This window comes from Pipistrellus kuhlii, unplaced genomic scaffold (assembly GCF_014108245.1).
Source record: "Pipistrellus kuhlii isolate mPipKuh1 unplaced genomic scaffold, mPipKuh1.p scaffold_m20_p_16, whole genome shotgun sequence".
Taxonomy (NCBI): Eukaryota; Metazoa; Chordata; class Mammalia; order Chiroptera; family Vespertilionidae; genus Pipistrellus; species Pipistrellus kuhlii.
The window spans coordinates 9,064,526-9,208,704 of NW_023425471.1; the positions used below are offsets into that span (position 1 = coordinate 9,064,526).

General features: G+C 43.4%; 1 protein-coding gene across 1 annotated transcript; it reads left to right on the forward strand.

Moving 5' to 3' along the window:
- Positions 1–30,482: 30,482 nt before the first annotated feature.
- Positions 30,483–97,104, forward strand: PTCHD1 (patched domain containing 1). The gene is made up of 5 exons (XM_036439761.2): positions 30,483–30,636; positions 31,081–31,151; positions 31,577–31,928; positions 76,288–76,948; positions 91,834–97,104. Exons 3-5 carry the CDS (start codon positions 31,578–31,580, stop codon positions 93,486–93,488), a joined length of 2,667 nt encoding a protein of 888 aa, XP_036295654.1. The 5' UTR covers positions 30,483–30,636; positions 31,081–31,151; position 31,577; the 3' UTR covers positions 93,489–97,104.
- Positions 97,105–144,179: the final 47,075 nt, after the last annotated feature.

Consider the following 144,179-nt stretch of genomic DNA (forward strand, 5'->3'; position numbering starts at 1 on the left):
TTGCCAATTGGGTCATGAGGCAGAGTGAATAACTTTCGAATGTTCCTTTCCTGACAGCAAATCTCAAGTTTTACTCCTGTGCTTAGCAAAATGTTTTCAGAAATATCATTTGTTCAATAGAGATGATACATTTGACTACTTCTTAGAGCAAACCATAGATCCCCATCAACGTGGCAGTAGGTAGGCCTCACAAATCCCTCCATCTGCCCTCAGCCTCCAATAAATCACTGACAGAGCAATAAGGAAAAGGGAAATGTAATCGGAACCGGGGTGTCAGGAGGAGAAGATTTCGCAGCATCTCTATTTATGACATTTCCTTTCTCTTAAAGACTTCAGATATTCTCATTCCTTTTGCAATTTCCTCTTGAGAACTTCTCTCGTGAAACATATTTTTGCATAGTACAAATTTCCCGGCAGGTATTTTTGCATTCTTGAAAAATTCTATGCAGACTCATCCAGAGTGAATTTTTAAAATAATAGTTCAACCAATTATAAACAAAATGCATGAACTTTACATATGTGTGTATATACACATACATCAGTATTTATTAAGTCCATTTTAAATGTCCTGTCTTTAAAAATTATCAATTCTCTCTTGCCGAAACCTGTTTGGCTCAGTGGATAGAGCGTCGGCCTGCAGACTGAAGGGGCATGTACATTGGTTGTGGGCACATCCCCGGTAGGGGGTGTGCAGGAGGCAGCTGATCGGTGATTCTCTCTCATTGATGTTTTTAGCTCTCTCTTCCTCTCTGTAAAAAATCAATAAAATATATTTTTAAAAAATTATCAAGTCTCTTGCACGGCCAGTGTGGCCCAATGGTTAAGCATCGACCTGTGCACCAGAAGGTCACAGTTTGATTCCAGGTCAGGGCACATGTCTAGATTGTGGGTTCGATCCCAGTAGGGGGTGTGCAGGAGGCAACAGATTGATGATGTTTCTGTCTCATCGATGTTTTGATCTCTCCCTCTCCCTTTCTCGCTCTCTCAAAAATCAATAAAACTTTTTTTTTTTAATTATCAGCTCTCCAACCTCAAAATTCTCATTTACTTTGTTTACCTCATTTTATCATCAAGAAAGCCAGGGCGAAAATCTTTAAACATAGTTTAACTCCCCTCAGCCTCCTTAGAGTTATGAATTGCTACAGGTTTCTTTCCCTGGACAAAGTCAATTTCTCTCACTTTTCTCCCACCTTATTCCACAAGGTTTTTCTCTCCTGAAATTGGGGGAACATGACACTTCTGGGGCTTTCTTAGCACAAAAGGAAAAAACAGGGAGAGGTGCTGGCCCTCAAACCCAGGACCCATATTAGGTAGCCATGCCAAGGTTGGTGCAGGCTCTACAAAAGCTCTGTGTTCCTAATCATGAAGATGTCTGGCTACCAAAAACTGCCATCTTCCATCTTGCCTTGATAAAGAGTTTGGCTAGAGTAGGGGTGTCGAACTCAATCAGAGAAGGGGCCAAAATCTAAAATCCAGCCTAAATCGAGGGCTGAATGGTTTACTGAACAGTCATAAACTGTCATTGTGATGGAAACGCAGCGGAGTGCAGTGATGACAGCGCGGTTCGGGCCACATTGCAAGGCCTGGCAGGACGGATTTGGCCCGAGGGCCTTGTGTTTGACACATGTGGGCTAGAGCAAAAAAGGATTCATAATCTGTTTAACACCTGATTCTAATAATTTCACTTAAATATAGCTATTTTCACCATGGCCAGTGTGGCTCAGTTGATTGTCGTCCCATGCACTGCAATGTCATTGGTTCAATTCCTGGTCACATATATAGGTTGCAGGTTCAATCCCTGGTATGGGCATTTGAGGGAGGCAACGGATCCATGTTTCTTTCTTATGTAGATGTCTCTCTCTCTCTCTCTCTCTCTCTCTCTCTCTCTCTCTCTCTCTCTCTCTCTCTCTCCTTTTCTCTCATAACAATAACACATATTATAAGTAAGTATATAGTTATTTTCTTTTATAATATCTGCACAGAATCCCACAGTAACTTTACTCCAAGCCACAGAAAGAAAGGCGAAAAAGAGAAAAGGGAATCAAAAGAAGTGATAACCAAAAATCAGAAAAGAACCACAATTCTGATAAGGGAATGGTGACTTGATGATGGGACTCCTTCCTTCACTTGATGATGGGACTCCTTCGTGTCATGGGGGACACGAACAAGAGAGTTTACATTCTAGCCACCTTCCCTGGTGTCCACTCAAGCACAGTTGTGCAGGGCCCCCTGGGAAGGCACATGGACATTCTTTTAATTATTGTCGGCTGAACTCGGGGCGGGGCGACATGCAGAGCGAGCCCTGGGAACAGGCTTTGCCAAAAAGGCAAGAGCATTATCAGCCTGGCCTTCATTTCAGCCCAGGTGTCAGGGAGTGTGACTTTGATATGTAAATCCAGTCAAGCCCCAGGAATGCTCCAGCCTACTCAAGAATGCAAATAATCTCCTTTGATCCTAACTTTTGGTGATACTTCCTGATATTTGGGAATATAAATAAACAAGCTTCCTGGGCTCTGGGTCCCTGTCCCTCCATCAGAGAGGACAGCAGTCCCACCTGGCCCCCAGCTTTTTTTTTTTTTTTTTCTATCTCTGCATCTTATTTCTTTCTTTCTTATATTTCTCAATCCCCCGCCACCTACACTCAGGAACCCGACCTGTTCCTTTTCCGTGTTGGACTTGGAAAGAAACACCTACACACAGGCAAGTCCCACACTCTTGTCATTCCTAAAGGTGGGGATGCTGGCTATACCTGGCACTCTATCTGTCAGTTAGGAGTTCTCCTCTCAGCTATTACCCAGTGCACCAGGATCATCATCCCATGGCATTAGGCACTCTGCTTGCTTGATGTCTCAGCAAACTCAGTTCAGGAGATAATCTTACTCTCGGATTTGGGGTGGGGAGGTTGTGGCACTTCTGTCACCCTCAATTTTGTAAAAGGAATTGACAAGTTGAATGCCCCATAAGGAAGGAAGGGGCAAGGATGGTTAGCACTCCATGAATCTCTAATTCCCCCCTCCCCCCCCCCAAAAAAAAGATGACCTCACAGCCTAAAGCTACATTTTGCCTGATGGAGGGGAAGCAAGCAGATAGATGTGAGGTGTTGACGCCTGTTCTGCTGAAATGCTGCCTCTCAGCAGGCAGACTTGGGAGGGAGATGACTATTCCACATATTGGTAATTCTCTGAATTCAAAACACCGTAAACTTGGTGCTTTTTGTTCTCTGATGTGAGTTCTAGTCAAAATTTCAGGAAGAAGCCTGTTTCACACTTCACACCATGATGCTGAAATAATTTGTCAACTGAAATGTTGACATTTTAGAGCATTGAACTTGATTTCTGGCTGCCTAATCTATGGGCTATCTCCAAGGGAAAGACAGCATCCCATCCAGGAAAATTGCTGACCTTTGGACATATAGCCCAGCAAAAAAAAGAAAAGAAAGAAAGAAAGAAAAAGAAAGAAAGAAACCCTGACCATCTGGCTCAGTGGATAGAGCATCAACCTGCAGACTAAAAGGTCCCAGGTTTGATTCCAGTCAAGGGCATGTACCTTGGTTGTGGGCACATCCCCAGTAGGGGGTGTGCAGGAGGCAGCTGATTGATGTTTCTCTCTCATTGATGTTTCTAACTCTCTCTTTCCCTTCTTCTCTGTAAAAAATCAATAAAATATAGGTTTTTTTTAAAAGAAAATCTAGAGCAGTTTTACTCTTGATGTTTTATCTAGGATAAACAAAAAAATGGCTATGTGTAATCCATGTGGCACATGCCTGGAAAATATCAATTCAAGCCAAATTATTTGAAAAAATGAAGCTTTTAATTGCTCTATATGATTTAACTATGAACACCCCACCCTCAAGTCCTTTAGGAAGGGTAGAATTCTGATACTTTTAATTTTTATTTTGTACTATTGCATATTGTATAAATTTCTATAATGAACATATATTGATAATAAGATGAATGATGATAACATTTTTGAAATTCTTATATTTGCCAGTCATTGTAATATATTTCCTTACATATACCTCATTTAAAGCCTCAAAACAGGACAATAACATAGAGGCTGTGATTAACCTCATTTTATATATGGGAAAACTGCAACTTAGAGATTTTTTCTTTGCACAGCTGAAAAGATGAAACAGCCAACAGGTGACAAAGTGAATATATGAATCCATTTCTAACTGAACTTACAATTGTATCTTCCTACTATACCATGTGATATAACTGATGTGGGAAAATCTTAGTTGGACCACAGACCAAAAGTGACTCGACCATGAACAACATGTCCAGGCTTATTCTCATGGGGTCGGATGTAAAATGGCGCTCTCCCTCTGAAGGCAAAATAGAAGCTAAACAGAGGGGCCACAAACGAGGTTTCTGAGAAGTTGGCTTTGTTTCCCCTACAAAGCACATAAACAATGTGGAGTGAGGGGAGGTGAATGATTTGGACACACACTCAAGACTATACTAACGCACAGCTGTGGATAGGGGTTAATTCAGGAAAATCTCACCATATATATATAATGGCATTTACACACATAAACTTCTATTTGCTGAAAAGTGTTCTTTTGGGAGATATCTCATTCTCTGATGAGGTCAAATTATATGGGTCATTATGGTAAAACCTGGTAACAATATAAGTAGAGGACAGTCACCTTTTTCAATGTCTACAATCTCGTTTCATCTTTGAACCCTTCCTGTGAAATTGCCAGGATATATATTTGGTACAAGTATCTTTACTTAATAGCTTTGTCTCAGGGAAGCCACTTAAGTTGGCAGATCCACTGCTCAAACCTGGGTCTCTAACCCAGAGGCCTGGGCACTGTCTTCCACATTCCACTGTCTGGCAGCTTCTTCTGAAGAGTGATGCTAGAAAAAAACACTAAGAACAGCTGCCCATGCAATACCATTTATGCATGTGTCCTTTCAACAAACATCCATTAAGCATCTGTCAATTAGCCATGGCCACAATAGAACAATACTCCAAGGTCATGCCACCTAACTGGCTTTAAATACTAGTCATTACATTCTCACATATCTGTGCTGGTTGAGGGACAGATGATCTAGGATGGGCTCTGCTAGGCAACTCTGCTGGTCTCAGCTGTGGATTGGCTGATCTCGCCTGGGCTTGGCTGTTGTGCTACATCTCTGCTCCATGTGTCTCTCATCCTCCTCCGGAGGCAAACAGAGAGCCGAGGTATGTACCTCTTGCAGCAATAGCTGATGTACAAGGAGATGAGCCTCATTTTCAAGTGCTTGTCAAACACTCTCCAAGCCTTTGGCCTCCTGATAATCCATTGGCCAAAGCAAGTCTCATAGTCAAACTCAAAGCCAAGAGGCAGCAAAATAAATTCCACCTCTTTAATGGAACAAACTGTAAAATCAATTGGAAAAGGATGTGGATATTGGAGGAGAAGTGAAGAATTTGGCCCATTAATGCAGTCTATAACAGCAGCTACCATATTTCAAGCACAGTGCCAGGCACTGAGCAAACAGTGCTGACCATGACCAAAGCTGGTCTCCTGAAATTTAGTCAAAAAATGAAGGTTAAAAATCCATTTACAGCCCTACCTGGTTTGGCTCAGTGGATAGAGCATCAGCCTGTGGACTGAAGGGTCCCAGGTTTGATTCCAGTCAGGGGCACATACCCAGGTTGTGGGCTCCATCCCCAGTAAGGGACGTGCAGGAGGAAGCCAATCAATGATTCTTTATTATCATTAATGTTTCTATCACTTTCTCCCTCTCCCCTCCTCTCTGAAATCAATAAAAATATATATTTTTAAAAACCATTCATAAAAACTCCACTGTAGCCTGTCACAACTGTAATCAAAATCTAATAACAAAAGTAAATCTGCCAGCCCATTATATTTTGCATTTCTGGGAACAGTACATGTCTTAAGGGATTATTCATTGATTTTGAACCCTTTTCACCACTGTCCTTCTATTGTCATGCATTATCAAGATGGTCTCATCTACAATGATCTTACCTAATAATAGACAAACATGTAAATTGACTGTCCCTCCACTATGCCCACCAGCCAATCATGAGGGAATATACAAATTAGAAAGACAAAGATGGGGCCACCCAGCTGCTCCAGGTGTCTAGTGGCCAGGCAGGGCAGGACAGCTGCTATGAGAGGGAGGATGTGGGAAGAGGGGGTGAAGGGATCTATAGGAGCGGCACTCAGGGTGCAGCAAAGACAAAGACAAAGACAAAGACTCCGAAGTCTGCAGCGAAGACAAAGATGGCAGACTCTGGCCAGAGTCTGTTGTCTGAGTGAAGGCCTGGGTCCTGGATGCCAGAGGAAAACCGGTGCTGGAAACCAAGGGAAGAAAGGCCTATTGCACAAATCTCTTCATGCAAGGAGCCTCTAATAAAAGCACAATATGCTACTTATACCAGATGACCTTCCAGGTAAAGCCGGGGCTGCGAGGGAAGCCTGGGTCCCAGGAGCCAGAGGGAAGCTGGTGTCAGCAGCCAGGGGAAGGAAGGCCTACTCTTGCACGAATTTCGTGCATCGGGTCTCTAGTATATTATATTCATTCAAGTGAATAATTGAATTTATTTAGAAAACCAATGAAATAACTTCTCCGCTCTTTGGACTATGGGTGGTCTATGTGAGAATCTGTGGGTAGTAGAGAAAAACACTCACTTTAAGAAGCTGAAGATCTGCATTCCACAGCTCCACCCCTTACGAGTATCCTGTTTGCATCACGAAATTGTTCTTTAATCCAAAAGCATTTACTGAGAGCCATTTATGTACCAGGCTCAGTGATTAGGGTTTTTCCATCTAATGAGTCATCTAATTCTCATGGTAATGTTGTGAGTAAAGCTAGTACAAGATTTATCCCATATTCAACAAATGGTTATTAAAGCACTAATTATATGCTAGGCACTGTGCCTGCCACATGAGAAATACATATATTTCTAGCCCTCCAAAAGCTCACTTTCTATTAAGAGAGACAAACCTGTAAGCAACACAATTAAAATATAATGAGGTAAAAGCCTTTATAGGAGATGGTACACTTTAAAACATTATGCAAATATAAGGTATTATCATCAAACATAGCTGTAGGACTGAAAGACCTCATCCTGTTTTCAGAAGCTGCTAATTTATGTACAAGGAAATAATGTGGTATTCAGATGATCTGAGGTGGATGGAGGCATACTCTGACCCAAAACCATATGCCCATCTTTCCATCTTTCCCATCTTTGGGGGGGGGGGGGGGGGAATCTGATTAAAATAGAGAAAGAAAAGCATGATGCTTGCCAGCCCAGCAGATAAAGGACAATCTTTGGGGATTTGAGAGAAGACTGAAGAAATATACACTGAGTGGCCAGATTATTATGATGATCTCTGAACACATAATAATCTGGCCACTCCGTGTGTGTGTGTGTGATGTGTGTGTGTGTGTGTGTGTGTGTGTGTGTGTGTGTGTGTGTATGCGGCCCAGTGCATGAATTCGTGCATGGGTAGGGTCCAGCCAGCCTGGCCAGGGGGAGGGGTCACGGGTGGTTGGCTGGCCTGCCTGCTGGTCAAACTCCTGGTCGAGGGGACAATTTGCATATTAGCCTTTTATTATATAGGATATACACTGAGTGGTCAGATTATTATGTGTTCAGAGATCATCATAATCTGGCCTCTCAGTGTGTGTGCCCAGGACAGTGAATAAGAAAAGAAGAGTATCATTTAAAAAAATCCCATAGGTTGAGAGAACTCAGGGCATAAATCTAAAAAGTCAAAGTAGAATATGTTTTAACCTTATCTGGGCATTGGTTCTAATTTCCTTGATGTTAAAACTATGTCTGTGAGTTCCAGATTAAAAAATGAGTTTATCGGCTCTAGCACTTCACAAATAATTGTTGAAATGAATTACCAACCCAAATATTTATCCTTCTCCCTACAAACTTTTTCTCTACTTCTTTCTGTCCTTCCTCAAGTATTTCCTAAAGATATAAAGCATGCTGATTGCTGGAAGGTCAGGATGACATCAGCCCCTGAGCCAGCTTATCTCATCAAAAAGTTTCACTGACAAATAGAAAATGTTTTTAATAAAGCACATAGCCTTAGACATAAACAGAGTTATTTATCACAAATTTAAAACCCCTACCAACCCCAATCACTGATGATTAGAGATGGTGCTTAGAATATCAGTGCCACAATCTCAGTACTGCTTTCATTAAATAGTTTGCTAAAGTTATGAAACCTTCATAATTCCATGAAAATAGGTGTCTCTAACAATACCATGTATAATTAAGCATATATTGCTTTGCAGTTGGAAAATTCCACTGCTAGCCTCAAAGATCAATTTGCATTTCTGGACCAAAGGGAACCTTACAGCTTGCTGGTTCATTTATAAGTGAACCAGCCCTGGCCAGTGTTTCTAAGTGATTAGTAGGGGTGTCGAACTCAATCAGAGAAGGGGCCAAAATCTAAAATCCAGCCTAAATCGTGGGCCGAATGGTTTACTGAACAGTCATAAACTGTCATTGTGATGGAAACGCAGCGGAGTGCAGTGATGACAGCGCGGTGCGGGCCACATTGTAAGGCCTGGCAGGACGGATTTGGCCCGCGGGCCTTGTGTTTGACACATGTGGATTAGAGCATTGGTCCTCACACCAAAGTGTCTTGGGTTCGATTCCTGGTCAAGGGAATGTACTTGGGTTGCAGGTTTGATCCCTGGCCCCGGGGATCAAACCAATCACTGTGTCCCTCTCACATTGATGTTTCTCTCCTCCCTCCCCCACCCCACTCCATTCTTTTCTCTCTAAAATCAATGGGGAGAATATCCTTGTATGAGGATTAATTTTTTTTAAGTGAAGCAGGATGATTTTAGGACCTCATTAAATTCCTCAAATAAATCGAAATAATAATGCTTTGCCTTGTAAATAGCAGTGTTTTATAAGGGATTATGAGGGAGATGCCTTCATCTATTGCTTGAGTTGAACTTTTCCGATGTGTTCATTTTCATTTCTTGTTTGTCTCAAGCTTCCACATTTTTTAATCTTGTTTAAATTAATGATACATTTTAGCTGTGGCCAGTTAGCTCAGTGGCTAGAGCATCAATCCAAGAACCTATAGGTCGCGGGTTTGATTCTTAGTCAAGGGCACGCACCTCTCTTGCAGGGTTAATCCAGGGGCTAATGCAGGAGGTAAGCAATTGACACATTAGTGTTTCTCTCTATGTCTCCCTTTCCTTTCCACTGTCTCTAAAAAAATCAGTGGGGGAAAAATATCCTCGAGTGAAGCTAAATAAATGATTCTATTATTCCATTCAATTAAACATGCAAGACTTCAGCATGTCCTCCAGAAGTGCAGGAGTGGAGAAAATATTGCTGGCATTAAGTAGAAACCAAAGCCCTGCCCTCTTCCTTTTGGTGCAACACCCAGCAGGGGACTCTGCCAGCCACATTTCCCAGGCTCCCTTGCGAGCTGACTTCCTACCCAGTTCTGCCCATTGGAAGACCGAACACCTGGAGGCAAGTGGAACATGGGAAGTAGGGGAAACGAACTTCTTTCCCAGTTTCTGTTAGCGTCACTCCCGAGTTGCCAGCAGCGGCTGAAGGACCCGTCATCTGTACTCCCTCACTCACTGGGTCATGGGGCACTTACTGCTCACCCCCTTGAGGGCCCCCGTGCCAGTAGGGCACCTACTCCACAGAGATCCAGTTGTTGGAGAATAGGAATTTTTGCCCATTCCAGAGATGCCATGAACTCTGCCCCAGATAAAGTTGTCAGTGCTGACACCAGACCCAGCCTTGACATAGGGTCTCATGGGCCCTTCCCAGCATTTAGGCCTTCTTTCACAAAACACTGTCAGCTTTCTGAAGAAGTGGATGACCCTGTGAATAACATGGTCGTCAATGGCATGATTCCGACATTACTTAGGAAAAACTGTTTTGTCTTGGGTTACTTGTTCTGCAAAAACAGGATGTGGTTAATGTGCTTAAAAGCGGTCCTACACAAAGGGTCACTGCTGTTCTCTGGTCTCCCTGCACGGAGAATGGCAGAGCAGTCACCAGGTCAGCTGGCCGCTAATAAAGGCTCCCTACATTTTGATTTGGTCTGGGCTCTAGTGGCCGTTTACTCACCTTCACTCCACAACACAGGCCCAACTGAATCCTTTTCCAAGCTCTTAGGTTCAAAGACCCCTTCTTCTCCCTCTTACCTTCTCAGTCCAAGGTAGTAACTGCTTCCTGCAATTCTTCATCCCTGGCTTCCCTTGGCTTCCCCCTTTTGCTCTCTAGGCTCCTTCCAACACATGTGTAACTAATTCCTACATTCAAGCCCTTCGGTTTAAATTCCTAGTGTAGTTTCCCTTTTCTTCACTAGATCCTGATAGTCTCACCAAGGCAGTGACTGTCAATGAATGAAGGAGGTGGACTTTTCCATTGCTAGTGGGGGGTTGGAGAAAGGATCGGTGTGTTATTGTTAGAAGCTATGGAGGTGGTCCTGATAATATCATCATTTGCCACCCTTATTCTTTCTATCGTTCTTCCTCTTTCAACTGCAGTGTGGTTTCCATGGCATCTTATAAGGACATAGTGTGTACACATCTAAAGGTGGTGCCAATGAAAGAGATCTAGGGGGGTCTTCAAGGAGTCCCTTTATGCATTAACCCCATAGGTCAGTGGTCGGCAAACCGCAGCTCGCAAGCCACATGCAGCTTTTTGGCCCCTTGAATGTGGCTCTTCCACAAAATACCATGACCTGGGGGAGTCTATTTTGAATAAGTGACATTAGAAGAAGTTTAAGTTTAAAAAATTTGGCTCTCAAAAGAAATGTCAATCATTGCACTGTTGATCTTTGGCTCTGTTGACTAATGAGTTTGCGGACCACTGCCATAGGTAAATCCACGTGTCAATGTTTGGATTTGTAACGACACCTGACCATGGACAATCACCTATCCCTCACTATTCCTTTCAAAGGCTGCCCTCACCTGCCAGTCATTGGAGGGGCATACAAGGTGCCAACCCTAACAGGAATTAGAGGTCACACCTGTCATCATGCCTAGCCCCTGGCATAAGGACACAGTCAACCCCACAGAAGAGGAAAGTAAACAGAACCTTGGCCCAGGGTTCAGGAAAAGGTTCCCAACCCCTGGCATTGAACAAACCCATCAGTAACCTCACTTTCAAGACCAAACTGATCACCTTCCGGCCTGGCATGACCAATAAGCCAGAAGTGAAGTTGAGCTATAGGAATCATTCTGAAAACTGGAAATTCTTTAGTGTTGGTTTTTACACATGAATACCATGATTGTGTCATTTTATCTGTAGGCTGGTGTGGCTCAGTTGGTTGGAGTGTCATCCCCTACACCAAAAGGTCACCAGTTCACAAGTTCAATTCCTGCTCAGGGCACATATCCAAGTAGCAGGTATTTTAATCCCCAGTCAGGGTGCATATGGGAGGCAACCAATTGATGTTTCTATAACCTCAAAAAAATGAAGCCAGTCTCTGGCTCAGTGATTTAGAGGCAGTGGGGGGAGTTGGAAATAACTGCTAATGTAAGCCCCCTAAAGTAAATAATTTTTCTCTTATGTTTCCCATTGACATTTGTGTGACAGGATAAGGCGTTACCCTGATAAATAACTGTTTGAGTTACCAGCCTTGGCTTCAGTTCACCTTTTAGTGGGGAAAATGCCTGAAATCATACAAGAGAAACAGACTAGAAGACAAATGTTTCACAAATGGGATGCAAGAAAGGTGTGCTGAGCCTAAACTAGTTTGGCTCAGTGGATAGAACCCCGGCCTGCAGACTGAAGGGTCCCAGGTTCGATTCCAATGGGACCTCCTCAGAGAGGCCTTGCCTGATCATCATAACTGAAGAGGCCTCCACCCTTGCCTCGCTGGTCCTGTGCTAGGCATTCGATAATTCCTTGCTTACGGGTGGGCATGCTTTTAAAAGTGTAACTAACTGCATCTATGGCCAGAAGGACTGTGATTTTTTGCTTGGAAATTCTATTCATCACACTCTGTTTGACATGCTCTACAGCCTTGAACTCGTCCCTCGTCCTCTTTCTCTGTTTGCAAAATGAAAAGAATGATTAACAGGAGTCTTGAGGTGACCTCTGACTGAGGGCTCAATGAGTGTTAGCAATGAGACTCCCAGTGCCATATTCAGAAAGGGGAATGACCCAAAACCAAATCTTTTTTTTTACTTGCACCTTTCCCTTTGCATTTGACGTGGGCTTTTCATTTGCATTTAGCACATTCCGGGAGAAGGCACATAAACATTCCACCAGCTGACATCCTGTGAATGCACATCAGATCCAGTCAGCGCAGGGAGGCTGGGAGCAAATGTCACCACAAGCCATCCAAGGCTTGGACCAAACTCCAAGTCCATTAATCTTCTGCAAGATAACCAAGTCCACTGCCAATAAAAAATTAACACCACCATTTCCTGGATGTGGTGTGATCTTGGAGTCCAAACAGACCCAGAAAATGGAGTGCGGCTTTTACTCCAGCTCTTCACAAAAGCATAGACAGTGCCCGGGACAGATGACAAGCCGCTGCTGCGGACAGTGCCTGGTCCTCTGCCTGCCCTCCTTAACTGCAACATTAACCTGCCTCTGTGAGGGCCCATCTGGTCTCCACTCTGCCACTGGTTCTATACCTGTGGATCCCCATGAGATCTATGGGGAGAATGCATACGGTCCATAAGTCGGTTGGGAAACTTTTACCTTTTGTTTCCAATCTCTTTTTTTCCTGGTAAAATTCTTTTTTCTTTCTTTTTTATTTTGTTCTTGCCACAGCTTATTTTTATATTTTTATTGAAGTTATTGGGGATATATATATATATATATATATATATATATATATATATATATATACACTGAGTGGCCAGATCATTATGATCTCTGAATGCATAATAATCTGGCCACTCAGTGTATATCCTATATAAGAAAAGGCTAACATGACCAGGAGTTCAGCCAGCAGGCGGGCTGGCCAACCACCCATATCCCCTCCCCCTGGCCAGGCTGGCCAGACCCCACCCATGCACGAATTCATGCACCAGGCCTTTAATACACACACACACACACACACACACACACACACACACATACATACACTGGGTGGCCAGATTATTATGCATTCAGAGATCATAATAATCTGGCCACTCAGTGTATAAAAGCCTAATATGCAATTTGTCCCTGCAGGAGTTTGACCAGGAGACTGATCACTCGATATGACGTGTGCTGACCACCAGGGGGTGGCATGGAATGAATGAAGGCCTAGGTCAGCAGCTGGGAAAGGGAGGACCTGGCTGTCAGCCATCAGCCAGGGAAGAGAGGCAGTGCATTAATGCTCACTTTTTAAAATATTTTTATTGATCTCAGAGAGGAAGAATGAGAGAGAGAGACATCAATGATGAAAGAGAAGAATTGATTGGCAGCCTCTTGCATGCCTTGTACTGGGGATCTAGCCCACAACCCAGGCATGTGCCCTGACCTGGAATCGAACCATGACCTCCTAATTCATAGGTTGATACTCAACCTCTGAGCTAGTCAGCCAGGCCATTCATGGTCACTTTTAGTACTCTCTGAAATGCAAAACAAATTAAATGTTGTGATTAAAATACACTTAATGGGGCAAAGCGCTGCTCTGTTTCAAACCATCATATGTCAACTTAATCAAAAATTCTCGTTCCTCAATCTCACCAACAACCTTGGCTGAGAATCACTTCTAAATGAATGTCCTTGTGGGAGGACAGTAGAAATCACCCTTGTCCTTGGCTCCCCTCTCCAAGGCATTTGCCTCACCAACAGCCCTATTCTTACCAGAATCACAGGCCAGGGCTGGTTGGCTTTTCTTATGCTTGGGCTGGGAGGTAAGGGAGAGGGTCTCAGTGCGACACGGGCAAGTCTTTATTTTAGTTCTGAGATGCCAAGGGCAGGGTTTCTGGCAAAGTTTAGCAAGACCAGAAATTGAGGAGAAAATGCCATAGTCCAGAGATGGCATCTATACCATTCTCTTGGCCTTACCTTCAGAAAACCTACTTCTTATCCCAGGGTAACTCCAGTATGGCTTCACAATGACTGGCCTGGCACTATCACTGGGCACTCAAGCCTCTGTCATTTTCCTCCTCTCTGTCTGGCGGGGATGTGAGACTTGGCAACTGCCAAGCCTACCCAGAGGGAGCTCATGGTTGGCACAGTTTCTAGGCCTGGCAAGAGTCTCAGGCCCTGCCACTGTCAGTTTCCTGAATTTTCTCCAGGTGTGTGCAGAGTGAGAAGAGAATGAGCCAATGACAGAATCGAAGAGAAAGACCATATTTGAGGGGAGGGGCAGGACGAGGATATGGATCCAGGGGAGTGATACAGAATCCACAATGGTGGAGAGGAGTGGGCCCCAAAGAATCCTGAATCCTGAAATGAGCACTGTGTGTGGCCCAGCTGTGTGGCCTTCTCTTTGGTTCCCCCTTGAGGCCATTACTGGTACTGCACCTAGTCCTGTACCCAGGCCCAGGCTGTAGGTAATACTGCTCTCTCTCTCTCTCTCTCTCTCTCTCTCTCTCTCTCTCTCTCTCTCCCTCTCTCTCCCCCCCCCCCCCTCTCCCACCCCCACCTGACAAGCTGAAATTCCTAATCTCTTTGATTTTCGTTGTTCATGTGCTACAGGTCTGGACATTAACACATAATGGGGAAATCTGCAGGGTGCTTCTAGAAAAAAGACTATAGTCCTTATTAAAGGAACAAACAGTCATATTTCGATCATAAGGCAACAAACATTAAGGGAAGGCCAGGAGAATGGTGTAGGTGCCATCTCTGGCTTTCTTGAGCCACTGAACCAATATCCCAGTGTCTAGCTCCAGATTGTGCATTCCACAGAGAAAAACAATCCTTTTTGTTAAAGCGGCTCTAAGTTGGGTCTTTCTAACTGGCAGACAAAAGCATTCCTACCTCATACATCAGAAGAGCCTCCTCCTTCCAATATCTGTCCATCAACTCAAAGGAAACACACTGCTTCATTCCCAAACTCAAATGATGTGAGGCCCACCTCTCCCTTGTTACCCCCCCCCCCCCGCCCCGTGGTCGGCAAACTTCGGCTCTCGAGCCACATGCGGCTCTTTGGCCCCTTGAGTGTGGCTCTTCCACAGAATACCTTGGCCTGGGTGAGTCTATTTTGAAGTAGTGGTGTTAGAAGAAGTTTAAAAAATTTGGCTCTCAAAAGAAATGTCAATCATTGTACTGTTGATATTTGGCTCTGTTGACTGACCACTGCCCTAGCCTACACAAATACTGCCAACACAGTGACAACCCTTAGCTATAACTACTAGCTGGGTTCATATGCAATGTCATATCTTCTCCTGGTTAATGATATCTAGCTCCAACCTAAACTAGATCCCACACTTGTCTCAGCACCCCAACTGCCTTCAGAGAATTCCCACAATGCACAGTTGAAGAGTGGCCAAATGGGTGCAGTTTTGACATCAACTTTGACAGTTTATCTCAAACTTCACTCTTCTAAGAAGTTCCTCTTCATCACCAAATCATGAAGTGAAGCGACCACCCCCTTTGTTGAATGCCACTTACACCAGCACCACTCATCTGCTGACCACTAATGGCACTGTTATGCATTGCGCTTCGGTATCTTCCACCTCCCGGAAGCATCCCTGAGCCTCTCAGTCTGAGTTAGATAACCCAGTATGAACTCTTGCAATGTCCTATGCCTTCCACCACTCAAATCCTCACCATACTGTTGCCAGCTTCTGTCCACTTCTCTACATTCTCCAGTAATCTATTACTTTTTTGAGCTAGGGATGATCTCTTACTTACAACATGCACTGAGTGGCCAGATTATTATGATCTCTGAATGCATAGTAATCTGGCCACTCAATATATATTAGAGATTAGATGCCCAGTGCATTAATTCGTGAATGGGTGGGGTCCAGCCAGCCTGGCCAGGGGAAGACATGGACGGTTAGCCAGCCTGCCTGCTGGTTGAACTCCTGGTCGAGGGGACAATTTGAATATCAACCTTTTGTTATATAGGATATACACCGAGTGGCCAGATTATTATGTGTTCAGAGATCATCATAATCTGACCACTCAATGTATATCAGTTCTCATTTGGGAGCTGGCACATATCAGTTCTTAATAAATATTTGCTGAATAAATCAAGAATCTTCTCTCCCAGCCAAGATATCAAGCTTGTTGAAACAGGAATCTGGATTTTTGGCTCCTCACAAACCCCTAATAATTCACACAGTGGACTTATGATATTGATATGTATAGAGAGACAACTGTGATGTACATCAATAATTTCCACTTGACAATTAAGGAACATGATTTTGTTTATATATGCACATATACAAACATCTAATCCTGAAATATGCATGTATAAATATATATAACATTTGGCCACGAGGTGCCAAATGAAAGCTTGGCCCAATGAGGTTTTTCCCATCAAATGACTAGGGGTTTGACTCAACCCTCTGCATTATGCAGATTTAACCTCTATTATTCTATTACTAAAAGCTTTGCAACAAAAGTCATCAACAATTAAAAGGAGCCACTTCCGGTCAAATTCTCAAATGAAGCACAGCAAGATGAGAGTGTTTCCCATAGGTAAGAATAAGGTGCTTTCTAAGACCAGTTTCACACAGATACACCAGCATTATCCTGTGACATCACCCACCAAAAGCCTATCATGACATTGCGAGTGATGCTCTCAAGAAAGCTGGTTTTGCAAAAGCACCGTCCATCACTCATGCAAGGGCTGACCACTCAGTCATGATGGCTCTAACTTGGGAGTTTCGCATATTTCAAAGGATGGCCTCTATTCCCTTTCTTACAGGTGGGAAATGGTAGCCACGTGATTCTCCCACCTAAGGGTGAGAATGGGGTTAGGTATTGGCTGAGGAAAGGAATGCAGCAGGTAAGCTGGGCAACTAGAGCACATGTTTTCAAAGAAAGTAGAAACAGTGTTTGTTTGGTTCAAAACACAAAAATTGAGAGGGGGGGAACATAATACCTCCTATGACAGATCTAGTGATCTATCACCAGATTTTTTAGGCTACATTGCATCCCCTCAGAATTCATATATTGAATCCTTACCCCCAGGACAGTATTTGAAAACAGGGCAATTGCAGATATAACCAGTTAAGATGAAATCATACTGGAGAAGAGTGGACCCCTACTTTAAAATAATTGATGTCCTTCAAAACAAGGACACGGATGCACACAAAGTGCACCACGTGACCATGATGAGTGTACACTAAGGCAGCATTTTTCAACCGCTGTTCCGCGGCACACTAGTGTGCCGCGAGATGTTGCCTGGTGTGCCGTAGGTGCAGACAAGACAAGAATTTTATAATTTTTCACTATTTTGTTTACTTAATATTTCATAATAAAGTAATTATAAAATACTTTCTTTGTGTTTATTTGATTCCTATTCAAGAGAATTACTTTATATATAGTCAATATAGGCACAGTTAAATTTTTTAACATTTTCTAATGGTGGTGTGCCTCGTGATTTTTTTCATGAAACAAGTTGCCTTTGCCCAAAAAAGGTTGAAAAACACTGCACTAAGGAATGCCAGAGGTTGCCAGCAAACCAACAGAAGCTAGGAGGGAAGATTCTCCCTCCTAGGTCTCAGAAGGAACCGGTCCTATGGGACACCTTCATCTCAGACTTCTAGCCCCCAGAACTGAGAAACAGAAAATGTCTATTGTGTAAGCTGGCCAGCTTTGTTGTCCTCTCTGATGGCAGCCCTAGGATACTACTACACCGGATGAATAATTGCATCTCCAATGTTCCAATTGCCAAGTGCCATCTCCTGCAGATTATTCACCACCGCTAAAGAATTACCACCACTGCAGTTTTCAAAGTCATCTTTCAAGTTGCTTTCCCCATCTAGCCCCTTCTTATGTATTTACTCTCCACAGTTAGAGAAATCTGTGTTTACTCATTTCTAACATGGGCTGATGCAAAGCCATCTGTTAAATGAGAAGAATTCCTATATATGAGATAATCAACAAATATGGTTCCAATTAATGATTTTTAATTACTATCCAAATATTGACTTGGATTGTGCCCAGGTGATGTCAAAATAGCTGATTTGCATATGAAGATTTCAGTCAAACAATTAGCTGTTTTGCCTCCATGACGCCAAATGAGGTAGTTGATTGTTGTCCTATGATCAAATGGACTCGATTGACCGATGGCTTTGGCATCATAAAGCATAGCCTACATTTCTTTATGAGTACCAGGAGACCGAGCCAGAGAAATAAAAAGGCATTTCTTTTCTTTTCACTCCCAAGGACTGTTAATATTGAAATACTACAGAGGAGGGAATTTTCACTAAGAAAGTATCACTTAATAACATTAGTTAATAGCCCTTCCTGTGGGATTTTGTCACCACCTTATTTCATCTTTATTGTTCTACAGGGGAGTTCACTGCTGTGCCTTGGGTGATGCTACTGCTTTATAGAGACCCAAGTGTTATCGCGTCAGGTGAGGCAAATTACACAGAATGCCTCCCGAACTAAGAATAAATAGGGAGGCCAAGAAGTGGGGGAAGGGACATGAACACATGTTCTCATTTTTCTCTTTTTCCCATTTCCTACTTTTCCTCACCAGCCACTGGGCCAGAGTAAAGGGGACTGGATGGATAAATGTAGGGTGGAACCTGAAGGAGTAAATCGGGGAGAGTAATTTAATCCGGAGATAGGGGAAGAAGTGAATTGGGTAAGCTTTATCCCAGTGGGTCCAAGCCAGACTCATTATTGGACCTCAGGCACAAGCCCTTGGCTCCTAGCAGAGCTATAAATCACTAATGTCTTTGTGGACTTCCCACAACTCTGAGACTCTCAGCTCCTTTTGGACACCTCCACTTTCTTTCCCCTTCTGAGACAAAAAAGAGTGTCACAGCTGTCCCTATATTCCATCTTTGCTGTTCAATGGCTTAAAGAATTCCTCCAGCCCTAACTGGTGTGGCTCAGTGGATAGAGCGTTGGCCTATGGGCTCAAGGGTCCCAGGTTCAATTCCAGTCAAGGGCATGTACCTTGGTTGTGGGCACATTCCCAATAGGGGGTGTGCAGGATGCAGCTGATTGATGTTTCTCTCTCATTGGTGTTTCCAACTCTCTATCTCTCTCCCTTCCTCTCTGTAAAAAAAATCAATAAAATATTTCTTTTTGAAAAAGAATTTTACCCCAAATTGGAGATTCCACAAGTTTGGGATTCCATAGCAAGATGTGGACATCAATCTGAAATTCCTATATCCTCAACAAGAGCTTCCCACATCTATGTAAGTTACATGATCACAATTCTTATTAGGATACTATGGGGATTTTCAAGTAATATTTTTAGATGTAAAAAGTCTTTCACCAAGAAATGAAAATTTAAAATAAAGAAGGAGACTGCAAAGGTTTTGTGAAACTAACACCTAACAATAAGTAGAGAAAAACCAGCATATATAATGATTAAAACAAACAAGCAAACAGGCAAAACACATTGCCGCTGAGAATGGAAAGTGGTTCAGGCTCTTTGGAAACAACTCAGTAGGTCCTCAAGTGTTAAGCATAGAGTTACTATCTGACCCAGCTATTCCACTGCTAGGTATACACCCAACGGAAATGAAAACATATGTCCATACAAAAACATGTACATTAATATTCACAGCAGCATAATTCATCATAAGACTAAAAATAGCTTATTAAAGTGCTCTCATATTTACAATGCCCCCATGCAGGTGTCAGTGAAAGAATGTGTGTGTAACACTGTGAAATGTCTGTGCCTATTTTCTTCAATGTGATTTCAAATGGTGTAAATTAAAGTGTGTGTGTGTGTGTGTGTGTGTGTGTGTGTGTGTGTGTATGTTTCCTAACAGAAGTATAAGCTACTACCAGGGAATAGAGGCTAACATATAGAGGGTATGGTCCTTGGTCACCCTCAGAGATGGATGGGTTCTATAGGGTCAATAGAAGGAAAATCCCAGGTATCTATAAACATAAAAGCATAATATGCTAATTAGACCTGACATCCTTCCGGGCAACCTTCCAGACAAAGCCAGGGCTGCAAGGGAAGTCCGGATCCTGGGTGCCAGAGAGAAGCCAGTGCTTGCAGCTGGGGGAAGGAAGGCTACCCTTGCACGAATTTCATGTATCGGGCCTCTAGTACGTTGTAAAGATGAAGAGAATTAAGATGAATCAAAGAGGGAAGTTTCCATGGAATCTCAGCCATGCAGGCCATACATTTCATTTTCCTCTCCACACCCCCATCTCCTCATTTATCTCCTTACCTTGTCCTCCAAATGAAGTTTTCTCACATAAGCAACTAGCCCAAAGATATAACTCAATTCCCTTGGGAGCAAGGACATTTAGTAATCCTCATAAATCACCATATGATGGACTTAACCTAGGGTTTTAACTTCCACTCTGTGGACTCATTCAGGCCACTAACCTCACTTATCCAGCTATCATATCCAAAACCATTTCATTCAACCTGACTTTGTTGTAACTTAGAGCTTAACACAGTCCACCTTGTCTTCTTCCTCACCCCGGGTAGCTCTGTTCTTCAATAGAATTTGGTAAAAATAAACTGAAATTTTCTAGGGTTAAGTATGGGTTAGCATAGCTCTATGAAGTGATAGTATGTCTTCAGAAACCATGATGCAGTATCTCAGCTCCATTCTGCAATCATCTCAGTCTTGCCAATCCTATTTTTCTACTCGTAAAAACATATCAATCGTTCCCTTTCTCTCTAGCCTACTGGCCTCAACGTAGTGCTCCAGGCCCTAATCTCTTCTTGGCCTATTATCATGACTTCCTAACTGGTCTCTTTTATCCAGGGCCACCCAAGTAACTTTATAAAACATAAAGCTGGCCATAAACTTCCCTGTTTAAGGTCCTGAAATGGCTCCCTATCACCTTCAGAATAAATAGTCAGCTCTTTATCTGGGCTTATAAGTCCCCTTTTAACGCAGCTCCAATGGGCTTTTCCAAACTACTGCCTATCCAATCAGAACTCTTTGTGGCTCCCCAAACAAGCTAAATTCTCTATCTCATCCTTATAATTTCAAATGGTATTCCCTCTGCCTGGAATATTCTTTCCCTCCATGGAGGGTTGACTAATTCTTTTTTTTTTTTTCCAAATGGCCTTACTGAGGTATAATTTACATACCATTAAATTCATTCAGCTTCACTAACTTCTAACCTTTGAGACTCCATTAGGATGTCATCTCCTGTTTTCGGTTGGGTTCCCCCAAAAGACAGATCCTGAGACAAATATGTGGGTGTGAATGGTTTATTTGGGAGGGGAGTCCCAGAAACAGAGTGGGGGAGCAGAGAAGGTAGCTAGAAGAGAGAAAAGCCAGCAAAGGGTGTGCTCATGAATGGGGGTCTGCAGTGGGCAACCAGAGGACCACCCTGTGGGGAAGTCTCTCAGAGCCTGCACAAAGCATATCTCTGAGTTGTTCCTCAGAGACACAAAGAAGTTTGGGTATTTATTTGTCCTGTCCCTCCTAGAGGTATCTCCTAGAGGTGTTAGCTCCCTGGCACTTCCTGCCTGCTCCATGGGCAGAGAATAGCTCACACAGAGATAGGCAGGAAGCCATCAGCATATGTGGTAACTACCTAGAAGGCCAAGTGGGCCAAGAGGAGAAGGATGGAGCACCAGACAGCATCTCTAGAAATCCTCTTAAAAGCTTTTCCAGCCCTGGCTGGTTTGGCTCAGTGGATGGAGCATTGGCCTGCAAACTGAAGGGTCTTGGGTTCGATTCTGGTCAGGGGCACATGCCCAGGTTGTGGGCTCAGTCCCCAGTGTAGGGTGTGCAGGAGGCAGCTGATCGATGATTCTCTCTCATCATTGATGCTTCTGGCTCTCTCTCCCTTTCCCCTCCCCTGTGAAATCAATAAAAATATATTTTTTAAAAGGCTAGGTTAGGGGAACCTACTCATCGGTCCCATGACACGTATGTCCTTCCTACACTACACAATTTGTTGTTTCACATGTTGGCCTCACTCCCCTGCACTGTGGACACTGGAAAGGCACGGTCTTTACATGCCTTCATGCTCCACACTTAGCAAGTGCCTTGGACCTATCAAGCCCAATAATGTGTGTGGGTGTTTCAATATACTTTACATTCGTCATCATGTTTCACACCTGAAAATCTCCTTAACAGAGGAATATCATCATCATCATCATTTTATTGTTCTGGTTTTGTGAACAGAAATATGAAATGCAGGGAGGAGACAGAGCTGGATGGAAGACCTTGTTTGCTAATGGCCTGGCCAGCAACCAAACCAGTTTCTGTTGCTTGGCAGGCTACAGGAGGTAACGGCCGTCACCGGAGGCTCAACCTTTCCACCCATGGTAGAGCAGACTTTCCCACATGTAGAATAATCCTCTTTATAACATTCAGAAGATGCCTGAAGGCGGAAGCAAAGCAGCCCCAGAAATGCCAAGTCCTGTGCTTTGTCTGAAAAAGGAAGCTCTAAAATGTTTTTCTTTCCTCACTTAACCTATCCTAGGAGCTGCCTCCTGATGTAACTCTCCTACAAGTCTAATATTTGTTAATATGTAAATCAGACTTTACTATTAATTAATTCACCAACACAACGCCATTCACTAGAAGGAAGTGAGCAGCCATGGGGAACAGAATGCCTTGTAGCTCTGTCATTTTTTTAAAAGTCAAAGCAAGAAGTACACAGTCCTAATAACAGAAGGGATGAAGTGCTTTGTTCTTAGGTTATGCTGTGGAGTACAATTTTTAAAGGGATTAGATATATAAACATCAAAGAGAGACTGCCCTGAAGCTAAAAGTTTTATCAGGAAACCCCCTGCTTTCTTATGTCCCCTATGTTCATACATAAGACAATGGATCTGGTGATTATAGTGGTCTTTGTTCCCTTTATACAGTAAAGGAAAAGAATTAAGGAATCTTTCTCTTTGCACTGTAATGACTGCTGTTGAACTACTACAAAAATGGAAGAATTTCAACAGGCATAAGGTCAGAGTCTATTTGGTTGCTTTTTCTGTTCTGTATTTTGGAACCACTTGACAGTTTTCCATTTTAACATTTTGAGGGATTTTTTTCATGGTAGAATCCAGACAAGGACTGCATAAGTTTTGCCATCTGCAAAAGGAGTGGGTTGGATTAGATCAGCAAACACTTTGGGTTCCATAACAATATTTTTGTTGGTCCACAGAGCTCCTCTAAGGAATAATAACATCAGAAATAAATCCAGACACTGAAAAACTGATTAATGGATAGGCCACGGTATTGCACCTTACACTATTAAATGAATAGTAAATACAGAAACAGCATTAAATTGTTTATAATATTCATGGCATATTATGTTAAATGACTAAGATGTTTCTGACACATTATTATATCCAGTCAAGGCATTCTAGAAGAGGAAACAAGTAATTTTCTGCTTAAAAGAAGAATGATTGACAGAAAACCATGGATTCTTTTTTATTTTTAATGAATTTATTGGGGTGACATTGGTTAATAAAATTAAGTAAGTTTCCGGTACAATTCTATAATACAGCAACTGTATATTTTATTGTGTGTCCACCACCCCTAGTCACATCTCCTTCATCTCCCCTTTACCCTCTCCTACCTCCCCACAACCCCCTTTACCTCTGGTAATCCCATTACGTTGTCTGTGTCTACTTACTACTTGGCTATAAAAAAGAAGAAAATATCACCTTTTGCAACAGCATGGATGGACCTTGAGAGTATTACGCTAAGTGAAATAAGCCAGTCAGAGAGAGACAAGTACCACATGATTTCACTTATACATGGAACCCACTGAACAAAATAAACTAACAAGTAAAATAGAAACAGACTCATAGATACAGAGAACAGACTGACAGCTTTCAAAGTGGAGAGCGTTGGGGGGTGGGTGAAAAAATGTGAAAGGATTAAGCAAAAATATATGGATTCCAATATCAGATAAGCCTGTTTATTTATACTTCCATTACAAAAATCTTTCTACACAAGATATTTAATCTCCTTAATCCTCAGTCTCCTCTCTTTAAAATGGGTTTGACAATGCATAATAGCCAACAGAGTGATTTTGCAAAGTATATATACCAAAATATGTGAAAGGGCCTAAGGCTAAACTTAGCACATAAAACACATTAAAAATATTATTTTCCCCCTTTCCCATCATTTTGGTAAGTCTTAGGCAAAATTACTCCTAAAATTCAAGACATTATATTTTAGATTCAGTTTTAACATTTACCTTTAAATGTCCTCCCCACACAAACATAGCACAAGGGCATAAAAGTACTGGGCGCAATTTTAAATATGAACATATTGGATTTAGTGAGCCACTAATCTAAATTTCCTTCCATTTTAGTTGCCCTTGATAAAGTAAAGATGATTAACCCCCTGGATTATATTAGTTTAAATAACCACTTTAACTCTAAAATTTCTCTAAAACCAAGTGATGGGGGTCAAGGGGCGGGGGGGAGTAATAGGTTTAAATGGATCTGTCCCTGGTGCTGAAACTGAATAATTTACCTAAACTCTCCTCATTTAGATGCTGTGGAAGAAAAGCTATTTTAACTTAATGAAAAACCTCACATACACTTAGTTTAATATCAGGAAAGGGGCAATACTCAGTAATTCTTAGAATGAGGAGGTATCACCTTCTTTGTCCAAGCTCAAAACTTTAGGACTATGCCAAGTGAAGAGAGAAGAGGACCTCAACCAGTCAGGTCCAGTGATCAAACAGCTATCAAAAAACTGATATATAATATTTACATATCATATATTTATAGATATAGATGTTTCTAGATAATATGTACAAAACATTATATAACAAAGAAGCTCAAAACAGCAAGATGCTCAATACCTCTAAGTTAAAGGTATTCTAAGACTAGAGACAACCCAGATATCATCTATGCCTTTTTTGAGCTTTTTTGAGGTCACACATTGTTGTGACCTCTCCTCTAGAATTTCCTTTGGCTTATATTTTTATTCTCAGTAGATTTATTCAACCCTACTAGACTACAAATTCCTTGAGAGCAGGGAATCCCTTGCTCAATTTCTCATAGTTGTCTACCACAGTAGGAACTTGCTCACTGAAATTCAAATAAAATGTTTCACGAGAGTTAGATTAATCAATGTTGGCATGGCAGTCAGAGAAAGCTTATTCTACATGTAAGCTAGAATTTTAAGAGAACCTTGAAGATTGAAAGTATTTTGAAAGGTGGTGAGAAGATAAAGTCATGCTTTCAGTTAGGAGAAAAAAATGCAAAACAAAAATTTGGACCTGTCCTCCTCAACCTTATATTAGAAGCACAGACACCAAGACAGTGTGCTCCAGAATCTTTCTCCCTGGATCCATGCATGACATATACCTCTCTTAGTCCTGAGTCTTATGTTTATTCAGAAAAAAAAATGATTTGCTTTACTCTTTTCCTTATGCCATGATGGATCATTCTTCTAAAAGATTCATGATGATATGGAGAGCCTACTGAGTTGGCAGAATATCCTGAAAGACTTAGATGTCCAATCAGCACACTTTTGAGTAGAAATTATCTACACATAACAATGTGTCTCTTTATTTTAAGCAGCCCTTCAATGGCAAGTTTTAACTATGTTCAGTAACCCCCCTTTAGGTAGAATTCCTGAAGTGTAGTGTTGCTCTGCATAAAACAGCCTCTTGTCAAAACAGGGCTGAGTCCCAGAAGATATTTCATGGAAACATCTGCAGTCAAGGTAATGCTGATGTTTGTCAGGGGAGATTCCCCCCATAAAAGCATAATATTTGTTATACTTTGGCCTTCCCTGCGTATATTTCTATTCTGTCAGAGATCTTATCTAGATCTTTTAGAATGGCAGAAATACTCAGCACTTTTAAAAATACTGTAGTGTTATTAAGATCAGGAAAGTATCAGGTAATGACAAGTACTCTCTACTAAGTTCCACCCTCAACTGCAGCCACCCAAATATCCTTTCCAAGATCCTGCTATGCTTAGTCATTTCATAATTGACACGGACCTCTTTAGATTTAAGACACAAGCATGAAAACATTTTTTGTTCCCTCGGGCAGAAAATGGTGGTGGGATTATTGAAAGCTAATGCTTGACAAACTTGCTAGATAAAAGCAGACCCTTGTTTCTAAGTTTATCAAACCAAATAAGCTTTTCTTTTGAGTCCTCACTCTCTCCACACCATAATCAATCTCTTTTGCACCTCTGAGCAAGACTGAGCCAAGAGAATGATTCCAGATGTAACAGGTGACACCCCTCAGTGGGAATATGTCATTTATTTTTATCAACATACTAGTGGCTCGGTGCATGGATTTGTGCACACTGAAAGGAAATTCATTAGAAGGTGACCAGTGTGACTGGGCAAGATGGGCGGACATGCCGTGGAGCCAACCTCCTGTGGTCCCTCCCTGGGGCAGTGCCAGGGCTTGAATGGTGTCTGTGGACTGAGCGGGGTCCCTCTGGCAGGTAGAGTCCCTCAGCCTGGCCTGTGGGGATCGGGCTGAAACTGGCTCTCTGAAATCCCCCAAGAGGTCCCAGAGTGCAAGAGGGCACTCTGCAAAGTTGCTGTCACTTGGCAGCTCCTGCATTGAGCGTCTGCCCCCTGGTGGTCAGTGCGCATCATACCTACAGACTCGTTAGCTGATTGCTCAGCCTTTTATATATAAGGAATGAGTTTGTACCTTACCATTTAACAGTAATTAGAAAGTCATTTTTGAGGAGCAGTCTATTTAAAAGATAGTGCTGGATACTTGACCCTAAGAAAACAGAGATGCAGGTAAATATTCATGTACAGGATGTTCAACTCAGTGTTATATATATTAGTAAAATTAAAACACTACATGTCCTACAATATGATATAAACTAAGTAAATGAAGTTCAGCCATATGGTGGAATTCTAGGCAGCTATTCAGATGATTAAAAGCAGTGTTAACGACATGAGAAAATGCTCATGATTTATTTAATGGGGGGAGGGGTGCATGGTTGCCAAAAAGAACGCTTATAATGACCTTCAATTTTAGGGGAAAATGTGTAGGAACATTTTATATATATTGGCAAAGCCCTTCTGCCAAAAGAGTGCCAGGAACACACCAGTAGCTGAACAAGCTAGGTTTATTTTTTTCATTGCGGTGAGGGAAAACACGTACCGCAGAGAACTGAGGGGTGTCTCAAGAAGGTATTAGAAAGGACTTGCAGGATTTGGGCTTGGGCTAGGTGATTTTAAGGAAGGTTTAAGGCAGCAGGGCTTGGTCTGATTGGCAGCTGTCAGGATGCCGGGGTAGTTTTATGGTTGGGTGCCTTAGTAAATCTTTACCTAAAAGGAGAAAAGACTAGATCGAGTCTAAAGCTATAGTTTGTTTAAAAAAAAAAATAGAATAGTCTCTCTTCTTAGCCAGGATAGGGACATGTTTGGTCATTTCTGTAATTTGGAGAAGGTCCATGTTTGTCTGTATTCAGGCATGATTATGAAGTGGTTTTAATTTTGTCTGGATCCATCACAGTTATAGGATGACCTTATCTGGTATCAGTGTTGTGGGGAATGGGTTTTGTTGAAAGTTTAGATGTGAGTCCCATGTCAGTTCTTAACACCAAGTCCAGCTGACAACACCAGGCCAATGTTAGATGGCAGGGGTTGATTTTATTTTTCACACACACATATTCAGAGAAGACTAGAATTATAACATATATCATCTACTATGTGTTTGTGATATTCTATGCCATATTTTAGGGCCTTATAGCTTTTTAAAAAAAATATTTTTCTATTGAGTTCAGAGAGGAAGGGAGAAGGAGAGAGAAAAATAGAAACATCAATGATGAGAGAGAATCATTGATCGGCTGCCTCCTGCACGTCCTCTATGGGGGATCAAACCAGAAACCTCAGCATGTTCCCTGACCAGAAATCTAACCATGACCTCCTGGTTCATAGGTGGCTCAACCATCAAGCCACACGGGCCGGGCAGTGCCTTCTGTCTTTAAGCCTATGTAATCCTCACTACAACTCTATAGGATGGATACTGGTATTATTGCCATTTCCCCTAAGTGTGGCATAAAGAGGTCAAGCCCTTACCCAATGCATCACAGCAAGTGGTGGAGTAAGGATTCAACTTAACGGTTATGGAACCAACAGCCTTAACCTTCATATCGTGTCGTCTGTGCGTACAACAACTCATCAACAGACGTTACCTTTCCAAGGCGGTGGGAGTACAGAGATACAGAGGTCTTTTTGTTCCCTTCTTTTTCTTGTTATTTTTAATTTCCCTACAATTAGTATGTATTCATGTGTAATCAGAAAAGGAATAATTTACTAATATCCTCATGGAAGCTCTGGTCCCAAGGTCACTGTCCTAAATGCAAACTCAAGTCTTTGGTGGTGGCAGTGCTCCCCTGACTGACCAAAAGAGGAGACAACGCCCTCTCTTCTCTCTCTTGTTCCAACTCAATTTTGACAATGCTAATGAGATGGTGCGCAATAAAAAAAAGTGGCAGAAAGATCAGCTGGCAGGCTGTTGGCAGGCAGGGTGGAAGTTTCTCCAGATATACGGAAGGACAATTAGGAAGAGTTGGGGGAACTAGGATCAAATGCCTCAGCCCCAAAGGAGAGACCCTTTTTCCCTGTGGGAGGACAACACTCCCACCGGGCCAGCCAGCTGGGTTTCTCCCGCTCCAAGACTCAGCCAGGGCTGGCAAGGATGGGCTAGAGGTTAGGAGGGAACCATTGGGAGGGACAAAGGCTTTGGAATACAATGAGTTTTGCCAGAGAGACCTGTGGGCTGGTTTCCCTTCTCACCTCTGCCCCTGAGCTAGCATCAGAGCACAGGAAACATCTCTGTTTCCTCCCCATCAGAGACGGACTTGAGGAGTGCCCCCCCCCCCACCAGCTGCCCCCCCCCCCCCAGCTCAGCCCTAAAGAAGTAGCTCTCCGTATTCCCCGCTGTAGCGGCGCACCCCCCCCCCCTAATTTCTTCCCCCCCCCCCCAACCTCCCAACCCCGCCGCCACCGCTGCCTTTGGTCTAAGGGCACCCACCCTGTCATTTAGCACCGTGGCTGCTCGGTGGTGGGTGGTTTCCCAAAGCGTGTGCCCAGGCAGCCACTCCGCTCCCCTGGCAGCTCGCAGGGGCACAAGTCAATGAGGCTTTTCCCTCCGAGATCACCGTGAATCAGCAAAGCGCTGCAGAGCAGCGGCGTGACCGCAGGCAGAAATGAAGATGCTGGGGGAGGGGCACGAGTGGAGCGCTAACAGGGGGTTTCTAGCCCCCCCCCAATATGTACCTCCAGGGGAAGGCAGGACGGAGTGGCATGGGGGGGTGGGGTGCTGGCTGCTGTTGCGGGTGAACTTAGGCGCCTGAGAGGAGCCTTTGGAAGCAGCGAGCAGTGCAGTGCGGGGAAGAGCGAGGCTAAGCAGAGAAAGTGATGGAGCGCACACAGGCTGAGCAGAGCGGCTGCACCCCAGGGCTGGGCGGCGCAGCAGTTGGAGGTGTCGCCAAGGGAATATGGGAAGGAGTGTCTAGTCTGATGGAAGGAAGGCGAGACACCAAAAAAGGAGGGTTTCCCAGCCCAGGACTTCCTGTTTCCAACGTGCAAGTTCCCAAGTTCAGTTTGAGAAGTGCAGGGCCGCCTGGCATGGGGAAGTAACGCGTCCCCAAGTCGTCGCGTTCTCCCATCTATTTCCCTCTCCCTCGCCCCATCCCCTCTCTTCCTCTTCCTCCTCCTGGCCCCGGGCCCTCTTCCCTGGGCTTTGGTTAATATGCATGTCCACGATCAGGAGCGCGGGCCACAGCCCAGGCATCGCGCCTCTGTGTGCGGCTTGACCCCTTCGTATGGGGAGGCCACGCAGGAGCTAGAGAGGCTTGGGATGCGGAGGCTGAGGGCTAGGAGAGGAAAGCCTGGGGACCCCCTCGCCACGCCCCGATCCCCACCCCCACGGCCGGAATGAGCGACTCTGGGGCCCAGACACCAGGATCCGGCAGGGTCTGCGCTGCAGTGGCTGCCCCCGGGGTTGGGAGCGCGAAGCGCAAGGCGCTAAATGGTACCTGTGCTTGGCCGTTCCCGCCGCTGTCGCTCTATCCCGGCCCCAAGCCGGGGCCCGCCTTCTCGGGGAATTCTCCGGAGGGGGGGTTCGAGGGGAACGCTGATAGCCCGAGGCCGGTGCTCACACGCACACGCCCAACTTTGGGGAGCCCTCGGCGCCCTGGGGCTCCCCCGCGCCCCCTGCGGCTCGGCGCGCTCCAAGACCTAGACCGCTATCTCTCCCGGTCTGAGCTAAGGGGACCCCCACTCCCCACGTTCGCGCATCGTGAGGAGGAGACAGGGGGGCGGAGAAGAGAAGGGGAGTCACGCCACGGACTCCCAGACGAGCTGTTCTCCAACATTCACACCCGCACGGGCGCCCGCTCCAGCCCCGCCTCGCCAGGTCCCCCAGACCCGCCTGTGACGACAGAGGGGGGAGGGGGAGGACGGCGCGGAGGAGGAGGAGGAGGAGGAGGAGGAGGAGGAGGAGGAGGAGGAGGAGGAGGCAGGGCGGAGAGCCCAGAGTCTGAAAGCACCAGAGCCCTGATGACCCACTGCTCCAGGGACTGACCATTAGCACCAACACTTTTATTACTGGGGGGACGGGGCGGGGAGGTTGAGGGGCGCGCAGCGGACCTGCCCGACCACGATCCCTTTGGAGCGATCCTCAAAGAGGGTTTGTATAAAGAGCCTCCAACAGGCGCCTTTGGGGGGACGCACCCCGCGGTCCCGCGGAAACTGCAGCGTCGGGATCTTTTAAATGGCTCTTACTTGGAGGGAGGCGTGATCCCCACGTTCGAGCGTCTCCGCTCCCCGCCCCCCTCCCCGCACCCGCCAGTGCGCGCCGCCACCTGAGCTCGGGAGAGAGAGCGGGGCGCACGCAGGCTCAGCCGCCTCCTCTCCGCCTCCCTCCGGGGGAGCTGGGCGCGGAGGGGGTCCGCCCCATGCCCCCGGGAGAACTCTTTACTTTTTGTTTGGGAAATCGGGGCCGTTTGTCTCCATCCCCGGGTCTCCCCGGAGGATAACGGGGAGGAGGAGGCGTGAGCGGCGGGCCGGGGGAGGGGCGCGGGGCGGGCAGGGACTGGGTGTAGCCTGGCATCCTCAGTCCTCGTGTTCCTAGGCTGGCGCGCCGAGTGCTCCGGGATAGCGCCGCCGCTCCCCGCGCCACCCCGTCGTTGGCCTTCGGGTCGGGTGAGTGGGGTCATGACGCGCCGCGGGGGCTGCCCCGGGCCCCTCCCGCGCTGAGCCGGGCACCGGCCCGGCCGCGCGGAGCCCCTCGGGCGGGGAGGCGGCGGCGGGCGGGGCGGGCGCCCGGGGGAGGGCGGGGTGGGGGCCGCGCGGAGGCCGCCAGGCTGGGGGGCTCCCGGGGCCGGCGGCGCCGAGGGCCGGAGGGCGTGTCTCCGGCCCGAGGGGACCCTCCCGGGGCGCGGCGCGGGACTCCCCCCCGATGGTGGCGCCGCGGCTCCGGGAGAGCTCCGGGTGTCGCCTTCGCCTTCGCCGCCGCCGCCGCCGCCGCCGCCACCACCGCGGGCGCCACCGCCGCCGCCGCCGCCGCCGCCGCCCGAGCCCGCGCCGAGCCCGCGCCTCGCCCTCCTCCCGCGCCCGCTCTGCTCTAGGATGCTGCGGCAGGTCCTGCACAGGGGCTTGAGGACGTGTTTCTCCCGGCTCGGCCACTTCATTGCCAGTCACCCCGTCTTCTTCGCCTCGGCGCCCGTGCTCATCTCCATCCTGCTCGGCGCCAGCTTCAGCCGCTACCAGGTGGAGGAGAGCGTGGAGCACCTGCTGGCGCCCCAGCACAGCCTGGCCAAGATCGAGCGCAACCTGGTGAACAGCCTCTTCCCGGTCAACCGCTCCAAGCACCGGCTCTACTCCGACCTGCAGACCCCGGGCCGCTACGGCCGGGTCATCGTCACCTCCTTCCAGAAAGCCAATATGCTGGACCAACATCACACCGACCTGATCCTAAAGGTGAGAGGGGGGCGGGCGCGGGCAGCCTCTGCGGGCCAGCGGCTGGGGCTGGCCGGGCGCGGGGTCCAGGGGGCACAGCGCCGCCTCTCCTAGCCTGGGCGGCTGCCGCAGGGGCTCCTCTGCACCTCGAGGCCATCTGGGGAGCCCCCCAGCATCCCGGGCGGGAGTGTGCGGGTCCAGACCCGGCTCAGCCCCGGCCGCCGCCGTCGCCACCCAGACAGCCGCTGCAACAGTTGGGGTGGCGGCAGCCGGGGTGCCGCGGTCAGTGCGCTTGTTTTGGTTGCAGAGGTCTGGGGGTTGGGCGGCTTTGGGGTCACTGGGCCGGGAAGGAGCAGAGCAAGACGATACGTACTCAAAAGTCCTGCTAGTTGGAAACTAAATACGATGCAGGAGACGGGATTCCGAGACACCCCCTCCCTTTCTTCTTTTCTCTCCCTCCTGGCCCAGGGAGCCTTTGGGGAAGGGCTGTGTGGAGGGGCAGTGAGGAGCGAGGGAATGCGAGGCGGGATGGTGAGGAAAACGCCTTCCTCCCTCCCACCCACCCAGAAAGAAGTGCGGTCCCTGAGGAGGACAGGGGTCGCCCTGCTGCCCTCTTCCCGGGAGCGGGAGCGGGAGCGGGAGCGAGGTAGCCATCTCTGTCTGCTGGGGTAGGACATGATGTTTGTAATTCACAGGTATCTCATCTTTCCGCTCCTCTCCTCCTCCGAAATGCAGAAACTTCCTGGGGAAAAGAGGGGATTCCGCGGATTCGCTTTTCTTGGGGCGCATTGGGGCGCGAGGGGAAGGGGGGAGGGGCAGAGCCAGAGGGTGAGGAGGAGCGCCAGGCTGCGTGGCCCTGCCAGGAGCACAGGGAGGCCAGCAGCCCGTCAGCGGGTGGCTCTCACAGACACAGGCACAGTCATCAGCCTGCGGTGGGAATGTGGTGTGAAAAGTGAGGTTCGTGGTGATAACTTTCTGGAAGTTCTTAAGCAGAGGAGTGGGGGCGAAAGGTGGAGAAGGGGGAGACTTTGGGGGAGAAAAGCAAAAATAGGGGAGACGAGTCCATGCAAGTCCCTGGTGGGCATTATGGGGCTCCTTGACATATGGTGCTTCCCCGGGGAGGGCAGAGCGGAGCCAGTCCCAGGTGGAGCCCTGGGCAGAGAGATTGGGGGGGGGGGCGCTTTTGTGTGGGTCTCTGGTCTGGAGCTGGGATCAGAAGCCCTTTAGATTGCTAGTCCTCTTAGCCCAAGAGGAGTCAGCCAGTGAACCTGGGGGACTCTGTCCTTCTCTTTTCCCCCAAGGGTAACCCCTTATCCCCAGAGACCTGCTAATTTCCCTCCCTCTGTCTGTTGACACATTATCCATCAGTGATTAGTAATGATGGGAATCTGACTAGGGACTCCATGGAATTAGGGCATTCCCACATCCATGGCACACACGTTACACATACTCATCACAGAGCCTTACTACCATGAATCCCAAAATGTTTGCTTTTCTCGCGATTACATTTCCAACATCAAAGTGCCCCCCCACACACACACCCCAATACCTCACTGAGAGTATTTGGGCACACAGACAGAGACAGCTCCAAATGCTTTCTCATGAAAATACGTAGTAGTTTCATCACAGGCTGAAGGAAACTATCCTTTAGCCAATCCTGACAGTTGGAAAGCTGCCCCATGTTTTGCCAGAGGATCTACTAAATGATGTTTCTCTTTGTACCCCCCCCCACCCAAGGTGATGTTTCCACTGGCTGCCCCTCCCCCCCCCCCACAAACCCCCAAGCCTGTGTGATGGGCAATCACCAATTACATTCACTCTCAAGGTTAATGAGACATCAAAAGGCACATCAGATCTCTGCTAAACTGGCCTGTTTGTCTCCGTTTTGACTTTGATCTGTTCAAGACAGAAACCGGTATTCTAAGAGAAAGTTGGAGAGAGGAGGAGGCTGGCTTACCCTCCATGTCTAAAGGGCAGCTTGAAAGGACAACAGTCTTGCCAGCGAATTGCTGGGTGCTTTTTCATGTGCTAGGTGTCTGGGAAAAATCAAAACTCAGTGGCACAGTGCTCAGAACTGATTTCCAGCCGTTGGCTCTCTGGTCCAATAAATTCCAACAGCTTATAAAAACACAGACTTAGGATACTGAGGGGGATTGCCTTTGATTTTATGTATCCGTGTTTTTCTTTCTACATCCAACTCCTATACTCGGTAGGTATGGAGACGGAGGACCGAAAAAGGGACCGTCAGTAGTCATGGTAATGTAAAGTGCGAGAATGAGCACTTATTTTTTCTTTTCTTTCTTTCTATTAGAGGCATGATGAAGACGTGTGTCAGGAGTGGGATCACTGTGTCTGCCCTTACTAGTGTCATGCTGATACTCGGTTGCTGGCATCAGGGACAGCACTGACAGTTAACATTGTACACAACCCCAGCCAGCCCCTGCCTGGTTTATTGCACTGCGTTAGAAGTGAGGTGGGCAAAGCGGAAGTAGGCTCAAGGCACTTTCAGGCCCCAGTAGGAAACTAGAGGAAGTAACTTCCGGGCCATGTCCTTCACGCCTCATAGCGTTCTTGGTCGTACATCAGATTCCCATCAGATTCCAACCTCAGGCTGATTCAATGAAGGAGACCCTTCTTGGGATATTAGTCCAGCTACTTTATAACATTTTATTGACTTTTTACAGAGAGGAAGGGAGAGGGACAGAGAGTTAGAAATATCAATGAGAGAGAAACATTGATCAGCTGCCTCCTGCACACCCCCTACTGGGAATGAGCCCGCAACCAAGGTATTGATACATGCCCTTGACCGGAATCGAACCTGGGACCCTTCAGTCCACAGGCCGAAGCTCTATCCACTGAGCCAAACCAGTTAGGGCTAGTCCAGCTACTTTCTGATCTAAACTGGACTAGACTAGGATGATGACAAAAAATAAAAACCCAGGTTGATTTTTTAAAAATATAATTGCGAGTATCACAGAAAAAAAAAATCCACATTTGAAAAGCAGCTGATCTGATTGGGAGGGGCTTTCTCAAATTTGGGCAAGGGATATGCTTGCCATCCTCTGACCGTGCAGCATAGAACTGGGCCCCAAACTATGAGGGGGGACTGGACTCCCCCAGTGGTTTCCTCTGCAGGCAGTGTGGCAAAGATGTCATTTTGGATGAAAGTTGGGTAGAGCCTGGTGATGCTGGTAAGGGATCAGCCATTAAGTTCTGAACCTCTTTAAATAAATGTTGATCTTCAAAATCTCCTTTTCACCAGAAGATTAAATTTAGCTCATTATCATATTTTAACAGAAAATACACGATGTTTCTCTCAGAGCAAATTTCTGGGTAGTGTCTCAGGAGCTTAAATAGAGATGTTCTGTTTTTTATTTCTTAATCATCTAAAATGAAGTACAAGAAGGTCTTGTTGATAATTGATCTGCGCTGTGATCAAGATGATACTTGGTTTATTCCAGAATCATCTGTGGAGAGCGAGGAACCAGTTCAGTCCGCTCTTTGAAATGATGCTTTCGCCTTTATGACACTTTATAAAATGTAAACATTAGGATGTTTAGATACAGTAAGTGCCTCGGGGTAGGCAGGAATGCGCTGTGGTTCCATTTTACAAGTGCGAATACTACTCTTTAAATATTAGCTGATTTGTCCATGAAAAAAGACAAAGAGAACCAGGACTGGCTGGGACCCAGGGTGTTTGAATCTCAGCAGTGCTCTTTTCACTGTAAAGCACTGCCTTCCATATGATAAACTACTTGAATGATTTAAAATGAAGGATATTTGACCAAAGTCTCTTACTCATCCCATACCTTTGTTCTTAACAGTGGTTAGTGGATTATAAGAACACCAGAGGCCCGGTGCATGAAATTCGTGCAAAAGTGGGCCTTCCTTCCTACTTCCTGGCTTTGCCCAGAAGGTCATCCGGAAGCGAGTCTGGTCTAATTAGCATGTTATGCTTTTATTATTATAGATTCTCTTGACCTATTCTTCCTGATGTCAATGAAAAGTCACAGCGTGATGGGCAAAAGTAGGCTTCCAATGTTAAGTATTTGAAACGGAATTTATCATTGTGTTATTATGCATTAATTATTGTATTCTTTTCCATATGAACAACTGTAAACCTACGTTGGCCCCACCCTGTACAGAAATTCTGAGTACCCAAAGCAAAACAGAAAGCATTTAGAATGAGCAATATCCAAAGACAGAAATATTGTATCTTTTACTGAAAAAAAAAAAATCTCTGGATGAGGAACGTGGTAATTGGAAGTGTGAGGCTGTTCATTGGCCAGGTTCAGGTAGACTCAGCTCTAGTGCCTCACACAGTCCCTGGCACCTCATGGACCCTCAGTACATACTTGTCAAATGAGCCTGCCCTGCTCTGGCCGGCTTGGCTCAGTGGATAGAGCATCAGCCTGAGGACTGAAGGGTCCGAGGTTCGATTCCTGCCAGGGGTACATGTCTGGGTTGCGGGCTCCATCCCCAGTAGGGGGTGTGCAAGAGGCAGCCAATCCATGGTTCACTCTCATCATTGATGTTTCTATCTCTCCTCCCTTCCTCTCTGAAATCAATAAAGAAATATATTTTTTTGAAAAAAAATCACCAGCCCTGGTTTACTCAGAGCCTTATGTGGTAGGTAAAGAAAATTCCCCAGAAACCACTTGAAAATCGATTTTCAAGAGGATATTTTTATTTCTTCAACTTTGCAGGCAATTGATAGGCTTCTTTTTTTTCCAAGAAACCATTTCTCTGTCCTTGTTAATCTCTGTAAATTTCAGGTTTGAAATTGGGTAGGTTCTTTGCAGGATTTCCGCCCCCCCCCCCCCGACCAAGGGAAGGACACATCACTAAAATGCAGGCGTACTTCTTGTTCAAATACCGGGTTTCTATTTTATTGAAACTTTTTATGTTTTCCAAGAAAGGCAGCATAATTGCTAGCTCAGGGTCACGGAGACCTGGTAGCTGGATGGGGATCCCAGCTTTTTCACGCACTGCCTCAGCACGTCCCATCCTTAAAGGGACCACCAACATTTCTTTCCCTCCAGTCTAAGCATTGGCGTACGCAAGCCTGTTTTCAATATTAGAAGTTTTTACTTTTAAAATATATATATATCCAGCCCTAACTAGTTTGGCTCAGTGGATAGAGCATCGGCCTGTGGACTGAAGGGTCCCAGGTTCGATTCTGGTCAAGGGCATGTACCTTGGTTGTGGGCACATCCCCGGTGGGGGTGTGCAGGAGGCAGCTGATCAATGTTTCTAACTCTCTATCCCTCTCCCTTCCTCTCTGTAAAAAAATCAATAAAATATATTTTTAAAAATAAAAAATAAATAAAAAATATATATCCCGACAAAAACAAAGCAAAATAGGAGGTGGAGATGGCATGTGGCTCTCAAAGTAAAAAGTGTTTCCTCTTTAGTCCTTTGCCTGAAGAAGTTCCTGTCCTGTATTCCAAACCTCTTCTACTAGGACATTTTCAAGACGTCAATACTGTTAACCTCGAAGGCAGTGGCTCAACTGGGGTGGCTGTGTCCCCCGGGGACACTTGGCAATGGTTGGAGGCATTTGTGATTGGCATAACTGGCAGTGGGTTGCTACTGGCATCTAGTGGGTGGAGATCATGGATTCTATTCTATTGTTTGTTTCTTCTGTTTTATTAGTTTGGGGGGGGTTGTTTTGGGTGTTTTTATTTTATTTTATTTTTTTATTTTGGGGGGGGGGTTGTTTGTTTGTTTTTTGTTTGTTTGGGGTTTTTTTTGCAGCTGCAATGATTACATAAAATGAAAAACTGCCAAAATGTTCTAGAACTTGGGGGGCAAATACCATGACCTCTCAGGAAATGCTCTTTGGGGCAGTTGGGCAGAGACCAGATTTTTCAGTGTGGCCTTCCCCATGGTACAGTTATCTTGTAGCTCTGCCCTCTAGGGTCTAAATCCCGCCGAAGAGGAACCCTAGAAACAGAATGCAGTCTGAGCTGCTTGAGTGGCAAAGCTGCCGAGCTGACCCTGGCCTTGGGACTTGTCAGAGTGCCCGTTCCCGGCTGTTCTGACCCTCGCTCTGGAGCAGTCACTCCCTGGGCTGGGCTTGTCCAGAGCATGTGAGACCCCCCTGTGAGCTGGCGCTTTGCTACCTCGTCCATCTGCTTTGTGTTTCTGAACATACAATGTCCAAAGAAGAACTTGCATCTAAGGGACCGGGAATCAAAGACCCCTGGGCTAGCAAGGCACCTTAAAGGTCACGTCCGCAGAGGCTAATGCAGCAATCTGTGTTCAGCATCTCCGGGTGCTTTGTCTGGTGACAGGCGCTGTGACATCGTGGGCCGTCCAGTCCTTTCCGTGAGTTTTCTGAGTGGCAGATACTTTTCGAAAAGATTAAGCCTCGACCTGACAGGGCAGTATGTGTGTATCTGCTGGACCAGCCAGCTGCCTTTTCAATTGTCTTTGAATTTTTCAACGATGGCTGACATTCAATATGGTCTTTGTGTTTTCAGGCGAACAGCATAGTGGTTTTGCGCTTCATTTTTGCACTCGGGGAAATTTAAGAAGAGATCAGGATTGCTTTTCATTCTCCTTTGATTTCATAGGCGGCATAATCCAGATAATCGAAGCATCATATTTTTCTAGGGTTGTCTGGTTTCTGAGTACATTTCAGTTGTGTGACTAGTATCCTCCGATGCCCACCTGGCGCGTATCATTTAGATTCGGAGAGCAATCTTTCACTTCCCTGTGTGGATAAGCACTTGGGACAGACTTTGGGTAAACTGCTAATTAAAACTGAACATTTAAATATAAAGCTGGAGCGTGAGAAGAAGCCCACCTTTTCAATGACTCATAGGATCTCCATGGATGCTACATTAGACAGAGCAGGATGATTTTTTTTTTTTAATTAACACAAAAAGGGAACCTCTCAGGATTCGCCTGACTTACAAGCCTCCCAAAACAGCTGTACATTTAACTGGCGACTCCTTGGGGTAACTGAGAGGAGAAGAAGTAAGTTCAAAGAGATGGTCTGTTTCCTGCCTGAGAAGTTGCGGCAGCTCTTGGCACAGGAGCTAGGGAGAGGCAATGCGCTAGGGATCTGACCAGGTTTGACTTTGTGGGACGTGCCATCTGGTAGCTGACTTTGGGGCTCAGTGTGAGCCCCGAGTGATGCGTGAGCTAGACCTTTGAAGTCACCTGCTCCGTAGCACATCACAGCAAGCAGGCCTGTCTGAGGCGCTGCCTGTGCTGCCTGTGCTGCCGCCACATGCCTGGAAGGCCACACAACTTCCAAGGAATCCTGCCAGACTGATTCAATGACCAGCAGGGGAGGTGAGTAATCTCTAACCTTTAAAGGAAAAAAAAAAAAAAAAAGAAAGAAAGAAAGAAAGAAAGAAAGAAAGAAAGAAAGAAAGAAAGAAAGAAAGAAACAGAAATCAACACCACTTGGTATTTTATATGGGAAACCCTGAATACTGGGTCGTGCCTTCAACTTCAGAATGCAGATTTTGAACAAAAGGAGGCAATGAGGGGATGGGCAAGCTATTTTTATCTCCTAGCTCTCGAAGAAATCCTCTTGAGAATATTGTTTCTGGTATTTTGAAAGAGGCCCATTGGGCCCGGACCGGTTTGGCTCAGTGGATAGAGCGTCGGCTTGGGGACTGAAGGGTCCCGGGTTCGATTCTGGTCAAGGGCATGTACCTTGGCTGCGGGCATATCCCCAGTAGGGGGTGTGCAAGAGGCAGCTGGTCGATGACTCTCTCTCATCGATGTTTCAAACTCTCTATCTCTCTCCCTTCCTCTCTGTACAAAATCAATAAAATATATTTAAAAAAAAAAAAAGAAAAGAAAGAGGCCCATTGGTAGGTCTTCTACTTTAGGTTTCATTTGTGGGTTCCATGTACAATCGAGATGAGGATTGGGGTACAAGCAGTTACCTTGAGGGTTAATGTCCAAAAACACCAGTAAGGAAATCCTATATAATAAAAGGCTAATATGCAAATCGACCAAACGGTGGAATGACTGGTTGCTATGATGCGCACTGACCACCAGGGGGCAGACACTCAACACAGGAGCTGCCCCCTGGTGGTCAGTGCGCTCTCACAGGGGGAGTGCTGCTCAGCCAGAAGCCAGGCTCACAGCTAATGAGTGTAGTGGCAGTGGTAGGAGCCTCTCCCACCTCTGCAGCAGTACTAAGGCCCCCTCAGAGGATGTCCGCCTGCTGGCTAGTGGGCCTAAGCCAGCAGGCGGACATCCCCCTAGGGGTTCTGGACTGTGAGAGGATGCAAGCCAGGCTGAGTGACCCTCCCAATCCCCAGTGCACGAATGTTGTGCACCGGGCCTCTAGTGGGGACATAAAAAAAGGGGGTAGCAGGAAGCCAGTCAAGGGAATATTCTCAAGGCAGCATCCACTGTGGGCACCCAGGACTCCGTCTCCCTAAAGAACTCTGGGAGGCACTGTAGAACATGTGACCAAGTAACCCTAACTTGAGATGAAGAAACTGGGTGTTTACTCCCCACCTCTCCAGCCACCGTTAGATCCAGGAGCATTAAATAAACATCTGGTCATTTCAGATGCTATATGTATCCCTATAATCAGAATTGTTTGTGTTGTTGTTTTGTAAAAGAGCTGCAGGGGGTTGCAGTAAGTGGCCTTGACATGCAGGGGTGAGGGTGAACTGAGAGGATGTGGTTGGGACCATGAGAACATCTGCCCTAAGGGTCTGACCCCCCACCTGGAGTTACGCATCTGGAAGTTGTGGGTCCACATTCCTAGGGGATATTCATCCCTTCGCTCAACAACATGGCCATGACCCCCGCTCCATGAAGCTTACAGGCAAGAATGATCCAGCATAGCTGTTTGGTTTATTCTTCAATTTGATAAGCAACTGCCATTTTGCTTTTTGTCACTGGATGGTGGTAAACATGATTCCAGACAGGGCCTGGACACCAGCAGGCCTTCTGGTTTTGTATGCCAACACCCCCTGCATTTAAGTACCCTGCCCCTCTTCCCATTAGGAATACAAGAGAAGCCTACAGGTCCCCATTTTTACACATCTACATTTTTTAAAAATTTAATTTATTGGGGTGACATTGGTTATTAAAATTACATAGGTTTCAAGTGTACAATTCTATAATGCATCATCTGTGTATTGCATTGTGTGTTCCCCACACAAAGTCAAGTCTCCTTCCATCACCATATTTGATCCCTTTTATGCTTTTCTCCTCACACCTCCCTTTCCCTGTGGCATCCACCATACTGTTGTCTGTGTCTATACGTCTTTGCTTGTTTGTCTTATTTGTTCATTTGCTGCTTTCAGTTTTATATCCCACATACGGGTGAAATCATGTGTCTTGATGTTTTTCCATCTGAAAGGTAACAAGAGAACAAGATGGCCACTTCACACATCCTCTTTTATTGTTCTCTCAAACTGCATTCACTCCCTCTGTCAGACATACTTGTCTCCTACTTTAGGAGGCTTTCCGGAATGGCTCCTTCCCTCCTTTAAAGCCATCTGACTTTCAGTCATAGCCATATTCTTGAATGCTTAGCTATACACTATTACATAATTTGCTGTATTGTCACGTTAGTTTCTCTTGAGCAAGATCATAAGCGCTTCAGGCATAGGAACAATGCCTCATATTTTCAAATCTCTCTTAGGACCTGGCATAATGTGGACTGTGCAGTAGGTCCTCAATACATTGTTGCTGGTTGATGACTTATAGGATGGAAAATGTCCTCTCTTTTCCCCATTAATTTATTTTGGTCAAATATAATTTGGTCTGGTAGCACGGCCATGTCATTTCTTTAAATCTGTCTTCATTTTTTGGTTCTTGATAAATCTTGGTTCCAAACTTGATGGTGAGCAATGAGCATCCATTCTGCTTCAGGATCTTCTGACATTTACTTTATATGAGGAGACATTCTTAGGAAACCCCACAACTGACCACCTTCTCTGGTCCGAGTACAGTTTGGAAAGGTGTAAACTTGATCTCCGTATCCAGTGGCCCATTCCCATGTGGGAGGGCGGAACACTCCGCAGTTCCCAGGGAGCACCCTGGAAGCCAGCTCTCCACTACACGTGTCCTTAATTACATGAACTAAAGTCTCAAAAATTGGGCCACCAGTCTACTCAAATATAAACATGAAGCACATTTTTAAAAAATCATTATAAGTTCTCAAAAATCTTCACGATAGTCCCTTAATTTTGTGACTTTTCACTGTTGTCATTTGTTTTTGTTCTTGTTTTGGTATCTGGTGGTCATACTGAGTAAGCTTGATGGCTCTTAGGCTCTTGAAGGTACCCACACATCACCTGGGCATGTAGGGAAAATACAGATTCTGATTCAGCCTAGGGTGGGACCGTGATTCTGAATGTCTAACAAGTTCTCAGGCGATACGCTTCTGGTCCAGTGGAGTCCACTATGAGTAGCAAGGCTCAGATTCAGCTGTTGTGAACAGAACACTGGGTTTGGAGTAAGGAAAGCCAAGTTCAAGTCCAAGTTCTTATAGTGATTTGGGGTAAGTCTCCTAACCTCCCAGAGAAGCAGGTTCCTCATCTTCACTGGATGCAATAGCTTCCCCCGCTCCCACTCATGGTAAGGGTGCAATGAGATACGGTATGTGGAGACACTGTGTAAGCCTATTCCTTAGTGTTTTGTAAGATGTGTTATCAGTATTGCTTTGAAAATGACTATTACTTCCTCATATGTGCCAGCTTTTTCAGAACCATTATTGCCTGTTGGGTAAAGACACACGGAGGCATTTTTTTTCTTTGATCCAACAGGCAATAATGGGTGCTCAATCTGCATTCTCAATGCTTAGATTGGCAATTTGTTGGTCTTTAATGACGCCATCTGAGTCATTATAGACAATTGGATTCGTCCTACTGCTGTGCATGCAGCTCCTAAGTTCTTAGGCAGAGCTGTCAGTGGGATGGGTGCATTGCATTCCAGCTCATCAAGTGCTTTCTCGGGGCTCAGAACCTCATAATCCATCTTCATGCTTGACAGTGCTTTGCACACATAGGAAGCCTCCGTTTCCTGTCCAGAGAAGTGTCTTTGGAATAAAAAGTTCCGGGAGACTGTGGGCTCCTATTCTCATATTATCTTCACCACTCCTCACAATAGGGCATGCCAAAAAGGGATTCTCTAGCAATTTAGGTGAGAGAGTTGATAACTTGCCTCTCTCGCTGAATTTACATGATGACAGTGTTTCCCTGGGAAATTTTGCCAACATAAATACACAGGGTGGCCAGATTATTATAATCTCTGAATGCATAAGAATCTGGCCACTCAATGTATATACATGTATATTAGAGGCCTGGTGCATGAATTCGTGCATGGGTGGAGTCTGGTCAGCCTGGCCAGAGGGAGGGGATATGGGTGGTTGGCCAGCCTGCCTGCTGGTCGAACTCCTGGTCAAGGGGACATTTTGTGTATTAGTCTTTTATTATACAGGATATACACTGAGTGGCCAGATTATTATGTGTTCAGAGATCATAATAATCAATGGAGATCTGCAAGCACTTGAAAGGGGAGAGAGTGGTCAGAGTTGCCAGAGACCAGGAGGGACAGGCACAGTGAAAATGTCAAGTGTAAGTTTCTGCTTAATTGGGGTTTTAATAATTTAGAATATTGTATTCCACCACCTCCTTTCCTAAAGTTTCAAAGAAATCTATAATTATCTAGGATCCATGTCAAATCCACCAAAGAAAATCTTTTTGCCTACCTGATTCTCTATGCCTACACACTTCAAACAAAACAAACTTCAGTGTAAGTGAGGATGAGAAGTTCTCAAATTTGAATGTGTTTTCAAATTCCCTGGGAATTTGATAAGCATGCAAATTTTGATTCAGTAGGGTCTGGGATAGTAGGCCTGAGGTCCTGCATTTTTTAAAAAAATATATTTTTATTGATTTCAGAAAGGAAGGGAAAGGGAAAGAGAGATAAAAACATCAATAATGAGAGAAAATCATTGATCGGCTGCCTCTTGCATGCCCCACAATGGGGATCGAGCCTGAAGCCCAGGCATGTGCCCTTGGCTGGAATCAAACCTGAGACCCTTCAGTCCGCAGGCCGACGCTCTATCCACTGAGCCAAACCGGCCAGGGCTGAGGTCCTGCACTTCCAACAAGCTCCCAGGGCTGTGGCTGCTGGTGCTGGTGTGAGGATCACCTGGCTAAAGCAGTGGCTTTGTGGTCCTGAGGAACCTTTGTGTATCCTTATTAATTAATTGCTCGGTGCCATGTAATTGCCTCCATACTCTAAAGCAGTGCTCCTCCAACTTGAGCAGGCATCTCCTGGAGGACTTGTCCTAACATAGACTTGGGGTCTCACTGGAGGAGCTTCTGATCTGTAGATATGGGGTGGGGACTGAGAGCTGGCATTTCCAGCAGGTTCGCATGGTGATGCTGTTCCTGCTGGACCACACTTTGAGAGCCACTGCTATAAAGCATCCTAGTAACTGGCTGCCAGGACTAATTCCAAAAAGGCAGAGTCAGTCTCTCTCTCTCTCTCTCTCTCTCTCTCTCTCTCTCTCTCTCTCTCTCTCTCTCTCTCTCTCTCTCTCTCTCTCCTCCTGACCAAGAGATGCAAGGAGGGTGCAAAAGTTACTTGTGCAGCAATTAATTCTGAATGATGCTGTAATAGGTGTTTGCAAAGGGTACTGCATAAGTCTGAACCTTTTACTTTTATAGTTTAAGGCAAGCACATTGGACAGAGCACCTGCTCCGCTGCCTGTCTCAGATAAACACCCCCGACTCTCTCTCTCTCTCTCTCTCTCTCTCTCTCTCTCTCTCTCTCTCTCTCTCTCTCTCACACACACACACACACACACACACACACACACTGTGGCTGTTGTTGCTACCTTCCCCGTGTGATTGCCAAAGCTTCCTTTCTTCCAAAGACTTCCCACACACGGTCACCTGCCACTTGCCTTTACAGAAACTTCTTTTACATCAAACCAGAAGACACAGCAGGTACAAACAGGAGGTACATGTCGCATTTCTGAGACAAGGACCCAGCTCTGTGGTTGCCAGAGGCATGGTGTCCACCATGAGGGCTCTGGAAGCTAATGCCCAGTTTCAACCACTGTCTGATGTCAGTGCTGTTAGAGGTGAAGTGGAACTGCAGTGAAGTTCAGTAAGTACTGTTTTTGGAATGGTGGAGTAGGGGTTGTGTCAGGGACCCCAATTTCTATGTCTGAGGCTGTGAACCCTTAATGTGTCCTTGATCAAGTCACTTAACCTCTCTGGGGTCTTCATTTCCTCGCCCATATATTGGAATCAACTTTATCATCATCATAGGGTTGGGAGATAACGTGTGAGCAGATTATATCAAGTGTAACATGGCTAAAAACACACAAATCTCAGTGTCTGCACTCAAAGCACACATGTTTGCCTGGGGCAAGGATTCCCTGGGAAGAATAAATACCTTAGTTGACATATTTCACATCACGATCTTCTTTTGTTAAAAAAAAAAAAAAATGCTTTTAGAGTCAGGGACTACTGTCTACTAACCAGAAGTTTTGCTGCCATGGCCTCATACTCCCAGATGATGCAATATTACATCAGTCTATATTTTTATTTTGAATGACCCAAGGAGAATAAAAATAGCATATTTGTTCAGCCACTGTCTACACTGCGAAAGCCTCAGGGGTGCACTATCCAATTCAGAAGCCACTAGCCATATGCAGCTATTTGATTTAAATTTAATTAAAATAACTTCATTTCCTCAGTTGCACTAGCCACTTAAAAAAAAATACATTCTATTGATTTTTTAAAGAGAGGAAGGGAAAAAGATAGAAACATCAATGAGAGAGAAGCATCGATCAGCTGCCTCCTCCACACCTCCCACAGGGGATGTGCCCACAACCAAGGTATGTGCCCTTGACTGGAATCGAACCTGGGACCCTTCAGTCCGTAGGCCAATGCTCTATCCACTGAGCTAAACCGATTAGGGCTGCACTAGCCACTTTTCAAGTGCTTAAAGGCCACATGTGCCTGTCCTGGGCAGAAGAGACATAGAACATTTTTATCATCAGAGAACGTTCTAGTCAACAGTACTGCTTTTCACAGATAAAATAACTGACATCCTATACCTTAACTAATAAGCAGTGGAATCAAGATTCAAACAGGTCTGGTTTCTAAAGCATCATTTAAAAAAATAACTAGACCACATTGCCTCCATGAAATACAGAAATAGATTAGTAAGGCTTGGCCCCTTGTGTCTGACAGCCTTGAAGTAGTATTTCAATCAATAACAAAGTAAGGAGGAACTTTCAGATTCAGCATGTAGAGACCTTGAAAGTTATCACTCCAATCTTACATGGGGGGGGGGGGGGCGGAACTAGACAGGCTAAAAACCAATGACTTTAAAAAATATATTTTTTAATTGATTTTTTTTTTTTTTTTTTTACAGAGAAGAAGGGAGATGGATAGAGAGTCAAAAACATCAATCAGCTGCCTCCTTCACACTCTCCACGGGTATGTGCCCACAACCAAGGTACATGCCCTTGACTGGAACCAAACCTGGGACCCTTGAGTCCGCAGGCTGACGCTCCATCCACTGAGCCAAACCGGTCAGGGCCCAATGACTTTTCTTGCACACATCAGAGAACTGAGGTCATTAGGGAAATTGCCACCCCAACATCTGTAGAGACAGGCACATCTATGGAGACACAAACACAGTCTGTTTACCTGAAGCAGAAACCTCAGGTAGAAACACTTAAATGGTAATTTGGACAAATTGCTGGAGGCTGAATGTAGAATAGCATGAGAGGTCAAGGCTCCTGGGAGCTGCACTCACTATGTGTGTAGGAGCAGGGATCATAGGTTCACTCTTTCTTAGGCTTCTCCTCCAGAAACCCTACCATATTCCAAGATAAAAATTGTGCATGGAGAGATAGAAGAGTAATCATTGTGAAATCTATCATCTTCTTCATAACAAAAACCTGCTCTCCAGGGAAGAGGATTGGTCAAAGCACAATTCTGAAACTTTATCCTAGATTCCTAGAGTGAAAACACCCTAGAACATCCAAGAATTGTAGGAAGCCACCAAAAGGTATAACATTACACACAATTAGAAAATGCTAGAAGAAGAAGAGGGAATGTAGCAGAAGAAATATTTAACGTAATAATGGCCAAGAACTTTCCAAAATTAGTGACAGACACTAAACTATAGATCCAAGTAGCTCACATAACACAGGAAAAATAAAACCACACTTAGGTATATCATATTCAAGTTGCAGAAAACCAAAGACAAAGCAAATCTTGAAATTGGGGAATACAGAGACATCTTAAATATAGAGGGACAAAGATAAAAATTATATCACACTTCTCATCAGAAAGCACAAGCAGGAAGAGAGGAGAGTGAAATATTTAGAGTTGAAAGGAAAAACCACCAACCTAAAATTCTATATCCAGGAAAATCATGCTTCAAAGTAAAGGAGATTAAAAAAAAAACTTTCTCAGAAAAACAAAAATTGAGAGAATTCATTACCTGCAAACCTTTCCGGGAAGAAATGTTCTTTGGCCAGAAGGAAAATTATAATAGGCCAGAAAACTCAGATCTACATAAAGGAAAAAATGAAGGCAAAATAAAATATTTTTTCATTTTGCCGAAACCAGTTTGGCTCAGTGGATAGAGCGTCAGCCTGCGGACTGAAAGGTCCTGGGTTCGATTCCAGTCAAGGGCATGTACCTTGGTTGCAGGCACATCCCCAGTGGGAGTGTGCAAGAGGCAGCTGGTCGATGATTCTCTCTCATCGATGTTTCTAACTCTTTGTCCCTCTCCCTTTCTGTAAGAAATCAATAAAATATATATTTTAAAAATATTTTTTTTTCATTTTATTATTCTTAATTTATCTAAAACATAACTTTAAATCAGTAATAGTAACAATATATTGAGAGATTATAACATATGGATAAGTGGAATAAATGTCAGCCATGTCACTTGGGACAGGAGGTAGAAATTGGGAATACTCAAGTATAAACATAGCCCACATGAAGCACACAGTATTATTTGATGGTGAACTTAGAGTAGGTTATGTTATATTGTAAGTTCAAGGGCAACCATTAAATTTTTTAAAAGAAGTCTAATACCAAGAGTTTTATAAAATGGAATACTATAAATTCCCCAAGTAAGACAAAGCAGAGAAGAGGAGGAAACAGAATAGCTATAACCATGATAGATATTAATCCAACTATATCAGTAAGTGCTTTAATATGAGTAGTATACGTACCAATTAAAAGACAGTGACTATCAGAGTAGATTAAGAAAAAGTAAGTTTCAGCTATATGTTGTCTACCAGAAGCCCACTTTAAATGTAAAGGTTAAAAACAAAAGTGATAGTGAAAGGTATGTCATGCTAACACTAATCAAAAGAAAGCTGAAGTAGCTATATTTCAGATATGGCTGACTTCAGAACAAAGAAAGTTATCAGGAATAAAGAAGGGCTAAAGGAATCCATTCTCTAAGAAGACATAACAATCCTAAACATGTATGCACCTAACAACAGATAATTAAAATACATGAGGCAAGAATTGATAGAGCTAAAAGGAAAAATAGGTAAACCCACAATTATAGTTGGATATAAAATATTTAGTCAGAGGTAAGGAGCAAGATGATAATACTATGGGCAGAGTCATATTCCAACTTTTGTAAGGATAGCTCTGAGAGAAGTCTAGAAGATGAAGAGACAAGATACTGGAGATAGGGACGTCTCCTTTGAATAGGACAGTGGCACAAGGAGGAAAAAGGGGATTAAGATCACCATTTACAAAACTGTTTTAGAAATGTTTCCTTTGATGCTGAAGAAAAAATAAAAAAGGTTGTGGCCAAATAAGTTGGAAAACGATGCATGTAGTATTCCTAGGTTTAATTACATTAGCATATCAAAGGCTTTAAGAAGTTCTTCTGTAAAAGAAATCTACTTAAGTCTGTCCAGCCCAGCATTCCTTAAATTTATTTGATCATAGATACTTTATACTTTTTCGGTGACTCCTATTAACATCCTAAAGAACCAGTGTCCTTTAGAACACACCTGAAAATACTATCCAAAAAAAAAAAAAAAAAAAAGGAAATAGAATCAACAAGATTTGAGGTTTACCGAAAAAAAAAAAAAAATGGAAAAGGGTGATAGTGGCTTAGAAATATCCCACATGGATAAGTAGAAAGAGGATGTTGCTTTCTACAGGAAACAAGTAGAAGGGCAGTTTGGAGGAAAAGATTCAGCTGTTGTATATTTACCAGTTGAAATACTGCCATTAATACATATTTGTAAGTCTTTAGAAGGCAGATGGAAATTCGGATTTGGAGTTGCGAAGAGAGTTGAAGTATTGATGTGAACCGGAGATTGGTCAGCATGAAGATAGCAAGCCAAACCACAGAGGTGGAATTAATTGCCCAAGAAGAGTTTATTTGAATGTCACAAAATCAGAAGTGCCAGAGACAGAATCTTGGGCAATATCAAATGTATAAGGTAGGCACATATAAAGGAGTCAGTAAGACAGATACTGGAAAGCCGAGTTGAGGGGTAAGAGGAGAGAAGAAAGCCATGTCATGGAAGTCATGGGAGAGAAGGAGGTCCAGTCACACCACACACACTGAGCACCTCTGTCAGGCACATCCTGGAGGATACAGCAGTGAAAAAACCATACCCGATGCCTAAAGAAGCCCTCTGGATTCCCGTGAGAATCTCAGCATGCTTACCCATCATATATCCTTAAATTTTATTTTTGTAGAGAATATTACAGATGTCCCTCATTTTCCCCTTTGCCCCCTTCACCCAGCTCCCATTCCCACCCGACATACTACTTTGACCCCACATTTTTAAGTTAACTACTAAGAGTTTAAGAAAATGAGGAGTGAAAAGTAGCCGTTGGATTTACCTGTTGAGAAGTCATTGTTGAGTCTTGGTTGATGCTGGGATAGAGTCTAGACTGGAGTGGTTTGAGAAGTGAGTGGGAGGTGAGGAAATGAAGTTAGCAAGCATGAGTCCCTGAAGTATAGTCAGAGACAACAAATGTAAATAGCTCCTTAAAGAAGGGGAGATGTGGCAGAACTTGAAAGGGAAGTTGAGCTAGTGAGGTCTTTTTTTTTTTTAATATGGGAGAGAGAGAAGCATATTTCAAAGCTCATGGGAAGGAACTAATAGAAAAAGAGGACTTAGGAGAAGAGGGGATAAACAATACTAGGAAGAAGGAAAGGAAAGCCCAAGCCCAATTGAAGGAATTGGCCTTAGAGACAGGGTAGGCCCTGGGGAGGATTGAAAAGATAGATAAGGGTATTTTTATGAATATGTTAGCAGCAGATAGAGAGTAATTCTCACTTGATGGCTTGGCGTTTTCTCTTTAAGATAGTAAACAAGGTAGAAAGTAAGCCTTTTGTCAAGTGCTAAAAACAATGCTAAAAAAAGTGAGCGTTTGTCTAATATCTATGGGCTTGGAGAGTAATGAGAAGGGAATGGAGAGTCTTGGTAGCAAATCTGAAGTAATCTCTTGCCGAGTATGAAAGCAGAGAGACTATCTCTCCTTCCCTTTGTCTCAACATGGGCAAAAGCAGAAGAAATGGAAGTGGAAGTGAGAGATACATCGAGAGAGTTCACATTGGCTATGTTTAAATTTCAGAAGAAGAATGTGAATGACAGAGGAGGGATTTGTTAGCTCCATGGGATTTCTGACATTTGAATGGCGCGTCAGACGAGACTGAAATGACCTAGAACGGTTCAGATAGAGGTTGGGATGGTGTGACCTCCAAGGATGACACAACTCCTTGTGAGTCTTCAATTAGTTTAAAGTAAAAGGTTAAAAAGAAAACATTTTAAACTCAAAGAGATCCTTCTGAGAATGAGGAGCAGCTGTTCTCCATCATCATCTAGGAAGTAAACAGGCTCCATCATTCATTCGGAGGGGAGACAGGTTTGGATTTGTGTTTCGGAAAGAAGTGGTGGCAGCTGGGAGGACTGACTAAAAGAAGAAAAACAAAAGATGTGTTAGGAAACTCTTTCTGTCATCCAGATAGATTATGGGGGCTGGAACCAAATCAGGAGCAATGAAAATGGAGCACAAGAGGATGCATTTAAGAGATGTTGAAGGTAAAAATCAACAGGATTGGATGAATGATTTATGGATTGTCAACCGTGGCTGTGTATCTAGGCCCCTGGGAAGCTTTAAAATACAGATGCCCTCACCCTCCCCCAGACATTTTTTAAAATATATTTTTATTGATTTCAGACAGGGAGACAGTGATAGAAACATCAATGATGAGAGAGAACCATTGATTCATGTCCTACCCTGGGGATCGAGCCCTCAACTGAGCATGTGCCCTGACCAGGAATCGAACCGTGACCTCGTGGCACATAGGCCAATGCTCAGCCCCTGAGCCACGGAAGCCAGAGATCTTGATTTAGAGGTGTGAAGTTCAGCCCAGGCATCTAAGTTTGTAGGTTTCCCACATGGTTCAGATGGCCCGGGTCCAGAGCAGCTGGCTCGGGCTGAGGAAACAGGAAGTGCAGGGTAAAGCTCACAGGCTTCCAATCCTGATCCGTCAGGCCTGAACCAGCAGAAGATGAGGAGGCAGCAAAGAAGCAGTCTGGCTACATTGAGGGAGATAGCCCACCCACTTCCACTGCTTTATGTTGAGTGAAATTGTAAAACATTGAGTTACAGCCTCATTGTCTTCCCCCGGCTCATCTAAACAAATATTTTTAAATGAAAATGAAACCATTCCATTGAGCCATCTAAACATCACCTCATTTTATTCAAGCAACAGCAACTTTCTATCAACCCCCAATTTTGAAGTATTTATACAAACAAAGAAATCCCCAGCACAGCGGCTGTCTGGTTGGAGAACAAGGTGAAATTCTGTGGTTTTGCTGCTGTCAGCCTCTCAGCATGTTCTAGAAAAGCCCCTTCCACCTTGCTGCAGGCAAGTCTTTCATTTGGGGTTGGTTTGGTTTTGCTCCTGGGAGGTTGCTGTGTGGCATCCATCCAGGTGCTCCAATAGGTGCGGAGTGTGGTCGCCCATGCCTCTCTCTGCTCTCCTGAGTCAGCAGCACTGCAGGCAGAGGAAGGCTCCCAGTCACCTGTTACCGCTAACAAACCCCCAGGTTCCATGAAAGGTGCTCCGGGACCTCAGAGCCTTGAGTGGGAACAGCTAATGTCTTTTACAGGTGACCCGCCAAAGCCACCAGTCTCTGCCTCATAAGAACAATCTGAACTTTCCCCACAGGTTGCTTGCTACCTGCTGGAATATAACTCTCTCTCTCTCTCTCTCTCTCTCTCTCTCTCTCTCTCTCTCTCTCTCTCTCTCTCTCTCTCTCTCTCTCTCTTGTTGTGTGCAGCACTGTGAAAATGTTTCCATTTCAAAAGGGTCTGCTCTTTAGCATTTCAATTTTCCCCTTTAAGCACATTTTTACCCCCTTTTCACTTAAAAAAGTTACAAAGCCTGCTAGTATCCATTCTAATCATGCATAAGTACATGGTGACATCATAAGCACGTTGCATAGTTTAACCATTACTTAAACGGTTAATGTGGGATAGAAAGCATTAAGATGGCATTTACAGGGATCCTTCTGTGTTCCAGGTTCTTTCTCCTGCCTATGCTATTTACAGGGTAATGAAGCAACTCCTATGATCTCCATTTCTTAAATGAGCCAAAACTTAGAGATCTGTAGTCTGGTTTTTATATATTTTTTAAATATTTCTTTATTGATTTCAGAGAGGAAGGGAGAGAGAGAGAAACATCAATGATGAGAGAGAATCATTGATCAGCTGCCTGCTGCACGCCCCCTACTGGAGATTGAGCCCTTGGCTGGAATCGAACCTGGGACCCTTCAGTCCACAGGCCAATGCTCTATTCACTGAGCCAAACTGGCTAGAGCAGTGGTCGGCAAACTGCAGCTCATGAGCCACATGCAGCTCGCAAGCCACAGTTTGCCGCTCTGTTGACTAATGAGTTTGCTTAATCGCAAGAAACAACAACAGCCTGTAATTATTGAAATCTAGAGTCTAAGTCAGTGTTCAGCAAACTCATTAGTCAACAGAGCCACAGTTTGCCAACCACTGGGCTAGGGCAAGGCTGGTTTATGTTGATTTAGATAAAGCTACTTCACCTTGGGAAAGGAGACAGGAAATGACAGACCCAGAATTTTAAAACCTCTTTATTCCTCATTTCAATGTACTATATTTCCTAGTACTGCATATATTAACATCTGCCTGTGTCTTCCCTCCAGACTGGGCTGAGAAGCATCATCCTGCTGGGGGGTTTTGTGTTTAAATCGCCAGAGCATCTTTACTTTTAAACATAAAAGTAACCATCTGCCCTAGCTGGTTTGGCTCAGTGGATAGAGCGTTGGCCTGTGGACTCCAGGGTCCCAGGTTTGATTCCACCTTGGTTGTGGGCACATAACCCAGTAGGGATTGTGCAGGAAGCAGCTGTTCAATGTTTCTTTCTCATCGATGTTTCTAATTCTCTATCCCTCTCCCTTCCTCTCTGTAAAAAATCAATAATATATATATATATATATATATATATATATATATATAATTTTTTTTTAAGTAACCATCTTACCTCACATGTTCAGGTTCCTCTTGTTTGCTTTTTTTTTTTTTTTTTTTTTTTTTTTTTTTTTTTTTTTTTTTTTTGCTGCTGTTCCCCCTAAGTCTTTGAGAACTACCTAGTACTTTTGCTTGATCACTTCCCAATGTTTAACTAGGCATCAGGACATGGAGGTGGAAACTGTCTAATGCCTGCTGGTGAAGCCAAGGCATTTAGACAAGAGCATGTTATCTTGCCCGGAATGGTTCTGTCTTGAGTATTGTGTTTACACTGTGGAGGGAGTGGAGATAGAACAAAGAATATCTCCCTAGCTGGTTTGGCTTAGAGGATAGAGCGTAAGAATGTGGACTGAAGGGTCCCAGGTTTTATTTTGATCAAGGGCACATGCCTAGGTTGCAGGCTCGTTCCCCAGTAGGGGGCATGCAGGAAGCAGCCAATCAATGATTCTCTTTCATCATTGATGTTTCTATCTATCTCTTTCCATTTCCCTTCCTCTCTGAAGTCAATAAAAATATATTCAAAAGAAGAAGAAGACTCAAAGATCTAAAAGAATATGTTCTACTAGAGGCCTGGTGCACGAAATTCATGCACTCGGTGGGGGGGTTCCCCTCAACCCCACCTGCACCCTCTCACAGTCCGGGAGCCCTCGCTTCTTACTACCTGCCTGCTCACTGCACCTTACCGCTAGACTCGCTGCTCCTTAACACTGCCTCGGAGGTGGGAGAGGCTCCCGCCACAGCCACTGTGCTTGCCAGCCATGAGACCAGCTTCTGGCTGAGTGTGCTCCCCCTGTAGGAGTGCACTGACCATGGGGGGGCAGCTACTGCATTGAGTGTCTGCCCCTGGTGGTCAGTGCACATCACAGCAACCGGTCATTCCCCTGTTCGGTCAATTTGCATATTAGGGTTTTATTATCTTACTAGTGGCCCAGTACACAAGATTATTGTGGGGGGGGGGGGTGTCCCTCCACCTGGTCTGTACCCTCTCCAATCTGGGACCGCTGGCTCCTAACCTCTCACCTGCCTGCCTGCCTGATCACCCCTAACCACTCTGCCTGCCAGCTGCTCACCCCCAATACCCCCCCTGCTAGCCTCCTTGCCCCCAACTGGCCCCCCCTGCTGACCTACTCGCTCCTAACTTTTGTCCCCCCCCCTCTCCTGTCAACCTGATCACCCCCAACTGCCCTCCCCAACTGCCCTCCCCTCCTGGCCTGATCACCCCCAACTGCCTCTGCCCTGCCACCATGGCTTTGTCCGGAAGGACATCCAGAAAGTCTCCTGGTCTAATTAGCCTATTACTCTTTTATTAGTATAGATATAATAGAGAGGTAATATGCAAATTTACCATCATACCCTCACAAGATGGCTGCCTACAACCAGGCCAGCAGGGGGGTTAGTGAGGGACAACCAAACAACTGAACAAGCAGGCTGCATGGGGTGACCAGGCTGGCAAGGGGAGGGGCAGTTGATGGTGACCAGGAAAGCGGGGGGGGAGGGGGGCAGTTAGGGGCAACCAGGCTGGCAGAGGGGGGCAGTTGGGGGTGACCAAGCCAGCAGGGGGGGCAGTGAGAGGCAACCAGGTCAGTGGGGGGGGGGGATGCAGTTTGAGGCAACCAGGCTGGCAGTTGGGGACGATTAAGTTGGCAGGGGGAGCAGTGAAGAGGCGACCAGGCTGGCGGAGGGGGGAGGGCAGCGGTTAGGGGCAACCAGGCCAGCAGGGGGTGTAGTTGGGGGCAACCAGGCTGGCGGGGGGGGGGGTGGCTGTTGGGGACAATTAGGTTGGCAGGGGGGGCAGTGAAGGGGCTACTAGGCCAGTGGGGAGGGCAGTTGGGGGAAACTAGGCCAGCAGGGGAGGGCATTAAGAGTGACCAGGCCAGCAGGGGGGTGGGGGGGCAGTTAAAGGCAACCAGGCAGGCATGCAGAGGCAGTGAGGGGCGATCAGGCCAACAGGGAGGGTGCAGTTAGGGGTGATCAGGCAGGTGAATGATTAGGAGCCAGTAGTCCAGGTTTGTGAGAGGGATGTCTGACTGACGGTTTAGGCCTGATCAGGGATGCGCTACATCATTCCAACAGGTAGCAACAGGCAGATGTTTAGGCCCGAGGGATCAGGCCTAAACCAGCAGTCAGACATCCCCTAAGGGGTCCTGGATTGGAGAGGGTGTAGGCTGGGCTAAGGGGACCCCTCCCTCCTGTGTACAAATTTCGTGCACCAGGCCTCTAGTATAGGATAATATGGCAGGTGATGAGACAGATGTGTTCACACACAGGGGTCCAGAGGACCTCATCTGAATTTCCAGGTCAGGCTTCCTGGAGGAGGTGATGCCAGAACTGAGCCCATCACTCCTCACAAGTCCAAACTCCTAGAAGGGAGGACCGGGGATTTCAATTTCGCTTCCCTCTGCAGCCCTACCTGAAGCAGCCATAGTTTCTTATTACTGCTCATCTGCAGCAGCTTCTCCCGAGAGAGAGGACAGAGTTCTAAAAAGTGCCCTGCAGTCCTACCCTGTTTGGATCAATGAATAGAGCATTGGCCTGCGAACTGAAGGGTCCTGGATTTGATTCTGGTCAAGGGCATGTACCATGGTTGCAGGCTCCTCCCCGGCCCAGGCCCTGGTCGGGGCTCCTACAGGAGGCAACCAATCGATGTGTTTTTCTCTCATCGATATTTCTGTCTTTCCCTCTCTCTTTCACTCTCCCTAAAAATCAATGGAAAAATATCCTCAGGTGAGGATTTAAAAAATGAATGAATGAATGAATGAATGAATAAATTAATTAATTAATTAATTAATTAATTAAATACTGCCCTGCAGATCTTTCCTGCCTCACAGCAAATAAGGCGCTGCAAAATAGCATGTTCTCGCCTTCCACAAAAAGACAAATGCTGCTTCTCACAAAGAAAAGAACCCTCACATCATGAGGCAGGCAGTGTGCTCTTGGACAAGAACACCACTAGATAGCCAGGAAGAAAATGGGATTTCTAGGCATTAGGTTAAAACCTGCATGTGCCTTGTGAATGGAAACCCATGGTCAGAGGTGCCAGCCACACTTTCTGACTAAAATGGGGAGAGGTTCCACCATTTATTAAGAACCTGTGTTGTGCTCCTCTGCCACGCACTGTATCTGCACTGTCCATTTCAGAAATCAATATCTCTTCTACACAGCATTGCCATTTGATGATAAGGAAACTGCGCCTCAAGTAGGGTGATTTTCTCAAGGTTATCAGGGGGTCACTGACTTAGTTGGATATGAACACAGGTCTGTATGAGCCCAATATGAAGCTCTTCACAGCAAGACAGGCTGCCTCTGCAGCTCTTCTTTCTTGCCAGTCTTTACAGCCAGTCTCATTTGTCTTGAATTTAGATATTCTCCTACAGGTCAATAAAGAAAAGGCAAAACAACCCAATACTCATAGAGCAAAAGGTTGAACAGGCACTTCGGAGAAGAGGCTAGCCACATGATTGAAAAAGTACAAAGATCCTTATGGGGCAAGTGTTGCTGAGGATATGGGGCAGCTGGAACTGATGTACATTGCTGATAGGGATGTAAAATGTTACAATCACTTTAGAAAGTGAAACTAAATGTATGCCTCTTCTCTGGTCCGAAAATTCCACTCCTGAGTCTATAGATCCAGCGGAATTCTCAGGCTGGTGCCTACTGATGCCTGAAAGCTGATTGGACACATCTCTTCCTAATGCATATCCCACTGGTAGTTTGAAATTGGCCATGGAAGGAGTGTTTACAAGTACTTATGAATCAAGGCTATTTTTGTTAGAGAACTTTTGTTAAACATTTACCAAAACATCACTGCATATATACCTGAGAGAAATGACTGTGTAAATCCACCAAAGGATTTATACGAAGAATGCCCATAGCAGTTTTAGGTATAAAAATCTTAAGCTGGAAACAATGTGAAAAGGTCATCAACAGGAAAATTAAAAAATAAATGATGATATTGCCATCTATACTAATAAAAGGGTAATATGCTAATTAGACCAGGAGACCTTCTGGAGACCTTCCAGACAAAGCCATGGTGGTGGGGCCAAGGCAGAGGCAGTTAGTGGTGATCAGGTTGGCAGGGCAGAACAGTTAGGGCAATCAGGCTGGCAGGAAGATTGGTTAGGGGCAATTAAGCAGGCAGGCAGGTGAGCAGTTAGGAGTCAGTTGTCCCGGTTTGCGAGAGGAATGTCTGACTGCCAGTTTAGGCCTTATCCCACAGGGATTGGCAAAAATCGGCAGTCGGATATCCCCCAAAGGGTCCCAGATTGGAGAGGGTGCAGGCCAGGCTGAGGGACACCACTCCCTCCCCCCGCCCCCCGTGCATGAATTTCATGCACCGGGCCACTAGTGCAAAAAATAAAAATAGCAAACTACTAATAAACACAACATGGATGAATCTCACAGGAGGCAGACACATGAGAGGAAAGCTTAAGAATAAGCTAAGCTAATCAACGTTGATAGAAATCAATAAGTTTCCTTCAGGGGTTGTGGGGTTATTGACTGGATCTTGATCTGAGCAATGTTTATATGCATGTGTACATATAAAATGTATTGAGCTGTGCACTTAAGATTAGTGCACTTTACTGTATATACATTGCACCTCAATAATGAAGAGTGTACACATACACACATCCTATTCAGCGACCCTATTAATAAGGTGGAAGAATAAGACTACCATCCCGGCAGGGCACAGCACCCATTGCTGAATCTTGGCAGACAAAGCAGCTCAGTGTTACTGGCAGCAGAGCTGATGCATGAAGAATTTGCCTCCACCAGCACATATCCCCAGGCACATCACTGCCTGGGAAGGAATCCAGTGAACACATCAGCTGTCTCTCCCACACACCTACCGCCATAATAGCAGAAATCCAGAAATGTAAAGCTAGGGACTCTCATCCAATTTGGGCAATATTCTAGCATTTGCTGTCAACAGAGAACACTGAAGTCTGAGACCTGACCTGCTGAGATGTTCCAGAAGGACGCAAAGAGCCTCTGAGTGATTTTTTCCAATAAAGTGCAAGCCAAAGAAATGCCTGCTCCCTCTATCATCAGCAAGAAGAAAGATGAGAGAGCGTGTCATCTCACAGTCCTCCACTCCCGGCAGGATGCAGGCCTAAGTCCTTGAGGAGCTACAGTGCACTCTTGTCATCAATACACACTGGACCCAACACGTGATTAGCTTTAAACTTTAGTGAGGAGACTGGACTATGCCCCAAATGAGGGAGGTGATAGCATCTGGCCATTTCCATTCCTGAACTTATCAGAACCTCTTGAGAAATATTAATTGTATACCTACTGTAAACAAGTTGACATCATAAAAAAAAACAAAAAAAAAAAAAAAAAAAAAAAAAAAACACGTATCCACCATCAAAAGACTGAGTATGAAGAGAAGTTCAAAAGGTCTTATGATTACACCCTAGGGGTTCAGTTTTATTTTATTCTGAACAACATAGTTGAATATACAAGAAATTGGGGAGTTTGTTTTCAAGTGGAGTAGTGTTCTAAGGACACTAGGAAACTTTTATTCCAGAGGCTTTGAGGATTAGGCATCTTATTTGGGTTTCCCCGGAAGCAGATCTTGAAATAAGAAACCAAGGACAGGCAGCCTCACTTTGGAAAGTGAAACTAAATGTGTGCCTCTTCTCTGGTCCCAAATCCCACTCCTGAGTCTATATACCCAGATTATTTGTAAGTAATTGGCAACCGGAAGAGAGCAGGGCAGAGAGTCAGAAAGTGGAAGGAGCCTAAAAGGGTATGTGATCAAGGAGGCCACTGCTGTGGGTAACTGGAGCACAACCCACTGCGGAAGCTCTGGGAACCAGCTGAAAACACACTCACCCATGAATAATCCCACCCATGGAGAGGGAGCTGGGTAGTTATATGCCAACTCCCATCTGTCATTGGTTGAGGTCTGCTCCCAGGGGATGTTAATTCCCCAGAACGTCGAGCTGCCAAGCAGATGGCAAAGTGGGCTTTCTGACAAAGAGGCGTGGGTGCTGGCATCCGAAGTGAGGCAGGTGTGCTCTCAAGAGGTAAGGGCTAGAGGATATGAACACCGTGCCAGCTGCATCTGCTACAGAGGAACTGGGGGCAATTGGCCAACAGTTTCTATACTTGTATGTCCCATGACTGTACTTTAGAAGCACATATACAGAGAAGTGAAAGGCCAGACATTGGCTAGATCTGCACATCCATAAATCTACAGCTGACAGACAACACATGAGGACCCAAACCTGAAAAATGCAGTTCAGATGTTTAATTGGTAATATGGATCTAAAAATTTTTATCAGCTTAAGATAGGTGCACTTTATTGTATATACACTGAGTGGCCAGATTATTATGATCTCTGAACGCATAATAATCTGGCCACTCAGTGTGTGTGTGTGTGTGTGTGTGTGTGTGTGTGTGTATTAGAGCAGTGTTTCCCAACCTTCTCTCATGATGAGAATCACCTGGTGGAGTTGTTAAAACACAGATTCCTGAATCCCAACTAAGAAGTGCTAAACTAGAATTTTTGAGAACATATAGGTAAAATTGCATACCTAACTTAGTGCTCTGTATATAAAATCTGTCTTAGAGCATTAGTTAAGTATACAATTTTACCTATATGTTCCCAAAAATTCTAGTTTAGCACTTCTTAGTTGGGATTCAGGAATCTGTGTTTTAACGACTCCACCAGGTGATTCTCATCATGAGAGAAGGTTGGGAAACACTGTATTAGAGGCCCAGTGCATGAATTCATGCATGGTTGGGGTCCAGCCAACCTGGCCAGGGGGAAGGAACATGGGTGGTTGGCCCGTCTGCCTGCTGATCGAACTCCTGGTCGAGGGGACAATTTGTATATTAACCTTTTATTATACAAGATATACACTGAGTGGCCAGATTATTATGCGTTCAGAGATCATTCATAATCTGGCCACTCAGTGTATGTTACGCCTGAATAATGAAGAGTGTACACAAATACATTCTATTCAGTGACCCTGTTAATAAGGTGGAAGGGTGAGACTACCATCCTAGCAGTACAGAGCACCCAGCCTGGCTTACTTCCTGGTCTGGCTTACTTCTGGTCTAAACTCTCCGGAGCTGTAAAAAAAGTAGAGATATAAATTGCCTCCTTCAAACCAGTTGATCAGTGTAGTGCAGGTCTTCATTTCACCAACAAACTAATTGCATTCATGTTTTAATCCATCTCCCTGTCTCTGATCTCCACCCTTCTTAATCCAGCTGCCACAGAGTAACCTTCCCCAGACACACTTCTGATCGTCTCATCCACTGTTTGAAACTTTTCCTTGGCTCCCAGTTGCCCACCAGGACAAAGCCTATCTTCTAAGCTCAGCAGATTTGCACCTTGCTTGCCTCTCATTTCTCCACCAGCCTGGATCATTTCCACTTCCCTTGACATCTGTTTTGTGTCTCTGGGACTTTGCCTATGCTGTAAAGTCTGCCTGATATAGCTCTCTCCATCAGTCTCACAAACCCTATGCTAAACCTCTGCATGTGGTTAATTTCTCCTCATTCTTCATGTGCTAGTTTAGGAGTCACTTCCTCCGAACTCCATTGGGGTGGCTCAGTGGTTGAGCATCAGCCTATGAACCATGAGGTCACCGATTGGATTCCTTGTGCCTGAATTGTGGACTCCATCCTCAGTGGGAGAGAGGGGGCACGCAGGAGGCAGCCAATCAATGTTTCTCTCTCATTAATGTTTCTCCCTTCCCCTCTTTCTGAAATCAATAAAAATATTTTTAAATATATTTTAATGATTTTTTACAGAGAGGAAGAGAGAGGGATAGAGAGTGAGAAACATCGATGAGAGAAAAACATCGATCAGCTGCCTCCTGCATACTCCCTACTGGGGATGTGCCCGCAACCAAGGAACATGCCCTTGACCAGAATCAAACCTGGGACCCTTCAGTCCACAGGCCAATGCTCTATCCACTGAGCCAAACCAGTTAGGGCTAAAAATATTTTTAAATTTACTTCTCTGAGAAGTCTTTCCTTGTGCCTGCAAGGCTGGCATAGGTATCCTTCCCTTAATATCCAGTACATCTCCCATCTAGAATTCCATGGAGATTTTGTAATTGCCTCATTGTTCATCTGTATCTCCCAAAATTTGAATGCACTGTGAGGGTAGAGCCATCTGTCTTGTTCACAGGGCTTGACATAAGATTTACTAATAGTCACTAATAAATACATGGGTGGGCAAAAGTTGGTTTACAGTCGTTCATATGGAAAATAATACAATAATTAATGAATAGTAATACAAAAATAAACCTTTGCATATTCACAGCTGTGAGCATACTTTTTTTTAAAATAGCACTAGTAAACACACACACACACCTGTGAGCATACTTTTGCTCTACCCTGTACTCATTGATTGGGAAGATCCTCAAGAGGAGAAGGCCCCTATCTCCTCTCCAACTTTGTATTTCTTTTTTCTTTTTTTTTTCTTTTTTGTTAATCCTCACCAGAGGATATATTTCCATTGATTTTCTTAGAGAGCATGGAAGGGAGGGAGAGAGACAGAGAGACACATCAACTGGTTGCTTCCCACACATGCCTTGACCAGGGCCAGCCTGCAACCGAGGTATTTGTGCTTGACCAGAATCAAACCCGGGACCCTTCAGTCCATAGGCACATCCACTGAGCCAAACAGGCTAGGGCCAACTTTGTATTTCTTTGCACCCCTCACTGCTACAAAAACATACATGTGCACATGTGCACATACACACACACATGACAGACTAGATTCCCTGTATCCCCATTATACCCTTCAGGTCAAGCAAGTCAAACTCATGGCCCACTTGCTAGGTATACATGTCATAGGACTGTAATCCTTCACTTCACTTCATGTTTGATATGTGTAAACCAATTCTGAGAATCAGCCTAACATCCACTAGATTCTAGGTCTCTTGAAGGTAAAACGTCATGATGTTTTTTAATCTCCCCGGGGCATATATTAATGTCCAACATATGTAGACACTGAATACATGTGGAGTAAATTGTTCATTATTATAACGTGATGAAATGCAGAAGACTTTCTTTGCATGTCCTCTAACTTCCAAAACAAAGCAAACATGCTCTGACCTCCCACCTGTCTGAGACTCGTCACAGATTTAGCATCTGCCAAGTCTGTGAGGCACTGTCAGCATTAAAGCAAGATGGGATAGCCCAGAGTGACATATTTGGACATGACAGCAATCTTTGCTCCTGGTGGGCGAAGCCACATGTCAATGAGACAACCAAGTAAAAGCCATCTGTCAATTCCAGCGGGGCCCCTGTGCTCAGGGCAAGTAGTAGATGGAATGTTCTAAGGATGCTATGGATTCACCCCTCTTCTGCAGTAGTGAACAGAACTGGGCTATATAAGAGCTGAATCCTGCATCAGAGCCTTAACAAGGGAGGAAGTTGCAATGGAAGGAGGTTAGAGGTCATTGGAAATAGAGATGGAAGTTTGTCCAGATTCCTTTCCTGGAGGCCCATCTGATGATAGCATAGCATCTTGTGCAATAGTCAAGGTCCCATCAGCAATGATGGGTCTGGAAACCAAAAGATTGCCATCTCCTGACTACTGTCAGGTATCTATTGTATATATATATAAAAGGCTAATATGCAAAGTGTCCCCTCAGAGTTCAACCAGGAGACTGGGAGCTTGATCAATGACCACCAGGGGGCAGCACAGAATGAAGGAAAGAAAACCCTGATTGGCCATGATCACCAGCCAGGCCTAGGGACCCTACCTGTGCACAAATTTCGTGCACTGGGCCTTAGTAAATGGATTAAGTCACAGCAGTGTTCTAAGCCTCTGGGACACCCATAAGTAGGGCCAGCATCCTGTTTTGCTTGTGATGGTCCCACTTTATGCTTGGTGTTCCTGTGAAATTAATAGTGCCCTCTTGCACTCTCAAGAGTTTTCCAATCTCGATGATAAATTACACGGTCACCCTACCACCAATAGCATTAACAGCAGGCAAAACCTTCAAATACACATGACATTGGATATAGGTACATGGGCGTTCTTACATTAGTTTCTACACTTTTCTGTATTTTTAAAAAACTTTCCCCTTCCAACCAAAGAAACCCAACAAACAAATACACATGAAAAACTAAACTACTCCATAAACAAACATAACACCTAATTATGTCAGTCCCAACCTCCTACTTAAATTGTTTCTCTGCTTTTATATTTTTTAGATTCTAGTCGAACCGTATCCATTTGTCTAATGAGATCAGCCATTTGTCTGCAGTGTGTAAACTACAGGACTAAATTCAATGTCATCTATTTAAGATGGAAATGATATGCATGTAGCACAGTAGCCTTTGGGTACAAATGAAATATCATTCAATGTCACCAGAGAAAACATAAATCAGTGAGAAGGAATAAACATTGAAAGTTCTCAGTTAGCACATCCTTGTTGGGCTTCCTCTATATGCTAGGGATATAGGATGGAGTGGAACAGAATCCCTGCCCTCATGGAACCAGTATATTATAGTGTCAAACTGCCTTTGGGGAGAGGCGATACTCAAATCCTATCGCACCCCCAACTTCAATTTGATATTTTACAATAAGCTCCAAATTGCCAGCCCTTTTCACTAATATTTTCTATAAAGTTTTTTTTTCTTTTCCCTTCTGTGAGGGGGGGGGAGGGAGAGAGAGGAAAAGAGAGAAGGGGGCGGGCAAGGGAGTCACATAGGAAGCCAACAAGTTGCAAAGGATGCTATCTGGACAGATGAAAGTCTTATCTCTTCACACATCTGTTTCCCTCATCCCCAGCTGATTGCACGTGCTTGTCATTGCTAATGGGACCGTGGCTTCTCTCTGAGGTCCCTGTCCTGGATATCTGGCATTAGCTGGGCCTCACCATTCAGTATAGGTCAGGTTCTTGCTGCTTTACGTTCGACACCTTGACTTTGCTATGTCATCGCCACTTTGAATTCAGAACTGCTGCTAACATCTCATGCTACAGCTTAACCGTGCTTAAGCCTAATACCCCCAAACAAGTTGATCAATATCCAGATGGTCAAATCAGCAAAATTAGGGGGTAAAGTCTTTACTTTGCCAAAGGAATTCCCATTAGGGAACAATCTTCTGAGCCCAGGATTTAAGTCTGGACTGATCCACTTACGAAATCTGTGACTATGGGCAAGTTATTTAAGCTCCTTGAGGCTCAGCTTCCTCGCCTGTAAATGCAATAGAACATCCACCTCCCAGAGTTGCTGTTAGGATTAAGTGAGATGATAGATGCAGCATTCTTTGCACAGAGCCCCAACACTTTTGTAGGTACTTAATACTTTTTCATTTCCTTTTTTTTCCCCCCCGCCCCTTCTGTCATCCATACCTAGTCTGATGTGCACAGTCATCTAACTTGAAAAAGATGGGATGGTTTCAGACTGGGAGCTTACCGTAGAATCAGAGAGTGCTGGCTTTTAAACACATCCTAGCCAAATATTTGTGTTGATGCACACTATTAACCCCATTTATTTTTAGTCTCTCAGTAAACATGTGAACAAAAATCTGTCACCTACGCATTTCATTGAATATATTTTTCAGGAACAACTGAGAAAGTTCTATCTGTTAGAGAAAAAAAGTAAAGGGATTTTTTTGTTTGTTTGTTTTTGCTCACAATCCTTTACTGGGTACCACTTGTGTGTCAGAGACTATTGATCAGTTTACATTCAATTTCTCCCTTTTCCTCCAACAATCCTAATTAGATAGGTACTATTATTTTCCCCATTTTACACATGAGGAAACTGAGGCACAGAGAGAGCTGTTAAGTAACAGGATAATGTCCAGGGTTAAACATCTACTTCCTACCAAAGCTGGCAGTTGAGCCCCAGTGATCTGTCTTCTCCACGCCACACTATACATTATTAGCACCTTCCAGAAGGCTCAAGGCCCCTGCAAGCTGAATGTGCTCGTTAAGACTTCTTTTCGGATCTGGGAGAAGGCAGCAGCTAAGAGCCGCCTGTGACTTTTAAGGTCAGTAATTTTATGTGAGAACAGGAAAAAAAATATTTCCAGGGGAAAAAAATGTACTAACAGGTAATACACTCTTCTAGGAATTACATCAAGTACTCATTCCTGTAAAGCTGGTGGTCCATCATTCAGGAGTGCCATTACCAGGTCACTAGGTGGAACTCTTTTCTTATTTCTTCTTTCACCAGCCTTAATGTGCATTGTCCGCAAGCTCAGTGCCTGACAGAAACTTAGTTAATCCACTGAGGGAAAAATCATAGCCAAGAAGCTCTTCTGATGGAGACGCTTGGTCATTACTTTATCAAGTTAATATTGTTCTTAATTATTTGCAGTTTTGAATATTTCATGGCTGATTGGCATTTCTCTTTTTTTCTTAAGCCAAAGCTATTATAGGTGTGTATTTGAGTTGCACTCAGGGGCTCATACCCACGATGTCTACATTCTTATTTTTGCTTGTAGAAAAGAGAATGGGTGGCTATGTTGCCAGGATTCTTGTCCCATCCTTACAAAGGGCTCATCATTCTGGAGAAAGGAACTGATGCCTGGATTTAAGAAAGTGTCCAAAGACGAAAAAGATAATTTTGAAAGGCATTGGGGGTCAGGGGTGCTTCAGCTAAAGGAACTGAAGACTACCTCCTTGTCTAGGACCCTCGCTTTTATTAACACAATTTGTCCTAAGGCAAGGTGGAGATATACACTTCAAAGGGTAGGGTATCAAAGGGTAGAATATAGAAGCATTATCAGTTTGGGGAATAGTCTACAGCTGTTCAGGTGTTTGGCCAACAGGAGGCAATAAAATGCCCTGAGCTGTCTGGCAGCAAAACGATTATCCTATTCATGTTTGGGGGAAGTGCCGTTTAGCCGTTTCCAACAGGTAAACTACATATGTGGCTCATCCTTGTTGATCTGCCCAAGCTTCACCATCCTTTTGGTGAAACCCTTGTAATTATTACATGCTGGAATTGGTTCCTGGCACTATGTGATATCTTTCCTAGCTCAAAACTGTTGTCCTTTTTCTAAAAACCTGTCTGGTACCTCCAGACCATCCTCTGAAAACCTAAGAAAATGGTCTGAAGCCCCCCTATGAAAGCTCCAGTTCTGATAGGACTCTTGGGAAGGAGGAGGGGTTAAAAGGGGAAAAGAACAGACCCTTACTGAAGGGTGAACCACATAAAATTGCCAATATATAACCCCTTTTTTACCTATCCAAATGGAAATTTATATGGTTCAACCCAATACCAAAAGCCAGGCCAGACACCTTTTATATGTTATCACAGTTGATCCTCATAATGTTTCTATGAGGTCAGGTTTATCCCCATTTTAAAGGCAATGAAACTTGGTTAAAAACCTAAAATCATTGTCTTCGTTTTGATTTCCCACAAAGTTGACCCAGAGTCAAGGTCTCCATGTAGTATATTTGGAAGACGACCCCAGAAAGCACTGGTCAGAGAACGGCAGCCTGAGATGGGGAAGGGAAGCAGTAAGGTATAGGGACATTGTCAAGCCTAAACCCTCTGGGGAACTCTGGGAAACAGGGAGGAACACATGCCACAGGGTCATCCCACCTTGGGGACAAAGAATCTTGGGCTATTTCTACATGAACTATTTTTAGTCATTGGTCCAGAACTAACAGAGGCAGAGTTTGAACTTGTGACACTCTGACCTCACAACCCACGCTATTCCCATGGACACACAAAATGTTGTCAAAGCGTGGGAAAAATCAGGGGCTCCCGGAGAATTGGGAATCGATTCCAGGATTGTATCTGGGCAGCTGTAAGATACCAGAGGAGAGTCTGTTTCCTGCTTCCCTGCTCTACAACCACAGTTGTGTAGCTCTCTAGCTTACAAAATGCATGCCCAGCCATCACATCATTTGGCTCTCATCATGCCCCTGAGACAGACTAAAATCCATTCGCTTGCAAGATAATTATGTGCATGTGTTTACTCCCTAACCATTGAGTATGTGTGCCAGGAAGTGTTCTAGCTAATGGAGATGTAGTAGACCAGACACACACTCATGGTAAAACTCATATTCTAGTGGGGGAAGCAGAGAAAAGAAGCAAGGAGATGTATAATGTCATGTCATCGTTGGTGCCATGGACAGTTTAAAACAAGCAAAGAGGATGGTGATGGCCAAGAGATGCTATTTTTTTTTCCCATTGGAGGTGGAGTCAGGGAAGATGATTCCATTTGATGAGGGTAGTGAAGGAAGTGAGGTTATTCGAAGGAAGGATGAAAAGAAAGATGGGCAGTGAAATGAGGGCGTGGGTGGTTAGGCATGAGTCTGGAGACACCAGAAAGGGCAATGTACCATCTTGTTGGCTACGGTCGGGACTTAGGCTTTTGCTCTCAGCTAAGGGAGGAAGCATTGGAGGATCTGGAACATGGAAGCGGCTGGATGTATGTTTTCAAAGGTTCATTTGTCATTTGTTATGACTCAGACGGTCATCGAGACCCAGAACCTGGTCTCAAATTGAAGTTTTCTAACTCCTGATCCAGTGCTCTTCCCACTCAGGTCCACAATTGTTCTCCAGACCTGGGTATGCTTGCTCTCCTGTTTCTTTTGTTGTTTTGCTATTTTAATGGAATGTATTGGGGTGGCACTGGTTAACAAAGTTATAAAAGTTTCAAGTAATCAAATCTAAAATCATCTGTATATTTTCTGTTCACCACCCCAAGTCAAGTCTCCTTCTATCACCATGTATCTCCCTTTGCCTTCTTCTAGCTCCCCTACCCCCTTTTCCTCTGGGGGTGGGGGAGGTACCAGACAGATTCCCCCACCTCCTCCGAATCCTCACACTGTCACCTGTGTCTATGAGTTGGGTGTTGTTTTTTTTTGTATGTGGGGATTTTTGCTTAATCCCTTCACCTTTTTCAACCAGCCCTCTTATATGTGGAATCTAATGACAAACTAAACCAACAAGCAAAATAGAAACAGACTCCTCAATTGGCATTCTGCTTTTCTCTGTCCCTTGCAGTTAGTTGTGGTTTCCTGACCAGATCTTAAAACTGCTGTTCCCTACTCCCCAGACTTTTGGCTCCTTGAGGCTCCTCTTTGCCTCTTGGCTAAACCAGCTTTCACATTCTCCCATCTGCAAGAGCATCCTGTCCTTGTCAGCCATCAAAACTCATGTCCCACACACTTGCTCAACCAGAGTTTAAGCCTGACCATGAAAGTCAAGTTAGGACAACTGGATGAAAAAAATAAACCACTTTAATTTAAAAAAAGAACAAAGGTTAACTTCCCAGATCTCCAAAGGTCTTCAAAATAGTAAGGAACTTTTTTGTATTCAAGATCAAGTGACATTTTCTCCCAGACGATGGGAAAAAGCGAATAGTGGGCCCGTAGTGAACCGCCTTCTTTCTTGATTTTTCTCTTCTAAAATCTCGGATTGATTGGCTTCAGATCCAAACTGGCTTTGTTTATTCAGCCAAGGCTGCAAAGACGAACAGCCTATTGCGGGGATTACAGTGTGGGGCTCTCTTGACTGGTCTTTGGTGTCAACAGCCACAAAAAGTGTTTACCCCCTGGTAGAGCCAGGCACTACCTACGGACAGAAGTGCCCATTTGTCCTTTGTCACTGCAGCAGGTCAGCATGACGCTGGGCATACAGGTACAGAAGTGTGTAGCTAGATAGTCACCTGTGTAGCTACATGTACCACTTGAATTCCGTATCCTCCGAACATGTAATGTTTCAAAGGCAGAATGATATTTCTGTTCACTTATTAAGGGATGACTAACTTGCTTTTGGCTGTACTACAAATGAATCACGGTAACCATCCCCAACTTGCAACTTCTGGCGTTCTGATGTAATGCGTTTCTATTAAAAGAAGAGGAAAGAGAGTGGGTGCGAGTGAGATCATGCAAAGACGGAACATAACACCCAGGGAGCTAGCGTAATTGATGAACTTTACAGGCCAGATCCGTCCACTTCGAGGTGTTTTCTTGTGTCCTGGGCGAGGGTACCTTGCCAGTGGGTTCCGAGGCATTTATAGGTGCAGAATACAGACCTGTATCAAGACCTGGCATTTCAAGGGCCTGGGTGAAGGAAGCATTTCCTTTGGGGGTGAAAACGAGATATTCCTTGAAAGCATTTAAAAGCAGTTTTGATTTCATGTCACTTTGAGGTAATATTAGAGGGCACACGATATAGATTGGAAAGGCAAACCAAGGCCCTCCCTTTTGACATTGTTTTCATGTTATGCAGTGTATTTGAGAGCGGCAGTAGGAGGGAGTGGGAAGGCGAGATAAGGAAAGGAGGGCAGGCTAGAAAGGTGGTATCATGCCCTAACTCGTTTGGCTCAGTAGATAGAGCATTGGCCTGTGGAATCAAGGATCCCGGGTTTGATTCTGGTCAAGGGCATGTACCTTGGTTGCGGGCACATAGGGGATGTGCAAGAGGTAGCTGATCGATGTTTCTATCTCTCTATCCCTCTCCTTTGCTCTCTGTAAAAAATCAATAAAATATATATTTTTTTAAAAGGTCATATCATCAGACACTGCCCCTGGGGAACCCCTACTTCCTCCGAATCCCCCCTCACAGGTGAGGTGGCTGGGGTACAACTTGACATGTTAATTGTCCTTCCTGGCAGAGTGGCCTTCCCACCCTTCCTCTTCCCCTTTTCAGCAGAAAGTAAAGACAGTCCTAGCCAGCTTGGCTCAGTGTATAGAGCATTGGCCAGTGGACTGAAGAGTCCCGGGTTCGATTCCAGCCATGGACACATGCCTGGGGGTTTCGGGCTTGATTCCCAGTTAGGGGGCATGCAGGAGGCAGCTGATCAATGATTCTCTCTCATGATGGATGTTTCTACCTCTCTCTCCTTCTCTCTTCCTCTCTGAAATCAATAAATACTTTTTTAAAAAAAAGACAAAAGCCGCCAAGAGGTATTGTAAAAGGCCCTCGGAGCCCACAGGTATTTTATTTTTCCTACGTTAATCACCTCTCCAGAGCAGACACTGCCTCCCGCCCCGAGCCCTCCTGCACTCTCTGCCGCAAGGTGCCCTGCTGTCTTCTGAGGAAGATCGGAGTGTGCCAAGGAGAGGCAGAGAGGAAATTAGACTCCGGCCTGTCGTGACCGGCAGCCCGTGTTGGCTTTGTCCCAGGCCCTGGCAGAAGGGGATTATAAGAGCCAGTGCCTCCCAGAACGGGAAATCACTCACAGAAGTGAATCTTTCTCTCCCCACCCCCTCTACCCCCAGTAACCCTACCCTGTCGTTTCCTTTCTGGGTTTCATCTACTATGAGATCTGTGATTGACCTAAAAAGAACCCCGATGTGTTATCAAAGCATACTTCCAGGAGCTATAATAACTATCAAACAGGTATTTAGGAGTTCACTCTCTCTTGCCCGGGATCTGATTGTATGGTTTATGCGTGTGCCTCGGCTTATGTTGTGTACGTTATGTCAGAACCAAAGGCTCTGTCTGTAAGGTTAGCTGGGCCAACCTCCCTTTCGACTGAAAACATATGAGACGTGAAGGAGTGATGTTCCCAGGATCTCTGACATTCCTTCCTAAGTAGCAGAGGCCACACTTAAGCCCAAACTTCTCCAGACTGGACTCCACTGGACTTTCTCCTCGATAAGTTTGTCTGGGAAAGTTTGATTTGGCGACTGCAGAGGCTGGATGGAGAATGAAAAAGGTCAGTAAGCTCAGACCCCATCCCCTTCGTCACCTGTTAGTATCGCCGTGTAACGTTGCTGTCTTAGGTGAGGTCTGGACTCTCTGAATGGACCCCAGGTCCCCGAATGTGGCTGTCCTACAGCTCAGTCATGTGCTCAGCCAATCATTGGAACTGGGTGGGCTGACAGTCCTTCATTCTTCCCCAAGTCTTGTTCATCCACGGAAGCTCTAAAGTTGTGCTGGTCCATGGCTAAGTGTATGGCTGTGAGGTAGGGCCTAATTGAGAGTCCCGCTTCTGCCCTTCCTTTACCAGGTCATCTTGGGTGAGTCACTGCCATTCTCTAGGCCTCAACTGCACCAACTATAAAATGGTAATAATGATTTAAGCATATCCATAGGGTCTTGTCTTGAGTAACTTTTTCAAACTGTATAGAAAGTACTTTGCAGACTAATTACAATTACTAGGATCATTCTAGACCTGAAGGATGATGAGAGCAACGAAGCTAACAGTCTTCGGCTGCTGTAGAGCCTGAGACCATCGGAAAACACAGAGATTTACATTACGATTCATAACAGTAGCAAAATTACAGTTATGAAGTAGCAGCGAAAATAATTTTATGGTTGGGGGTCACCACAGCATGAGGAATTGTATTAAAGGTTCGCGGCATTAGAAAGGTTGAGAACCACTAGTTTAAACAGTACGTTCAGAGCCTTAAAATGAATCTCAACTTAGCATTCAGTTCTGGCCTCTTTGGCAGCAAATACAATACTAATTTTAAAATTCGATCGTGATTGACACCAGATTAGGTTTTACTAGTACAGAACACTAGGGTGCTAACAGCAGATTAGGATTTTCCCATTGTTTTGGACATTGTATGTCTCTCTTTTGTTTTCTTTTAAAATTTTTTTATTGATTTTTAAAGATAGAGGAAAGGAGAGGGATAAAGAGATGGAATCATCAATGAGACAGATGAGACAGGAACATTATCAATCGGCTGCCTCTGTACACCCCACACTGGGGATGGAGCCTGCAACCCAGGCGTGTGCCCCAGCCGGAAATCAAACTGTGACCTCCTGGTTCATAGGTCAACACTCAACCACTCAGCCACACCAGTCAGACTGGACATGGTGTCACTTATGAGATTTTCCATGTGTTGAGTGTGATGTGAGCCCCCTGAACACAGATAAATTATCCTATTATTGACAACACAGTAGATTTGATAACTTATTGAATGTGTGTTGATCAAATAACTGAAAAATCTATACGCAGCTAATTGAAATATGGATTATATGTTGATTCACATGACAGTGAGACTGTATGAAGGCGCAGGCCTATTGTGTTTTTTCTCTTCGGAAAGAGGGTCGCTTATCTAGCTCAGTAATAAGCTTGTGTGGATTGAGATTGTCTATTTTGTGGACTAAGGTATCTCGGTCATTTCACTCTCATGCTGTGATGTGTTCCTGTCTTCCTTCCCCCTTCTCCACCCAAAAGCAAAGATTAATTTAAAAGCAAAGATGGCATCACTGTAAGTTAACTTGTCATCCTTTTCACTTTCCCTTTCTTTTTCAGTGCAGTCATGAAAAGTAAGTATAAGCAAAAGAAATCATAACTTTGATCTCCTGCTTCCCTTTTCCCTGTCAATATACGTAAGAACACCTACTAACGGATCTGCTGTCCTGAGTGGGGCTCCTTTAGGCAAGTACATCCGGGCATTTTAAAACCCTGTACAGTAGCTGTCCAGGTAGCAGGTGCAACGCGTCTGCCCATGGCCACGTGGGAAGCCAAGAGTAAGTAGATGGTGCGTGTGCTTGATGTGTAGGCATAACATCTGAAGGTCAGAACAGAATCTTTTCACAAATCCCAGAAGGGAGTCTTACCGCTCCTTTCCCGCGCCTCTTATTATCTCTCACCTCTTATCCCATAGACTCACGCTGCCAGGTGGGTGGCCTCAGCCAGCACCCCCTCTCTGGCTGCTTTGTCACTCAGCACCTCCATGCCACTCAGAAGCAAGAGTGACACATGTTCTACCCACCTCTCCATCAGAAATTCAAAGCAGCTGCATCTCACAGCAGCTCTGGTACTAAGAGTTAACAAACCTTCCCTGCCAAACGTCAGTAAGTTCTCCTTTCCCAAGCCTCCCTCCTATGGTTTTGTGGTACAGGGGTTAACAAGGTGTCTGCTTTCTTTGCTCAGTGGTCCCGAGGGTCATCGCAGTAGGTCAGCCGAGTTAGCACATCAGTAAGTAGTTTACAACAACTCCCAACACAGCAGGGCGGCATGGCCGCCTTAGCGAATGGATGGAAAATATCCCCTTGCTATAATTGGGTTCAGCCCTGTGGCTTAACACCATCTTATTTGGCAATCTTTTTCTCTTGACATATTTAGTAATAGCTCTAAGAAAGATTTATTAGACTGTTCATGGGAACAAACAATGTGTTAAATATTACACATAAGCATGCTTTCAATACCACTCCTTTTCTAGTCTATGCTGAACCTTTCCCCAAAGTCTTGCTTTGGACTCATCAAAATTCTCCCTTGTCTTTAAATTCCTCTTGGTCCTTGTCTCCTCCAAAAAGAACCTTTTCTATTTTTGGAATGTTTTTGTAGTTATTGAGTTCTTTTCATCAAAATTCACCTGGCCATGCTTAAAGAAGAAAACACACTCTCACAGTTTAAAACCACTGAAGACCTTTTGTTCATCGTTAATCTCAAAACAAAAATTTAGCATATGGTTAGAGTTTTGTGAAAATAATCTCCTGGGTATCTCTGGGGGAGAGAGAGGCGGGGATAGAGAGAGAGAGATAAGGAATGAACTCCAAATATTTCAGCCAAACATAATACAATGAACTGTTTCCTGAACCTGAGGGTTGGTGCCCATGGAGAGATGTGGGTGAGAGGCCCTGAGAATCAGGATTAACAACTTATGCTCTGTGCTCACTAAGGGACTTTGACAGCTGGTACCCCTCAGACATTTTAAAAAGGAGAATAAATATCCCACCCACCTTGGCACACGCAGAGCAAACTGTCTTAGCCAATAATCCATCTAGAACAGATTTGAGAGAAAACACATCAGGGTCATGGAGATGCTCAGAAGGTTATGAGTTACAGTGACATAGACCCAGCATGGCCACTCTGGACGTTATCCCTTTACATATGAAATGTTCTTCTTCAGTCATCAGATATACAGCAATGACTGTCTCTACTCTTGGGAGAGCACCCTCAGGGCTAGGCACCGCTCTCCATGCACTCATTTACTTAACATTCAACTTCCTGTCTAGCACTTTTGTACACTGGCCCGATTTTGTGCACTGGCCACAATCCACACACAGAAGGCCTTGTTTTCTCACTTTAGCCAGTGGTTCTCAACCTTCCTATTGCTGCAACCCTTTAATACAGTTCCTCATGTTGTGGTGACCCCCAACCATAAAATTATTTTCGCTGCTACTTCAAAACTGTAATTTTGCTACTGTTATGAATCAAAATGTAAATATCTGTGTTTTCCGATGGTCTTAGGCGACCCACAGGTTGAGAACCGCTGCTGTAGAGCCTAAGACCATCAGAAATCACAAAGATTACATTATGATTCATAACAGTAGCAAAATTACAGTTATGAAGTAGCAGTGAAAATAATTTTATGGTTGGGGGTCACCACAACATGAGAAACTGTATTAAAGGGTCGCGGCATTAGAAAGGTTGAGAACCACTGCCTTAAATGGTAGGTTACACATAGTTCTGCACATCTGATTTTTTTAGGGGCGAGGCATTGAAAGCACAAATTCAGGAATTAGTTGCTAGCAAGAACCTTCATCCGCTTGCTGGTATTGCCAACTTAGAGGTGGAGTGTGAGGGGCCAGGAGCATAGTTTCAGGAGCCAGACTGCATGATTCAGCCCAACTCACTCTAACTGTGCCTGTGAACTTGGACAAGGGATCTGGCTTCTGGATGGCTCAATTTCCTCATAGGAAAAAAAAAAACACTGAGGCTACCCTTGTGCTTCATAGTTTCTTATAAGGATGAAATTAAATCATCTGTGCCCGGCCTGTGGTGGGGACTGTTACATGGGTGTATTCCCATGTGCACTAGGATCGCAGGCATGCAGACCTGGGCAGGCAAACATCACTAGGGTGAGGTGGCTAGAATGAATTCCATTTTGATCCCTGAGCACAACTCCCATGGATCCCAGCCAGACTCTTGCAGTGATAGCTCCCTTCCCATATAATCAGACAAGGAAAGTCAGAGAATATGAGGGCTCTCAAGGTGAACCTCTTTTATGGCTCCGAGTGATTGAATTGGATGCAGAAATCGCTTAGCTGCCTGCAAATCAGCAGCGAGGGCTGGGCCTGCAGAGCACCTCTGCACCTGGAACTGCGCCTTAGTTCCCTTTTCACTTGACACTTTCAAGAGAAAGACGCTGAGCCCTAACCAGTTTGGCTCAGTGGACAGAGCGTCGGTCTGCAGACTAAAAGGTCCCAGGTTAGGCACATCCCCAGTATGGGGTGTGCAGGAGGCAGCTAATCGATGTTTCCCTCTCCCTTCCTCTCTGTAAAAAATCAATAAAATATATTTCTTTAAAAAAGAGAGACCGTGAATGGTGGACCTATATAAGGTTTTCAGATATTTATAGACCAATTGAGTCATAAATAAAGAACATGGCTTCTGGAAATAATGCTGGTACTTAAACTCGGCACTTCTCAAACTTTCATTATACCAGAATCTCTGGGGGGGCTTATGAAAACACAGATTGCTAGGCCCCACCCCAGAGATTCTGACTTACTAGACCTGAGGTAGGGCTTGAGAGTTTCCGTTTCTGGCAAGTTCCCAGGTTGTGCTGATGCTGCTGGTCCAGGAACCACGGATGTGTTTTGCATCCTTACTGTCTATTTTTTAAGTATATTTTCTTGATTTCAGAGAGGAAGGGAGAGACAGAGAGCAATAGAAACATCATTGATGAGAAAGAATCGTTGACTGGCTGCCTCCTGCATGCCCCCAACTGGGGATTAAGCCTGCAACCCGGGCATGTGCCCTGACCAAGAATTGAACCGTGACCTTCTGGTTCATAGGCTGACAGTGGCTGGGCTCCTTACTACCTATTTCTGATGTAAGGTTATAACATTTAACTTGAACTCTTTAGCATAGAGATGGCATGAGTGACTTCCCACCCCCCAAAATACAGATATTTGAATCCACAGAGCTCATGTCCTTATTCATGTGTATTTTTGCTAATAAACACTGACTTTCATTTTTTCCCTCATAGTTGCATGCTGCTGTGACCAAGATCCAGGTTCCAAGACCTGGTTTCAATTACACGTTTGCCCACATATGTGTCCTGAATAACGATAAGACTTGCATCGTGGATGACATAGTGCATGTGCTGCAAGAGCTCAAGAATGCGCGGGCCACCAACCGGACCAATTTTGCTATCACATACCCAATCACTCACTTAAAAAACGGGAGGGCCGTGTACAATGGGCACCAGCTTGGAGGTGTCACCGTGCACAGCAAGGACCGGGTGAAATCCGCAGAGGCCGTCCAGCTCACCTACTACCTGCAGTCCATCAACAGTCTCAACGACATGGTGGCTGAGAGGTGGGAGGCCAACTTCTGCGACACTGTCCGGCTATTCCAGGAGTCCAACAGCAAAATCAAAATCTACCCTTACACGTCCTCCTCACTGAGGGAAGACTTCCAGAAGACCAGCCGCGTATCGGAACGTTACCTGGTCACCAGCCTGATCCTGGTGGTCACCATGGCCATCCTCTGCTGCTCAATGCAGGACTGCGTCCGCAGCAAACCCTGGCTAGGCCTACTCGGCTTGGTGACCATAACCCTGGCCACGCTCACTGCAGCCGGGATCATCAATCTGACTGGTGGGAAATACAATTCCACCTTCCTGGGAGTCCCTTTCGTCATGCTAGGTAATTACCGCCCTTCCTTTTTCTGCTGGTAATGGTGACTGGGTTCCTAAAAGGCAAAGAGCAGCCATCTAACAACTTAATTTCTTTGTCAGTGTCTTCCCTTTGCCTAGAAGTCCTGGGACCAATGGTAAGAAGTCCTGGTGGTCAGCAAGAAGCAGCCTTATTTGGTAAAGGTGCCAGAAGTCCAACATCCTGGGCTCCAGCCCTGGCTCTCCTTTAAGTAGCCGTGTGGCATCTGGCAGATAGTCATCTTTGTGCCATGGTGTCCCAGGTTAAGCCTCCCTGGAAACAGACTGTGAGATAAGGATTTAGATACAAGTCGCTTATTTGGGAGGTGAGCCCAGGAAGCCCCAGTGTGGGAATGACAACATGAGACTGGGTAGGAAGACAATTCAGGGCATGTAAATGAACAGATTCCTGCTGCGGGCATCTCTGGCTCAATCCCACTGGGGACCTTTGGGACACCTCAGAGAACACTCTGTAGAGAGGGCCTCCTTCAGGAGTGAGGAAGCTGGGAGCTAGGCTGTGTCCCCGGAAGCCCTATGCATGACTCTCCCAGGGTCGTTAACACCCAAGCTCTTCACCGGGAAGACCCAGCACATTCCTACAGCTGGAGAAATCCCTCTGGTCACGGGTATTGGCGGTAGGAAGCCTTCCATGACCTTTAGAACGGTGAACAGGAGGGCACGTGAGTTGAGCACTGACAGTGTCTGCTACCCTCAGTTTCCCCACCCACTAGATAGAGTGGATGTGAACATCACACAAAAGGACATAAGTAAATATAAAAGAATTTTAAGAGCAACAACTGAGATATAAATAGAAGGAAACTTTTTCTGTCCTTGCTGTGAACTCAGGAGAATGTTTCAAAATGATGGTGTAAGAGCCCGGGATGGTTTGGCTCAGTAGGTAGAGCATCGGCCTGTGGACTGGAGGGTCCCAGGTTCAATTCCAGCCAAGGGCACATGCCCAAGTTGCAGGCTCGATCCATAGTAGGGAGCATGCGGGAGACAGCCGATCAATGAAACTCTCTCATCATTGATGTTTATATCTCTCCCTCTCCCTTCCTCTCTGAAATCAATGAAATATACACTGAGTGTCCAGATTATTATGATCTCTGAATGCATAATAATCTGGCCACTCAGTGTATATCCTATATAATAAAAGGCTAATATGCAAATTGTCCCCTTGACCATGTCCCCTCCCCCTGGCCAGGCTGGCTGGACTCCACCCATGCACAAATTCATGCACTGGGCTATATATATATATATATATATATATGTGTGTGTGTGTGTGTGTGTGTGTGTGTGTGTGTGTGTATGTGTGTGTGCATATACATATACATAATATACATATACACTTACACACACTGAGTGGCCAGATTATTATGCATTCAGAGATAATAATAATCTGGCCACTCAGTTTGTGTGTGTGTGTATGTGTGTGTGTGTGTGTATTTTTTTTTAAGTGATGATGTAAGAATCCACTCTATTCTCTCCACTGAGGCTGCAGGAATTTCCTGATAAAGATAATGCTCAAAACAAAGGCATAGTACCTGGCCACCATGGCTCAATGGTCAAGCATCCATTCTCTCCCTGTCCCTTCCTCTCTGAAATTAATAGAAATATATTTAAAAGACAAAGGCATAGTGGTCATAATATAGCATCAGTGACTCTGTCCATCTGGTCTTGATGGTAGCATGTCCAGCAAGCCTGATGGCAGAGTCCCTGTGGGCCAGGATTCAAACGGTTAGCTCTCCCCCTTTCCTCTGGCAGCTTGTCATCAATTCCTTCAGCAAAATTAAAATATTGGGACTCAGAGGACAAAACGAAGTGGCTTTTTTTTGTTGTTGACTGAGAAATAAGTATGATGGAGTGGGCCTTTTGCCCTGTTGGGGGTAGCTGAAGAGAAAAGAAGCCACGTTATGGTTGGTTAAGTGACAAGCAGGGCTGGCGGGGCTGCAAGGCCACAGAATGGCCTGCTGGCCCCGCTGCTCCATGGCTGCAGGCATTCAGACCCAGGCTAGGAGCAGACCTGAGTGGCCTTTGTGGGAAAGTGGGGCACTGTGCAGAGACTGAGCAAGCCGCGGCTCTACCAGCTGGGTTTACTGATCGCTGCTGAACACAACAGAGAAGGAGGCTGCTACGCTTCCTCCTGACTCCAATCTGTTAAGAAGGCAGCGTAACGTGGCTCTTTAAAATAACCCCCAGACAGTGAAGTGGGTCGACGGTGGTCTACAGTGTGGTTTCTGAATGCGTGAGTAAGGACTGAGTATGTGTAGCTTCCACGGAGGCTTGAGTCAAGATTTAAATTAAGATGCTTTGCTCATGCTTAGTCACAGGCTTAGGCTGTTTTTTTAGCTTTCGTTTTAAAAATAGTGGTTTTTGTTGTGATTATTTTTGTGGGGGCTAGTGGGTGGAGATAAACAGGAATGAGAAAATGATGGGGAATCAAAGAGAGACAGGTTCTGAAAGTGAAGAAAAAGGACTGGAAAAAAAGCTATTGTCTCTGGTTTTATGAAACTCTAGGTAGTTGCCAGTAAGTTCAAAGTATGATACAATATTTAAAACTCTCAAACCTTACTGCTAAGTCAGAGGCACTGACCTCTTTTTCCTTAGATTGTCAAATAAAAAAATGACAACAGCCAACACACATACACACACACACACACACACACACACACACAACCTTCCTAAAAACTAATTGCACTAAGTAAAATAAAATTAGAATATTTAGTGCTTCTAAATATTAATATTAAAATAGTAATATTCAAAAGTTCTTCAAATTAATTTCACTAAAAAATCAATTTCACTAAGCGAATGACATTAAATATTCAAAACGCCATTACATTCATTTTAATAGGAAAAAATTATAATATTGGCAATTTCTTAAAACTTCTATTTGTAGCCCCGACCAGTTTGGTTCGGTGGATAAAGCGTCTGCCTGCAGATTGAAGGGTCCCGGGTTCGATTCCGTCAAGGGCATGTACCTTGGTTGCGGGCACATCTCCAGTAAGGGGTGTGCAGGAGGCAGCTGATCGATGATTCTCTCATCGATGTTTCTAACTCTCTATCCCTCTCTCTTCCTCTCTGTAAAAAATCAATAAAATACATTTTAAAAAACAAACAAACTTCTATTTGTACTTTTTAGAGAGGTTTTAAATATTGTAAGTAAAAGTCAACACAGAAAGGCCTATACCAGCTAGTTCTGGGGCAGAGAAGGATGTAAGAGATGGAAAGATGCTGTTAACAGGGGAGTGTCTTTGAAAAACAAATCCAGAAATAGTAATGTAACGGCCCTGCAGAGACCGAGTATCACTGAACTTCACGTCCGAGTTCAATTCAGAAAGAGCTGGCATTGGCAATGAAAGAGACCAAGCGCTGCAGGTGCCCAATACTCGCTTGTTTGCAATTTGTGGGGAATGTTAGGCATTGATTTGATGGCAGTTTTCCCCGCTGACAGTCAGTATGCAACCTTTCTGTACATTTTCAGTCCAAAGAGGTCTCAAATTACTTGGTCACAACATGAAAGGAAGCTATGCCTTTTAGTAGCGAAGGCCCATTTGCAATAAATACTTTGCACCGTGTAATGGGTGCTTAATATGCTCATAAAGCCACCAGTGCCCGGATTTAGGATGGTGGTTGCCCTGCTGTATTTCTCAGATAAAGTCTTCCTCCTCAGAGATAGAATAAAATACAAGCAATAGCACGTATGACAAATGTATTCAGGGCCAATGTTAAAGTCTGTTTTTTGATGACCAATCTGAAAATGCCAATAAATATCTCAAATGACCAAGAAGAAATACAGTCCTAAGGGTTTTGCACTGAGTCAAAAGCTGTCTGGGTTTTTTTAATTGCTTCTCTATAACACAAAATGACTATGCTTAACCTAAGCAGATTTAAACAAAACTTCTTGATTTTTTTCTGTTACCTTAATACAATATCAAACAAAATTTTTTAAATATATGGTCTCATTTAGAAGGAAAAGGATCTCAGAAACAGTCTCTAATATTGGCATTTCCTTAGCTGACAATAGGTCTATAATGTGATAGATTGTAGACTCAAGAAACTAAATATTCTCAGGGTAATGCCGGTCACATAAAGCCAGACACAGCCAAATGCCAAAATGGCAGTAGATTTAGAATGGAAAATTTTAAGACCACGTGTGTCAAGCAGTATTAACCTGACAAAATTCCAGAATAGGAAAGAATTTGGATAAGCTGAGAGTTCACCATAATGGGATATGACTGTGTGTTTCTAGCCAAGATGGTACGTGACATCTCTGGCAATAAGAATATATCCTACACAGATGAATCATTTTGGCAATGATGTAAGCAGAGATACATCATGATTTAGAATGTTTTTCATCAGCAGCATGCATATTAGACAATCCCACTTCTGGCAAAACCCCTGTCCATATGACTCAGATCAGTTTTTTCAGAGCTGAAATCCTTAAAGGTCTACACAGTATTATACATGCTCATTGACAGTTTGTAGTTACCATAATTTGGAGAGGGGTTTATTTAATCCATAGCACTTATGCATAAAGTAATAGCTTATATTTTCAAACTGTATTCATATCAGGTATTAAGATATTTGAACTGCCACTTAAAAAATAAGACACCCATCATTTTGACCCATTATGGGATTTCCTTTGAAGGATGAGGATTTACACCACTGTCCTACAGTTTTGTGTGGTTGACGAAATTAGCATAGGTTTTGTGCATGTAAGCTCTCCCTCCAGGCTTAATATTTCCACAGATTTGCTGATCCGACACATAAGGAAAGGAAAGGAATGTTTGAGAATATAGAAGGGAACAGAAGGAAGGTTTTCTTCCTTCTTCATCTGGAAGGGTTGTTGCTGCATGTATATACTGACCAGCTGAAAGGAGAAATTGATGTTGTAGCAAAAGGTAGTTTGGGTATTAGTTGCTCTCATTTAAAATGGTTGCTTTGCATTTACCAAGATACAAGGGTGGTGAAGATCAGATGAAACAAAAATATCCTTCAAGAAAAATATTTTTCAAGTCTTTTCAGATGTTTAGGATTTTGAGAAGGTTCAAATGCCAGATCCTCTTCCTTCTGAATTATCCAGCCAGGCCACTCATATTCAAGAATGGGAAAGGAAGAAAGAATGTGATTAAGTGCTAGGAGGAAAATAATAGCAGGGATGTTTGGCTTCTTTCAGATATACATTCTAAGATTATTTGTATCAAGTTAAGTTCTCCAAGAATTTGTTGTAATTTGGTGCCACCTAGAATATAAACTAGTATATGGAGCTCAGTCTTATAAAGGGGTAAAAGTTCTTGTGCAAGCAATGTAGTTCCCGTATTTTCCGGCGTATAAGACGACTCTTGAAACGAAAAAAAGTCAACCGAAAATTGGGGGCAAAAGACCAAAACTGCACAAAAATTACCTGCAGATCTTGACGGCAAAGTAAGTCTTTTCTTTGAAGTGGGGGGTAGTCTTATACAGCGAATATAGACCTAAACTTATGTTTTAACTGTAAAATTAGGGGGTCGTCTTATACACCAGAAAATATGGTAAATGAAAAATTGCAACTCAGCAATTTTTGCTCTTAAACTTAAGCACACCTGAAAGGCTTTGCTTTCTTGATGATTATTCTGGTATACAATATTTTTAAAATCATGAGAAACTGGAAGAAGGGCAGGAATCATCCAGATTAAAATAATAAAGCCCAAACCATATGATATTGCCAATACTCAACTATTTTTGACCTATAAAATTGACACCAATATCCAACCATTTTTGAACTACAAAAGCAATAATTTCTTATGGTTCAACCTAATACATTATTGTAGAAATCCATTGTTGCAATAATATGACAATCTACACGATAAAATAGAAGTACTATAGTAGAGAGTTGTACAAATACTCTGCTTAGAGATAAATCACTAATAGGTTCAGTAGATTCTAGAAAAAAGCTGATTTATAGAGGTTTGTTTATATATATATATATATATATATATATATATATATATATATATATATAGTTGATTTCAGAGAGGAAGGGAGAGGGAGAGATAGAATCATCAATGATGAGAGAGAATCACTGATCGGCTGCTTCCTGCATGCCCCACAATGGGGATTGAGCCCCCAACCCCAGGCACATGCCCTGACCTGGAATGGAACCCTGAACTCCTGGTTCATATGTCAACGCTCAACCACTGAGCCATGCCAGCCAGGCTATAGAGGTTTCGTTGTTCCCATTTTTAAAAATATTTTATTGGAAATAAGAGTAATTTCATACAATATTTTCAATTTTTCCCCCTGAAAATCTTATTTGTAATGGTCTCTGGTTACTGTGGGACTAATTTATAAGGAGATTATATAATCTAGTTTTGTGGCTAGTTCTCAGCCTCTTATTCTCATGTTCTACCAAATCATATTACAGTAAGGGGTAAGTGGGGAGAAATAGGTTTGAACAAAATACAGTTTATTGTTCTTAACCATAAAGGAAGCCAAGAACAGGATTGGGGTTGCAGGTCTAGGAAGGCAGAGCTCAGTTACGTAGAGGAATGCAAGAGTGCCACCTTTTCAACCCGGCTCTCCTTAAGTATACTCTGGGTGGTCTAGCCACCTACTTAGGGAATGGGAGAGTGGCAGATTCCAGGAAGGTCAGGCAGTAGGAGACAACATCAGGACACTAAGCTGGAAAAAATTAAGCCATGAGGGCAAACACCTAGTGTGGTGTTGCATTTGGACTAACGTCTCAGAAAGTCACTGCTGGGCTGGGTAGTCTTCACCAGATGGGTCTACAGGAGTTCACCATGCAAGTAGATTCATGGTCATTGTTAAGGCAACCCTGCATTTCACATAGAGGCTATTTCACCAGGAAAGAGCCAAAATGTAGACAGAACCTAAGAAAGGGATTGTAGTCCCTTCTCTGCATTGGCTGATGTAGCTGCAATAGCATTTCTTTTCCTTACCAGGAAAATACATTTCACATCAGTCTGCTACTCATCATGGGTGTGGGTGTATATAACCTGGTTGCATAATATATATTATATATCACATTAGCTATCATATGCAATAACCAGGTTGTGTATATACAGATGTATTTTATGTGTTTATAACATATATTATGTAGTGTATATGGTTTGAGTATAAATACTATATATTTATCTATATGCTATACTACAGGCCCGGTGCATGAAATTCGTGCATGGGGGTGTGTCCCTCAGCCCAGCCTGCACTCTCTCCAAACTGGGACCCCTTGAGGGATGTCCGACTGCCCGTTTAGGCCCGATCCCGGTAGGATCGGGCCTAAACAGGCAGTGGGACATCCCTCTCACAATCCAGAACTGCTGGCTCACAATTGCTCACAATGACCATAGCATATATTATGGGCCACATACGTACACACCAATTTTATATAATGCTGCACACACTCAGTATCTAAATATCTTTAAATACAGAAGAGCTATTAGCAAAGTCATTTCTTGGACTCTTATTTGCAGCTCCTTAGTGAAGGAAAATCATTTCTCAGATAAAAACCCAGTACTATGATTAGAATTACCAAGATATGACCGGCCTCTGGAAGGAAGAATAAGATGTGTGTGTTCATCCTGATGTGAGCATCCGTCTTAACTTAAGCAGAGTAGACCTTTACTCTCACTCTTAACTGTGAGACAAAACAGGCTGTGATAAACCAAACAATTCGGCATAGAAAGTAAATGTTTATAGCTGGCGAAGTGTAAATGTAACCCAATTAACTTCCCCCTGAAAATAGCTGTTACTCAACCCAGACATATCTACACTTTAAATTTCTTCTATAAAAACACACACAAAAATCATGAATTTATGTGGGTGTCAGTCAAAGAAACGCATTTTATAAACATGAGCTACTTAGTCAAGCTCATCTAAGAATAAAATCTGTCTTAAGAGGATTTTGCTCATGTAGTCGTTATACTCTGGATTTTCTAGAAGAATGTAGTCATTTTGCTTCCATATATGAGGTTTGGCTCCTCTGGCTCCTGGTAGGAAAAACTTTCGCATTCAAACCGAAAGATCATCCATCAGCAAACTACCCCATTCCACCTCCTCATCTTCTCAGCTATTGCTTACTGTGAGGGAGTCAGGCTGAGGAAACCCTGCCTGGATGGGAAGGATTAAAATGTGAGGAGTGGCCGAAACCGGTTTGGCTCAATGGATAGAGCCTCGGCTTGAGGACTGAAGGGTCCCGGGTTTGATTCCGGTCAAGGGCATGTACCTTGGTTGCGGGCATATCCCCAGTAGGGGGTGTGCAAGAGGCGGCCGATCGATGACTTTCTCTCATCGATGTTTCTAATTCTCTATCTCTCTCCCTTCCTCTCTGTAGAAAATCAATAAAATATATATTTTTTACAAAATAAATAAATAAATAATAAAATAAAATGTGAGGAGTGCCTACAGGTGTCCGTCTCTGCCTGTGGCAGCGTGTGACGGGGAAGGTGGGAGATTCTGGGCCTAAAAAAAAAAAGCTGCCTACTGAACCGGTTTGGCTCAGTGGATAGAGCGTCAGCCTGCGGACTGAAAGGTCCCAGGTTCGATTCCAGTCAAGGGCATGTACCTTGGTTGTGGGCACATCCCCAGTGGGGGGTGTGCAGGAGGCAGCTGATCGATGTTTCTAACTCTCTCTCTCTCCCTTCCTATCTGTAAAAAATTAATAAAATATATTTTTTTTAAAAAAAGAAAAAGCTGCCTTACAAAAAGCCACATACACAAAATAGATCATTTTGCCCGTGATTGTTCATGGACCAAAAGAAAAAAAAATCCAAATCACCCAGATTGCCTGTGACAGCAAAACCATTAACTACATTTAAAATATGATTCACTTTCTGAGGAACTTCCCAGAAGCAGGCCTACTGGGTTAAGTTGGGTTAATTCTTAGCTCTCTGTTAGTGGATTCCTCCTGTTAGTGGATTGTAAACAACCCTGAAGGCTTTGGTCAGGTCCCAGAAAAGGGTCTGGACCAGAGTGAGATTTTATCTGGGGTTCCTGACACTCACCCTAAATGACTTCAGGATGAGCCTGTTGAAAGTTTGCCGCCACTGGTATCATTTATCACCTTGTGCTGCTTTTTCTCCTCATTGGCTCCCAAGCCTGGAAGTGAACTGCACATAAAGACACCAAATTCTTTGGGGGAAAAAGAAAAATGATCCGCCTGAAACCCTTTCGTACTTGAGTTTACTAGATGGCAATCCCAAAGTCTGCTGCTAATAAAATCTCAATTGCACTCCCGGTACAAATTGTATCTGAACATTGGTGAAGAGCTAGCTCTATTGTCCTTGTCCCAGAGCCTGGCTAAAAGCCCACGTAGCCTTCAAAGCATCCACTCGTGAATAATTAGAACTTGGACGTGTGTGTCTTGACACATACAGATATGCATGCGACTCTACAGACGTGCAATGGAAGCAAAAGAGAAACAAATATCTTGAATGCGCTCTTAGAAGACAAGTGAATACTTGAAGAGCTTCTTTATCTGCAGAATTTGATAGCATCTGTATGTGTTGTTTAACAGTTCCCTTTGGCAACTGTGCACGGGCTTAAATACTGTGACTGTAAGAGGGGGAATGGCCTGGGATATTATTGGTCAGTTCCTGGCACGCTGACTATGATACCATTTCTGGCCATGGGCCTGCCCCTCTGAGGGTAAACCCTGGCTCCCGTTACCACGGCAGGGTCTTGGTCACCAAGGGCTAAATCAGTTAGGAACTTCCTGTTAGGTAGCTTCCCGCATGAACACTGCTGCCTGGGGGTCCTCATGAACATTGCAGATGGAAAATGGTCCCGTGCCAAAGAGATGCTTCGTGCCAATGACATAGGCCCCTTGGTCAGATGTAATACCCGTGTTTCCCCGAAAATAAGACATCCTCCGAAAATAAGACCTAGCGTCTTATCTTTATAAGACATCCCCTGAAAATAAGACCTAGTGCAACTTTGGGAGAAAAAATTAATATAAGACACTGTCTTATTTTCGGGGAAACAGGGTAGGAAAGCTTACAGAGCTCTGACTTCGCAGAGAAAAATGGAATAACTGGAGTTCAAAGCAGATAGCAGTACTTCTGTTTTTAAAGCACCTTTGCAATATGGGGAAACACAACAGCCAAACCTCTGAAAAGTCTCTCCGATCCACATGCAGTACCTGTCTGCCTGCATCTGGAAGAGGGGGCTTCAGAGTCCTGCTTGCTGGACCCCAGACCCCAAATTAAGAGAGTGACAATGGTGATGCTGATGAATGGAGGCAACTGCTGAGAGAGGAAAGTGGGAAGGAACCGAGCCTCATGAACTCTCTTCCCTGCCTTCTCTTGGTTCCCACTGGCCCATATTCAGAAGTGACTATAAAAGACAAGCCTGGCCGAAACCTGTTTGGCTCAGTGGATAGAGCGTTGGCCTGCGGACTGAAAGGTCCCAGGTTCGATTCCGGTCAAGGGCATGTACCTTGGTTGCGGGCACAGGAGGCAGCTGATCAATATTTCTCTCTCGTTGATGTTTCTAGCTCTCTATCCCTCTCCCTTCCTCTCTGTAAAAAAATCAATAAAAACATACAAGGCTGGAGGGGAAAGTATGAAGGAGTCTGTCCCTGGGAAGTCCAGCTACCTACGATTTCCTCCTCACTGCCTTCTCTCTACTCTCTGTCCCATTCCCCAGACCTAAGGGAAGCCACTTTGGTAGATCAGTGTTCCTGGGAGAAGGGTGCATTTCAAAGGATACCCTTGAAAGTCAAAACCAAAGGGAATGTGGCTCTAATTATGGGCAGAGCAGGCATCCCAGGGCACAGGGCACTCTTCTTGTCCTAAGGCTCTGGGAATATGTCTCCCCTTGAGTGAAGGCCAGGAAACAGGGGCCCTAGGGTTCAGCTCTGCATTAGGGTCATAGATGGACCTCTTCAACATCAATACCGAGCTGCCAGTCAGGTCTAATGCCAGCTGGGCACTCCATCCAGGCTGTTAATCCCAGGGAGGCAGCTATGCTGGCACCCATCCCTCCCCTGATTGACTGAGCTTTGGGAAGGAGGCCTGGCTATGGTGTAGGCAGTTGTCCCTGAAATCCAAAGAGCTCTGTGAAGACACTGCACAACTCCAGGTCCGGGTTTAAGGTAGAGGCATCTGTTGGTGAGGTGTGGCTTGAGAAACAACAATCCTAGCCTATCAGGAATGGGTGGCGGCAAGGCAAATGGTAGCTAGCAACCAATGCTGAGGGATCAGTAGAACAGATTTTTTTAAAAATATATATATATATTATTGATTTTTTACAGAGAGGAAGAGAGAGGGATAGAGAGTTAGAAACATGATGACAGAGAATCATCAATCAGCTGCCTCCTGCACACCCAATACTGGGGATGTGCCCAAAACCAAGGTACATGCCCTTGACCAGGATCGAACCTGGGACCTTTCAGTCCGCAGGCCGACACTCGATACACTGAGCCAAACCGGTTTGTTTCGGCAGTAGAACAGATTCTTTCTCAGGGATCCCTTTGCTGGCCTCTGTGAGTGTCAGCATGCACATCTCTGGAGCAAGAGGGAAAAAGGAAAGGCATAGTTCCCAAAAGCCTAAGAATAAAATCAGAATGCTCTCTGGAATTGCCCCCTGACCCAGGAGCATGTGTGAAAACAGTTAAAATTCAAGAAAAATAATCAAACTATAGGACAAGGCACTTAAAATGTAGCAGCGGAACTCAAGAGACAAGCAAACAGCCTCCTCCTTTTCCCTGAATTTAGTTTCATTCGGGACCCTCCAGCACCACCCTTTTTACCTCATAACTCTGGTAATGTAAATATCTTTTCTCAATTAGCTTCTAAGATTATTCAATGGCAAGGTAAGAAATGGATTCCTTTTTAAAATATATTTTACTGATTTTTTACAGAGAGGAAGGGAGAGGGATAGACAGAAACATCGATGAGAGAGAAACATCGATCAGCTGCCTCCTGCACACTCACTACCAGAGATGTGCCCACAACCAAGGTACATGCCCTTGACCGGAATCGAACTTGGGACCCTTGAGTCTGCAGGCAGGCTGACGCTCTATCCACTGAGCTTATGGGTCAGGGCAAGAAATGGATTCTTGCTGTAACTTCCAATCAGGGTCAGATAACGTCATTATAAAACGTTACACCAATTTTGCCGAAACCGGTTTGGCTCAGTGGTAGAGCGTTGGTCTGCGGACTGAAAGGTCCCGGGTTTGATTCCGGTGAAGGGCATGTACCTTGGTTGCGGGCACATCCCCGGTAGGGGGTGTGCAAGAGACAGCTGGTCGATGTTTCTCTCTCATCGACGTTTCTAGCTCTCTATCTCTCTCCCTTCCTCTCTGTAAAAAATCAATAAAATATATATTTTTTTAAAAATTATACCAATTTTAAGAAAGGAGTGTAACACAGAGCTCATTTAAATTCTATATGGCTGATGAAAATCCTTCCATATGCATCCTTATTTTCTTACCACATTTAGTGATTCAGTACTAAGGCCCTGTTTTAAAACTTTTTTGTTTCTAACAAGTCAATACTGTAAAAAACGTTCATTTGCCATTTTCAGTGAAACGCTAAATTGTTTTGCCCATTGGAACGTAGTCTGCATGGCTCTAGATGAAATTGTCAAGACTGTTTCCCCGGGGTGCAGATACTTCAGAGATATTAACCTTCCTTTACCTTCGTTGTCAAGGGATACATTGCTTTTAACCAAAGGTCAGTTGGTCCTTCCTGACAACACAGTGGAAATAGACTTACCAGTTTCGCCCCCTGAGACTAGCTGTTAGCTACCGAAAACATAATTAACAACAGTCTGCCAGGCAACAAGGGCATTTTTTTTGCTTCACGCAAGGAGAGTTGAGGTGCCTCCAATTTAACAGGGGCCACAAGAGCTAGTTATCAAATTGACAATTTTGACCTGACCTCGAAAAGTGGCTGTAAAACGATGGCTAGTAAATTAAGATAAATGCCAAGTCCCTCCGAGGAAACAGGCCTATGTAATAACTATCAAATGGGCCTTCAGGTTTGAGGCCAAGATTTCACAAGAAGGCTATAAATACCAGCCTGGCCACGAGGGAAGACGTGCGATCAGTTATTGTATACACAACATCACCGTGACTCACTTCCCTCAGCATTACGCTTGGCTGGAGATTTTAAATTCCTCTTTAAAAACAAGACTACTGTACCACAGGGTAAAGATTTTATTATCCTCAATAATGGGATTGAATATGCCAAGGCGCAGAAGCAGAAAATTAGATCTGGTGATGCCGGTGCCGAGACAGGGGGTTACTGAGAAATACGATGGGTCACACTGATGGGAGGCCCGTTGGGGAAAGGCCTGGCTCCAACCAAGAGAGATGAGAGAAGTCCAGCTAGATCTGGTCTCAGCCAGTAGAATGGAGTGAGAACATGGGCATTTATTGAACCTCTACTATTCCCGTGTTACTGGAATGCTAACCCAGGAGGCAAAGGCGCTGTGGAGTTAAGCGAAGAGATTACTAATCTTGGTCTCTCCCTCAGAGGCCATTGCCAAATAATGCCAAGAAGCCAGGAGTCACCACCTGCTTGATTCATCATCTTTGAATAACAAACCTTGGTCAAACAGGTTCCTGGAGACAAAATACAAGCCATAAACTTGCAACCTAAATTTTCTTTTGTTAAATTCCTTAACATTGAAAGTATTACAGATATTCCCCTTGTATTTTGATTTTGATTTTGATCAACTGCAGGGAGGGTCATATGAATCTTGAGCCTTCTTTCTTTTCTTTTTTTTTAAATATATTTTATAGATTTTTTTTTTTTTTTTACAGAGAGGAAGGGAGAGGGATAGAGAGTTAGAAATATCTATGAGAGAGAAACATCGATCAGCTGCCTCCTGCACACCCCCCACCCATTGGGGATGTGCCCACAACCAAGGCACATGCCCTTGACCTGAATCGAAATTGGGACCTTTCAGTTCGCAGGCCGACGCTCTATCCACTGAGCCAAACCAGTTTCGGCTCTTGAGTCTTCTTTCATTTTTCCTGCTCATTCAGACTGGTTCCTACTGTGTTTGCTCCCGTCTGTCTCTCGGATCTATTGCTTCCGGCACCGATATTTAGGGAAGGAAACATAAAAGAAGGTGTGATTTAAGTTCCTGTCAGTGCTCCAATTAAATACAGTGCCTTGTTCTCCCTAAAGCCCGCCACTTGGCCAGACTTAAATGAGATGATGAGATGTAACTCAGGACCCTCTGCCCACTGCCTTCCTCTGTGCTGACCTCCAGCCAGACCTGCGGGCATGACAAGCAAGTGACTAGATCCATGGTCAGCAAACTGCGGCTCTTGAACCACATGTGGCTCTTTGGTCTCTTGAGTGTGGCTCTTCCACAAAATGCCACGGCCCGGGAGAGTCTATTTTGAAGAAGTGGCATTTGAAGAAGTTTAAAAAACGTGGCTCTCAAAAGAAATTTCAGTCGTTGTACTGTTGATATTTGGCTCTGTTGACTAAGGAGTTTGCCGACCACTGAGCTAGGTATCTCCCCTGGAGTGTCCCACCAACCAAGGGAAATAGATGCTCTGCAAACTACACCAACACCCTACAACTGCCGATCTACCCTATCCCCAAGAGACATAGGCACAAGTCTACTCAGCTTTCTCTAGGCAAAAATCCACCCAGTTCTCTTAAGCAGGGAGGGAGCACGAAGACCTTAGCTCCTCTGGCTGCCCTATGACTAGCCATTCACACTTATGAATCATGCAAACACGAGCCTCTCTCTCCACAGGAGAAGTCATTGACATTTACTTGTCACTGGTTACACTAGGGCTGGTTCTGTTTCCCTTAACGCAGTAAGTTGCCTATCACCAAGTCGATTCCTCTCTTTAAAGAGATCAGCCTTTCACACTTCTGATCTGGTCTTTTTCTGCTCTCCCCTCCCCCTCAGGTCATGGATTATATGGGACTTTTGAAATGTTGTCCTCCTGGAGGAAAACTAGAGAAGACCAACACGTTAAAGAGAGAACTGCAGAGGTCTATGCCGACTCCATGCTCTCCTTTTCTCTCACCACTGCCATGTACCTGGTCACCTTTGGCATAGGGGCCAGCCCTTTCACGAACATTGAGGCAGCCAGAATCTTCTGCTGCAATTCCTGTATTGCAATCCTTTTCAACTACCTCTATGTACTCTCATTTTATGGTTCCAGCCTGGTGTTCACTGGCTACATAGAAAACAATTACCAGCATAGTATCTTCTGTAGAAAAGTCCCAAAGCCCGATGTATTGCAGGAGAAGCCGGCATGGTACAGGTTTCTCCTGACAGCCCGGTTCAGCGAGGACACAAGCGAAGGTGAGGAAGCCAACACGTATGAGAGTCACCTATTGGTATGTTTCCTCAAACGCTATTACTGTGACTGGATAACCAACACCTATGTCAAGCCTTTTGTAGTTCTCTTTTACCTTATTTATATTTCCTTTGCCTTAATGGGCTATCTCCAGGTCAGTGAAGGGTCAGACCTTAGTAACATCGTAGCGACAGCGACACAAACCATTGAGTACACTGCTGCCCAGCAAAAGTACTTCAGCAACTATAGTCCAGTGATTGGGTTCTACATATATGAGTCCATAGAATACTGGAACACTAGTGTCCAAGAAGACGTACTAGAATACACCAAGGGGTTTGTGCGGATATCCTGGTTTGAGAGCTATCTAAATTACCTTCGGAAACTCAACGTGTCCACTGGCTTGCCTAAGAAAAACTTCACAGACATGTTGAGGAACTCCTTCCTGAGAGCCCCCCAATATTCGCATTTTCAAGAGGACATCATCTTCTCGAAAAAGTTCAACGGTGAGTACGACGTAGTGGCCTCCAGAATGTTCTTGGTGGCTAAGACCATGGAAACCAACAGAGAAGAACTCTACGATCTCCTGGAGACCCTGAGGAGACTCTCCGTCACCTCCAAGGTGAAGTTCATTGTTTTCAACCCGTCTTTCGTGTACATGGATCGCTACGCCTCCTCTCTGGGCGCCCCCCTGCACAACTCCTGCATCAGTGCTTTGTTCCTGCTCTTCTTCTCGGCATTCCTGGTGGCAGACTCCCTGATCAATGTCTGGCTCACGCTCACGGTCGTGTCCGTGGAGTTTGGAGTTGTAGGTTTCATGACCCTGTGGAAAGTCGAACTAGACTGCATTTCTGTGCTATGCTTAATTTATGGAATTAACTACACCATTGACAATTGTGCTCCACTGTTATCCACGTTTGTTCTTGGCAAGGACCTCACAAGAACTAAATGGGTCAAAAATGCCCTGGAAGTGCATGGGGTAGCTATTTTACAGAGTTACCTCTGCTATCTTGTTGGTCTGATTCCTCTCGCAGCTGTGCCTTCAAATCTGACCTGTACACTGTTCAGGTGCTTGTTTTTAATAGCATTTGTCACCTTCTTTCACTGCTTTGCCATTTTACCTGTGATACTGACTTTCCTGCCGCCCTCTAAGAAAAAAAGGAAAGATAAGAAAAATCCTGAGAACCGGGAGGAGATTGAGTGTGTGGAAATGGTGGATATGGATAGTACCCGAGTGGTGGACCAAATCACCACAGTGTGAGAGTGTGTCTGCTTGTTATATTTTCACCCTAGGTCTTACGGAGAGCAAAGAGATGACGCTGATGAAACAGATTTAGAGTTTTTCTTTCTTTTGTAAGGACAAGAAACGGGCATTGATTGCCCAAAAGAAAGTAAAGGACAAGGGGGGAAATGGGCATTGCATATTTTCAACCTTTCCAACAAAAGGTTGATATCAGAATTTATACACACACACACACACACACACACACGCACACACACACACACGAAGATCAAATAGAAGGAAGCTTCAGAGCAAGCAGAATCCTATTTTATTCACACTGCAGATGTTGCTGGTATTGTGACAAAAACCTACTGATTGAAAGGTCAGCTGCCAAGGCAGAAATAGCTTTACGCATTGTTCAAACAGTAAGGCTTCCAGAACTTCTGCAGAGCAGTAGCTCCAGGCAGGCTCTGTGGTTTGAGGTTTCAGTCATCTCACCTAGCTCCCCAACACCCCAAGGAGATGCTTGTGAAAGCTCTGGCCAGCAAACGCGAGCCAGAACTTCAGAAGCAGTCACACGGCGGAGTAGCGATCACCACGGGCTGCAATCACCCAGGTGAGACAGTTTTGTTGTGTAGCATGAATGGATCCTGTCCCCCCCACCCCCCTCCCATCGATATATTTTTTAACATTTGTCTGGTTTGGTTACTATACCTTTAAACCAGTGACAGCTCCAGCATTGCAGAGTTGGGCGATTCTATTTTGGAATATCCTGTTGCTTGTCACCAAATGGATCTGCTTTATTAGTTACAGCTCTTGGCAGGAGGCTCTGAGTCCCCGAAACCACAGAGCCAAACCCAAATACCTGGCACGATGGAGGAAAAGCAGGTGTCTACTTGAACCCGGAGACAGTGTTTCCATTTTAAGACAAAAATGGCCAGCTGGTACAGCTGTTTGCTGTCTGGCCCTACATGCAATGTGTGCGTGGATGCCCAGAAACAAAATCTGCCCACGCCTAGCTAAGGCAGGAGAAGATAATGCTGAGATGGTAAGTGCCAGCGCGCCTGCGCTCTGCTACATCCCTGCTCAGATACACGGAGGACAGAAGGTGCTCTGGTGGGTGCAAGTCTTGAAGCGGAGACACTTCAAGAAAACGCAGGCAGGGAGATAAAGGATGGAAAGGGAGATAGATGGAAGGACCGGAAGATGTACTCTCTGATATAAATCTATCAATGCTGACCGTCAAACTTTCCTGCTAAACTGGCTGCACTTTCACCTTTCCTGCCCCACCCCAAGCCTTCGTTGCGGCCCGTCTACTTCCTTGCATGGCCCATCTGCACGTCAGTGAGCCTAGATGCTTATGCTGTTGACTTGCAGTACCTGCAGGATCTAAACAGAAACGGTTTGATCTGCAGAGGCTATGTACGTTGCCCCAGACCCCTGCGTTTCTTTCAGTCTGTACAAATTAAGCTAAAAGCTGGTCGCCTTTGAGGCCACTGTCTACAGTGATTTTTCCCCCTTTAGAGATGTAGCTTACTTAGACATCTATAGTGATAAGCAGTTCCCAAAAGCACCTTACCTTCTTGGACTTTAGCGGATGTACTGTGCAACTTTCCCCATCCTCCACTGAGGAGGAAACCGAGACCTAGGATGATTAAGTCACAACACTAGATGGTTTCTATCATTTTAGCATGTCTAAGACAGGGCAGGCCAATTTTAGATTTTTCTCATAAGAGGGCTATTTACTCCCTTCAAAGTACATTTCCAAGGAAGGAACATGGGACTTGGTTGGCCACAGGGCAGGCTTTTTTTTTTTTTTTTTAAACATCTGGGTAATTGTTTGGGATTTGTCATTGTCTCGCCAAACGGCAGAAATTGCCCAAATGATTCCGATGTACTTCACCAAGTGCAAACCTGTGCTTTCTATTTCATGTACTGTTGTCCACACGGCTGTAAATACATGTGCAGGGGGTCATCCCTGGTATGTTCCACACCTGTTCAATCTCTCCTGCAGACACATGAAGCGATCATACCAACATGGTATGATCATACTCAACTAGAAGATACTGAGCTTTAACCTGAGGACAAACACAGGCCTCAAAGAAGGGCACATTCAAATAATAGATCTGCGATCAATTCTCTCTTCGAGGGGCCTGCACCAAGGCTAGTATTTATCAAACATGGCTGAAGAGGGGATTGCTTTTATTCTTAAATCATATGTTGCTAAATCATTTTCTGAACAGTGTGTTCTAAATCAGCCATTGATTTCGTGTCAGCCACGTGGAGCATCTCGGGTTCAAACGACTCCACAAAACTGATAACGACACACTCACCGATTAAGTGGATTTTGTTGAGAATTTAATCATTCAATGTGGTCAACCGGAAGGACTTACCGTGGAACTTTGTTTTACGACAGTTTTCCAACTTGATTTGAGACTCTGTATTCCTTGGGATAATGTACTTTTAAATGAAGGGACTTTTCAACCTTATCAACTTCTCTTTTCAACACTTGAAATCAAGGTTTATGAAATTCTGACTGTGGAATGACTTTTTCTTTTTTTAACTGGGGGACTCTGCATGCCAAGATTTATTACTGATTATTTATTGTTAGATCATTATTTAACTGTTAATAATGATTATTGATTATTGCTCTGACAGCATTGGTTTAGCCCCAGCTTAACCCCACCATGGAGAAGACACTTTAGAAGTAACTCAGAATCACATCCATATAAAATTTGTCTCTACTTCATGAAGTTTTACTTTTTCAATTGCTATGAAGAGGGAAAGAACGACCCTAGCAAACACTTGGAAAAGTTTTAGTTTTCAATTAATTCCAACCAAGGCATTAATATTCACTTTACCAAAGAAACTCATTTGGTTGGTTTTTGAGTTGGTGTTTGTTTACCAAAGAAAATATTCCATTCATCACAAACATTTCTCCTGGTCAACTTTTTAAAAACTGTGATACTTGGGCTTTCTTGGCCATTAATAAGGAAAAAAAAAAAAGTCAGGGTAAGGATTATATTCTCTCAGCAGAAGACATAAATTCCCAAGACACTTGGGTTTTGCAAGACAGAAAAATGATACTTGAAATGGGGCATTATTGTTTAGCAATGGTCCAATAAGTAGCATAAGGGCTCCTCAGGCTAAAAGGACTACATGTGTTCCACAGAAAACAAGATAAACCCTCATGAAACCCCTCTCCATTGTTACAGCTCATAAGTATTGTCCTGGTTAGGTTTTGGGGTTGGAGGTTTTCTGGCTTTTGTTTTGCTGTGGTTTGGTTTGTGGTGTTTGTGTTTGGCTGTCTTGTTCTCACCTTTCCTACCACTTTCACCCCTACGATTTTCAGTCAAAAGTGAAATAATCTAAATCCATCCTCCATGGCTGCAGTTATGTATGCAATATACTGCTCTATACAAGGCCCTTGATGACCCTTTCATTGTAACTAACCACCACCCAACTGTTCTAAGTGGTATTCTTGGACCCTAACACCACTTCCCTCCAGCCCCAGCTGTGTCTATCTCAAGAACAGGTGGGCTGGGCAGCCACCTTGGGGGTTTGGCAAGAGGCAGAGCCTTTTGGACACAAATGGTATCCTCTTCCTAATGGCTTTATTCCTTCGGATCCTATTAAAGTAGTCCTGCAGCTTGTAGTAGTGTCTGTGAATCTCTGCTTTCTCGTCTTTAAAATGGGGATAACAGTCATTATCTTTTAATCCAGCAAATACTTACTGAGTGCCTGATATCAGCTAGATCCTGTTCAAGACTGGGGCAGAAGTGAACAAATCAGATCATGCCATCCACTCTTGGAGAGCCTACATTTGAGTGACAATGCAGAGTCACTGGAAGGATTAAGTGAGATGATACATTCATGGCAAGACCTAGCATATAAAACTAACTGAAGACATTATTATTTGTAATAGTAGCCCTGAGCACCAATCTGTGTGTCAGTAGCTCTCTGTGGGGCCTGGCCACTCCGTGCCCGCTGCCCGGAGGTTCTCTGCGGCCCAGAGGCCCATGCATAGCCACGTGCGGAACACTTGCCTTGTCGCCGGGGCAATGACACAACGGTTCTGAGCCCTGGACTGGCCAGAGGCCCATCGTGGTCAGGCATGGAATGTTTGTCTCATTACCACGGTGATTTAGTAAACATTCTGCCAGGCTGCTCACACTGCCCACTCTCAGGGGCTGCCCCCCTGGGATGGGGGACTCTGGCAGGGCTGAGAGGCTTGGGCATTACTGTCTTTTTTTTTCCCCCCCTATGGAGTGACAGTTAATTTGCATATTATCCTTTTATTAGATAAGATGTGTCTGTTCCACAGTGCGGCTCAGGATGCATAGCTACAGAGAAGTGGATTTTTGTAGACTTGTGCCCAGGACTAGGGCTACAGAAAGATGCAATTAGTTGTCCTGGTCATTTTAGAACATTTGAAATTCAGCTAGATCACCACTTAGTAGCGCAATAGTAAAGGGGGCCTAAACCCCAGATGTTGGAGTTGGATTTCAATCCTTGAAGGAATGGGATAAAGACACTTTGGGATGGGAGCAGGGAAGGGAGGGAACTTCCAACTTCATTATTATATGCTCAGCCTGTCTGAAGACATTTGAACATTCCTTCTGGGTAATTTGCTTTGAAGTTTGTGCTACATAAAAAGCTCCAGGTATTTGAAAACAAAGTTCCCATTTTTGAAAAGCATGGTAAAGCTGCAACACAATGGAAAAGATTGAATTAATACTACTGGAATCTGGCAAAGAGCTGAGAATGACTTCAGCCATTGCAGAGTTCCTCCCTATGGTGGTTGAAACTGTTTATTTCTGTGTCGCGCCAGTCCAGGAGACAACAAAGAGGAAAGTGAATGAGCTCAGATCTGTTCATCTCAATAAGGCAGTATGAGACTGTCCTCCCAGCCTGCCTCTCACCTGCCCTGCTTCTGCCAAAGTGATCTGTTTGAAGTCCTCTTTGATACCTTTGAGGGCGCTGTTCAAGGAAGAGGACGTTAGGGGACCAGAGAGTTATTGCCTCTGTGCAAATTTTTCAAGTTAGATTAAAATTAGCACCGCAAGGGTTTGGAGGAACCTACCTACTGAGGAAAGAAGGCTTCTTTTCAAAGTACAAAGAAAACAATGTGTACCAAGGAGGCAGCCCACAGAGGAAGCACAGTGAAAGGAATGTAATTCCTGTGGAATGTACCAGACTCTTCCACTCACAATGTTTTGTGGGGTTTTTTTAAAAAAATATCTTTTATTGATTTTTCACAGAGAGGAAGGGAGAGGGATGGAGAGGTAGAAACATCGATGAGAGAAATGTCTATCAGCTGCCTCCTACACACACCCTACTGGGGATGTGCTCACAACCAAGGTACATGCCCTTGACTGGAATCGAGCCTGGGACCTTTTAGTCAGTAGGCTGATGCTCTATCCACTGAGCCAAACTGGTTAGGGCCGCTCTGCAATATTGACACCACATGAATCTGGGTAGAATTAAGTTTACCCCCTTGTTTTTCCACGTCAGGAAAGGGAAACCTGGAGAAATGAAATTCCATGCACAGAGCTAGCTAGAAGCAGACACAGGACTATTACTGAAATCTCCTAGTTCCTAGTCTCAGTCCTTTCTCCACCCTGCCAAATTCTGTGTATCTAAATTATGGGGTCTTAACTGAGGGCTGTGAATGAGTCCGTGGGAGGGGTGGGGGGGGGGACTCTGAGCTTCCTAAAAATAAATTATATGCAAAAAAATGCATATATGTTCAGTTCCTGATTGTCATCAGATACCCAAAGAGGTCTAAGATCCAAAAAGAGGGAAGAACCACTGTCTTAAATTCATAAAGACCTCATTGGGAGTGGGATCCTGGTGTCTTCATATGGACCAACGGGAAGTCAAGAATTTCTCCACCATCATTTCTCTAAGGAGCCAAAACTGCTTTCAAATATTGGTTGCTTCGTGCTCAACCAAGTGTCCACTTCCATTCATTTATTCCTTACTCCTTTATTTATTCTGCGAACATATTGTGACTGTCCAATCTATGTGTCAGCACCAGTTCAACAAGCTCTCAGGAGGGGACTGGGAAAAGGACCCCCCCTGTGCTGGGCTCTTGTTGGCAGAACAAACACCAGGCTGCTACCACATTCTCACTGTTGCAATGAAGTACACAGAACCTCAAAATGACAGGAACCACACACCACACACATACATATATGGGGGAGCCAGCAAAGCCAGCATTAAGAAGTGGGCCCTGTTAAAGAACCAGGGGCAGAGCAACCTGGTTCCACGTTTCATAGATGGATGCCTCATGGCAGTAGCATATCCCGTCCTTGCAAGGGCTACTCCCAGTTGAGTCCTTTTCTGAGACATCGCCCTTAGTAAGTATGCACCCACAGCCGCTGACTCTACAACAAGGAGAGACTGTGTTTCATTCATCTGGATAATCTTTGTAGTGGGCAAATGGGAAATCATGGCAATGGACATACGGTTACACCTTAGGACAGATGTGTCTTAGACACGGACATGCAAATACAAGCCCAGTTCTCTGGACTCCTCACCATATGCTCAAACTACGGCCCGCAGGCCACATGCGGCCCGCAGAGGAGTCTGATCCGGCCCGCCAGGTTTTTTGGGCAGTGAGCGCAGCCGAGGTGTTACAGTAGGAATTAGTAGTTCATATAGTCCGGCCCTCCAGCTCTCTGAGGGACCGTGATCTGGCCCCCACTTTAAAAAGTTTGAGGACCCCTGCGAGTGTACATTGATGGAGGAAGTGAGGCAATAAATAACTATTTGTACCTGTTGGTTGTGCTTTTTCTGAAAGAACTTCAGGCACAATGGAATGCACCTGGGTTGTCCTAAAGGCAAGGCTGGGGGAATCACTGTCTGGTCTTCCCTGAAACGCAAGGGAGGCACTGGTGCCATTTGCATAGCCCTCTGCCCTGACATAACAAGGGAAGGTGTCTACTGAGATGGAGAAATATTAGTCCCACTATGTAGCATCTTAGTGAAGTTTGAAGATTTTGTTCACTGAGATCTATAAAGGATCTTGTTCAAGTCCTTAAAAAATGGCAAAGACTCACCCCTTTGCTATTACCCATTCCAGGCTCATCCTTGGAAAAAACCATGTGATTCTCTTTGGCAAAACAGTATACTTAAATTCAAGGGTGAACCTTTAACGTGTTTTGCCACCCCCCCCACACGTACACTCACGCACACAGACACACACACATGCACACATAATGCATGGACACTCACTACACCTATCACAAATGTACACACATTCATGCATATACATAACACACACAGCCATGCACACTGCCTTTTACAACATCCCTGACACATTTGAGGTACATTTAAAATGTCTTAGCAGGCCTAGCTGGTGTGATTCAGTGGTTAAGTCTTGGCCCATGAACCAGGAAGATCATGGTTCGATTCCCAGTCAGGGCACATGCCTGGGTTGCTAGCTTGGTCCCCAGTAGGAGGCATGCAGGAGGCAGCTGATTGATGATTTTCTCTCACCACTGATGTTTCTATCTCTCTCTCCTTTTCCCTTCTCTCTGAAATCAATAAAAAATATTTTTTATTTTTTAATATATATTTTTATTGATTTTTTTTACAAAGAGGAAGAAAGAGGGATAGAGAGCCAGAAACATCAATGAGAGAGAAACATCGACCAGCTGCCTCCTGCACACCCCCCACCAGGGATGTGCCTGCAACCAACGTACATGCCCTTGACCGGAATTGAACCTGGGACCCTTCAGTCTGCAGGCCGATGCTCTATCCACTGAGCAAAACCGGTTTGGGCAATAAAAACATATTTTAAAAAATAAAACAAAAATGCCTTAGCAGACCCAGCCCTGTGGTTCTATGGGCTTTGACAGACCATGGCTTCAGCTATGTGCAGGAAGCCATAACACATACTACCTTCCCCTTCTATGTTTCCTGTGACTTGGTCTGAGACCAGCCAAGCAGTACACTAAGAAAGAAACCTTGGAAAGTGAATGTTTCTTAGAATTTACAAATTGCAGATAAGAGATCAACCGAAGGACTTGAATGCATGCATATAAGAATAACCAACGGATGCAAAACATTTGGGGGTGAGGGCATGTATGGGAGTGGGGAGGGGCAACGGTAAGATAGGTACACATATAATATGTTAATAAAAGAAAAAAAAATTTACAAATTGCTAACTAGCAGCTTTATAGTGGGAAATTGCATTTGATGGAATTTTCTAAGACAAAGATGAAAAGAGCAAAGGCCAAAACCACAGCGATCTCTCCCAAGGTCTAGGCAGGAAGTGAGGAAGGACATGTGGGATGGTCATTCCATCTTGTCTTGCTCACCTACAGTCTTAAGATGGCTTTTGTCATTTATCCCTAGCATTAGTTTGATAGGAAAGTCAATGTCTTTCATGCACATTAAGAAAAGCAGGTTCCATCCAAAGAAGTATGGTGATAGGAAACATCAGTTTGGGAGAAAAGTCATACAAGTCACACACACACACACACACACACACACACACACACACACGGCGTGAACATTAAGAGGAGCAGGGGAGAGGAGGTCTAGTGCAGTTCCAAAATTTAGACACTATGACAAGAAAAAAGCAATTAATGGTAAGGTGAAATGAATCACATTTGTATGGGATGACTGAACTTGAAATAATGGAGTTGTTCAGAAATCTCTATAAGATAAAGATATGGAGCCTGAGTCTGTACTTTTTCAAAGGGCCTCACATTTTCTTTTAAATTCTCCACTCATAATTCCTCCCCAGTAACTTGGCAAGAACATACTTAAGTTCTATTCCTATTGTCTATGATTCCATAATTCAACCACCCACTCTTGCTTCTGTACTCATACTCCAGCTTAGAGCTGTGAGCAGGATTATTGAATGGTAGGCTCAAAGAAAAGAAGTTTCAGCTTGGGTTTCATAGTTCCTTGGTCAAACTTCTCATTCCTCTCAATGTGCAAAAGTTTAACAGCTATAAAAAGTGTGTCTCGTAGCCAATGCATTTAGTATTTTTTTTAACAGCAAAGATATCTCATGCCAATTATTATATTATTATTTTCTTTCAGAGAGAAAGGGAGAGGAGAAGGAGAGAGAAACATCGATTAGAGCGAATCATTGATGGGTTGCCTCCTGCATGCCCCACAGTGGGATTGAGCCTGCAACCTGAGCATGTACCCTGACCAGGAATCAAACCATGACCTCCTGGTTTATAGATCAATGCTCAACCGACGAGTCATGCCAGTCAGGCGATGCACCAATAATTATTAACGATGAAACAGTCGTAACAGTTCAATGTTCCTTTAGTAGTTCAATTTTAGTGGGTGATGAAAGGGAAGGGAGTCCAAATAATTAATGATGTGGAAATGATCCTCACCCTTAGACATAAAATAGTTTAAACAGCAAAACGGGGTCCCTCTCTTATTTTCATGGCTAATGAAGGAAGTTCCTGAAATTGCATGTTATTTTATAAAGTTTTCGGCTAAATCAGAATGGGTTTTTAAGTTGTATCCATGTCAATTGATCATCAAATCACATTTTGACATTCAGATTAACCACTAATACAGCATTCAAACTCTTATCTACTTTTTCACAACAGACCCCAACAATATGCTATGTTTCCCCGTGTTTTAGTTGGGTGTCTCCACACTAGTAAATAGGCAATTCTAGGAATAACAAATTGTTTTTAAACCAAGAAATAATATCTAAATTCTAGGATGCATAAATAGTTCAGCATGGACAGTCTGGAGACAGATAAGCATCAAACCCTGTAGGGAAAACTACCAAAACTGCATCTGGAGCTTGACAAGGTATGAGTCACACCACCTTGATTCATGTAGGGCAGCACCTGCTCAGAGGGGATTCATTGAAAACTTACCCAGAAAATTGTCCCACAAAGAGTTAAACCATTTGTCCATAAAGGAGCATTAATGCAAGTGCCCCACGTTGGACTGCCAGTTACGAGTGTCCCCCTCCACAACCCAAGTGGTTCAGGGTTCAGGGTTCGGGGTTTGGGCTCTGGAGGAGGCCGCACGCAAATAAAAGACTCTAGAAAATATTAATTTGGAAATATTGGGGGCCAGGCGGAAGCCCAGCTCAAGAGGAAGGACTCTGCTTTGCTCTGGCCTAGGGATCCCTTTTATTCAGGTTTGGGATCCACCCATAGCCCTTAGGCAGGCAATTCCAATGATAGACTAGGTAAGGATTTACAGAAGACTAAAAGGTGAAGGTTGCTTCAGCTCCCTTTATCTCATCTAGACAGTGGGTGGTTGCCTCTGACCTTTCACAGGTTCAAGGTTGACCAGCCTTCTGGGTTCCTTGTCCACACCTCTCTGCTAGTGAAGACAATGGGCAGCTTCCAACACATTAATTTTTTTTTTTTTTTTTTTTTTTTTACCTAAAGTCAAGATATGTTTCAGCCCTGGCTGGTTTGGCTCAGTGGATAGAGCGTCAGCCTGCAGACCAAAGAGTCTGGGTTCGATTGTGGTCAAGGGCAGGTACTTTGCTTGCAAGGTCCTTCCTGGGTAGGCCCTTGTCAGGCGTACAGGAGGCAACCAATCCATGTTGTTTCTCTCACATTGATGTTTCTCTCTGTCTTTCCCTCTCTCTTCCACTCTCCCTAGAAATCAATGGAAAAATATCCTCACCAAAAAAAAAATGATATTTTTTAGGTGTCCAAAGAAAATCAATATGATAAGAAATTACTAGCTTTTTCAGGGAACAATGATGTCCCATATCTTGCACCACTTGAGCTTCTCTGACACCTAAAATATGTTTTGATGTCATCCCACACCTACACAAAAACAAAATCAGCAGGGAAAACCATCCCACTGATGATTGGCAATCCCACAGTTTCTCTCCATCTGACCAGCTCTCACCAGAGGGCAACGTTTCAGGTTTGCACATGCAATTTAGCAACTGTAGAATCCCCAAGCCATTTCAGCACACTAACCCTGGGAATGCCAAATACACCTGATCCTTAGTTGACTATTCTTTCATATCAAAATCCCACCTTTTCATAAAGCATCCTGTTTTCAAACTAGATTGCAAATTCCAAGTGTAAAGATTTCAAACTTATCGCCTTCACTTGTTCAGACGTGTTTCCAATCTTCTTTTATTAACTTGACTTACTTTGTTTTTATTGTTTACACTCTTACAGATGTCCCCCAAAAAGTGAAATGGCAGTGGGCCGGGGAATATCACACTTTACCTTTTCCCCCTTTAATTCATTTTTGACATGCAGATGTAGAAAATGCTCTTTAAGAGCAATTAGCATGTGTTCTGTTTTGTTGTTCTATTTTTTTTCAGATGAGCAATCAGAGAAGTTAATATGACTTCATTTCTTACAGATACGGATTGGGTGTTTTGCTTGTTTGGCAGCAGATGTCTTTTTATAAAACCTTGCATATGGTCCCTTCTATGGCTTAATGGCCACAATGCTATACATCTGTCTCTGAAGAAAGAAAAACCCATGTCCGGGACTTAATTTCATATGTAATCACAAACAGAGGAATAAAATTGTAGCAGGAAGCAACCTATGTACCTATTTGCCTGTGCTTAAAAGACATGAACAGCCCTAACTGGTTTGATCAGTGGATAGAGCGTCGACCTTCAGACTGAAGGGTCCCAGGTTTGATTCCAGTCAAAGGCATGTACCTTGGTTGCGGGCACATCCCCAGTGGGGGGAGGGGGGGTGTGCAGGAGGCAGCTGAACCGATGTTTCTCTTTCATCGATGTTTCTAGCTCTCTATCCTCTCCCTTCCTCTCTGTAAAAAATCAATAAAATATATATTTTTTTTAATTGGACAGAGCCTAGGGACCACCTCGAGGACCACTTAGATCTGAGACTGAATGATATACACTTTTTTTTAAAAAAAAAGAAGTGAACAGAAGCCTGTGAAAAATATAAGTTTGGTATCTCTTTTCAGTAGAATTCTGGTCTTGCAAAGGCAAGAGGAAAGGCTGGATGTATTAGTTACAGTTCAATACCTGAATGGAGAGGGAGGAGGAAAGCCTGGGAGGGAAGTAGCAAAGCAATACATATGCATGTGGTACCAAATCAATTTGGAAGGTGGGGTTTCATTCATACACACACACACACACACACACACACACACACACACACACACACACACACTAGAGGCCCAGTAGGATCAGACCTAAATGGGCAATCGGACATCCCTCTCACAATCCAGGACTGCTGGCTCCCAACCACTCACCTGCCTGCCTTCGTGATTGCCCCTAACCACTTCTGCCTGCCAGCCTGATGGCCCCCTAACCACTCCCCTGCCAGCCTGACTGATGCCTAACTGCTCCCCTGCCAAAGTGATTGTCCCTAATTGCCCTCCCAACTGCTTTCCCCTGCAGGCCTGGGTCCCCCTAAACTTCCCTTCCCTGTAGGTCCGGTTGCCTTCAACTTCCCTCCTTTGCCGAAGTGGTCACCTTAACTGCCCTCCCCTGCAGGCTTGATCGCCCCCAACTGCCCTCCCTTGCAGACCTGGTCCTCCCAACTGCCCTTCCCTGCTGGCCTGATCCCTCCTAACTGCCCTCCCTTGCTGGCCATCTGGTGGTGGCCATAATGTGTCCACATGGGAGCAGCCATTTTGTGTATTGGAGTGATGGTCAGTTTGCATATTATTCTTTTATTAGATAGAATATGTTTTTTATTTATTTGAGAGGGAAATAAAGAGAGAGAAAGAGAAAAACATCAATGTAAGAGAGAAACATTGATCAGTTGCCTCCCTTACATCAGGGTGGGTTTTCATTTTTAATTAATTTCGCAAGACTAACTGAATGGATGCATGATGATCACTGTCCCAAAGAAAGCTTGAATCCAAAATTATATGCCACAGGTACCAAATTACAATATTGATTTTGTAATGTAAAGGACTGGAATGATTTCAGATTTTGGCTCAATAGTTCTGAGCTGGGAATAGCAAAAGTTACACTCATACTGCTGTCTGTTAGAGTCCTTATTTAGCCTATTCCCATGGAAACTGAAATAAGATATCTCTCTCTCTCTCTCTCTCTCTCTCTCTCCCTCTCCTCTCTCCCTCCTTCGTCGGTCTCTTTCTTCCTCTTCCTCTCTCTCCTCTCTCTCTCCCTACTCTCTCTCTCGCTCCTCTCTCTCTCTCTCGTTCTCTCTTCCCTCTCTCTCTCTCTCTCTCTCTCCCTCTCTCTCTCATCCTCCTCTCCTCTCTCTCTCTCTCCCAGCATTTGAGAGAGAAGAGAGAGAGAGGAGAGAGAGAGAGAGAGAGAAAGAGAGAGAGAAAGAGAGAGAGAGAGAGAGAGAGAGAGTCCATAAGACAGTTTCTGCATGGACATTCTGTCTTAGGTGATAACTCTCCAACCAGTGGAAGAAAGGCCAGGCAGACTTCCTTTTTCAGAAGGCAACCTATAATTCAGATGAAAAAAACTAAGTCAGGCCCTAATCAGTTTGGCTCAGTGGATAGAGCATTGGCCTGTGGACTCAGGGGTTCCAGGTTCGATTCTAGTCAAGGGCATGTACCTTGGTTGCGGGCACATTCCCAGTAGGTAGTGTGCAGGAGGCAGCTGATAGATGTTTCTCTCTCATGGATGTTTCTAACTCTCTATCCCTCTCCCTTCCCCTCTATAAAAAAACAATAAAATATATTTTAAGAAAAGAAAAACCCAGGTCAGAAGTATAAGCATATCACTCCAGGCCTTTGCTACCAATGTTTTAGAAATGCCATTTCCTAAGCACATGTTCAATTAATTTAGTTAACTAACTTGGAAATATTTCATGGTAGGAACACTTTCATGGGAACTAAATTTAATCCTTTGGATTTTTGCCCACTTTGCTTTACTCTCAAGCATCGACATTTCCCTAAATAGCCCAGCAAATAAGAGCCAAGGAAAAAAGAGAAAATGAATGAGTTCATTTCAATATTTCAACATATACTTAGTTAACTTTCCATCTTAATGGCAAAATCCTATGAGTATATTCCAGATTTATGGGGATGTTTAGTAAATGATCTTTAGTCCCTGTCTCCCCTGAAGATAGACCAACACTCAAGTTTCTGCCTATAAAAGGGCCCTGCTGAAACCTACATTAAGTTTGGAGAAAGAGCCGAAACCGGTTTGGCTCAGTGGTAGAGCGTCGGTCTGCGGACTGAAAGGTCCCAGGTTCAATTCCGGCCAACGGCATGTACATTGGTTGCGGACACATCCTCGGTGGGGGGTGTGCAAGGGGCAGCTGGTGGATGTTTCTCTCTCATCGACGTTTCTAGCTCTCTATCTCTCTCCCTTCCTCTCTGTAAAAGATCAATAAAATATATATATTTTTTAAAGTTAGGAAAAAGAAAGAATACTGCCTCTCTGCATATCCCTCCAACTATGCCATCAGGCAACCTGGCTACCATCCTATACACAATTTCTGATAGGAGGAAATACTTTACTTTCCAATTCTGTTCCCATTTTCCATAAGAAAAGATAAAAATTGGATTTCTTTTCAAAGAATTTCACTTTAAAATGAATTATAAATGATGATTTTTCCTAACTACATGCCTCAGCAACGTTGGTGAGTTTTACAACTTGAGAAGTATTTGAGCTTTTTCTGGAATCAGAGTCCGGACAAAGAGCTGTACGTTTCAGGTGGCGAAGATCAACAAGGCAGCAGGACAAAACTCATGCCTGATCTTCAACATAAGTTTTACTTTTTTAAACCTTCCTGCCACATATACTCATTTGTGCTTCACACTTGAATGAGTAGTCTTACATAGGGATAAGGTGTCTGGAATTCCTTTGTGTCTGGAATTAAGATTCTGGCATAAGTGCCTCTGGGCCAGACTTTAGCAGTCCTTTACTCCCACCTGCACATTCCCATCTATAATGTGTCTATATTCCATTCCATTCTACATGCTATTCTTATAGCTTATCCATTAACCTTTGCACTATCTATTATATATAAAAACCCTAAGTGATCGACAGGTTGACTGGTCGCTATGATGCCCACTGACCACCAGGGGCAGACGCTCACTCTAGGGCTGCCCCCTGGTGGTCAATGTGCTCCCACCGTGGGAGCGCTGCTCAGCTGACTGACAGGCACCAGACACAGGACTCATGGCTGGCTGCCACAGCCTAGAGACCACAGCAGAGCAGCAGACACAGCGGGGCCAGGATGAGCAGGAGTGGCAGGCAGGAGCAGCAGGCAGCATTGGACTGCTGGTTTCAGCCTGATCCCCGCAGGCTATGCTGAGGGACCCCACCAGTGCACAGATCCGTGCACCAGGCATCTAGTGTATTTATAAGTAAAATTAAACTCCACTCATACCCAAAAGCAGAAGACTCTAGAACTGTCATGAGTACTTAAGGTAATGAGTGCTTAAGGCACCTGTGCTCAGCCCTCTTCTGGATATTGCAGTCAATGCAGATTTTGCCTGCCTCAAATCATGAACAAAATGTTGTGCCTGCAATTCAACAAAGAGGCATGTTCAATTCATACAACATTGAGCTTCCTCCTCACCCAGAGTTCAGGGGTCCCTGTCTCTTCCCATCACACTCTACAGAGGTCACTGTCACCCATAGCTATAAGAATCCTCCACTTTTCTGCAAGCAATGGCACAAACACCTGCACGCCACTAATTCGAATTCACCACAACCGTATTTTATTTTATTATTTAAAATATATTTTTATTGATTTCAGAGAAGGAGAGAGATGTGAAATAATCAATGATGAGAGAGAATCATTAATCGGTTCCCTTCTGCATGCCCTACACTGGGGATCAAGCCAGCAACTCAAGCATGTGCCCCGACTGAGAATCAAACAGTGACCTTCTGGTTCATAGGTCGACACTCAGCTACTGAGCCATGCAGACTGGGAACCATAACTATCATTTTAAAATAATTATTGCCTCCCAAGTTATTTCTATTACCTAAAACCTGTGTGTTCTTTAAGAACATTCTACATTTTTATAAACTCCCTGATAGCTACACTAGTTCTATTCCGGATTCATGTTGAACTGTGCTCCTATTTCTTGGTTGTTTCCTAAAAAAAAAAAAAAAAAAAAAAAAAATACAGGTTTATTTTCAAAGTAAAAATTGCCCCTTTCCCTGTCTCTTTCTGATGTTACGGAAGTTTAAAGTTACTGAGACACCTCTTACATACTCTTCAGATTTCCTTGCACCTCGGTAAATCCTCCCCACACTTCTCCACTGTGAAGGGAACAATCTGGAGTTGAGTTTTTTTGTTTTTAAATATTTTTTTTATTGATTTCAGAAAGGAAGGGAGAAGGAAGAGAGAGATAGAAACATCAATGATGAGAGAGAATCATTGATCAGCTGTCTCCTACACGGCCCCCAATGGGAACCAAGCCCACAACCCAGGCATGTGCCCCAACTGACCAAGGAATCGAACTGTGACCTCCTGGCTCATAGGTCGATGCTCAACCACTGAGCCTTGCCAATAGGGCCTCCCATGTTTTATGACAAAAATGTCTTGATTATGTCTATTGGAGTACGAGAGGATAAAAAAGTACTAATAGCAGCACAATTTATCATAGCTAAAATGTGGGAACAGCCTAAGTGCCCATCAGCAAATGAGTGAATTAGAAAACTGTGGTACATCTACACAATGGAATACTACATTGCTATAAAAAAGAAGGAACTTTTACCATTTGCAACAGCATGGAGGGAGCTGGAGAGCATTATGCTAAGCGAAATAAGCGGGTCAGAGAAAGATAAATATCACATGGTTGCACTCATTTGTGGAATATCATGAACAACATAAACTGATGAACAAAAGTAGATCCAGAGACAGAAACACTGAACAGACGGTCAAACCTCAGAGGGCAGGCGGCAGGGGGTCGGGGGGATACTGGGGGAGGTGGTAGTGGCTGGGGAGGGGTTGATGGGGGGAAAAGGAGAAATATGTAATACTTTAAATAATAATTTTTAAAAAGCAAAAAGTGCCAATTATTAGTGCATGGCTGCTCTGGAAGTTCCAGTATTCAGAAGCATCTCAAGGACGACCTGGAAAAGAAGGAACCGTCCAGAAGCTCACAATTTTTTGTCTTTCTAGGCTTCTCTTTCTCTCTTTTTAAAATCCTCCCACGACCCTCAGTCCAGGGGCTAACACGCTGTGTCCACTGAGCCAAGTCTGCCACTGCTCTATGGCTTCTCTTTACGGTAGCTGCTCCTTGGCTCTGATCAAGGCAATGATTTTGAACTCCCCTGTATCATTTTCATCGGAAGCAGAAAATAGCAACGTGAATAACAAAAAACGTTTCCATACAGTTCCAAAATCTCCTCAAGAGGTATTCAAATAGAAGCATTCCTTTATTACTCCCTCGCAGATTTTACTTTGAAGAAACTGTGATCTACAAAACATTTCATTGTCTACTCCATCTCTCCCATCATTCTGTCCACAGCAGCCAGATGGTACTTCTTATTAGCAGAAGAAATCATCAGACAAGAACAATTGGCTGGTGAACAATTAGGAACACTGCCTGGTGTATTTTTTCCCAGGTACTCACTCTTGGTTCCCAGTAACAAGAATGTGTCAGCTTTAACATTTTCCTGCATCTTAAGTCTCAAGGCTACACTTCTAAACCCTCAGCTTCATCTGAAAACTGCACCAAGCTCCAGGGACAGTCATACAATGTAAGATGGCAGGCTGTCACTTAGGAATCACTGCTGGATTAGAGAACCTGAAGAAAACAAGGAGAGAGGGGGTGTGGGGGAGAGGAGGAGGAGAGTACCTAATCTGTATATTTCCTTAGTCCTAGCCGGTGTGGCTCAGTTGGTTGGAGCATCGTCCCATGCACAAAAAGGTTGCGGGTTTGATTCCCAGGGCACATACCCAGGTTTCAGGTTTGAGCCCTGGTGTGTGTGTCAATGTTTCTCTCTTCTCTTCTCTTCTCTTCTCTTCTCTTCTCTTCTCTTCTCTTCTCTTCTCTTCTCTTCTCTTCTCTTCTCTTCTCTTCTTCTCTTCTCTTCTCTCTCTCTCCCTCTCTAAAATCAATAAAAACTACATTTCCTTAACACAGTAATTTTTCTCATGAAGTATTTGGCTGTTTGGAACTTCTAACTATTCTACAACTTACAAATGGTGGAATTATACCTTTTGAAAATACATAATATTGTTAAAAGATCCCTAAAGAGATGTTTTTCTTTTAAGATTCTACTGGTTTATATTATCATTCCAGAAGGATTTTTTCTTAATTTGAAATTAATTTTCAATTAAGTGACTCTTGGGTTTAAATTGTTCTGCCCACCAGTCTTTTGACTGATGATTAGCAAATGAATTCCTTAATGAGTGAGGGAATCTGCTATGTCAAGGAATCTCTTGGTTAAATGGGATCACAACATATATCACTGCAAAAGAGAGACTCGGCCCAGCTGGTGTAGCTCCTGGTTGAGTGTTGACTATGAACCAGGAGGTCACAGTTCAATTCCTAGTCAGGGCACATGCTCAGGTTGTGGGCTCCATCCCCAGTAGGGGGCGTGCAGGAAGCAGCTGATCAATGATTCCCTCTCAGCATTGATGTTTCTATCTTTCCCTCCCTCTCCCTTCCTCTCTGAAATAAATCAAAACCTTTTTTAAAAAATAAATAAGAGAGGTTCAACAGAGCAAGATTATTTCCACCTACTACAAGGAGATTTTAAAAAAATATATAATATATTATTATTGATTTTTTACAGAGAGGAAGGGAGAGGGATAGAAAGTTAGAAACATCCATGAGAGAGAAACATCGATCAGCTGCCTCCTGCACACTCCCTGTTGGTGATGTGCCCGCAACCGAGGTACATGCCCTTGACCAGAATCAAACCTGGAACCCTTGAGTCCGCAGGCTGACACTCTATCCACTGAGCCAAACCGGCTAGGAAAAGGATTTTTTTTAAAAAAAAATGCTTTGTAGACCTGATTACAAATGCTATATCTTAATTGGTTCGTGTGAAAAAATAGTCTAACTGGCAAAGTGGTCCTCTATAGGAACCAATTCAATTATTAGCTGTTGCACATAAGTCGTAATTTCTGCTACTACTAGCAATTCCTCTTCAATAACTTACATCCACTCACCTATCAAACAATCCAACCTGCTACACAAAAGTCACCTAAATTCCCCTCAAACTACCCACCAAAGAAAACACAGAGAATGCTCAGAATCTGTGACAGAAGTAGGGATATGAGGTGGAAAATTGGGTGGGATTTAATATTTCTCCTGCCCTTACTAGCTTCTAATTCACTACTAAGATAGTAAGTTGCTTCCGATGATGAAAAGTAAGAAATAACTTCCTGAAATCAAAGGAAGTTTGATTTCTTATGGAAAAGGATATTTATCAATTTTACCCCTGTCGGAAAACGCCAGATTTAGCTGATTTAATTGAGGTAATATTAGCTTTCATGTCTGCCATCATTTTCAGATATTTGTATTTAGTTATGAGTATAACATAAGAAATCAAAATAAATTTTAGAACAAAGGAATCATTAACAATTCTAATTAAATCTCTTTTTTTTAATATATTTTGTTGATTTTTTACAGAGAGGAAGAGAGAGGGATAGACAGTTAGAAACATTGATAAGAGAGAGTCATCGATCAGCTGCCTCCTGCACACCTCCTACTGGGGATGTGCCCGCAACCAAGATACATGCCCTTGACCGGAATCGGACCCAGGACCTTTCAATCCGCAGGCCAACGCTCTATCCACTGAGCCAAACCAGTTCCAGCTCTAGTTAAGTCTTGTGCACAGGCTTTCTCTGTTGTATTTTGTAAATGGTTTATCTTATATAGAAGTAAATGTATTAAAAATTCAAACCATACAGGGATTGTTTGGGGTACCCTATATATTAAAGTCTTAAAATTGTTTCTTACCTAACCTGGTGATTCAAAAAATAGATTACATTCATTGCAGCACTGACTTGGAGGCCTACTGTACCATCTGTTTTGGAAACAGATGCTCCATCAATTATTTTAAGGGAAAGTCTCCTCACATCAGCTGTCAGCCCTACACCATGGGGGGCATGATTTGTGATGGGACCCATGGTGAGGATGAGAGGCTGTGAAGGATACCCTGGAACCCCCTTCCTCAAGAGAAACACATCTCAGTCATCTTCCTGGCAGCAAATATGGACTGCCAGCGCCCTAAAGGAGCAGACAGTGTGCTATTTTTTTCTTCACTGGTCTCACAGAAAGTGGAAGTTCCCTGACACACACTCATTCAGGAATAATGAGTAGACAGCACGAGCGACACGAGGGGTCAATATAGCTTAGAAAAGAATGAAAGGGAGCAAGGGAAGAACAAAACATTTTGGAAGCAACTGCAGTAAGAATGAAGGCTTAATTTGTGCTGCCAGCCCTCCCTCTGCTCTATGGCACTATCTGTGTTCAGTGTCCCGCAAGGGTCATCACCCATAATCCCAACAATCCACTCTTCACTAGAAAGCCCGAATGACTCAGGATCTGATGGACTGTAGAAATAGGACCTCTTTAGAACACTACTGAATTAACCAAGTGAATGGAGGAGGTATACATGCTTTCTCAGTAGCACAGCATTGGTTTCATGTAATCACACTTGATAGTCCTTGGGTATCTCTGCTCCATAACAGGCAGCTATGAGAGGAAGTCAGCCCCCAAGGAACCTATACCTAGACAGACAGAATAAAATGATATGCACATCAAAATGAGTATCCAAGACACTTATGTGTGTAACTACAGGCCCGGTGCACGAAATTCGTTCACAGGGGGAAGGGGGTCCCCTCAGCCCAATCTGCACCCTCTCCAATTCGGGACCCCTTAGGATAGGGGTGTCGAACTCAATCAGAGAAGGGGCCAAAATCTAAAATCCAGCCTAAATCGTGGGCTGAATGGTTTACTGAACAGTCATAAACTGTCATTGTGATGGAAACGCAACGGAGTGCAGTGATGACAGCGCGGTGCGGGCCACATTGCAAGGCCTGGCAGGACGGATTTGGCCCGCGGGCCTTGTGTTTGACACATGTGCCTTAGGAGATGCCCAACTGCCAGTTTTGGCCCGATCCCCAGTTGGACATCCCTCTTACAATAGGACTCAGATTGACATATCCAGCACGCCAGACAATCTTATGCACCGGTGATTTGTGCAACATGAGCATACAGGAAAGAACTGCCCAGTAGAATGGAGGTCAAAGGACTCAAGAATACAGGACACTTCTGTACCATAGCCAAGAATAGACGAGAGCATCATTGAGAAGTATCTCTCAAAATGCACTTGTCTGAGAGACCACCACTTTCACCTGTGACCACCATCTGCTCTCCGCTTCCCTGCCATCCTCACCTCTTCCCGCCTCTCGGGTTTCACCTCTCAGAAGTAAGGAGGATAAGAGCAACCCCATCAATCGAGTTCCGAGTGGGCATCATCCTACTGCTCTTCTGCTCTTTCATCCGGCATGGCCCCACTTCAGATCACTTCATCCTTGTTCTTACTTTTCAAGCAAACACTGGAGGGCTTACAGGTATCCCATTTCATTAACAGACGAACTGACTGAGTATGAAGAAGCTAGAAAACCAGTCATAGGAGTATCTCATTGGCAAGAAGGGTGAAACCAGCCCCTCTTGTGGTTTCTGCCCAATTGTCGTTTTTTCAATGCCCACAATGTGTGCCTGGCTTTGTTTCTGAAATACTTCCCCTCTGAAAGGAGTTAAGCCATAATTTATCCCTGTACCTCTATGCCCTAGCGCTGTAAAAACTGCTCAAATGACCTGTCCTAGGGCAGTGAGTGCATCAACAGTATCTCTCTATATGGAAGCCAACATGTTACAAGGCAATAAAAGATGACTTCCTTCAGGGGATTTTTGTCTATGTCCTCTTGTCTGTCACTCCTGGTCCTTGCTGGCCTTTCAGATTTGATGAATGAAGGAGCTCATGGTCAGAGTAGTTATTTTCTATAAGCAAAATTTAATGGCACTCAGTTAATTTCTAGGAAACAACTGGCTTCATTAAATGCTGAAGTCTGCCTGAATATTTCACCTCTGCCACAGAGGTGCAATGGGTTAGTTTTGTTTTGGATTCATTATGGCAGGCTGCCGTGACATTATACAGTGAGTGGCCAGATTATTATGATCTCTGAAAGCATAATACAGATATTTACATTATGATTTATAACAGTAGCAAAATTATAGTTTTGAAGTAGCAACGAAATTTTTTTTTTTAAGGCAAGGAACTATGGCTATATAGGAAAGACAATTCTGGGAGACATTTTGGCTTCATCAGAAGTGTACAAAATGAACTAGAATACATGATTGCAGTAGCTGGTGAAGGAATATTTTACTACCAACTCTCCTGAGAAAACCTTTTGCATCTATTCCATTGAGGTGGGGCCAGTTTCTGTAATGCAAAATTGCTTTTCCATACAAACAACAGCTTGGGGGGGGGGGGGGGAGACACAACAACATCATTGTCTTTTAGAGACTCTCTCTTTTCCTAAGTGGCCACTTAGATGAATTTGCATATGTTAAGAATATATGCACCCTAGCCAGTTTTGCTCAGTGGATAGAGCGTTGGCCTGCATACCATACTGAAAGTTCCCGGTTGTATTCCAGTCAAGGGCATATATCTGGGTTGCAAGCTCTTCCCCCATCAGGGCTCTTACAGGAGGCAACCAATTGATGTATTTCTCTCATATTAGTATTTCTCTCTGTCTTACCCTCTCACTTTCTCTGAAAATCAATGGAAAAATAACCGTGGGTGGGAAATTAAAAGAATAAAAAAAGAAAGAATATGCTATATTCTGTGTATGACTGAACAGAAACAGACTCACTCTAAATGTTCAAAGCTGCAACACAATTTGTCAGAAGGATCTTCAGGTGTACTGTCTATATCTGGGACCTGTGTTTTGACTGTTGAGGAGCACTAATTTCTATTTTCCCTACTCATTTTACGCCATTGTTTCTAGTTTACATCCCAGAAACAGTGTATCTAATTCATTTGGTTCCTGAAGAGGCACTTATATTTTCCCTTAGCCTTCAATATTTGCATCCCCCACCACTGCCCCACCACCACGTCAGGAATGTCCAGCTTCGGGAAGCAGGAGACTTGAATACCCAAGTGGTTGGAGCAGAAAATCAATACCCAATATGGTAAAAGAAAGCATGAAAACATTATGCAACACATACATATGAAACAAAGATAGGGTGAAACCTAGGAGAGATACCTTGTCTATATATATAAAAGCCAAGTGACCAGAATGATGGAACAACCGGAACAATTTCCCACGGTCCCTCCCCCCCTCATTGGAGCAGGCTGGCTGGACAAAATCTGTGCACAAAATCATGCACCGGGCCTCTAGTTTAATGATAAACCATTAACACCAGAATTCAGAATTCAGCCCTACTTCCAGCCTTACTCACAGTCCTTCCCCCACGCTAATGAAACAGGATTTTTGGATTGATATGCATGGTGTTCCCTGGACAGGATGATTTCCCAGGCTCTCTGTCCATCAGAGTCAAAGAATGAATCCACGGACAGAAGATGATATAGTAAAGGTGGAAATTTATTGAAGAACAAGAACAGACTGCCAGGTTGGGAGGCAGAAAGAGTCCCACTGAGTTCCTTTTTCCATGGTTTATAAAGGCTGCAGATCTGTGTGCCTTGATATCCCCTCTGATTGGTCACTATCCCCTTCTGATTTGGCACTATAGCAACTCCTAGCTCAAAGGTCAAACCCCACATGGGACATCTGAGGCTCTCCTCCCCTTCTTACTCATTGTTTCCCTGTTCCCTCTGGGCTTTCTTCCTTCTTCCCTTTATTCTGTAAATGTGTACCTTTTGCTACTCCCAGATCCCTTGTCTTATGGAAATGTAATATATGTGTGTAAAAATATATATTTATTTTTTTACAGAGGAAGGGAGAGGGAGAGAGAGAGTCAGAAACATCAATGAGAGAGAAACATCAATCAGCTGCCTCCTGCACACCCCCTACTGGGGATGTGCCCACAACCAAGGTGTATGCCCTTGACCAGAATCGAACCTGGGAATCTTTAGTCCACAGGCCAGTGTTCTATCCACTGAGCCAAACCAGTTAGGGCATAGAAATGTAACTTCTGCTGCTCCCTGATCCCTTGTCTTATGGAAATGTACCCTTCTGCTACTCTGTAGCCCTGTGTTTTTTCTATGGACCTCTTAATTTTTAAAATTTCCTAAACCTACCTATTTCAGCCCTCAAATTCCTATTTTACAAAAAAAAAAATAAATAAATAAATAAATAAATAAAAAAATAAAAAATAAAAAACACAACTCATTTTATTACTTAACTCATCTGGTTTAATCCTGTAGAGCCTAATTTGGTTTGCCCTAGAATTAGTATTTGCCCTTAAGAAAGCACATATAGCCGAAACCGGTTTGGCTCAGTGGTAGAGCATCGGTCTGTGGACTGAAAGGTCCCAGGTTTGATTCCGGTCAAGGGCATGTACCTTGGTTGCGGGCACATCCCCAGTAGGGAGTGTGCAAGAGGCAGCTGGTTGATGTTTCTTTCTCGTCGACGTTTCTAGCTCTCTATCTCTCTCCCTTCCTCTCTGTAAAAAATCAATAAAATATATATTTTAACAAAAAAGAAAAAAAGAAAGAAAGAAAGCACATAGACTTTTGGCTGGGGCAAAATTTGCCTTCATTCCAGGATACCTTACCATAACCTCATCCACTACCTTTTTTTAAAATAATAAATTGTTGATTGTATTGTGCTTAAGATACATTTGTATTGATTTCAGAGAGGAAGAGAGGGAAAGAGAGCTAGAAACATCAATGATGAAAGAGAATCATTGATCGGCTGCCTCCTGCACGCCCCCTACTGGCGATCGAGCCTGTAAAGCGGGCATGTGCCCTGGACTGGAATTGAACCTGGGATCCTTCAGTCCATAGAGGCTGACGCTGTATCCACTGAGTCAAACCAGCTGGAGCCTCATCCACTATCTTGACACCTTGCTTCCATTTCTGGATCCTGTCCATCCCCATTCCTTGAGTGCTATCTTAAGTCCTTTTATAAACTTTCTTTACTTTTTGTAAGAACCCTCTACATTTCAAAGTCCTGTGTTTTGATTATTTTCCCTTCTTAGTCATAAGGTTTTTATTCCCTTTTCAAAGGCCTCTTATGTGGTAGCTGATCTATTCATATTTTCTTCTTTTAACCTCTTTATGCTATTTTTCTCACCCAATTTTGATCCTATTATATAATTTTGAATTGGACTCTCTTCACTCAGAATTACAACATAAGCATCTTGCCATCAGAAACTAGGTCCAATAATAAATGTGCACTGTTTTAAGCCATTTTGGAGCCATTTGTTATGCTGCAGTAGCTAATGAGCACAGGTATGTTATAAATATTTCATAAACATTATTTTAATAACTGTGCTTTATATATGTTTTATCTGTCCGTGTAAATATACATATCTGTTTTGACAGGAAGTTATCTATTTTGGCAAGTGTAATGTCAACAACATGAAAAAGTTCAAGTCTGTTTTTCACTAATACCTTTAGCTTCTTCTTCAAATCAAAATATTAAAAGGGTACTTTCCTAGCTCTTCTACAACTGGCTTAGGTCATCAAAAGTCTCTTTCTTCCCATGCTACCCTTAAAATGCAAAGAAATCCCTAGCTGGTTTGGCTCAGTGGATAGAGCATCTGCCTGTGAACTGAAAGGTACAGGGTTCAATTCCAGTCAAGGGCATATGCCCAGGTTGTGGGCTCGATCCCCAGTGGGGGACTTGCAGGAGGCAGCCGATCCATGATTCTTTCTGATCGTGGATGTTTCTGTCTCTCTCTCTTCCTCTTTCTTCCTCTCTTAAATCAATAAAGATATATCTTTTTAAAAAGCAAAGAAAATCGCAATTTTCATACCCACAAGGAGGAAAAATTAAAACAAAATGAAATAGCAAATAATTTCCCTCTTAAAATATTTCTTTCATGTTATGCTCAGAGAAATATCTATTCTTTCTATTCTTTTCAAGTGCTGAGGACATACATGGCTTTTTTGATCATTACAATGTAGTTTTGACTCATTCAATTTATCCTAAAAAAGAGAAAGTATGAACCATGACATATGCCACTTCTGGAATTGCTGAAGAAACATATCTGTCACATGAAGTAATGGGATAAAACATTGTTCATTCAAACAACCATCAAATATCCTCAAGCACTTATTTATGTGGTAGGCATGGGGTACAGGTGTGAACATGGCAGATGTTGTTGCCATTACAAAACTTACAGCCAGCATGATATCCAAACAAGTAAACAGGTTATTAAAATACAGAGTGTTGAGTCTTTTAATGGTGAAGGAAGAGGATGTGATGCGAGCACATAGAAGATTCACCTTCTCCAGGCCTGGCAGTAAGGTAAGGCTTTCTAGGCGAAATGACTTTTAAAATGAGGTAAACACAATCATGAGTTGGTAAAATGGCTTTCCGAGGGGGAAAAAAATCCCTGATATCTAGTGTTCGCTAATTCTTATAATAAAATACTCCAACCGTGGTCAATTGTAAGTTACTAATGTGATGTTACTGATCATGATTTAAGAAGACCGGTACAGAATCAGCTCTCACACACTGGTACAAGCCAGCCCCAATGAACCACTGGGAATGCTCAATCGTTTTTACCCTCTCTTCTAGATTACTGCAATAAATCCTCTAACCAGCCATGGCTCCTCTCCTGACCTCCTCCCAGCCATGCCATCATCATGCCTCTTTTGTGCATAAAACTTGGAGCGACTTGCCATCTTAGTGTGCCTGGCCTGCTATAACAAACAACGTATATTGGGTGGCTTATGAAAAACAGAAAGTTATTTCTCGCAGTCCTAGCGGCTTGAAGTCTGAGATCAGAGTGCCGGCGTGGTTGACTTCTGGTGACAGCCCTGTTCCAGTTTGCAGGCTGCTGAGTTCTCACTGTGTCCTCAAGTCGAAAAAAGGGGCAAGGCATCTCTCCGGGGTCTCTTTATAAAGTAACTAATGCTATTCATGAAGGCTCTGCTCTCATGACCTAATTGTCTGCTATAGGCTCCACCTAATACCACCACGTTGGGCATTAGGTTCTCAACATATGAATTTTGGGTGGGCACAAACATTCAGACCATAGCACTCACCAATGTATATGAAACCAAGACTTCTTGGCAAAACATATAAGACTTGCCCTAGCTGGTTTGGCTCAGGGGATAGAGCATCAGCTTTCTATGAGGACTGAAGGGTCTCGGGTTTGATTCCAGTCAAGGGCACATGCCTGGTTGTGGGCTCAATCCCCCAGTAGGTGGCGTGCAGGAGGCAACCAATCAATGATTCTCTCTCATCATTGATGTTTCTATCTCTCTCTCCCTCTCCCTTTCTTTCTGAAATCAATACAAATATATTTTTAAAAACCCAAAACATATAAGACTCTTCATGGACTGGCCCTGCCTCAACTTCTACACCTCTTCCTATGCCTGCTATGTACTAGCCATGTGGAATAGTCATTAACTGACCTGTTAACCCTAGAACACACCATCTGTTCTCCCTACTCCTACAGGGATAATAATATAAGCTAATATTCACAGAGCACTAACTGAATGCCAGGGAAGATGCTAAGCACTAGAAGCACAAAGACAAATAAAACACAATCCCTGAACTCAGCAATAGTAGGAATGGGCTGACAGACATGAAAAATCCTTATTATGATGGCTTGCGATGAGCACAGTGTCTACAGGGATGGATACACATAATCAGAAACAATAAATACTAGCCGAACCCTATTAAATAGCCTGGAGTGTGGTAGGTGCTAAATAAATATTTGTTAAGTACACGAGTTAGTGACATATGCCGGATCAGGGTAACATTAGAGATGTGTGCTATGTATAAGAATTATTATAAGCTTTCAGAGAAGAAAGAGCTCATTGCTTATTGAATAGAAGACCAGAAACATCTATAATAATAAAAAAATTGAAATATGCTAATTAGGCCAGGCGTCCTTCCAGATGACCTTCCAGACGAAGGTAGGGTTGCAAGGGCTGAGTCCCTTGCATGAATTTCATGCATCAGGCCTCTAGTATTTTTATCAAATGATTTATAAAGGAGTCCTGCAAGACATCTCTAGGGGCCTACCGAGCCTCCAGGTTTTCAAAGCTTTGCAGATTTCTGCAATGAGCCATGGCTTCCATATGAGTCACCCTTAAGGTTTAACATGACATAGATTCCAGCTAGTTGGCCTCCAGGTCCTTTCCAGGCATCTTTATTTCTAAAACTCTTCCCAGAGTTCTGGTATGCATCCCTGATTTAGAACCCCAGCATAGAACTACACCTCCCAGCAAAAGGCAGCATTGTGATTATTTATTGAGAGCAGAAGGGAAGAGAGAGAGCCTCTGCAAAGCCAACCTTTCAGTAACCTTCTTTCTCTAATGGCAGCTCCTCACACATCTTCCCGCAGCAGAGGCTAAGCGCTGGCGGCCTCTGCCCACCAATATTTCAGGGGTGGCTTGCTGTCATTGCAGCTGCCTTAAATGGAAGCTGGGATGGGTTATTTACTTCTCTATTTTGGTCCTCTGAATATGCAAAACCAGGTGTTGTCCAGAGGTCCTTGAGAGGAAGGTCTCAGTATCTGTCCTTGTGATAGGACCGCTGCTTACCAGGGTACAAAAAAGAGGTGGGGAAACAGAGGGGAGAGGATGGAGGAGGACAAATTATGGCTCCGCACAAAAAAAAATAAAAAAATAAAAAATAAAAATAAAAAGCCACTGTCGAGGTGAAAGGTGTGTGTACAACACTTCAATCTGGTCTGTACAAAGCTCTGAGTGTCTTTCCAAAGGGCTGACATCAGACAAGTTTTTATTCTCCCCATTTTTCTTCTCTGGGAAGACTTTCCAGCCCAAGGATTCTTATCCACTTTAGCTTATTTACTGCCAGTAATTAAAACAAAGGCCAAGCAATCCAAGGCGATGGTGTTAAATTCTGGTACTTCATGGAAAACTTTTCTATTTAACTTTAGTCAAAAGGCAGCCTGTCCTTAAAAATAAACACCAATGTTTCTATAGTATGAATGGACATTTGGGTTCATCCCTGTTTTGCTATTATAGATAGACAACACTGAAATAAAGCACCCTTTGGAGATTTATATCATTATTTCTTTAGACTACACAGAAGTGAGTTCTTGGCTCGAACATGGGAAACACATTTGAAGGCACATTTGCCTTCTAGAACCGTTAGTCAATTTAAATGCCTCTGTGGGGCTGCCTTACATCTGCAGCCTCTCTGGCTATTTGCAATCTTTTTCATCTTTGACAGCATGGTAGCTGAAAAACACACCATCATATTGTCATTTTAACATGTACTTCTCTAAAGAACGTGTGCTTCTTTAGTTATTGTGATATTAAGCATCTCCTCTTGTTTACTAGTGTCTGTGTGGATTTCTTCTTTTGAAAACTGCCTATTTGCATCTTTGCCCATTTTTCTATTTGTTTTATAAATTTGTAAAATACCTTTACATAATAAAGACATGTGCCCAGCTGGCATGGCTCAGTGGTTGAGCATCAACCTATGAACCAGGAGGTCACAGTTCGATTCCCGGTCAGGGCACATGGCTGGGTTGCAGGCTTGATCCTCAGTGTGGGGCATGCAGGAGGCAGCCGATTAATGATTCTCTCTTATCATTGATGTTTCTATCTCTCTCTTCCTCTCTGAAATCAATAAAGATATATATTTTTTTAAATATATGCTCCTACCCTGGGGCATCTTTGGTTGTTATTTATTTTTTAAATTTGTTGCCAATTTAGTAGTATTTCTATGTGTTCAAACTGACTCAGTTTTTTATTGTTTTAATTGAATGTATTGGGTTGACATTGGTTAATAAAATGATACAGGTTTCAAGTGTACACTTCTATAATACAACATCTGCATATTATATTGCGTATTCACCACCTCAAGTTAAGTCTCCTTTAAGATGACCAGACGTCCCGCTTTTGGCGGGACAGTCCCGCCAAAAGCGGGAAGTCTGGTCACCTTAGTCTCCTTCCATCACCATTTCCTCGCTATGTCCTCTTCTACCTACCCACCCCCAGTTTTCTTTAATGTGGTAATACCTTGAGGCCAAACTAAGGAAATCCTTCACCCCCTCCAAAAATTTAAAATGATTTTTTTATTCTTACCTCTAATATTTATATAGTGTTGTTTTCCACAATTAAGTATTTAATCCTTCTGGAACTTTTTTTTAAACAATATGAGGAAGAAACCAGCTTTTTCTTTCCAAGTGGATAGCCAATATCCCAATTCAATTTTATGAGCTATCCTTCTTTAATTTTCAGATAGCTTGGTGGTGTGTTTAGCTACATTCGTCTTGTAGGTAAGTGTTCAATGTCAGCAGAGTTAGTCTCAGATACTGCTTTTTTGTGGTTATAAGCTTACATCCTTTGGATTATAGGAGGCCAGAAGTAAATTTGGTAAACCTATCTATTACACATTGATCTCCAAAGAATAAATGGTCGCATTATGTAAGCCATTTATACCAGGTATTGCTCAGTAGAACAAACACTAACGTAGTCTACTCAACTTCTTTCCAAACTGCTCTGAAAATATACCAGACACACAATATCAAATGGTATTTTAAAAAAATTGCATTGAAACTGAATGCAACTGCAACACCAAACTAGCTTCAAATCTGACAGTTTGGCCCTAACTGGTTTGGTTCAGTGGATAGTGCGTCAGCCTACAGACTGAAAAGTCCCAGGTTCGATTCCAGTCAAGTGCATGTACACTGGTTGTGGGCACGTCCCCAGTAGGAGGTGTGCAGGAGGCAGTTGATCGATGTTTCTCTCTCATTGATGTTTCTAACTCTCTATTCCTCTCCCTTCCTCTCTGTAAAAGATCAATAATATATATATATATTTTTTTTTTAATATGACACTCTGCCTTTTAAAAAACTAACATTTACTGACTTTTCTAGAGAAGGCTGCTCATTCTCCAGTGTGAGACAGTTTAAAGAAAGATTTGCTCAAAGCAAACAGCAGGATTCCACCTTTTATCCATTTACAACAACATAGATGGGCCTTGAGACCAAGTGAAATAAGTCAGATAGAAAAAGACAACTACCATATGATTTCATTCACGTGTGGAATATTAAAAACAGAAACAACAAACCAACAAAGAGAACAAACTCATAGAGGCAGACAACAGATCAGTGATTATTAGCAGAGAAGAGCGGTGGGCAAAATGGGTAAAAGTCAATTGTGTGATGATGGTTGGAAGCTAGACTTTTGGTGGTGAGCACAATGTAGGATAATACAGATATCGAATTATAATGTTGCACTCCTGGAACTTATAAAGTTATAAACCAAGGTTACCTCAATAATTTTTTTTTTAAGATTTAACCAGAGCAAGTGTCAAAGGCCAAATGATTTCAAGAAAATTTATAAATACCTATAATATATTCAGTGGTTAACTGGGGTGTCCAGAAATAATTAACATAAAGTTGAAAAGAGCCAAAGCCGGTTTGGCTCAGTGGATAGAGCATCGGCCTGTGGACTGAAAAGTCCCAGGTTTGATCCCAGTCAAGGGCATGTACCTTGGTTGCGGGCACATCCCCAGTGGGGGGTGTGCAAGAGGCAGCTGATCGATAATTCTCTCTCATCGATGTTTCTAACTCTCTATCCCTCTCTTCCTCTCTGTAAAAAATTAATAAAATATTAAAAAAAACACAATGAAAAGAATCACAGTATTAATACTAATTTCAAACACCATGAATGTGTTACACATACACACACACACACATATATATACACACACACGTATATACACACATATTAGATATATATATAAATATACATATATATATGTGTGTGTGTGTGTATATATATATATATATATATATATATATATGTTATTTTTACCCATTTGGTAGATATCAATCATTTTACCTTCAATTTATGAAGTCAGTTCTACAGAAAAAAATAAACATTTTTTAAATAACAAGTCACCAATGGGCTTCAAATGGCTAGTTCCACGAGCACCTGAATCATATCCATTTTTTTACATCTGCTAAGACAATGAATCCTTGGAAAACACATAAAAACCAAAGGAACAAAAACTAAAACAAACGTGTGGCTACATGAAACTAAAGAACTTTTGCACAGCAAAGAAATCAAAATATGAATTGAAAAGGCAACCTATCAAATGGGAGAAAATATTTGTAAACCATATATCTGATAAGAGGCTAATATCCAAAATATATAAAAACTCAGATGCTCTAGCCCAGGTGTCGGCAACCTATGGCTCTTTTGAAGCTTTACCGCGGCTCCGACAACTTGCAAGCCTGTGTGAAAATGAAGGTAACGTCTTACAGCCCTGATGTGCTGACACTGCACACTGAGGTTCAGGAGCAAAAATCCCATTAACCAGGTAAATTAAATATTTTAATTAGCTATTAATTTGCAAAAATATATTTTACATTGTTAAGTGAAAAAGTCCTTTTTTTCTTCAGATTGACAGCTAACTGCACGATCTGGTATATAGCATTAAGGTAAGAAACAATACATGCAGTGTTATATTTGTTTTAAATGTCGCAATGGTTTTGCGGCTCCCAGGTTTTTTTTTTCCTTCAGAAACGGGTCCAAGTGGCTCTTTATGTCTTAAAGGTTGCAGACCCCTGCCCTAGTCCGTTTGGCTGAGGGCATAGAAAGTCGCCTGAGGACTGAAGGCTCCTGGGTTCCATTCTGGTCAAGGGCACATGCCTGGATTGTGGGCTCAATCCCCAATAGAGGGCATGAAGGAGGCAGCCAATCAATGATTCTCTCTTATCATTGACATTTCTATCTCTCTCCCTCTCCTTTCCTCTCTGAACTCAATAAAAATATATTTTAAAAAAATGAAAATAATAAAACTCAGACAACAAGACCACTAAAGCAAATAAACCAATTTTACAATTTGGAAAGGACCTGAATATACGTTTTTCCAAAGAAGTCATATAAATGGCCAAAAGGTGCTCAAACTCACTAATAGTCACAGAAATGCAAGTCAAAAAACCCCAATAAGATGTCATCTTATACCTGTTAGAATGGCTATTATCAAAAAGACAAGAGATAACAAATGTTGGCGAGGATATGGGGAAAAGGGATTCCTTATACTCTGTTGGTTGGACTATTAATAGGGCCAGCCATTATGGAAAGCAGTGTAGAGATTCCTCAAAAAATTAAAAATAGAACATATGAGTCAACAACTCCATTCCTGAGTATATACCCAAAGAAATGAAATCAGTATCTCAAAGAGATTTGCACTCTCACATTCATTGCAGTCTTATTCAATGGCCAAGACATAGAAACAACTTTCGACAGATGACTGGATAAAGAAAATGTGATATATGATGAGACGAAGGAATATTATTCAGCCATACAAAAAAGGAAATTCTACCACTTGCAATTACATGTGTCTGGAGGGATTGTGCTAAGTGAAATAGGCCAGAAAGAGAAAGGCAAATACTGCATGGTAACAATTATACCTGGAATCATTTTTTAAGTTGATTTCATAGAAACAGAGAATAGAATGGTGGTTTCCAGGGGTTGAAGGGAGGGAAAAGTGGGGAGATGTAGGACAAAGGTTACAAACTTCCAGTTATAAGAAGTATCAGTTCTGAGGATCTAATGCACAGCATGGTGATGAAAGTTAATAATACTGTATTGTACACTTAACAGTTGCTGAGAGTAGATCTTAAGCATTTTCACCATAAAAAAGGGGGGGGGGAAGAGTATGAGAAGTGATGGATGTATTAATTATCTTAATCTTGGTAATATTCAATAATTCTGCAATGTATATGTATATGAAATCATCACATTGTAAGCTTTAAATATATACAATTATATTTGTCAATTTCCCTCTATTGAGTTAGAAAAATTATAGCAATATACAGTGATTTATATAAAATAAGTAAAAAATATGAAGCATAAATAGCAAAGTTGGGATACTCCCATTAAAAAATAAACAGTAGATAGGTAGAAAGATGAAGCATAGACAGATGAAAAAAAGGGAGAGTAAGAAGGTTTTGCTCTTGGTAGTCGATAATGTATCTTTACCATTTCTTTATTCACAAGGTCTTTCCACACACATAAACAACACTCAAGTTTCCTCCTCTTAAAAAAAAAAAATCTTCACTCCAATTCACAATCATCCCCAAAGAAATTATGATCCTCCTTTTGCTCAAAAAAAAAACAAAAAAAAAACAAGCTTCTACAAATAGTAATATACATTCATTTTCAGCACTTTATCACCTCTCATTCACATTTCGGTGATATCGTTTCCACACAGAAACAGTTCTCGTTGGTGATCCTGCTTATCTGACTCTGGTCTTCCCTCCATCAATTCACATCACCAGAAATGCCCTCTGTTCATTTACACTCATTGCTTTACTCTTCCACCTCAAATGTTCTAAAACTCAAATCTAAAACCCAGTGCCTCCAACAGCATCTTAAGTTATACAGCACCCATTTTTTTCATTCAACACTCATTAAGTCATCATCTCCTGACCATCCCCACCTGTAGATGGTCCATATCTGTGCACCCAGGAATGCCTCCCTCATAGCATTTATCATACCACACTTTATTTTTGGTTTACTTGTCTGTCATCACTTCTAGGTTGTGGACTTATTAAGAGAAGCCACAGTACCTAAAAACCAGTATACACTTCATAGATTTTTTTGTTGCATAAATTCTAATTCTCAACCCAAAGTGAGTTATAGAAATGTAAGGTACCTGTTTGGGGGAAAGGATAAAAAAGAGCCAAGCTATAACTACTGTCTCTAAGGAGGGGCATAGAAAAGGAGCATAAACAAGGTAGAACTACCAAACACTGACTTAAACATAGCAGTGGTTCTTATGGGGAAATTTGGGGCCTTAACACAATATAGGAAAGATCATTTGAGAGCAGTAAAAGCTTCTTGGAGTCACTTGAAAGAACACCATTTACAGCATCACTTGTGGGCAGCGATCCTTGTCTGGACAAATTTGATTTAGTATTCCAATGTTCATTTGTATGAGACCGTTCTTCCACAGCCAAACAGGAAAATAGTTGAGCATCATCTGTGTCACCTCCGAACATAAAGGACAGTGATGTATTCTCACTGCTGGGTGTTTCACCATCTTAGAGCCCTTGTGAGAAATGTGGCATGCCTGTGTTTTGCTGGTGTCAAATGGATGATTTCCAGTGACCAATGATGATGCCAACTGGCTTCCAAAGATCTCAGATCTTATGAAAATGATTCAGAAGCATAAGACACCGTAAGAATATTTCACCAAAAATACGTTTTCCTAAGACACTGAACAATTTTAAATAGAGTAGAGTTGGGGTTGTTTGTTTGTTTTTTGCAAATGTCCCAATTGAAGTCAGGTAAAAAATTATTTATTCATTTACCAATCCAATTAGTCAGCAAACAATTATTAAGCAATTCTTATGTGCCATGATGGTAGTATTCAGCATAGAAATAAACAGATGAATAATATGCAGCCCCTGCTCTTAATGAATTCATAGTTCACAGGGACAAGATACATAACCCAAAACACTACATAACAAATGCAATAGTGACACAAAGTGCTATGGGGACTTGTTTAGTTTAATTTTTTAATATTTAAAATACCAGCTGCTCCTCTCTGGGAGTGTATTATACTTCCCCATCCCATTGACGAATGACATAGGATTTCTTGTAGTCAATGAAATATGAGCAGGATTGACATGCTCTACTTCTAAGCTAAGAACCACTGCTTGGTTTCACTATATTTTTATTTTCCATATGCCAACTGAACAGCAATATCCCAGATAAAAGCTGCTCTGCCTTCCTGGGTCCCCAAGTAAAGAAGATTCAGAGGAGGGGAACAACTGACTTAAGATACACATGTAACATATACTGAGTGGACAGATGATAATGATCTCTGAACACATAATAATGTGGCCGCTCAGTGTGTATCCCATATAATAAAAGGATAATATTCAAATTGTCCCCTGGACCAGGAGTTCGACCAGCAGGCAGGCTGGCCAACCACCCATGTCCCCTCCCCCTGGCCAGGCTGGCCGGACCCCACCCATGCACGAATTCATGCACTGGGCCTCTAATACACACACACACACACACACAGAGTGGCCAGGTTATTATTTAGAGACCATAATAATCTAGCCACTCAGTGTAAACGAGACATAAACTTAAGTCGCTGAGATTTGGAGGTCATTTGTTAGTGTAGTATAGCCTGGCTTACCTTGACTGAAACAACTGTTAAAAGAGATTAACATGGGATGGGATGTAAGTTGAATGTATTAAGGAAGTGACATACTGGCTTGGACCTTGAAGGTTGAAGGAGCAGATAAGTGAATGGGTTTTAGGGGCAGAGGATCTGGTGTGAGCAAAGACCTGGTGATCTGGAAGTCTTAGCCTATATAAGCACGTTAGCCACCACAGTGGACTATAAAAAGTGTGCTGGAGTAACGTATTAAAGCTCCATTGGCCATGACAAGGAGTACAAATTTTAGCCAGCTGCTGCTTGGGAGCCAGGAAAGGTCTTAAGGATCCTAAGTATAAGCTGTCGGTTATATTTTGATGCTTGGGGGTTGTAATACTTTAGGCAAGGACTAACACTGGCAGAAATAAAACTTTGGGGAGTCCCAGGACTAGAGTTGGGACAGGGGGGAAAGCAACAGAGTAGGCTAAGATGCTTGAAAGATTTCATTTATGGCCCAAATCAGGCTGAAGTCAACTGAAATCACAAAGGAAGCATCTGGAGGATTCTTTTCCCCCTCCAGGTTACAACCCCTTAAAATTAAAAGAGGCTACACAATATACCCATAGGATAATGGGGGTGGAAACGGAGCCCAAACAGACCTGTAGGACGCTTACTTAGCTCTGAAGAGAACAGTGGTGGAGGGAAACAAGATGAAGTGGCCAGTGTAGTACCATTTCCAGAGAAAAGAAAAGGGCACACATTGAGCTTTCAAAACACCTCCAGACGTGGCTCTGAATTCAGAGCAGGGGGAGAAAATAAAAACAGGGCAGGGAGGGAAGAGAGCAAAAGTGCTGACAGGCACAGGAAAAAGAAGCTGGTGCTATATGCCAGGACTTCGCTTTGGTGACAGTTCTTTCTTTCTTTGCTCTATTTTATTTCTTAATAAAAGCTCCATTGGAAAGAGCTCTTGAAACTGCCTGCTTCTCACCGAATTTCTCGCAGTAAATTGAGACAGCTTGTTGGTTTCTTTTGGCATATTAGACAGTGATTATAGAAAAGTTGAGATTTTTTTTTAATGTCTATCCATCCTATGTCAGACCTAATGTCTTGGTGAGACAAAGATACTACAAGCCATCTGAGAAGTATATTACATTGGTTGCCCATGAAACAGCAAGATAAGAATTCAATATGGCTACCCAGAGCCAACCCAGACTATGATGACGTTCAGCCACAGACTAGTTACCACTTTTCCTAAAGAATTATTGCTTCTTTGGTGCAATGCTCACATGCATTAACTCTGCAATCAGTCTCTTCATATTCTTTGAATATGTCACTTTGACCTACCCCAAATGATTACGTGTCCTCCCGTGAGTTCCCAACACTAACAAATGACATGGAAGACTGGGGTTTACAAAGACCTCAACAGAAGTTTTGGAAGTTTAACAGTGGAATAAGGAGCTATGCAGCATAGGGACTTCAGAGTCAGGGTACTCTCTTAAAAAAGACGAAGACGAAGACGAAGGCGAAGGCGAAGGCGAAGACGACGAAGACGAAGACGAAGACGAAGAAGAAGAAGAAGAAGAAGAAGAAGAAGAAGAAGAAGAAGAAGAAGAAGAAGAAGAAGAAGAATCCTACAAGGCTGAAAAATTCCATCCCATTCATCTAATTTTTACTCATTTTTTTTCAAGACCCAGGACAACTCTAACCCACCGCTGAGAAGCCTTTTGTGTCATAAACAATTTAGTTACTGTTCCCTCTCAATTGTACTTGTTTGTAACTTTTTCCTGGTGCTTACATCATTATCTCTGTGACTCAATGTGAAAGGGGGCAGAAAAAGAATGTTGGGGGCCCTGGCTGGTTTGGCTCAGTGGATAGAGCATCGGCCTGCAGACTGAAGGGTCCCAGGTTTGATTCTAGTCAAGGGAATGTACCTCGGTTTTGGGCACATCCCCAGTAGGAGGTGTGCAGGAGGCAGCTGATCAATGTTTCTCTCTCATCGATGTTTCTACCTCTCTATCCTTCTCCCTTCCTCTCTGTGAAAAAATCAATAAACTATATTTTTAAAAAAGAGTGTTGGGGAACCAGCTAGTATTGTAAGAAATATTAATCATGCTCTGTTAACCATGATTGTTTTATTCTGATTAAAGAAGGCACTTCTATCCTGGCCGGAGCTGACCTGGAGATTAAACCCTTCCTTCCCACTCGGAGCTGCCTACCATCACGGAAAGATGAACAAAGAAACCAGAATCGCTAGCCCTTTGAAGATCTCCCGCCCTTTTTGCATACCTGCAGGCCTTTGCAAATCTCCAGCCTGCTTACCTGTTAATTTTTGCAATCCCTTTGGCTATTTCCCTTGTAACCCCAGCCCTTGCTTATCACTAAACTCTTTGAAAACCCCTAGTCCTTTTCATAGCTGTAAACTGCCCTTTTTCCTACTTTCCTTTGTACTTATTATAAGCAGCTGGCTTATGGGGGGTCCAGAGCAGATTTTTGTGGCTGACCGGCTGTGCTCCCATACTGCATGCAGTATTGGAATGAATGCTCATATATGATTCCACCCTGTCTTCATTGAATTGGCTCGAGTAATGGCAGGCAGCATGAACCCATTGTTTGTCTGGTTACAAATGTAGCTCAGTAGGTTCCCAGATTATCTTGGTAATCCATTCCTATGGTGTGATGTAACTCAATTTTCACTGTAAGTCGGAACCACCTACATAAGCACCTACGTCACTCACATGGAGCACATACACAGCAGTAATGAAGTGAAACAGTAAAAAAATTTAAAAGAAAAATAACAATTCCTAACCTTTACTTGTAGCAAATAAATAATAAAAAACATAAAACACATATATACATACATCAAAATGTTGGACCTTTTTTAAAAAAATAAACTAGAGGCCTAGTGCACAAATTCGTGCACAGGTGGGATCCCTCTACTTGGCTAGCGATTGGGGCCAATCAGGGCCGCAGGAGGTTGGCTATGGGAGTGCACTGACCACCAGGCGTCATGCCCTCAGTAGTCAGTGTGCATCATAGCCACTAGTCAATGGGTTGTCCGGTTGTTCAATTGTTCAGTCGCTTAGGCTTTTATATATATAGATGGGAGTTGGTGACATAACCACAAAACAATGACCTCAAGTCTGACATAACCCAAGGATTGCCTGAATCTAACTCTGTAATGATAGCTAACTTAGGTTAGGTAAAAGTCTTGTCTGACAAATGTATTAACAACTATTTATACCTATCTCTCTCTATTCCTCTCCTTCCCTCCTCCCTCTCTTCCTCTCTAAAAACAAATAGAGATACATGATATATATAATAACTCTCAATATAGAGAGATGTCATATATATATATATATATATATATATATATATATATATATAATATATATATTTCTATCTGTCTCTATTTCTATAAAGGCACAAGAGATAAACAAATATGAGGGCTACAAATATGTTTAAAGCATTTAAGAAACTTACGCAAATTGATAACCTAATAAATTGACTTTCGAGTTCAACTTGAATCTTGATTACTTTGTTATCCTGTTTAGTGCCTCAAAAGGATGAGTCCTTAATTTAAAAATAAAGTAGTTATTTGTCTCATTACATTGATTTAGTTTAAATCACTTTTTAATTTATTTAGAAATTTCAAATAACATTAATGGAGGGTATGAGATTTTTATGCTTGTTAAAAAGGGAAATGGGTTGAAAAAAAATGATTGAGAAATCCTGTTTCATGTCATTTGCCTAAAGTCTCATTTCTGGTAATAGGAAAAATGTCCCTTGTGTACCATTCAGCTTGATTCAAACATGGGCTCCTGAGGTGCCTACCAATGGACTCAAAGGCCATTTATCCCCAGGAGAACATGCCACCTACCATCTGCCACTTTTCAATTGGTAGTACTTCCATTAGAACCAATCAAGACCTCAGGACTTCCCAAGGGATTTTCCTTTTTTTTTTTTTTTTTTTTTTTTTTTTTAAGTCAGCACATAAGCAAACAGACTGGGTCTGATGTCTCGCCCATTTTAGCAGCTTCTTATCGCAGAGGCTTTGTAGACAGTATAATTACTCAACCTCAGTAGTACACAGCTGCTCTGAGCAAATTTCCCTCTTCTGCTTAAAAAACAAACACAGACAATTGTCTGACTTAGTGCCTATTTTGCCTTCTGTCTCCGCTACCCTATTAGAAGGCAGTTGTCTTCCTTCATAAGTGCTGCTCCATACCTCCTTTGAGGAAACACAGTTGTCACTCTTCTTGGAGAAAACTCCCCTGAGATGTAGCTACCGTCTTTTCATGCAGAGCCTTTCCACTGTGGTATTCTAATGTAGGAAAACGGGAATTTACATAGTCCAGAGATATGTTCAGATTCCTACAGGGCTTTGAACTTAGCAAAGCAAAAGCCACAGAGAACAGCTGCTTCTTTTTCAAGGATGAATGAATGCAGTTACAGCTAGTGTTTTGAACTATCTTTCACATGAGTTGCTTTCATCGGAGACATTGGCTCTGATGTCTTCCCTTTCATCATTATTGTTTCTTGGGTTACTAATGTAAACAAAATGTAAGTCATGTTAGGGAGGTGAGTCACACACATTTCCTGAAAGTCTGAGTAGTTACAGAGGCCTCAGAGGATGCTGCCAGTTTCCAACTGAGCTCCATAGGTTGTGAGAAACAGGAGACCACACCAGGAACCTTAACAACTGGAGTTTGTTGGAAGGATGCACAGGATGAAAAGACACTGGGGGACCAGGGTAATCTGGGGACTGGATGTTACCACTTCTGTTGCAGACCACATGGTCTCTTGTTTATGGTTTCTCTGTAGCTTTCTGAACATTTGCTTCCTCAAAATCTGACCTGCCATGAGACCCCTAGCTGCTGAGAAAATGCTCAAGATATGATGTGGTTCAAAAGCCCACTGTAAATATTGAGACCTCTCTACTTTACACTTTCAGCCTCAGTTCCTGATGCCACGTGCCTCATTTTCTTAGTTCAGATACTCAAGAGAGGTCATCTGATTCACTAACAAGATTTTTTTTTTATTGATTTTTTACAGAGAGGAAGAGAGAGGGATAGAGAGTTAGAAACATCGATGAGAGAGAATCATCGATCAGCTGCCTTTTGCACACCCCCTACTGGGAATGTGCCCGCAACCAAGGTACAGGCCCTTGGCCGGGATCGAACCTGGGACCTTTCAGTCCTCAGGCCAATGCTCTACCCACTGAGCCAAACCGGTTTTGGCGACTAACAAGATTTTCAAGCCAAGCTATGGATCAGGTATACTAGTATATTCCACGGTCGCAACAACTATGGGCAAGGAGGTAGAGTCACTTAACCTGGATTTCTATCTTTAACTTTTTGAGGAACCTCCACACTGTTTTCCTCAGTGGCTGCATGAATTTACATTCCCACCAACAGTACGCAAGGGTTCCCATTTCTCCACATCTTTGCCAGCACATTTATTTGTTGACTTTTTTATAATAGCCATTCTGACAAGTGTAAGGTATAATAATAATAATAGTATCTTGTTGTGTTTTTTATTTTCATCTCTGCTGACTGGTGATATTAAGCAATTTTCATATGTCTATTGCCCATCTGTATGTCTTCTTGGGAGAAATGTCTATTCAGTTTCTCTGCCCATTTTTTAATCAGATTGTTTGTTGTTTGAAGTTGAGTTGTATGCGTTCTTTTTCCTTAAGTTATTTTTTATTGATTTCAGAGGGAGGAAGGGAAAGGGAGAGTTAGAAACATCAATGAGAGAGAAACATCAATTGGCTGCCTCCTGCACTCTCCCTGCTGGGGATCAAGCCCACAAACTGGGCATGTGTCCCCAACCTGGAATCAAACCAGCGACCTCCTGGTGCATGGAATGATACTCAACCAACTGAGCAACACCTGCCAGGCTTTATGAGTTGTTCATATATTTTAAATATTAACCCCTTATTGGGATGTCATTTGCAAATATCGTCTCCCAGTCAGTAGATTGTCTTTTGATTTGCAGGTGGATTCTTTCACTGCACTAAAGCTTTTTTGTTTGATGTACTTTCACTTTTGTTGCCCTAGGCATAAAGTATTCTTAACACACCTCAGATCATTTTAATGTACAGCTAGAGCTGTGACCCACTGGTTTAGGTCTCCAAGGTCTCCTCCAGCTTATCACTGCACCTGGGTATACCTTTATGAAACTATGATTGCTATAGTTTTTGCCTTTCTAGCACGTTTACCCCACACCTTCTTCCAATAATAACAACCTCCTGTTTGAGAACATGTTCCATGTGGTTCTGTGAGGCAAATACCTTGCTTATCGTATACTGAGCATTTTCTCATTACTGTTATATTAAATACACTATATGCCATTAAAGGAAACAAGTGGTAGTTATAGCTATACCCAATAAACAGCCAAAAGTTTTAAGGGGCCACAGGTTAAAGGACCCAATAAAACATCCTGAAATCATAGTGTTTTGTTTGCATTCAGTAAGAGACACAGTCAGTGATCAAATCCCTAGGATTCTGTAAAGCTCTATTTATGACAGTGCGCACTCCACTAAACCTGTAAACTTTATTCTGTTGACAATATTTACAGGCTGGGTTTTTGAACCACAACATCTATACCCAGAGTCTCTAGCTCTTAACTAAAAACTCATATCACCCCAGAATGGCTAGCAGAGCAGGCTGTTTATTTGATATCATGAATAAATGTGGAGGGGGGGGAGTAACACTTTCAGAAATATCATTAGTGATGAAAAAAAAATTAGCTATTCTCCTGAACTTAACATATTGCATTTCAAATTATTATTTTTAAAAATCCATGTTGCCCTGGCCATGTAGCTCAGTTGGTTAGAGCATATCTCAATACACCAAGGTTGTGGGTTCAATTCCTGGTCAGGGCATATGCAAGATCAATGAATGAATGATGAATGTGTAAATAAGTGGAACAACAAATCTCTCTCTCTTGCCCTAACGGGTTTGGCTCAGTGGATAGAGCATCAGCCTGCGGATTGAAAGTTCCCAGGTTTGATTCCGGTCAAGGACATGTACCTTGGTTGTGAGCACGTCCCCAGTAGGGGGTGTGCAGCAGGCAGCTGATTCATATTTTCGCGCGCTCGCTCTCTCTCTCTCTCTCTCTCTCTCTCTCTCTCTCTCTCTCTCATCAATCAATAAAAAGATCCAAGTTGTCTTTTGAACATTCTTTTCATCTAATAAGTAGGTAAAATTCATGTTTAAGTGGCTATGTCAATTGTTTCCAGGATAGTTCTGTAAAAGAGGCTTAATAATCTATTTGCCACTAATTTGCCTTCCAAGTCCAAACAACTTATTGAGCACTATTGTGACTCAATGTCTATCTTTCTCTCTGACTACCTGGGTAAACACAATGGGGAGACAGGAACTACATCAGATGCTGTTATTAGCTTTGGAGCTCCAGTGCTCCTAAGATGTTTTCAAAAAAGGCTAGAGTTACATTTTTTATTTGAACTTGAAAGTTATCTGAAAGGTACATAAAATCATACATAACTAGACATTCTTTTATTGACTACTCACATCAGAGGAGACTTGAGGGAACTGTTCCTTCAGAATTGGTCTATAAGAGATGGCTCTCTAGACCAGTGGTTCTCAACCTTTCTAAGGCCACAACACTTTAATACAGTTCCTCGTGTTGTGGTGACCCCAACCATAAAATTATTTTCGTTGCTACTTCATAACTGTACTTTTGCTACTGTTATGAATCGCAATGTAAATATCTGTGTTTTCCGGTGGTCTTGGGCTCTACAGCAGCGGTTCTCAACCTGTGGGTCTCTATGCACTTCAAAATTATTCTCTTAAAAAAGAACATTTCCTCGCAACCCGCTAACAGGGTCACCTAAGACTATCGGAAAACACAGATATTTACATTACAATTCAAACCCGTAGCAAAATTACAGTTATGAAGTAGCAACGAAAATAGTTTTATGGTTGGGGTCATCACAGCATGAGGAACTGTATTAAAGGGTTGCGGCATTGGAAAGGTTGAGAACTACTGCTCTAGACACTTTCCCACATTTGTTTCCCCTTCCATTTCAACATCATCTAACCCCTTCCATGGGCACAAGTAAAACTTTGGAAAAAGAAAACATTAGAAAAATACTGGTGAAGGGGATCGGAACATGCCATCACAAAAGATGCCACTTTGGCATTCAGATTATTTTGAGCTGAAGACAATTAAGAAACCAGCAGACACAGAAAGAACTCTCTACCCTCCCTCTCCCTGCCTAAAAGCAGGGTACACATATCCCTTCATAAAGGTGATAGGAATTCGCCGAAACCAGTTTGGCTCAATAGATAGAGCGTCGGCTTGGGGACTGAAGGGACCCGGGTTCGATTCTGGTCAAGGGCATGTACCTTGGTTGCGGGCATATCCCCGGTAGGGGGTGTGCAAGAGGCAGCTGATCCATGACTCTCTCTCATCGATGTTTCTAGCTCTATCTCTCTCTCCCTTCCTCTCTGTACAAAATCAATAAAATATATTTTTTTAAAAAAAGGTGATAGGAATTCCACTTGCAAAGGTATTGTCCTCTCCTGTTCCAGGAAGAGAAGAACAATTCTTTCCCACTTACCACAAACCTTACTTACAACCCTTGTCTACCATACATGTCCTAGTTGCCTTGCCACAATTTTCCACTCAGGAGCCCCAAATCCCCTGTCCTTGGTCTAGTAGTTTCTCCCCAATTTATTGTCCTTTGTTAAGATGGTATATCAACCCCAAATTATAACCACCCATGTAAGTTACTCATCCAGTTCTCCCACATATGTGTATGTTGCATGTATAACTAAGCTGTTTTTCATCCTGTTTATCTGTGTTTTGCCAATTTAATTCGCAGACCCCAGTTACCGATCTTAAGAGGGTAGATAACAAAATGTTTCCTATCCCACACTGGATACAGATACTCACATTGAAGTTACGGCAGAACTGGTCCAAGAGGACCAAAGAAGAGTGGGAGGAAAAGAAAGGAAAAAAGAAGGCAATACACTTCATCCAAAAGTTCAGGAAAGAAAATTATGCTGTCCTCAATTACTCCCACCAACCTAACTGTCCATTAACTCATCCAAGTTCAATGTGCCTAATAGTTTTCATTTCCTGCCTACTACTATAAAAAGATGTTCCCTCTGGTAAAAACATCAACAAATCTAATCTTTTCTCGCCACGATCAGTAAAAAGTATATGGAAGGTTTTCCCAGGTTGCAAACTCTCCTCACAAAACAACCTTTTTTTTTTCTTAGACCGCTTTAAAGAATGTAAAATAAGGGACATAAATAAGCAATGGCTTCAACCTTGAAACACAAACAAAGATATAAAGCAAGTCAACCTGAAAATTAAATTTAAAAAATAAAGGTACTCTTTACTTTTAAAATGTTTCGCCAGCTTTTTGGGAAACAAAAGTGACAAATGACATTGTATAAGTTTAAGGTATGCAATGGGATGACTGACATGTATATATTGCAAAATGTTTACCACAATAAGGTTAGTTAACATATTTTTCACCTGACACAATTACCATTTTGTTATTTGCATGATTAGAACATTTAAGATAATGCTCATGGCAATTTTCCAGCATTACAATAGTGTTGTTAACTATAGTCCCCATGGAACTTATTCAACTTCTAATTAAAAAATTGAACCTTTTGACCAATACCTCCCCATTTTCTCCACCTATCTCCTCATAACCATCATTCTACTGTTTCTCTGAGTTTGACGTATTTAGATTCTACATATAAGTGAGATCATACAGGGCTAGTCCGGACATTGCCTGGGTTATGATCCTTAAATCCTTTGTGGAAATTGCAGGATTCTAAACTACAAAATGAATTTGGAGTTTTGACTTCTGTTCTTATCCTGAAGAATAATATTACACTATAGTATCATGTCACAAACTACTCTCCCAAGGGCTGGTACCAAGTCTTACTGATCTTTATATTTCTAGCACCTGAGACAATGGCTAGCACATGGTCACCCCTCAAAGTGTTTAACTGCCCAGCCGGTGTGGCCCAGTGGTTGATCAATGACCTCTGAACCACCAGGTCACAGTTTGATTCCCGGTCAGGGCACATGTCCAGGTTGCGAGCTCAATCCCAAGTGTGAGGCATGCAGGAGGCAGCAGATCGATGATTCTCTCTCATCAGTGATGTTTCTATCTCTCTCTCCCTCTCCCTTCCTCTCTGAAAACAATAAAAAATATTTTTTTAAATGCTTATAGCTGAAACCGGTTTGGCTCAGTGGATAGAGCGTCGGCCTGTGGACTGAAAGGTCCCAGGTTCGATTCCAGTCAAGGGCATGTTCCTTGGTTGCAGGCACATTCCCAGTGGGGGGTGTGCAAGAGGCAGCTGATCGAAGATTCTCTCTCATCGATGTTTCTAACTCTCTATCCCTCTCTCTTCCTCTCTGTAAAAAATAAAAAAATATGTTTTAAAAAATGCTTATAGGCATTTAATAATGAATGAAGTAACTAACCAACTACTTAATGGGCATCCAGAAACTGTCTCAAACTGTTTTTTTGTCTTGTACATTGTTTAAATGAAAACCATAGAGTTGTGGAATATCAGCAGTTCTCTGAAGCAGACACTGTCCCCAGCCATAGCCCTGGAGACCAGGAATAGAATTGCTGCTCTGACCATCAAGCAGCACGGTGCCAGGTGAGCCCGGGACCACCGGAGCAAACGATGACACATTCAACTCACAGCCCAGCTCTGGGCCAGACACAGTTGCTAAGAGTTCCTGGCTGAGCTGAGCAAGTCCCCAGGAAGCCAAGAACAGTTCTAGTCCAACCTGCCAGACAGCTTTCCCATCTGTCTGCCTCTTGCCACCTGGAGCGCTCCGCACACCTCACCAGGAAGGATGCTGAGACCCTCGCACCCTGGCCCAGAGCACCATCCTGCTCAGACATCCGTATCTGTTCTTTTGGACCAGACTCTCCGTGATTGTCAACATGACCATTAACTGGTCTCGTACATTAACCCTTACTATTGGGTAATAGGCAAAAGTTTGAAGCAGCATCTAGTATCAGGCGTTTTGGGGTTTTTTGGTTTTGGTTTTTTGTTGTTGTTTTTTTCATCTCTTCACTTTCCCCAACATGTAAATTTTTTTTTAAAATGTATTTCATTGATTTTTTTTTTTTACAAAGAGGAAGGGAGAGGGATAGAGTTAGAAACATCAATGAGAAAGAAACATCGATCAGCTGCCGCTTGCACACTCCCCACTGGGGATGTACCCGCAACCATGGTATATGCCTTTGACTGGAATCGAACCTGGGGCCCTTGAGTCCACTCTAACCACTGAGCAAAACTGGTTTTGGCGCCCCACATGTAAATTTAAACAGCTCCCTCTGCTCTGGGTACTGCACAGAACAGAAATGCCAGAGATAAGAAGAGCTACAGAAATAGCCTCTTTGGGACTACTAATCATCCTTCCTCTGAGAATTTATAAAAAGGAAATATTTCAGCCCAGCCAGTGATTGAGCTTTGACCCATGAACCAGGAAGTCAAAGTATGTGCCCTGCCCATGTTGAGGGCTCATCCCCAATGGTGGCTGTGCAGGAGGCAGCAGATTGATGTTTCTCTCTCATCTATGTTTCTATTTATTTCTCCCTTCCCCTCTCTCTAAAATCAATAAAAACATATTTTTATATATATCTTTTAAAAGTAAATGTTTCAATAGGAAAAAAAAATGCTGCCAGCAGCTCTTCACTGAAGTATTATATACAATAGTAAAAATTTGTAAATAATCTAAATGTTATATCATATGGAAACTATTTTGTAATTTATGACACATCAGTTCAGTACAGTACTCTAAGTTGTTCACAATAATTATGAAGACTGTCTAAAAATGGAAATGTACATAGTAGAATGGTAATTTAAAATCATATCTATGTTCTGATTGCCATCTGTTCTAGTATTGTGAATATAAAGTTTGGAAAAGAACATGAGATAAAATAACATCTGATGTTTTAGTAGTGTAGAAGTATGAATATTTTTTTATTCAGAGAACTACCTAATACTGCTAACACTGAACAGTCAACAATGTGTAATCTCTGCATGCCAGTGCTACCATAATATCATTTTCCTTGTTTCTGTTAGCACCCAATTAAAAACCACGAGAAAAAAACTGTAGAGATTTGGGGATTGCTATTTGGAAATCCACTATCATATTACAACTCCTAGAGGGCAAGTACTATGCCATTCACTTTTTAAATTTCTATTGTATAATCCAGTATAGTGTCTCATACACATTAAGTGCTCCATAAATATTGTTAAATCGTGAGAAGGAGCAGTTCCCCACTCCATCCCACAAAACATCTGACAACAGAGCTGTGAAAAACAATTACATTAAAAGAAGTAATCTAGAGTGGATTAAAAAACTGTGATACATCTATACAATGGAATACTGTGCTGCAGTAAAAAAAGGAATTCTTACCATTTGCAACAACATGGATGAATTGGAGAGCATTATGCTAAGTGAAATAAGCCAGTCAGAGAAAGATAAATATCACATGATCTCACTCATATGTGGACTATAATGAACACAAACTGATGAACAAAAACAGATCCAGAGACAGAGAAGCATCTATAAAAACATATTTTTAGATGTTTTTATAGATCTAATGTCAGAGGGAAGGTACGGGAGGATGGGGGTAAGGGGGAGAGATCAACCAAAGAACTTATATGCGTGCATATAAGCCTAACCAGTAGACACAGACACCGGCGGGGGGGCGGGGGGGGACGCGTGGTGAGGACATGAGTGGGGGCGGACAATGGTGGGATAAAGACACATATGTAATACCTTAATCAATAAAGAAACATTTTTTAAAAAGACGTAATCTAGCCTAGCTGGTGTGGCTCAGTGGTTGAGTGTTAACCCTTGAACTAAGAGGTCATGGTTCAATTCCCAGTCAGGGCACATGCCCCGAATGTGTGCTCAATCCCCAGTAAGGGATGTGCAGGAAGCAGCCAACAGATGTTTCTCTCTCATCCATGTTTCTGTCTCTCTATCCTTCATTTCTTTCTCCCTAAAAATCAATAAAAACATATTTTTAAAAAGTAAGCTAAAAGGTCTGTTTGGGTTGGATATATTCCAAAGCAGGTTCAGGTACTTTGCTGACTTTGCAGATTATCCCAGGAAGGTCTGGGAAGAGTAACAATGAGGAAGCCAGGGAAGAGAAAGAAGCCAATAAGGGTGCATTGCTGAGCAGGTTACTACTGTGGAAAACTGAGGCTCAGTCCCACTGGGACAGACCGCAGAACACATCCTCAGAGTTCTCCTCCCAAGGGGAGACGGGCTGTGGAATTCATCCCATCATTTCCTAAGGGTTGCTCTGGGGTATTCACTCACCCATACATTAAGGTGACCAGACGTCCCGCTTTTGGCGGGACAGTCCCGATTTTTAACAATTTGTCCCGTGTCCTGCGGCATTTTTAAAAAGTCCAAAAGATTTAAAAGAATCTTTCCAAAAATCAGGACTTTTTAAAAACGCTGCGGGACGCGGGACAAATTGTTAAAAATAGGGACTGCCCGCCAAAAGCGGGACGTCTGGTCACCTTACCATACATGGACTGAGCAGAATCCCACCAGAAAAACCCCATGGGCAAGAAAGCAAGTGTTGCCCTAGCTCAGTGGTCGGCAAACTGCGGCTCGCGAGCCACATGAGGCTTTTTGGCCCCTTGAGTGTGGCTCTTCCACAAAATACCACGTGCGGGCGCGCACGTACAGTGTGATCAAAACTTCGTGGCCCATGCGCAAAAGTCATTTTTCAGCCTGGGCGAGTCTATTTTGAAGAAGTGGCATTAGAAGAAGTTTAAGTTTCAAAAATGTGGCTCTCAAAATAAATTTCAATCGCTGTACTGTTGATATTTGGCTCTGTTTGCTGACCACTGCCCTATCTGGTTTGGCTCAGTGGATAGAGCATCAGCCTGCAGACTGAAGGGTCCCAGGTTCAATTCTGGTCAAGGGCACATGCCTGGGTTGTGGGCTCAATCACCAATAGGGGGCATGCAAGAGACAGCTGATCAATGATTCTCTCTTATTGATATTGATATTTCTCTCTCTCTCTCTCTCTCTCTCTCTCTCTCTCTCTCTCTCTCTCTCTCTCTCTCTCTTCCTCTCTCTCCCCCCCTTCCTCTCTGAAATCAATAAAAAATATATTTTAAAACAGAAAAAGAAAGCAAGTGCTCTTTGTGAGAAGCCAGTGTCTGTAGGTATGAGAATCAGCACTGTGTGGTAAGGGGGCCATAGGATAGAGACGTTGACAGCGTCAGCCACGGGGCCTACATAACAGATGCCAAATAGGCAGCTCAAACAGAGAGATCAGCCCAGTTTCAGAAGAAGTAGAGCTTGAACTAACCCTTAACCAGGAAGCAGGAGATGGATGGGATCTGTGGATTGACCAGCACCGCCCCACACCCTTGCTGGGTGCTCAGAAAATGTTCCTTTCCATCCCTTCCCCTCGTAAGAGTGTGGAGAGTCCTGAAATTGCTACTCTGTGAGTGTTCTAACACTCAAGTGGCAGAATAGAATAGAAAAGGCAGGGCTCGGATCCTGGGGCTGCGTGTGTCAAGGGGTGCTCCACGGAGAAGAAAGGAGGAGGGTT

Excerpts from the sequence above, each read along its gene's own strand:
- PTCHD1 (XM_036439761.2), top strand. The coding sequence starts at position 31,578 with ATGCTGCGGCAGGTCCTGCACAGGGGCTTGAGGACGTGTTTCTCCCGG. Across the intron at positions 31,929-76,287 it reads ACACCGACCTGATCCTAAAG|TTGCATGCTGCTGTGACCAA; the intron begins GTGAGAGGGGGG and ends TTTCCCTCATAG. Across the intron at positions 76,949-91,833 it reads AGTCCCTTTCGTCATGCTAG|GTCATGGATTATATGGGACT; the intron begins GTAATTACCGCC and ends CCTCCCCCTCAG.